Genomic DNA, 144,179 nt, shown 5'->3' with positions numbered 1-144,179 from the left:
GGAGATGGCACAGTTAGAGCCTGGTGCCTGATGTCGTCAAAACTCGTCAGAACTCCTCAATCTAAGCTGAACGGTTTTATATCTGTCGCGAGATTTCACAAGTTAAAGCCAGATTCTGCCTGTACTGTTTCTGCAGTAATGGACGTAGCACAGGTCCCATTTGATTCTTCCAGGACCGATGACGGAGGCGTTATAACCCGGAGGCGTTATAACCCCGACGCGTCTAATGTCAAACCTGAAAAGGAGAAGCCACAGGAAACAGCTCGGTCCGTTGGATGATCGGTGGATGGAGATATTTGTTTGACAATTGCAACTTCACGACACGCGACATTCAACGTGAGCTAGATCATTAGCTCGGAACATTAGTAGTCACCTCTCATTACTGTTCAGTCCGTCAACATGTGCCTCTGACTTTGTAAATTATTGTTTTCACCACGTTAGTCAACTGAAACTAACGCTTGTTTTGCATTGATTATATGAAGGAGTGTTTACGTGTGAGCAGCAGCCTGTGGTATTTTGTTTTGCTGTGGTATTTTGAATTATGGTTAGTAGCTGATATTGAATTTCTGGTATCGTGACAATCCTGAATTTGAATTTAGCTCGACTTAGACCCAGCTTACAGATTCGAAGCTCGAGGAAACAACTGGATCTCTGAAGCTTTCTACATTTATCTTCAGGGTCACGTGCTCAAACATCTCTTCAGATGAAGTGTTGATTTCAATCTCAACGCCAAGAAATAGTTTAAAAGCCTTTTAACATCTGTATCCGTAGAAAAACCACACACACAAACTCATCAACATCAGCCGCCGCGCTCACACGAGGCAGACGAACTCGTCATGTTAATTAGACGAGACGGCGGCGTCAGTCATCATAACCTCCCGTCAAATTCCCACTGACAAGGTAGAAAGCCGCACCACGTTGGTGAATGCGTCGTCGATGGCGAGCTGAATGGATGCAGACAGTCTTTAGTCGAGGTGAATTATGTTCTAGTTGACAGAGCTTCACTGGGGAGTCTAACATTCACACGCAGGCGACGCTGTCATTTCTTATCAGGACGCTATTGTCAACAAATAAATCTCTCAAGCTTTTCCCCCGATGTACGAATTAAGAAAGTGTGTGTTAGTGAGGAAAAACATCTCCGTAGCTTTCTCTCTGCTTCAGTCACCGCCTCACGCCCACGTGCTGTCTGAGTCTTTTGAATCCTCGCCGTTTCTCTTGAACCTCCGTCAACCATTTGCCGTCTATTTGCTTTCACAGCAGTTATGACAATGCGGAGAGGACTTGACCACTGGATCCTGTCAGCCCTGTTGAACGCCCTGCACACCGCGGTTCGAAGGCTTGTCAGCAAACAGTGACACACTTCACTGTGGCCGTGCTCGTTTTCCTGACCTGTACACAGGCCTGCTGAATAGTGGATGTTCACAGTAGATTTCACTTCTCTTTATCGTGTCATTGCTTTGTAAACATCTCAGTGATATTTTATGAAAGCTACAAAATGTTCAATCTTCCACTTACATCGACCTTTATTACTTTTTCATAAGGATGCATTTGCAAAAGGATCAACAGTTCATCTTTCCCCTTCCAAGTATAATTTCAAACTATGGCAAAAATAAATTGACTGACCCTGCTCTTAAATACAATATATGTCCATGATACTTTTCATTTTCACAGCAAATACCGAACGCAAATAATATGTACACAAATAGCTTCGGAGCTCATTTCAGAAAGCAGTTTCATACTGTGATTTGAAATGCTTTCCACTGGTAATTGCAATTTAAAACAATATTTGAATGAGGAAATGAAACAGAGAAGATAAAAACAACGAGGAAAAACAGAAGTTATGAAGTATTTCACATTAAAATGATGCAAATGAATGCATGTTCAGATGGTCCAAACTGAATCTGTCTCAAGTTGTGAATTATCCTGCTCAAACTTTTTTGACTTGTCACATTTACACCCCTATAAGACCATATACAAATCTGCTAGATCTGTATTTCAATCTGAATCCACGACAAATTCAAGAATGCACACTCAGATACCAGATAATGCAAATTAAATATTTCTATATATTTTTCCATCTAGATCTAAAACGTTACTTCCTTGGTAAATCAGTGAAAAAGTCACACAGAAATCCTGGATCTGCCGATTTGTCTGCAACCACAACAACAATTAAAAAACTTCTTTCCTTTACACCAAGTTTTCTAAAACTGTTTTCTGTATTTTTTCATAATCCTGCTTTTTCAACAAACGCCTCCTTGATGGAGGTAAAAAAAATACGCTGCTCCATTAGTTGCCCGTCTTTAATTTTGCCTTTGCTCGCGTCTCCATGTATCGCAGTTGAGTCTTCACTCTACTATCTTGGAATTGCCATGTGACCCAACTGTAATTTCCACTGCTAAATTTAATTAGCATTTCAAACGCATAACAATTCCCTCTGCCAATCCATATCTCATTAGTGGTCTCGATTGAAGGAAAAAACTGAGGTTGCTTCATTAACATAGGTGGGTTCCTTTGAGTTCCCTTGGTTCTTGTTGGTGCTGTTTCCTCTTCTGCTGTTCAACAGAATTAGAATAACATTAGTCGCTGGATAAGGTTGAAAGATGAAATGCTGTGTTTTTATCACAGTGTTCCCCCGGGGGGGGGGGGAAAACTACATCAGTGGGAGCAATAGTTGCCTGCGACTGCTTAAATACTCTGCTTGAGATATCTGTTGATGTTTCAGCAAAGGGCTCACTGTCGTATTTGAGAAGTAATCTGATATTTGAAAGTGGAGTCATTTCTTTGTAGTGTCCATCAGTGTTTAATTGATCATTTAAAAAAAACAAACAGGGAAAAAAAATCGGTTTAATTTTTCTTCCACAGCGCAGACCAAGAAGAAAAACAATTTCTGCAATAAATAGGGTGTCAAAGACTTTCAGAGCAGCGTCTCACCAGAGGAACGATGCTGAATGACTCACATGGATGCTTTTTTAAGTGCTCACAGTTTGATGAAGTTCATCGAGGGATGAGTGAGCATATGTGCATCAATTCTGTTTATTTATCTCATTTGATTCAAGGTTGTTTATTTGAGAAAATTGAGATTGTGTAGAGTGGGCAGATCCAGACCCAGAAAACCACTGGGGTCAAATAAAGAAATGTCTACTGGAATAAACAGAATATTCAGTATACATTATTTTATTTTAAAGTCCACTTGTCGACTAACAGTCTGCCTGGATATTAAACACAATATGTTCCGAGTTTAATCCCAAAATAAGTATTCAAATGATGTACCTCGGGGAGACACTGCACTGTGTAGCTGTCATTTCTTGTTTAAAACCTCCGTTAGTTTAACTGAGGAGAAGTGTGATAAATTGCTAATGTTCCATTTAAATGTCTTTCTGCTTCCGTGCTTGTATCTACTTCCGAGAGTCAGAGAAGTTCTGACATAAAAGAGAGGAGGATTTAAGAAGTTGTATCCCTGGAGTTCGCCGGCTTCTTCCAGTCGTCACTCCCGCACTGTCTGGGCTCATTGCTCTTAAACCTAAGCTCATTATCCCAAAGACTTAAACTGAAATGTAATATTACCACTGGACCTCTTCTTCTGCAGACTGATTTATAATTCACTCATCGCGTTTACTCCAGAGAAACCAGTGCCGTGCAGGACTTGTAGCAGAAGGTAAATCAATTAAAACCAGTTCACTTAATGGTAAGGGTGCCCTTGATGAAAGTTGTGCAGCTAATTACACGAGAATCAGCTTAAGGACGAGCCAGTGGTACGTAAAAAACGATCAGCAACAACTTCAGAATGTGTACGAATGAAGGTAAATCTAACAAATCTACAGGCATGGCCAAAATAAAAACATGGTAAACTGTAAAGTTGGTTCTTGTTGTAGCCTTTATCTATTTTTTTAACTTTATCTGCTAACATTGTTGTCACTGTGGACTTTTCAGAGATGCTATGTGATTACAAAAAATGTCTGTCAAAAAAAAAGAAGAGGAGGAGTACAGGAAAATAACCAGAGATAAGCGGCAGGAAAAAAATATATATATATATCTTGACTGAGACATTTATTAAATAAAGGACGAGTCAAGGCAAATGGAAGCCCCACTTACTGCAATCAGTAGTTATTTATTGACTTTTCTATCCCTGCTGAATTAGAGACAAAGCAAATAAATGCATTATTGATTTTTGCCTTTGCCCGCGCTGTGCCGAGACATGCGGTGGAAAATCATCGGCACTTTGTGAAGTGTATTACCGACGTGGAGCAGCACAGATGAGACCCTCGGTTTAACTGTCACCGCTAACACAAGCTGAGGTTCGGAAATATATCCACCTCACTCTTTGTTTTTTCCACCTGAAATAACAGATTTAAAGCAGATACATAAACAAAAGCTCTGTGGGTGCAAATTCCTTTTGAAAAATATGTCACTGCAATAAATAGTATTGCAATAAAAGTCGTCTTGTTATTTGGCGTGGGAATCACATCGTGCTCATGTTGTCACCTCTCCTCGTCGTAGTTTCAGCTGGAGTCAGGTTCACTGATTTGGTTGGAAAAAGACACACGTTCGTGTTAAACCGGGAGAGAAGATGGATAATTCCGCCTCCCAGGCAGAGTGGCGTGCCAGGCCCGTTAGCGCTCTGACAGTTTTGTGTTATTAGACCACATGCTCCTTCTTGCCAACATTTGTCCGCGGCCTGTGACAGCGGGGCTGCCTCAGATTGAGAGCGAGTCACGAGCCACAACCAACAGCCCCGTGTTCCCTGCTGGCTGCTAATACATTACAGCGCAAGTAGCTTTGGACTTTGGCATCTTGTCAGCGGCAGTTGCAAATGACTCGGTGTCGTACGGTGCGGGGGGGGGGAGGGGGGGATGTGTTATCACGTTTGGTCAGTGCTTGTACCGTACTGCACACAGCATGCAAATGAAAAAAAAAAAAAGATATTACAAAGAGAAGTGCGTCGTCATACGGAGATGAGAGGAAATTATACGCGAGAAGATCTGGATCTGTCTGTACTCGCGTTGTAATTATTCACAACAACGTTAATTAAGCCGTCCTGCTGCAGTGAGTGGTGACAACACAGAGTGTGCACTTGGATATAACAACCGCTTGTATTAATTGTCACTTTCCGTACTTTTTGTTGTGATTTCAATTGTAGAAAAATGCTTTTGAAAATCCCCTTTAAGGGTCGTCTTTGTTTCCTGTGTTTGTCTGATTTACGAGTCTCGAGCTTTACCGGCTTGTTTGTAACAAAAAAAAAACCTGCTGCTTCAAATATCAAAATGCATAATGTGGGCTTAACGCTAAACCTGCAGTGTTGGATTTGATTGGAATTCAAACTAATCTGTCATGTTTATCAGTTATTTCATGTTTTTTTTTTTTTTAAAAGCCTGTAGCGTGAAATCCTACATTATGCACTGGCTCGTGATTTCACCGGGTTTCCAGGCGATAGCCTCGGGTGCTGGTATTTTCCACCTTTTGCTTGTAATCCTGTCGAGTTTATTCCTCATGTGCGCATTGTGTTTTTCCGTCTTAACACTCCGCTCTCCCAACACAGGAGGCGGTTTCCCTAATTGGATAGAGAAAAATAATGCAGGCCAACAAGTGAGTGATAGCTTTTGGGGGTATTCGCACTTTTAGCATTCACTCATTAACAGACTGCTGTGAAATTAGCTGTAATTACGCATTCTAATGCCGTGACTGTGACTCGCTGTGATAAGCCGTCCTGCTTTTATTTGGTTCAGGTTTCGTTGTTTGACTGTCTGAACGAGTGTCGTCTTTCAAACCTGAGCATGAAGCATTAATCACATTATTTCTCTATCGTACCGAGCTCAGATTCCAGTGGAATTTGTAATCGTTGCACCGATTTGGATTAAAACTTGTCTGGAATAACTAATTTACATTGACATGGTCATTATGTTCTGTTCTGGTCCAATTACAGAGTCGAACCCTTCCTTTCAGTGTCTCACATACTTTGTGACACGCACTGGTCCTGATGTCAGAGGAGGTTTAATGAAGGTTTCTGTATTTTTATCACAACCCTGAAGCTGATTGTGGCGTGACATTAAATCACTTTCCATTTAAAATCACCTCTCTCCTCGTGCTGTTTCTAAAACATAACTGACTTCACAATTGTTATTTTATATGTTGCATTGGTTTTATTTCTAAGTGAAATATGCTCTGTATATTCAATTTGTTTTACACTTGGGTTTACGAGTTGTGTTAATTATTAATTTGGATGTTTGTTTTAGCTCTATATTCTTTGTTTATGTGCATCTCCAAAAACTTTTCACAGCAACTGGTACTTGCATTTTTGGTCACACAAAATACTCAATATAATACACAATAACAGAATAGAATATATAACACAAACATCTTTGTCGTTAGATTAGATTGAATCATGACCTTCTTCGACATGGTTTATATACTTGCACCAAATGCTGTCAAGTCATAAATTATATTCTGTGAAATGCCGCTTAAGAAGGTATCTTAGATATAATCCATAATCCATCAGTGATTAAATCTAGTTAGTTGAATAATGGAATAGTTAAAACAAATCTATTGGTAATTGTTACAGGTTCAAACTTCATAATTGTGAGAATTTACTTTCTTTGATTTATATGATAGGATAAAAAAAATCAGTTTTGACTTTTTCCCTACCTAACTTTGTTGGGAGTAATAGGAAGTATGTGATCAAATCGTCGGACCTGCTGCTTAGGACATGTATTACCATAAATCATTCAGCTCTCAATTTATTGATGAAACAATTAATCGAGAATATAAATTCATGAGTCAATAATGAAATTACTTTGCCCTAATGACATTAATAATGACATCTCTTAGTAGTTAACAGTTAGTTTCCAGGTCCTGCAGCGTCCCAGTTGAATTCCTTGTACCTCCAGCTCGACCAGGTGCCCGAACCAACTCAACTTGAAGCGGCCGCAGGGGGAAAGAGAGTGAACACGTTCTCGTTGCTGAACTCCTGCTGGTCAGATCAGCGGCGGCGCTGTGAACCCTTGCTGGTGTTAAGCCCTCTCGGTGAGGCTCCTGACAGGCAGGTGAGAACAAGCAGCTGATGAATCTCTGTGTATTGGAAACATATGGCAGCGTGTACACACCCGAGGTCAACAGATGGTGTCATTTGTGACAAGGACTGTGGCACATGGGAGACTGGCCGTGACTCCCGCCAAGGTAAATGTCAAAAAGAGGACATTTGCACCCTTATTTGTTAAAAAACACACACTGACCCCCCCCTCTCTTCAAGGGTTAACGGCTCCAGCCGCTCCAACAAAAGGAGAGAAATAATAGAATAGCCTGCTGACAAATGTCAAGTCGCACAACCCTCCACTTTGGGCGATATGTCATTGAATGACGTGCTCCACTCCCCTTAAATATTGCTGGGCACTTCATATTTAAAAGGCCTCTCTCAACAAATCATTTCTGTGACAGGTTTAGTCTGTATGCCCCGAGAGAAACGTCTGAAAACCATGACATGTCTATGGCAACGCAAAGACTTGAGTGACAGAATAATTCTCTATTAATAGAGCAGGTCACTCAAAGACCCGTTTCTTCCTCGAGGCTTCAAACGACAATCAGCGGAGACGTTAAATACAAAACAGAACAATAAATGATGAAGGAGACGATCTGAGGTCGGAGGAAACCGGGCTCATCTTGTAGGTTATCAATTTGGGGCCGTTTGCATGACACTGTAGAAGCAGCAAAAAGTCTTGATTCAGCTTACACGTCATTTCTAAAACAAAACTAATCTGCCTTTTCTGTTATTGTGGGAAGTGTGGGAAGACTCCTGAATGACTGCAATTCCAACTCAGACTATCGAGCATCGAGAACTGAGTTTGCAACACACTCTCTGGGTCAAAGGTCTCAGCAACGGTTCACACAACATTCACAGGTTCACAGAGTTTCATGCTTCACCTGCAGGCCAGGATTTACTATCCACACTGTACAGTACAAGCTGATTCCTTAGGTTGAAACAGGGTTTATCATGTACGTACCATGAAAAAGACCTCGGTCCCCTAAATACGCCAGATTTTTGTCACCAAGATCCTTAATGATTCCCTGTTAAGTTTGTAAAATGGAAAAAAAATTACCATACAAATTGGCAGAGATTGGTTTTCCCTGTTTTTTCTGTCCAGCACAAACTGTGAGTAAGTATCTGTTTGACCGGCAGTTTGGTCCGTGACAAAGGATTTCGAACAAAATGGCTTAATTCCCAATAAATACGTTGAAATTCTAAGTGGTCCAAAACAAATCCCAGTGTTGGTGGTGATCCCTGCTCTACCACTGCTATTGAAAACCCTTAATTTGCTAGTTATTCCATCTGCAACTTCAGAGGCAGACGACCATGAACCAACTCAAGCTTACAAAAGCTAAAAGGTGCTTTGGTTTTCAATGATCCAAACACCGGAGCTCGGTCGTTCGGTTGCCAAAAAATAACCTCTTCTGAATACAGGTAAACCTTTGTATTTGTGACATGGTTGCTTTTGTGTTATAAATGTGTTGAAACAAGCGTTTTTGTTGTATTCAGGTCTTAGCCCCACGTTTCTGAGATCTGCTGAGGGAGTCTTGCCAAAGTGTGTCACAGCCAGAGAACCACTGGGTTAGGGGGGGGGTAGGGAAAATATGTAAATCTCACGGATGCTAGCTGTCAACCGCTGTATATTGTGGAGACTCGGTAAAAAGGTAAACAAAAGGGGGGAAATTGCATGGGACTCTGAATTCTAATTGAGAAATATTCCCTTTTGAAGTAACTTGGGAGATGTGAGAAGTGTTTTTGAGCTAATTACAGAGTCATGGCAGAGATCTAATTAGAGTGATGCTAATGAGCCTTGTTTATCCTTATCTGATGTCAAGATGGAATTGGTTGAAATCCAAATAAAGGTGCCGGCATTAGCATCTCGCCAAGTGGGTTAAGACATGTCGGCGATTCCAATGTTTTCAAGTGATGGAACTATGTTTTTACTGTGTCTCACTTGATAAAAATCTGATTTCACACGCAGCACCTTTTTGCAACGGACAATAACATTTAAAATCTTATTTTTCCCTCCTCAGCTCCTGGCTTATTTTTAGATTATTTATCTCGCTTCAATAACAGACTGGCAATACAATGAATTCAGGGCATCTCATTTGCATGCTTGCATTGGACTATTTAAAAAAATAGAGAAGCACGTCCTGTTTGTTTGTCTCTTTTCTATTTCTCTGTGTGTGTGTGTGAGTGAATGTATGTGACTGTGGCGTAGTTTTAGAGGCTTTAAATTAAAATGCCTTCAGCAATCTGGATGATGTCTGCGATGGATTCTCAAGGGGGGTCCACAGATCAGGCAGAGCAACTCCAAACCCCAAAAAAGAAAGTTGATTATTCTCGGTGACCTTGAGCAAACGCGTGCAGACGTCCTGTTTAATAACGGGCTCATCTTTTCATTAAGAAAAACGAGAAACTGGAGATATTTAACTTTTCATCATTTAATATTTGATTCAGAAAAGTGTTCTGAGCTAAAAAAAGGGAAGCAAAGTAAATATGCCCATTGCGTGAGCTCCTTTGAGAACTGTACGAGAACAAAAACACTCCTGATCCTGATGAAAATCTTGCAAGTATTTGACAGATTTCTTACGGATATGACAACAGACGATAGGTGCGTTTGATCTCTGAGATTATGTCGCTAATCCTCTACAACCACAAGTAGAATTACACCGAGAGTAACAGTCCCTTATCTTCAAACTGCACCAAATTGCCCGCACAGAAATCGTTCTGCTGAATATGCTCTGATTTGGAATTGAATTTGAAATCCATTCATTATTATCCCTGGGAAATAAAGTGAAAATGTTTAACAATGTTAAAGGAAGGATTAAAAATACTACATCCGGCCCATTGTCCAGATCTGGGCAAATATGTAAAAGCCTTTTAATTATGCATCTGTCACATCTCTCGTTGTTACCATGATTACATTGGTTTTCTTTTTTTTTTTACTGATCGCTATTGAAAGATCAGGCTTCAGCTTCAACTGTTATCGCACTAGTCCAGCTAAGAAATCCATAAATGTCCGTTTGACAGACTGACTAAGTGACTGACGTGGGTGTATTGCTTGGGACCCCAGGGTTAGTGCAGTGTCAACCAAAGTGCTTTGGATTAGAGGTTCTCCACAAACCCAAACCCTCACCAATTTATTTTAAACGGCACATGCTGTGCACAACTGTGACAACTTCAGTCGCACCGCAGATTGTTGCTTTGTGAGTTTGTAAATAGAACCCATTACCTTCATCGGGGCTGTTTTTTTGGCAACAATGCCATGCACCGACGGGCACACTTTGAATCGGGTGGGGGGGGGGGACATAGTTGCTCTCGCTTTGACGGTGCAGCTCTCAAATCACAGAAAGTTGTTTTGTGACTTCGTCAATGGAACACGTTTTGCCCCCATCTGGTTATTTTCTGTCAGGCACCGACAGGCCCACTTTGAACGGGCGAAGAACATACAGGACTTACTGGTGTGTTAGAAAAAAGTTTAGAACACAGAATGGAAAGTTAACACAAATAGTGAAGCACAGATGTTGATCAAAATGAAGGTAAATCCAAAAACATGTTGCGCTCACCTCCACCGATGAGTCACTGAACAGAAATGATCCTCAGCAGAACGTCTTGCACTCAGAAGCTTCACCGTGATCATCGCCGCACACTAACAGGTGTCGTCATAGTAACACCGAGCCCAAATTGAGTCGTGATTTTATTACAGGGGCATCGAGGGAAAAAGCCTTGAAAATAATCACAACACACCGTGTACACTGGCAAAGAGCAACTCAACGCGGCAGTTTGCTAAACACACCATCGCCTCGATAACAGTTGCCGCATTTAGATAACACCTGTTTCACAGCCTTGATAAGAGAAAATGTATGATTTCTATCTTCCAAACGCTGGCAGTAATTGCAGTATTGCAGATTGAGTGTAACACACAGAGACACGTGTCACAGCAGCCCTGGAAGGTTTGTTTAACTCGAGCTGCAGACACAAGATGCGCGTCAGCATCCTGACAATATGTCCGAGACAATATGTCTTTGAGCGACTGAATCTTCCCTGAAAAATTAAATTTGAGTGTTCTGGGTTTGGAGAGATGACTTCATTGATTTCCCCTCCTTGGTAAATTAATCATTTCTTGTGGTTAGATGATTTAAAGACACATTGCAGGAAAGCGTCAACGGAAATGTGTGCATGATATACTAGAAATCGCTATTTTAGTTTTCTTTCAAATCAAATCCAGCTGCCTGTTTGTTTGTTAGTCTCCTAGCCAAGGTTTCCCTAAAAACATGATGAATACGTCAATGAATTCACCTTGTTAGGTGAAGGATGGAGACAAAAAACATGATGTGATTAAAAAGTCCCATATATTGTGTCAGCCCAAACAAATAGAGATGTGCTGCAAATGAGTCACCCTTTAGAGGAGCGGTAAATGGATCAGATCATCGACTGGGTCCTTATTGACTCGCTCAGCAGAGGATGTTATTCTTGAAGAAGTTCAATGTGCAGCAGCCATTAAGGGTGTGACAGTGAGTCCATCGTGTACTGATCCAGAAAAAAAAGAAGCTCCCAGGCAGCTTCCTGCTCAAGGTGAAGAAAACCGCATGGTGATAAAACCGAGAAACAAAAAAAGACCGGGGCAGTCGGGGCTCCTTCTTATCCAAATCCAAATTGAAATACTGCTTGTTTAAAGATTTCTTCAAAGTTAATATTTTACATAGCTATCTTAAATAGCCGTCGGAGTTCCTCTGTGAAGATAACCTTCCAACCCGGGCTGGGTATAAAGCAGCAGAATGATTTATGGTTTACACTGAGCCAGGGAGTTGAGAATTCCACGCTATCTCTATGTTGGAGTAAGATGTGAACTGCTAGTGATTTATACAACATTTCTTCTCGGGGGCCTCAATAAATCAAGACATCTAATTTGTACAGGAGTGAAATACGTACAGTACACTCAGCCATTCTCCGTAACACAGCCATGTGGCTCCTATGGCTATAAAGAGATTACAATGACATCCTTTACTCTTTGGTGACAGCTAACCCGGACACAGCCTTGATGCTCCTTTAAGAAGGTGTCAATGTCCCCATATGAAATACTTTATGAAGGTGAAAACATTATTTGACACACGACTGGAGGATAAAAAAAAAGAAGATTCATTTCGATGGGACAGTGTGATCCAACCAGCGCCCCCGGAATATCGGTTTGCATACAAGGTTCTTTGGAGGGAAATGAAGGCAGCAATCATATATCACAGTCAGGGATTAGTGGCAATAAACATTCATCTTCTCGCCCTGTTCAAGCGATATTCTAAAGTCAATGGATTAGGGCAGAGCATGCTTGTAATCACTAGTAGGAGATAAAGAGTCACATCTTCAAATGCCTCCAATTAGAGGAGATATACTACCTGTCAGGCTTTGGGTTGTGCTTATCATATCATTAATATTCAAGACTTCGGGAACATTTTTACCGAGGTACACGGTGTGTTTTTGATAAAAAGCCGTCCCCCCCCCTTGTCTGGACGGTTTTAAGCCGAGCTGAGTTCTGAACATGTTGACATGTAAACGTAAAGACTGAACCGAGAATCCTCCGGTGATCGATCAGTGTGTAATCCCCCCCAAAACAACCCGACTTTATTCAACGCCAGCTCAACAAAGAAAAACAAGAGCCGCCGTTGCATAATAAATACACGCGGTTTATCATGTCTGAACAGTTGATGAATATCACACTCGGAGATAAAAAAATCCCCCCTCGTTATCAAGAAAAAACCCACCGCGGTGCCGCGCTTCTTCTTATTCCTTTACAGTGTTGACACAAAGGCTTTAGAAGATAACCAGCAAGGTCTAATGCACATGTTCTCATTTTGCTCCGATGGGATTTAAGTACACAGTTTGACAAATGACACACAGGCTCAGGTGATAATTCACGACACTGTGGATTATCAGACAATTACAGTTGCTGCACAAACAACGCTGCGTAGGGAAGCTTCGAAATTACAGAGTATAATGTGATGGACGTCTTTATTCCATTACTTTTACTCTTTGAATCAGTGAAGTTGTTTTATTATATTCTTTTTTATTAGTCTCTTTATTCGCATTATTTCAAAAAACGAAATCTTCACATAGCACATTGGGAAACATGCTAATTCCATTTTTACGTGCGTGTTCCACTTTCACAAATAGAACTCGTATCTGAAGGGAGAACTTTCCCAAATATAAATTCGTGGAACAGGTGGAATAGCAGTCCAGCAGTAATGGCTGCATCTGGCGTCTCTATGTTGAGCAAACTGCCGGAGTTTTGGTGCAGATGGAAGCAATGAGGTGTGAGAAGTATTTCTGCTGACAGCACAATTGTCTTCAGGCACGAAGGTGGCAGCGGAGTAATGCTGCATGCAATTCATAAAATAAACAGGTAGACGTCTTCTGTGCTTCCACGGAAAATAGCAACAAAACTAACTTTATAGGACTTTTTTATGATGTTTGGATTTTGATTATCTTTTTATTTAGCAGCAGGATTGGAAATGTTTTACAGCCAAAAGCTAACAGCTCATGAGGACAGTTGACGATCCATTAACAATAATGTACATTCTTCTGTTTGAGTCTCTAAAGACATATTTGTTTAAACGGGAACTGCTGCATCAAATATTAACTTTCATTTTGGTTATTCTTGAAAAGTTTAGTCAGTTTTGTTTGGCCAACTGTTCAAAACCCAAAGATAAGCAGCAAATTCTAACAGTTGAGACCGATGCAACTAAAAATGATTTTTTTCCTTTTTTGAAATCGTGACTGTCCGAATAGTTGACGGATGATTTTCTTGCCAATCAACAAATGCATTAGTATGGTAATCCGACCGGCTTTACATTTTGTTGTGAAAGGTTGGGGGATATTTATGTATTTGGATTTTTTTCCCCTGGCTTCACCCCTTTTCCTCTATCACACAACACCACATGTCTACATTGATGAATAGCTCCTATTAGATACATTATCCTTGTGCGGTCCTGCAGTTGGAGGTATCGATTGTTTTGACTAGTGTTTCGTGTAATGCATTCAAGTGCAGGCTGGAAGGTCTTAAATCAGCAGCGATGTGCGGGTGTGTCCACTCCACATCCTGGATGTTAGACATCCCCACCAGCACATTACTATAATTGCAGGACCAAGTATGAAAGTTGCAACTTTGCTCAAAAAAATAAAGTTTTAAATTTAAATCAAATTAAGTCATGGCAGTTTTACCCTCAAGCTGATGAATGGAAAAAAACTAAAAACACCCCATGCTAGAGGCGAAAAAACACAGTAGTTATAAAGTGGAGAGTGTTCGAGTTGAGATTGACTCAGCCCGCAAATGCAACATGGCATTAAAATCTATTCAATGACCATTCATTAGTCAGTCAAGACAAACGCAAATCCTCAGGCAGCTCTCACCATCTTAATGTGCTCACTTATGAACAAAGACATTAGTGCACCATTCATATTTGATGTCGCTGGCTTTCTCCCCTTTTTTTGGGGTGATTATTTATACACATTTGTGTGTCCTCTTACCGAGGCCACCTCTCCCCCGAGAGATTGTTTTACAGGCTGTGACGGCGAGGCGGCCGACGGGGCCATTAGAGGAGCAGCGAGGGGTCTGGAGGTTGGCCACCAGCTGCCTTGCCCACGCTCTCAGCCCTTCCTGCAGGCCCCCGTCACAGCAGGGGGGGCTCTCAAGTGTCGCTAATAAAATTGAAGCAAACCTCTATCGCTAATGGACTTGAGATATCACTGCAATTGTTAGGGCAACTCCGTAAAGGTGAACACTTTGGAGGTTACGCAGCTGCATCGGAAAATGCTGCTGAGCCTTTTTGGAAAATGGACTTTGCACCATAATATTAAATATCTGTGGAAATGAAAAGAGAGAGAACTGAATGTTAAAAAGATTATTATGTGGGTGTGTTAACAGGTCAAAGTAAAGATGCAGTGGGTGAATTTTCAAGCAGCAATATATCCTAGAATGGCTTTTAGTATTTTCATTAAATAAATTCCTAAATTATGTTTGTGTGTATCCAGACTTAATTAAATCCATGTGTTTCTAACTCAATCTGACGCCATCCATTCAGCCATCAGAGGTCAGTTTTTAAGAGTTTGGTTTCAATCCAATTTAACAATCTAATCTAAGTATCTGCTAACAGGATATTAAGTTTTACATGGAGCAGGTTTTTCTTCCAGTCCAGACGTGAGCGTTTTGGACTTTCGAAGCCCAGAGGGAAGGTTTATTTAGATCCCGGCTATAGTTGAATCCGACAGGGCGATACACAAGGGGGGGTTCTCATTCATCACCGAAATGTCCATCGGCACTTTCCTATTAGAACCTGTCAGGTGGGCTGGACTCATTATTACATCATCATAATGGTGTCATTCCTTGAACTTCATCAGGGTAATTTCTGCCATTTGTCACACGGAGAGGGGACGTGCCTGTGGACAACGTCTGCATCCATACGAGGCTCAAACAGGAAGCACCATGTCCTCAATAATAGAAGACGAACCGATGTATAAATGAAGTTATTTTGTATTGTTTTCAAATTGTGACAACTGCTTCATAATTGTGCTCTTTTATCGTGTCTCTAAGAAGATAAATAAATCCGTAATATAGGTCTGAACAACAGTGATAACTAACCTTCAAGTATTAATACTAAGGCTCAAGCTCTGTATTTGTACACAGAAGGTTTTTAAAACTTGTTTTTGCAACAAACATCCACCGGCTGCTGGTTGCAGGTAATTTTCAATCATATTACTACGTGTAAAGAATTTGTAAAGTATTTCTGGTTTGTATAAGACTTCTGGCACAAATTCATTCGAGTGTAAATCAAATTCTTGTTGTAAATAAGTATCTCTCTCTCAAAAAGATTTATATTCACCCAATTCATTCTATGTGTTAGTTCTTTACCACAGTTTGGCTTATGGGCAGCTTCTTCTTCCACAAACCTTATTGTGATACTTTCCTAACAAAATAAATATTTGTCGGACTGAACACAACCCTTGAATTTTCCATTTCCAATATAAACTCATATTTTACCTGTGTTTTATGGAGGAATCGTGTGTAGCAGCCTGAGTTGAATCTCAAATTCATTATCCCACACAAATAATACAAGATCTGCACATCATTTACATTTTTTCCGTAAATTTTTAACAAACATGCCTTGACTCACCGGATCCAGGGGGAGCACAGCTGTGGAATAACTATGATCCTATTACAACACAACGCTCCTGTCAAACACACTTTCAATTCAGGCTTAGAGGTAATGTGTCGTGCCACACAAAGTGGAGTTTATATCCTGTTGCCTCATTGAAGCAATTTTTGTGTTTTTTAATACCTGTTTTTTAAGTATTATGTCTTTTTCTAATACTGAAAGTAAATTACCTTTACTAAAACTAATTAGCTGATAGATTCTACTATGTACCCTTGAAATAAGTAGGATTTGGGTGATATTCTACATGCAATGTGTAGAACATCCTTCACATTAGACAACGGCATCAGATCTATTGTTAATTTAGAAATAATCATTGCAAATATCTGTGTTTGGTTGGTTATAGTATGTACCTTGTGTGTAGATTAATGTAAAATGCACTGTATGTAATAAATCAGTGAAATGAAAACAATATGGTTGTTCCTCACATTGAAACTGTCAATATGTAATTCAGGAATTGAAGGAATATGAGGGGAACTGTTAAGGTTGGATTAGTAATGTGGTCCATGATCCCTAATAGCCTAACAAAGAGTAAATGGAGAAAGCGTAACTGTCACAAAGGGACCGATATGCCTCTTTGAGCAAATCTACTGTGACAGGAGGCCCTGAAGTGTGCGAGGGGAGAAACCGGGGTTAGATGCACTCAGAGAACCCATTTAGATACTGGCCCCTGTCACCAAAAACACTTTTGTGCTCTCAAAGAAGAATTAATAATAAATGCCCGTGGACACAGATGGTAAGTTTCCCCGCTTAAAAGGCTGCATGTATTTAAACGCACACACGCCTAATACAGCTAATGCATTTCATCCTTCTCACTCCAAAAACATGCCGCTGACGTGTTTTTTAAAAAAAGAAACGTGTAAAGCTGGTGCATTAAGCTGGAGATGTTGACAATGCATCAACTAGGGGAAAATAAAAAAAGAGCTATTACAATGTTAATGTGTTTTTAACTTGAGGATTCAGTTTTTTGTCCATTAACACTGAATATGTTTGAATATGTAGGAAAAGTAAACATATTATAATGCCAGGCAATTTTATTCATAAAGAAACTTTTCATACACAGAGGTAGATTCTAGAAGCTGCACAGGGACATTCAAAACTTCACAGAGACAAGATTAGAAGAAATCAATTAAAAATCTGAGAGCACGATTTGAAACTATTGCAAAATGAAAGACTAATAAAGGCAAAATAACTAAAAAGGATGAATCTGTATTAAAATTTTAAAATAAATTGAGAGGGAAACATAAGAATCAGGAAAATTTGAGTCAAACTAATGGCAGATTCTCTAATTTGTGTTGATTTTCAGTTACTGTCATGAATTTGTTTCTTTACATGTATTCTCACCTCTGAGAGACCAGTTCAGGACAGTGGCTGAAACATTTTCCAGATGGGAAAGTTTCCCCGTGCTTGAACACTTTGATGTGAGCGAATCCGACAGCAGGGACACGGCGAACTGGAGGCTCGTGTTTAAACTTGCCATTGTGACACTGAGAGGATCATTTGAAGGGTGTTAGGTGGTCCATTGTGGATTGCCCGTGGCCACAGCTGTAACCACTGGTCTCATTTGGAACAGGAAAGACAAACATCCAGGATACGGAATATCTTTTTAATCGGTCCAAAACGCAGCTGGTACTCGTGAAATCAAAACTAAATAATCTACTTATACACAATATGTATATTATCTATTGTTGTTTATGCCCCTTGATACCTGCCTGTGCAAATAGCTTGCACTTGCATCCCAGTATCCTGCTATGACATTTAAGTATAAATGAAAAACCATGTCGGACAATCGTTTAAATTGCTTCTGCCGATGCATTTTTGAGACGTGCAGGTGAGGAGACAGGCAGCACAGCTCCCCCCCGACTTGGCTCGCTCATGCAGCCACTATTGTAAGCACACCAGCACATTTACAGCATTAGTCACATCGCTGCTCGTGTGTCTGTCTGACAGAGAACCTGCAGAGATGAATGCAGCCGACCCATTTCTTTTCTCTACCCCCTCCGTCTCTCTCGCTCGCCACGACTCTCACCCTTTATAATAAGGTCAGTGGGGATGCAATCATACCAACATCCATTCAGAGCTAAAAAAAAAAAAAAGAAAAAAGAAAGCAAGTACGTGTTTGACTCTCAGGTAAATGAAAATTCCCTCGGATCCCTCAAGTCGCACGTATTGCAGAGTTGAGCAGGGAGAGGAGCAGTCGATAATGAGGAGGATCCAGGGAGTCTGTGGGTGGTGAGTAAGGGCCGGGGTTGAAAGGTGGGAGGATTTTTGATAGCTGTGTGTTTTCAGAGCACTCGTAAAAGTCTGTTGTTTGCGTAGCTACTGTAAGTGTGAGAGTCACCGTCATCCGTTATAGGTGTTGATAAAACCTTGATTCATGGGAATGATCTTTTATTATTGGCTCAGCGTGTGTCGCTGTGTCGCAGAATCAAGTGCGTTCTCTTCAGTTCATCCTTGAGTCCAACAGACAGTTTGAGAGAAATGACCTCAAGGGGGGACGTGGTGTCCACTGGCCTTCACTGTCATGTATGCACAATACTAAATGGTATTCTTAATTACTCAGGAAATTGTCATCATGTTATTTGTGCTGTCACTGTTTCGTGTAAAGCAGCAAGTCAAGCTTCGCACTCTGCAAAGTCAAGCACCTGCAATCCTGGAGGAAGAAATCCCTCAATAAACACGGATGACATCCATCAAACAATGGTTCGACAGTGCCTGTTCAAGTAGATTTAAATAAATGGTTCAAGCACATCGGGTTAGTTCCCTGATTTGCTCTACGCTGATGAACACAAGATCCGGAAAATACGCCGAGCACACTTAATTGAATCTCTGCTCTCTGGGAATTATCCCGTGGAAACATTTGCGTTGAAGCGGGTTTGATTTTCAAACGTCAAGAAGTTGGCAGAGAGAAAAGCTGCTCGTTCAGCAAATGCCTTCGGGCAAAAGAAGAGAACGCGGCAAACAATAGAGGAGGAAGAGGACGAACCCGGCAGAGTGGGTACATGATTTACAGCTCATCCTCAGCTGCTTTCACGCCGCAGCTCCAGGTTTTCCAGAGGGGTCCTTAGATCCAAAAAGGTCCTGAGCTCATCTGATGGGGAAGCATCGGGGACTGCAAGCTATGTTTTATGGCATAAACCAGAGACAGTACATAAAGATGGACGACATGATAGCTCCCTAAAAGTGAAGACAAATCATATTGATTGTCCCCTGGTGTTTGTCTGCAGCAAAGGTCATAAACCCTGCCTCTGCCATGTTGGTGGATGGGACATGGACCAAATGAAAATAGTATTTGATTGTCATTTTAGCTAGTTCTTATCACACTGATGTATTTTCAAGAGTTCATTGCTCCAGAAAGTCTGGTTTTAATTTGTTATTATAAAACAACAAACAAGAGGGACAATAAGATACTCCGACATGAAGGATGTTTAACATCTGGTGAGATTTTAAAATGTCCCCCAAAACCTGTGGGATTATACAACGCTTCCTTCAACCAACAAAACAAAATATATATATATATATATCAAAACATATAATCGGATATTAGCAATACACAAAGGCCTTCTGCACAAGAAACCATTAAGGCAAGAATAGAGAAACACCTTTTCTTGTCTGTCTTTAGTCCCCTCGGTGATGTGCAAGAGCACTTAACCTGCCAGCAGGGCGCTCGGCGGGGTTTCCACCTGAACACAGGGCCTGTCACGAAAGGGAGGTCCACAGGGACAGAAAACAAAAGGGCACGGGCACGCAAGGCCAGACACAATCTGTCCACCTCTGCACTTACACAAGTAGACACCAGTGACAGGCAAAGAGGGGTTCATGTTCTATAAGAGTGCTGAGCTCCACAAGAGATCTGCCAGCGGCACATATAAACATCTGACCACAGCAGTGACTGCTCTATACTTGTTTGAATATCTTCCTGCACACACACACACACACACACGCTACAGTTATTGTGTGGGTGAATGATTGATGAAAAAAGGGTAGAAGCCAGAGAGTCTTGACAGTAGATATAAGGATTTTATATTGAGTCCCTTGTACGTATGCCAGACGAATATTCAGTGAGGAAATCAGAGCAAAAGACAAAATGAAGAAAGTCTTTTTGGAGATTAAAACACAAAGGCAAAGCCTGAATGCCTGAGGTGATGAAACTAGCAGCGAGACTGTCCTAGAAAGACTTTAATCTCAATATAAAAGACTAATCTAATGGAAAGAAGATATTTGTCTTCTTTATATTTCAGCTTTGTTAAAGATTCTGCAGGGGGGGGGGGGGGACACACGCTGACACTTATTCCACATAACAATTGCACCTTATTTCAGTAGCATGCACCAAAGCAAAGGGCGGAGAGACACGGACAACACTCCACATCAAACTTTAACAAAACATCGCTTCATCTTCCAAGGACATGACAGGGACGTCGATGTTGCAACAATGACTTAACCGTCCTGAACCTAGTAAGTGCTCCAACAAATCAAACCATGTATTGGGAAATCTGTCGTAATACCAGATGGCTGCAGCGACAGTATTTCTGAGAGAAAAAGGCAGAGACGGGCAACCTCGGCTGTCCCTCTCTTGCCAAGACTGCTGCAGAGAAGGGGACTCTGGGGAGGCCTGATGAGGCCATTCAATCGCTGAGGCCGACGACAGACAATGAGGATCATGTCTAGAGGACAGAAATAGAAGAAAAAAATAAAAACTAAAGAAACAAAAGAAACGAAGGCGGCCCACAGCGGGCCATCTGTGGTTGCCCATAAGCCACGACTGTAAAGATGGCATACTGCGTCAGATATTAAAACAGTGTTGTGATTCAGAGAACAGAGAAGGTTACTGGAAGAGCTCCTGTTCCAAGAACCTGTGACAATATCAAGTAGGTGTTCCTCCTCTCACGCTCTGTCTGGTGCGGTTGTAAATATCACCTTCGTAAAGTATATTTATCAGTATTGCGTTTGTCTGTTTGTCTTTGTTTTCACGTGTCAAACATTGAGTCTCTGTGTATGCACTTCTGTGTTTTTATGTGTATCTGTGTGTTATTTGTATGTTTCTAACCACCAACCTTGTTTTACACTCACACACACACACATTCATCTATGTGCAGCGCTTTTTTTCTATCAGCACAGCCGCCCGGAGCAATTTGGGGTTCAGTGTCCTGGCGTTCACAGCATGTTGGCAGAGAGGTCTCCTCGTTTCAGTATCAGGGATTGAACCACAGACCTTAATGGACGATCTGCTCCAACCCCTGATGGTTGAATCTGGCACGTCTCATGCTGGACCTCATGTTAATAACGTGTTGTGTCCAGCATTGTTTTAAATCTGCACAGGGCGACTTAAATTCACATTTCAAGCATGTGTAAAGAAAAATGAACAGACTCTTAACGTGATGTTTCTGGCCGTTGCTGGTGGAGGGGGGATGGGGATGGGGAGGGGCGGTTCATCATTGCACACACATGCAATTTCTGCTGGCAGTAAAGGGGGGGGGGGAGTGGGTGGAGGAGCAGACACAAACAACCAGGCCACCTTCAAACTGTCAGAGATGCGTTTTAAATTGAAATGATAGACTCAAAAGGCCGGATGGAATCACAGTGAAATGAGTATAAAATGAAACAAAAGGGTGCATCCAAACCTTTTTTTGAAATAATAAATAGGTGGCGTAACTTTATGCTACCTGACATTTCTGGGGCTTTGAAGCTTATTGGAAAGTTTCAGGTGAGAGGTGTGAAGAGCTCGTGCAATATCCGTGAAACTAATAATTGCACTAATTGCAACAACATCAGCAAAATGTGTCTCCTCCAACACGTCTCCCTGCTGCAGCCGCCTCCTTCTCCCATCCCGTCCCCCTGAGGTATGGCAGCCTGTAGTTGACACAAAAACACATTTTTTTCCCCCCCATGAATGGTTAAGAAAACCTAATTAGACACAAGATACAAGGAAAACGTGGAAGGACATCGCATGGTATCATGATGCAAAGTGCTGTAATAACAATTCGGCTTTGTGAAGTCGCTGTCTCGGCCGAGGGAAACATTGCTGTATCAGCCTTTTGTGTGTGCGCTCGCTTGTTGTGCTGTTCTCCCTTTCAAATGACAAGCCAGCACAGTGACAGGAAGGCAGTACAGTACGGAAAAACTAATATGTTTAGTTATATATTTATACAATGGTTAATAATATTAGGATGTTGTTTTATTCAGCCCGTGTAGACCAGGCGCACAACAATAACCGGGCTGGAAAAGAGCCACGGTCTTAAATAAGCTCACAGACATTGTGGGGCTGGACAGGCGTCGTGTTGTCAAAGGCCCACAAAGTTGTGTCAGTTGTGTCCAATGGTTTCTTTTTTATGCAATTCTGAAAGCAACTTTATTGAATTTGGTGTCTCTGCTCTCCTAAATTTCAATGTTAATGTTACAGCTTTTGAGGAGCGCAGTATTTCTTCTTTGTGGATACTTTGCTCGGCTCCTCGTTCAATGTGGAGGAGGTGAACGATAAGATAGAACTGCACGGTACTGGGAAGTACTACGACAATGACGACTTCCCAAATGTTTAGAGCTGTTTTCACACAGGAACTCTGGGAAATGGGGTCCAGACCTTTTCGGGACTTTGCCTCTCACATATGAAGAAGAAGCAGGAGATTTTCCGCATCAGACTCATTCACAACAACAGGGAAACGTAACATTCACACAAGGGGTGGAGCCTGGGTAGAGCAGAGGGAGTGTGGACAACTCACGTCGGCCCTTATCACCAAAAGCTGTTAAATCTTGTTGTGTTTCTCAGTTGACATCTTTGTTGCCATTTTCTATGACACCTCTTTTTCATCCTGAGACAGTTCTATTCATATTTAAGGTGTTTTATTCTATATCTCGTCTGTCGCATGTTGAAAAACCTCATCAACAGTGAATTTCTCTGCTGTAGTTTCACATAAGCTCACTCTCAATTTCTGGACAGTTTACCAGGGGGCCAGGCAGAAAACGATATGGAAAATTAACAAATTACATTGACATCTGCATTCTTAAGTACAGCCCTTTTGGAAAATGTAAGGGAAACTTCAGTGCATGTCTGAAAGCAGCTCAACTTCCACTAACAAGGTGATAAAAGTAAAAAAATGAAAAGCATTCTCATAGGAGAAAGTGTTAAATTGATTGGAAATTGATTAATAGAACAATTGTTTAGTCGATCAACAGTAAATCAGACTTACTCGACCGTCCAAGTACATTTAGTGACCCATTTTAGTTTGTTTTTATGCCAAAATGGCTCATTGATTGACTGGACTGGACCGAACTCTGCCCCTCCCACTGCTGTTGTTGTGCTTCTGTCAGACGGGCCAAGATTAACTGCTCAGATGATTGAAAAATAATTGGCGATAAAGTGATATTGAAAGAAATCATTACTTGGAGCCCTACTTTTGTCATACCATAAAAACTAATTCACTAATCCATGTTGGGGGCAAAGCGGTGTTAACATTAGCTTACACATGCACATTTCAGCCATTCGGGACAAATATTAGGCGAATAAAGGCACTATGCAAACACAATGCAATTTCCATTCTTCGTGATTCAAATGGTTAGAATTGATCCCCCTATGCGGATTTTTGCAGGGCAGCATATCGGAGGGCACGGTGCCCTAACAGGATGGACGAGGCACGCAGATCTTGGCCGGGCTTCAGACAAAAGGAGACAAAGCTGGAGGGGTTGTAATTGTGCAGCCAACTCTGATTCATCAACTTTTTACAGTTCAAATAAAAGTGTGTGCGGCTTGCCAGCTTGATTATCAGATGGCTCCCGCTGCATTAGAGAAGATGACATGCTATATTTTCTCTGATGTCTGCGCACTGCCTGGGAACCACTGGTCTTTTGAAGATGGGATTAAAGTGCACTCTGTGTCACAGCCTGCAAATATATATTTACTATTAACTAGGAGCTGAGGCACACTTTTCCATAGGCTCCTGATTGGAGCTGAAGTGCTTTTGGTCTTTCAGTTCAAGCGCGTTCCAGTGTCTGACAGTCTGTCGTGAATCTTTCTTTTATGTGTAACTCTGGAGATTTAAGAGCAATTTAATATCCAAATAACTATCAACCCTTTTGCTAAGTGCTCAAACTGTCATGTTCAACACATAATGTAATTATTCAAAGTAAATTATGTTATGTTATATGTAAAAATGGGCATTACTGAATTGCTGCAAAATGCTGTATCTGCACGCACTTTAATTAATTTTGTCACTGTATTGAAATAGTTTTCTGCCACTTCACGTTTTTGATTAACAGACACATTTTTTCAGGTCTTGTTTAATTGTTACGTGGTGATGATGGTGTTCAAACACACGTGAAGAAGGAGCAGCACAGGTACGAGTTTCTGTTTTTCTTTGTTCTGTTCTGTTTTAACCGACTACACACTGTTCTAAATCTTTATAAGCTTTTACCTACTTAAAAATAATGTATTCCAAACACAAGAGTGAGATGAATGTGGCTTTACGGATACGACGTAAAACATGAGCCTCTTTCTGTTGTTTTTTTCTAAATCCCATCTTGTGACAGTTTTGCTGCGGCAGCATCCTGGAAGCAATACAAGGTCCTTAAGCACATCTCTTGGTGGGGAACACGGCCATGTATTGGCTTTTGTGACTGAACATTAACTGGGAATATTGACTTGGTTAACGACTGTTTATAAGTGAGTAAAAAGGCCCGAGAGGCATTTAGTGTAATAAACTGGACGAAAGATAAATAATGCACTTGCACACGTTCATACAATGATGGTGGTATTTTCTTTTACTTAAGTGCTCTCAATGTTTGAGCCTTCACTTTTACAACGGATACCTTCGCTTACTACAAATCGCCACTCGAAGGTAGCTGAAGTGCCTCTAAAGGGCTGAAGGTTGAATAGAAGAGGATTCTTAGCGCCTGCTCAGAGTATCATATTAAAAACTCTGCACTATGGGTTGTATATTCGTTTCTCCACAGGCACCCACACCGAACACAGTGGGGACCAGGAAATCACAGGCCTGAAACCCATGCTTGTCCAGAGAAGGTCATGGAGCGGAGAGTGCATGTGCTTCCAAAGGCAGGCTAACTTGAATAGATGAATGCCAAGTACAGAGTCGGGTTTTATTTCCGTCTTTTTTGCAAAAAGGACAAAGAAATAAAAGTTCAAAGTGATGTTTTCAGTTATCCTCCATAACAAGGTTGATAAACAATGTGGACATAGCATGCTATAACTAAAGAAACAGACCTAATTGTTGTATCATGTTGCTTTCTGTCCGCCGCTTCAAGATATGTATCTGTTTGCACATCAGCTCAAACGGACATAAGTCTGATTTTGTACGAGGGAGCTGGCAGGGTGAAATCTGTTTAATGTCCAGTTTGATTGATTTAATTGATTTGGACATTTGTGTCTCGCGTACGGCTCCTCTGGGTAATGTCTGGAGAAGTTCAGGGCTGCAGTAGATATCTGAAAGCTGTCTGTCTGTCACAAGGAGGACAGCCTCCGCCTGGTTTGTAACAAACTACTGCTCGGCCTCCCTGCCACTCGCCGGACGGAGTAGATGCAGAGAGAGGCGTGTCTCCCACCAGCAGGGGAGGATTGGTGACTAGCTCCTACGGAAGGTCGCTCAAAGAAAATTACCTACATTTGTCACCAGGTTGTTTATACAATAATATAAACTATTTCCCTTCAATTCATTCTCAAAGAGCGATGGGGAAACAATTTTTCTCATCTGGCCGAGCAATGATGCCACTTCAGTCAATGACAAAGCTCTCAGCAGAAGAACGGCCTCGCTTGACAATGAACTTACTCAATCGCTGACGTTTGTGGATGTAGCGCTGGACCTTGACTGGTGCAACCAACAAGTACTTCAACTGTGTGGGAGAAACCTTTTTATACCTACGTGGATGAGCTGTGCTTCAGTGGAAGTGGAGGCTAATGCTCATTCTCTTTTAAAACAGTAAAATTGAAATTGTAAACTCTTATGAGCCACAGTTTGTAATAATTTTTAGTATAGATTTGCGGGTACATCCATTAAAATGTAAATTAGGTACATCCATCTACATTGTTTTAGTAATTTGAAGATTTCCTTTATCAAAAGCTGTCACCAACACCTTAATCAGTGCCAATGTGTAGACACTGCACTTAGCAGTTTACCACACGCTTAGTCAAGCTTGTAAACACCACGTAAAGAACTCCCATTATGTTTTATTTGTGTAGGGAAGATAATCCCATTATACTGGTGTTAGTGCACTCCCTGTGAACCAAAATCATTTGACAATTGAGTGAATGAGCATCGCACTATGCTTCACTAATTGAAGTCCAACCAACTCCACTTGTGGCAAACCAATCACAAGAAAACAACAGGAACAACAGCGAGGCCATCCTAACTCCGGCAGCACAGGAGAGCAGGCGCCACTATCCTGTCATCTTAATAATTGCAGGACAAGCACGACTGGTACCAACACACCAATGGTCCCCGGCCTCAGCAGCTCATTAGAACGAAGCCCAGTGGAGCTCGTTAGAGGATGAGGGGAGACGCAGTAAATAAGGTTAATTGGCCGATCTGTCAGACCCAGGAAGATGCTCGCGCTGACACGAAACCACCGGAACATGATTTCACCCTTTGCGCCCGCACCCGTCCCCTCTTGTTTGCGTTCATTACAATTTTTTTGGAGCGTGACACAGTACGTAGCGGTGGAGACTTGGACCCAAGTGTGCAATGGTAAAAGCACAGGTGATGGAGGGGAATCAACCTGAGAGTTTCCACTCTGTACGATAGCACTGTGTCACATCCACTTAAACACAGACTGTTGTTTTGGAACATACAGCAGAGAGCTGTGTGCTTTTGAACTGGTTAGTGTTGAGAAGTAGGGCGGTAGATATATATATTTGCATATGTTACCAGTATGAAAGTTAGCATTTCCCAGCTTTACCACCGATTTTGCAAAACTAATTTGTAAATGCGTTAATTTTTTGTTTTTAGTGAAATACTATAGATGCCATGAGGAATTGATAATATTATGAATTAAGCCCTCTCACCTGCTTCGGAGGAGACCTCGAACACAAGTCACTGAGCGAAAGCACTTGAGAGAAATAGCCTCGGTGTTAATGAGACTGATACGACAATTACTTCCAAGGGTAACTCATTAGTTCTGAGTGAAAAGAGAGGACAGGATAGCGCAGGGCTGGATGGTTTAATATGCATTACATTAGGATGCTCTGCATTCGCTCTTCTTCGCGCTCCCATTTGTTTTTACACCCTCCATTGCATGAGTAAGGCATTGTAACGGCTAATGGAGGCTATAGTTTGGGTTTTCCTTGCAAGATTTTTGGCTTCTCCGGTAAATGACAAAAGACGGTTAATTAAAGGTCCTGTCATGTGGGAAAAGTATCTATCCTCACGTTCACTGAGCCAATCACAGCCCTGCGAGGGGAAAGTAAAATCTAAAAAGGAAGCTGCAGCTCGTGTGGCTTGATTTCAGAGGAATACTGAGGGAATTCACCATTATGGATTGATCTATTAAAGCAAAAGAGGAGAGAAAAATCATTTGAGATTACTATCCCCGATGTTGAACATAAAAAAACTCCCATAAAATGTACCTGTGTGTATTTTCTCGAAGACCTGGCACCCAAAATAAATTTAAATTTAATAAATCTGTCCAGTGCCACACTCACGGCATGGAATCAGCTCGTAGCTTTAATTGGATAAAGAAAGAAAAGCAAACACATTAAGCTCGGAGAAGTATTATATGGTTAGAATCCCCCCCCGAAGAGTTTTCCGAATCCTTCTGCAACACTTCTCCGACTTTGCCAACGAGCTCACACTCAAAAATAGAGGAGGAAAAAAAACCTTAATGGTTTGGTTTCACATTTTAACCATTTTCCCCAAAAAGTGTTGAACAGTGACTGAAAAGGAGAAACTTTTACTATAGCTTCAACTACATTATCTCTACCCTCCTGTATCCACACTAACTTAAGTGTGTTATTTTTTTTTACCCACACTGGGTCATTTTCATTGTTGAGATATAATTCTGTTAAGGCGCTGCTATAAACAAACAATAAAATGAGCTATGTTAATGGTATGGTAATGATGTCATATTTACATTTCCCTGAAAGCTAACATCTTGGTTATTACAGGGAACCCTGAAAGGTTTCATTAAATGAGGACCATACAGTAAAGTAGCCATGTCCTACTTATGATAATCAAACTGTAATATATTCTCAAATACATGCTCGCAAATTAAATACTGCAGCTTGAAAGACAAATAAAGATTCCTCATTTTTAATTCATTTTCTGATGCTGCATTGGCACCAAGTGTACATTTAAGTCCCTCGCTGGTCTTCATGCTACACGTTCAAAAGGAAAGTCAAAGCATGTGCTCGATTTCCTGTTAAAAAATAATTAAAAATCAAGACTGAAACTTAATTATTGAAAAGAATGGAAAAAACTACATTTTCTGAATTTTAACGCGAGCTTTAAGGCATGCTCCTGATTCTCGTGGAATAATTAGAACAGGTAGATACCGATGCAGTAATTTTACTTTCCATGAGTTGGGAGCCAGGACTATGGATTTTCCCCATTAGCTGATATGGCTTTGATGTTAATTTATACAGCTGGAAATCTGCTCGTCTCCTCCGAGTAGAAATAGATTTTGAACCAATGATCAAAGCGCCCTGAAGAGTTCTCTCTCTCTCACCTTCTAGTGTCTAATCCGTCTGCATTTAAGGAGTCTGTGTAGAACAAAACAGCCGGTCGCATTATAAACTTTAGTTTCGACCTGCAGTTACTTTAAACTTGGGAGAGATATTCTTGAATCAAGTGTCAGACCCCTGAGAGAAAAGCTTCATGTTGATTTAATGTAAAAAAGAAAACATAGCATGTGCTGTAGTCAGGATGCACATTGCAGAAAATATAAGACGACGTGAGCATATTGAATAAAAAACCCTCTTTCCACTTCAGTGCACATCAATATACCGGCCGTCTTATTGTGATATGAAATATGCATCCACAAGCAGATCGTATACTTTGACCCGTCGTGTCCTAAAGATTCTGCCCCTTGGAAATGATGAGTCCCGCCTCCAATTAAAATGAGTGATTCACGAGTCAAAATGAAGGGTTTGAGCCATGTAGTTAATTTATGTCACCGCAGCACGTACAGCCATTCATAACAAATCCGTTCACCTCCTATAGGACCTTAATGTTTTAACGCCTCCCATTATGTTGTATAGAAATAATGAACCTGGCTAAATGTGCCTGGTCCCAGATCCCAAACTAAATCATTTTTTTAATCAAGTGAGTGCGCTCTCTAATAAACACTTGTGCTGAGAAGTGCGAGACTGTGTGTGACCCTTGGGTGCTGATGTGTCCGCCAATGCTTTTATTTATGCAGCCATCTTGTGATCACGCCCCAATAAATCCTAGGTTAAACTTTAGAGGCATTCATGTTGAAAACTTAACTGTCACCTGACAGCGGGCAGGGAAGACTTTATGAGCTTGAGGAACAAAACCATATAAAATACCCCATCGTTTAATGACTAGTGGATTAAGAGGGATGCATCAATAGGGCTATTAAGACTCCCCCGAGGCAGACACTGCAGGACTGATAATAAATCAATAGTTTGCCATAAATTGGCTATACTAAATACTTGGGCATCAGGACTGTGCAATGACACTTTGAATGTTTGGCCTAAAGTGCTTAAAAAAGGAAAAACAAGATAAGCTGGCATTACTTCGGCAAATGTCACGAGTGGAGACAACTTGCAGCTAATGTCAGGACACGGGTTTTTTTTTTTTTTTAGGAGCACAAACCTGAATATTTCCTAAGGCAGTATTCACAAGCTTGAATTTATTACAACAAATTATGCTTGATTTATGGTGATAATTCAAAAGTCATGAAGAAGTTCTACTCCAAAAATACCACGTATGAATAATCAGAGTACTTGCTAAAATTCACAGCTCGCTGCTAAAACACGAGTGACACGGTAGACTTTGTATTTCCAGAATGAGGAATTTACATATTGACGATGAAGTAGGTCAATGATCTCACCCCTGTGGTGGAATCACAGAAATAACACTTCCCTGATAACCCGTCACCATCCCCCTGCTTCCCTTTGGCACCATTTCCTTTTCAAAAGGGTCAAATCCAAAAGGTGTAAAAATACGTCTAAGCTCAGTTAAACGACAGGAAGGCAGTCAGGGTCAGATGTGTCAGGTTCAGGGACATACTGTAAAAAGAGGCTTTTTGTCAGTTTTACACCCACATTTAATATTGCCAGCATTCCTGCGTGGAGTGCCTCGCCACCCACCCAGCTGATGACACAACACGGAATCTAAATCAAGTATTAGCTTCTATTCGGGAGCAAATCGTCCGTGAGAAGGTTCAAAGTGTTGAGTGGCAGCAAAGCAACGAGAGAGCAGATAAAAGGTTTGAAATATGCAGAGAGGAGTTTCACACAAACTGGATTCCAAATAAAGTGCTGACAATCAATGAAGCGACCGACTTGTCGTTCCCAGCAGAACGCGGTGGGCGGATTATAAGAGGAATTCAACAAAAGGACCGTTAATATAAAACGTTTTTACACTACAAAGTCCCAAACTTTAAAAAAAAAAGTCAACTCCTCCACGTTTTTAAATCGTCAATAAAGATTTAAATATATTTCAGAATAATCTTTATTAAATATAAAGCAATAATGTGATTAATTGTTAAGCTATTTTATCCAAATATAACTGTTCACACACAGAAATAACCACAGAAGAGGCGTAAGAAGTGATTCCCGTGACCGTGTGACACTGATGTGCACGAAGTGAAAGTGTCATGTTACTGTAAATTTCTTTCTCATGCACCGGCTGCTGCAGATTGTCTCTGGTATTGAGATGCATGGGGCTCGATAGCTGGAAGAAAGCAGAAAGCTCTCGCCACTGTTTTCCATTCAGCCTCAAATGGAACACCCTCGTGCTATTCATCATGCGCTACTCAATTATGAATGTCTGAAAACTTGAACGTGCTGCAGTAATATATTTGCAGGGGGATAAGGGGGAAAGGAAGGAGCTGGGCTCACAAAGCCGGAGCAAGTCATCCCGCTATTGGAAAAACGCAGAATGGATTCTTTGGGAAGTCGACTTTGAAATGAAACACTTTCTCATCTCTGAAATATGGTCCCATTCACAGCAAATACAAATCACACTCCTCCACGTTATCTCCTGTTATTCATTTAACGCTCCTCAAGGATGTATGCAAGAATACCATGAAGTGCTGCTCAGCCAGAGGGTGCGACTGATAATGCCTTTAAAAGCAGATGCATTATGGTATGCACTGCCCCTCTGGTTAATTTTCCTTTTGATGCCTTAATATATGGCTAAATAATCAGGGCAGACTTATCATTCCAGTCATTGTCCTCTTGCAGGCCTAACTAATAACAGTGAATCAGCCAAAGCCACTGGGGTTCCCAGACTTAATTACTCAGGCTCTCTTTGTCTAAAGCAGCTCAATAGAAGATCTAAAGCAGCCTTAGATGTGTCTGATCTGATCTTCTAACTGTGATGAGATTTCACTTCCTTTATGGCTCTAATTACTGAAATTAGATCTCCAGCAGAGAAGTCTACTGTATGGAGCTGCAGCAGGAAGGCGCTTTATCTCTGGAGCCGGAGCCAAGTCTCTTTTTTGTTCCTCGCCTCTTTTGGAATGTGCCCATTTCCTCAGACACATGGATGGTTTCTAAGATGGATCCTCGGTCGTAAAACAATACGTCAAAAGATGCGTCTTTTTCCCTTTTTAAATTCTATCATTGCTCTCTTTCTGCAGCGTCCCTTTTCCTCCTCACTGGCCCTAATTTGCCCTACTTCTAAATATGAACGATAAAGGGAAGGGTCTGATACTTGGAAGTGGATGGCTGTAGTAGTCCTTGACCCGGGGTAGCAGAACCTTGCCATAAGCTTAATCATGGGCTCTCGTTATCAAGTACATACATAATTAAAATCTAAAAAACTCCTGCTTCAGAACAGGTTCGTCCTTGGAGGTTTAACATTTTAATAAGATACTCAGAGGGCCAATCAGGGTCTTGCTCCCTTGCTGGTTTATTTTTAAGACTTTCATCCCAGCGTTTTATTACCTCTGCCAAAGAGGTAATGTTTTTGCTCCTGTCTGTTTGTTGGTTGGTTTGTGAGCCTTATTTTTGCACAAACTCCTGCATGGACTTCCTCATAATTTGAGAAAGAACTCGTTAAATCTCAGAGCAGGAGCGGCTCGATCCAGGAAATGTATTTTTCACCGTCTTTAACATTTTGTGACATTTTCATTGACCTTTTCTTGGTAATGATTCTGTGATTTTGATGAATCTTACATATTTAGCGGATTGATATATAGATGAGCATTGTGATGCAGCTTGACTGAGTTTAAGGGGACTGTTGGGCCTTGGTGAACACTCTACTGACTGATATCCTCCATTACAGTTAGATTTAACATTTCAGCAGTTTATTAGCCACTATTTTGGTTTGATAATATTCTGAGGTTGAGATGAGAAACCACACTGTTTAAAAGTAAAAACAAATCCCAGCCACACACACATCATCACAGTGCTAGGATGTCGTATTCATAAATTATAATTGAGTCCAGAGTTTCACTTTTTCAGTTTTGAAAAAAGTCCACAAAGTGAGTCTGCTCATTTTGCTCAAGCTGATTCAAGGGTTATTTGTTCCTTTATTGGAATTTCAAATGTAAAGCACCGCAGGCATTTGAGAAAACAGCTACAAGCTTCGCCGTCAGCACAACACTTTAATTTATCAAAGACTTTCTTATGCACAAGCACACCGACAGTTCTCCACTCAGTGTTAGACGCAGCCGCACCGACATCAGATGCTGTAAATCTGCGGGTTTATGTTTTCTGTGTGAAAATTGAAGAAAGTCCAACATCCAGAAAGGCTGGGAACTCCAGGTGGTTGATGATGCAGATGTGTGTGTGTGTGGGGGGGGGGGGATGGCATCCTCTGACTCAGTACACATCCTGTTGTTGTGTAATCGAGTCCTCGGGCTCACAGTTCAACATCTGGACCAACAAGTCACCTGAGTTCTCTCCACAAATGTCCCCCCCCCCCCCCCTCTTTCTTATCCTTTGCCTGAGCCTGTTCAATCTCTATTTACCAAAACTCCTCTGTGTACTCACTCACTCACTCATTAAGGCTTCCTTTGGTCCCCCTGGCCTTTACTTCAAATAATCCGAACTCTCCCTTTAAATGCATATCGATTCTGAGTTCATCCTGAATGCTGATACATTTTTTAAAAAACTTTCTTCCAAAAAACCCAGGCCGAAAAAACTATTTCATTACGTGATAATTGATTAAAGGCTGCTTTCTACAGTCCACAGATTTCTCCAAGCTGCTATACAGAGTCATTATTCACAGACACACTTGATTCAGCTGTGGCGACGCTCGAATGGGACTCAGTAAAATAGACTCAACATAGATTTAATTCTATAATTTAAAGGCATGTTGGGACCCGGCGTGTTCTGAGAAGTTTGTTTCAACTATAGATGGTTTTCTTTATTGCTTTGGTTTCTTCTGGCAGGTAAACAATGGGAGTGAGACGTCGGCGGCAGCACATAAACCCACTGAGACACCTGTAAAGGATTCTTGGTCGTCCTCCAAAAGGACGTGATTAAACACTTTATGAGGGGCCAAGGAAGCAGGTGGCGTAAATTAACCTAAGGAGTAATGACAGTTAATAACGGCTGTAAAATTAAGTAAATCAACATTTAGGTTTTTATTGGGGTTGTATACATAATGACATTAAAAATACCATCACAGAATCTGGAGGAGCTGACGTGAGCAGCGAGGAGATATACATGTGTGCATTGAGAATATTCAAATCAAATCGCGTGGCTTCTCAACAGCAGCCTTCGGGGGACAATTTGTCTTCTTGTTCTGCTTTGTTAAGAGAGAAAATAACAACCGAATACAAGATTTATTTATTTATCTATTCACAGCTATGCTGTAGCATATTTGCAATAAAAATGTGTCATTGATGTATATTTACCACAGCTGACTTACTATTCTGGAAAGCAATAATGTCTTCCACAGTGAAACAATTCGGAAAATTGATGGTATCAATATTAGACTACTTTTTTCCCTCCCCTCTGGGACCGAGTCGATTCTATTCTCTCCTGAACAAACAATGTAGGTATGAAATAATAAGTGTTCCTGCTGAAGAGGTATCACAGGTAACAACACGGCTCTTGGTCCAAATGGAGCTTAAACATGCCTCGGTGCCGGGACTTCGCTTCAGCTCTATTTGCCAACATGATCAACATCTGGGACCCCCCCCCCCCCCCCGTGACACCACTGGGTCCCAGATGTTTTGGTGAAAGCTGTTGGTTGACACAGGGCAGAGAGTGTTGCTGTTGACTTGTTGAAAAGGACTAATGCCCTTAGTTTTCCACTGTGGTTCTGTGCCTGCGCTACATCACACTCAGATACTAAATTATACATTTATTGAGAATAATATTCAGGAAGTCTGTTTATATCACCAACTCGAGAAATGCCTGTGAATCTTGGTAGAGTCAAACTGTTGGGTTCCAATCCTTTAGGCAAAAACAGAAGAACCAAATGTAAAGTCTTGTGATTATTTGCTGAAACCAAGAGACCAGAGTGATTGATCCGTTAGAACGAGTTGAGGGAGTGGAGGCAGCAAGAAGACAAGAATAAGTAAACCTTTCAACGGAGTGACGAAGAAACAACAGCGAGTCAGAGAAGGAAAGTTGAAGCGCTTACTACTTTTTCTGTAGTAAGTGCTTCAACTCAATGTAACTGGTCCCAACTAGTCCCAAAGCAAAAGGTGTAGTAAAAGAATAATCTCTAAAAGAAGTAACAAGTAAGTAAAATGCAATTAAAAGAGCAGAAATCACAAATATGACAATTATAAACCTTGTATATATATATATGAAATATATAAGAATATGAAAATCATTCTCTAATAGCAGCAGCTTTTGGTTCATTCATTCAAACGTTGTAATTATTGTAAAGTTCCACACCATGTGCACATTCTGCCTTATTTTAGCTTTGCCACTAAAAGACAAGTGTTTCATGAACTGGCTCTTTCGAATGCAAGTTAATTATTTTTGAAAGTATGTTGTCAAATACTAAATATAATTAACTCCGTACAACAGAACCACATCTGGCAAAGGTTGGCGTTCAAGCGGTTAATCAGTATTTATTAAGTTTTGTGCTCTCAGAATTAATTGACAGGAGACAATAAACACTGTTGCTCTCTTCTGTCTCTGCAGCTTTCAACGGCTTGGAGCACGAGTTTGATTCTTTTCCGTTTTGTTGGAAATAAACCAACCAATCAAGGATATTTGGTTCACTCTGAGTCAGTCAGTCAGTAGGAACCAACAGAGAACTGCATCACCACCATTTGACTTGTGCCCGGCCAAGAAAGAAGCAATCACAGGGACCATGTGGGGCACGGAGCTTTCTACGTAACGAGCATGATTGTCTCAAACCCCCGACAGCAAATAGGCTGCGAGAGGAAAAAACCAGCAGGCAAAGTGACAGTTTGATGAAAACCCGGAGTTTAGCCCCAAAAAAAACAGTGTTGCTATGTATTTATTGCCCATGTGACTGAGTGATATGAACTTTTTCAGACCGAAGCACTCGTTATTTTTTGTTGTGTTGCAGAGAAAGTGTGAGTGCTGCTGACACAGGGTGTCCAGCAGAATACAGGAGGTAAAACCCAGTCGACAGAAACACCTTTTTTTCAGGTTGTTTTTTTGAATCTGTTATTCTGCAGCAAACCGAAATAAAAGTACTATTAGACAACTGTAGTTTTTACTTTCTTTATGTGCAGCCGTTTACTTATAATCCTAACAACCCAAATCCTCACATGCAAAAGAAGACGAAATATTTACAAAAGCAAACATACAACAGTTGTATTTTGGAAGTACTTTCATCTCACAGCAGACATCTCTTTTTTGACATTTTAACCCAAAATGACAGGTTTTTTAATGAGCCATGCAGCTAATGAACCACTGGCACTGGTTCATTGTGATCACAGTGTACTTTTGAAACTTTCTCTCCGTGACACTCCGTGACTTCTGAGTGTCACTAACACGACAGGGCCACAGATAATGCCCCTGTCTTCTTAAACACTCCCCGTCCAATATAACTCCACTTTGAAGTCCAGTCGGGGGATCAGGCAGAACATTTTAAGTAGTTAATCCCTCGTTTTTTAGTCAAATGCACAGTATCCACTTGATATTTACCGCTGAGAGCTTTCTAATTGTCCCGCTTACTACTTCAAACCTGAAGCACCATATTGATTCTTTACGTAAGGACATCATTGAATTCCAGAAGCGAGTGGGGTTGAAAAAAATGCTTTCAAATGATATAATTAGCATACCTGTGAACGCAGGAAAAACAGCAATCTCGTTTTTTTATGTTAAGTTACCGCCAGGTCATGGTGCGTAAGTCGGGTGGTTTAATTAAATTTGCTGTCCGTAAAGTTTTTGAGGAACATTATGCAAATAAGATTTTAATTATTGCCCATTTCAAGTGTCATCCAAGCGCTTGTCACAGAATGCCCTCGCCAATCCTCTGTGATTTCCCGCGGACGCATTTCCTCCCATAAAACAGCAGAACTTTAAAAAAATAAGGAAATTAATTAGTTCCAGTTCATCACTACTGCAGAAACGTCCCCTCACTTATTACTGTCACGTCGACTGAAAATAGCTTCAAGTCACTTTAACACCCACTGGCTCAGTGAACCTCCGAGACACGCATTCCATTTTGCCTCGTTCATTGTTTATTTATTCACTTTTATTTTCTCGTTCGTATATTTCACTCCGTGTATTCGTATATATCGTGTCATGAAATATTTTCCTTTTTACAAACACAATAAAAACATAAAATACGACACACGTGCAAAACATTTAGCTTGTGCAAAAACATCAAATTTCTTGGTTTTCCCTGCGAGCTGCTGAATTCAGCCGCTACCACCGCGTTTCCGTCATATTCCCGTTGACGAGTTTAACTGACTCACATTTGTGTTTGCCTGATGCTTACAAGGATCTTTCTGTGTCTTGTTGCAGTTTTGCATTAATCGATTTGACACACAGCCACAATGAGATTTCAAGCATCGCCTGCGCTGAATGTTCTTTCCCCCCCGTAATATGGCAGATGTGTGGGCAGATGCCTTGAATGCATTCATAGACCACAATCTCTGGTCAATTCGAGGTACATGGAAGCCACTCACGCCTGAAATTATACAGTTCAAGGGGGCACAGACTGTGGCTGCACACCTAGAAAGTCAAATATTGACAAAAGCTGCCATCCCAGTTTAAGGGAATTACACATCTGAGGGGGGGATTTGAAGTTAAAACAGGGGATGCGTAGGCTCTCATGACTGGGACCTTGATCAAATATTGATTGTGTGGCACAGTAGGGAAGGTGAAAGTGCTGAGAAATCCTAAATCCATACTGTGGAGTTTGCCAGACGTGGGCCTCCATTATTTAATTATCATTTTCTTGAGTGAAATCAACTCTGCGGTCCGGGCCCCTGACAGCTCCCCCCCCTTGAAAAGAACCAACTGGAGGAAGCACGGATTTTAATTTGCAACATTTTCTCGCCTTTTTCTTTCATTTACGCATTACTGGTTCACCCTGGAAGCACAGTCGATTGAATCCCTTTTACGGTGAAGAACACAGACCCATCCCGGCGTGAGTAATAGGTGTCGGTATTGGGATTCATCACCGGAGACGCAGTGTAAAGTGTAAGTTAATGCCTACTTTTGAAATGCTAAAGCAACAGCTGAAGGGAATTCAAATCACAGCACGTTATTGTTAGTGAAGGTCGACACACCTCATTATATTAGTGGAATCCCAAGGGTTGTGTGTCTAAGTGGAAATATTCTTACATTTTGAAGCTACTAAGAATTGATTTCCTTTCATGTGAGACCCCTTGATGTCAGTGAAGTGTAACTTTATTTACAAAAGGTGTTTGTGTTCATTATGTTCATGATTTGTTTGACCCACTAACTCGCAGCTGGGTCTCGCACACATTTTTTTTAAATCTGCGCTTTTGGGAGGGAGCCTCAAACTTAGATTTGCAAAAATTGTCACAGCTTAGCCCAAGTAGGACTATTATGAAACATTACTGTCATGCTTCTTTTTTTTTGGGCCACGCCTACAAACTCAGAGACTTATTTAGGGTAAACCGGCGATTACACTGCCACTGCATGTTTTCACTCGACAACAGATGGACAGCAAATGGGTCTGTTTTCCCTTTGATGACACTCGAGCAAAACAGGATTTATGTCTCATCAGATCAGGGGAAATATGTGGAAGAGGAAAACCAACTGAGCTCCAGCTAACAAGGCTGAAGAGCGGCAGCAGCTCTCTCTGACGGAACATACTCTAAACCAACTGTTTGTCTTGAAACCTCCAGAAATACATCTCTCGTCGTCTGCTTCTTTTTTTTTTTTTTGAAGGTTGGCATGAATGAGACGCAGATTCCCACAGTTAACGTGTTTTGTATTCTCAACGTGTGTGTGTGTGGATGCGTAAGTGTGCCAGATAAATATATCAACAGAAGTGAGCCTTAAGCCCGGCTCTCAAGGGGCCTTCATTATGTGGGCACCTCAGGTAATTAATGAACTATCAACAACCTCTGTGGTTTGTGAATCACACAATTGCATAATAAAATACCAAAAAAAACAACCCTGGATAAAAGAAAGTTTTATCTTTTTTATGATTCAACATGATAAAAATGTCTCATTTGTCCTGCAAACATATTCAGTACATGGCCACATTGTTTTATGTAGAACAAACACAATGTGCAGGAGAAGCAACGTGTTTAACGTCGCATTTAATCAGATTGAAGGCTTTTATCATTATTCATTAAAAAGTTTACTAAACAATTTCTTACGTGAAGAAATGTCAGATTCATATCACCCCATATTTCTGCAATAGAATACAATTAACAACCAAGGTGACTGGAAAATAAATAAATTAAGCTGTAGTGTAACGTGACTTGTGACGTGTAAATACACAGGAGATGCAATTAAGTTTAATATCAACTGTTTAATAAGGGAAAGAGCTTAGTGACCAGTATCATGCAGGAAAACATCAGCTACTACTTCACTTCTTTGTGGTGGATGAAGGTTTAGAGGTCAAATCTCTTCAATCAAAACAAAGGTCAAGGGAAGAAACCCAATAAAACCATGATAATGTCTCAAGGCAACTTTGGAGAATCTCTATACTCATACTTAGCATCAAATATCAACTTCTGTGTGGAACTTTGTCACTTGAGTCAATGCTTGAAATCAGCTGCCAGTCCAGGTCCAGTAGAAAAAGTAATACCCACCTCCTTCAGGAATTCTGGATTGTCTTCAAAGAGGAAGACGTTTCCGCTGGCACACAACACTTACTGCAGTTTATGAAATATCTTTCCCCAAAAGGCTCAGATGTCCATCCTGCACTTCCCGTGAACTGAGCCCTGAAAGACTAAATGCATGAAGCGGATAAATAAGTAAACACACACTCAGCTTTATATTCTCGGCCTGTGCACGCCCACCTCCTTTCATATTGTTGGGACTAGCTTCAAACAAGGTGAAAAAAGATATACCCTTCCAGACTTCAAAAGTGCATCTGATATCTCAAAGCTGGACATTTGGCGCATAAATAATAGATTGTGTGATTTTATTATTTAAAAAATGAATGGATGTCTTTTTCTTCGAGGACCTCTTCCTCTTCGTCGGCTTCATGTGCAAGCGGGCGGAAACCAAACAGGCAGCGCGGGGGGGTGTGAAAAGGGGGAGAATTGTCATAACGGCACAAATTGGTCTTCTTTATTCCATATTTTTATTTTATTTTTAAGCCCTCCTCTGTTTTATGCTATGGGAAATGCAATGCGTTTTGTTTCCACGGCCATGAAAGGAGAAGGTGATCAAAGGGCAGTAATGGGGAACGTCTCACGAGAAACCCCCCCGCTCACTAGGCACATATAGAACTGGGTGGTCCACCGTTGAGCTGCATTCAAAACAAAGCCCACAGCTACTGTGAGCTGCTACTTCTTTGCATGTTACTATTACAGCTCTGTGTCCATCTTCAGAGAAGCAATCACACACAACGGGCCGTGTTCCACTGAGCGGGCGAGTTATTCCCTGTTGTTCGCAGGTAACTGATGAGCGGCCATCAGCGGAGCCAAGTGCGAGGCGCCGGACCGCCCGAGGAGCGAATCGCTGCAACATTATGCAAAACAGCGCACGCCTTCAAAAAAGAACATACATAATACCAAAACGTGTGCGGAGACAACGCAGGCTTTTTTTGTAAGATTTAAAAGACTTATGATTTTAATACATCGTGGAGGTGCTGCCTTTCTGGTTGTTGTGCAGGGATTTACACAGCAGCCAGCCGGAGAGGAAAATCAGGCAGCTTGGGGGGGGTCGAGGGGTATTACGCCGGGAGAAAAATGTTGACCATAAAAGCCCAAATTTGGTGGCGTTTGGTGTCATATATACTTAATATTTGCATATTTTAATGGGCTTGTGTACCTGGTCGTAAAGATGGAGTGGACTCTTGTTAAGGAGAACGAGGGCTCTCGTGTGTTTTAGCCCACACGGTCTGTAAACAGCTATAAATATTTAAAACCACGGAAGTCCGGGAGAAATATTACATCTTTATATCTTTATTATTCTATTGTTACCTTCACTATCACAAAACTATCGATCGTCAAACTATTAACTGTGCAAAAAATAGTGAATCACAACTTATTAAGGATTCAGTGCAAGTCGATTCTGGGTTCAAACCCCAGTTTGTTCTCTAGTCTTCTGTGAGTCACCCGTTGTCGGCTGGGATTGGCTCCAGTCCCCCTGTGACCCTGAAAGAAAGCGCGGTGCAGCTGATGGATTGAAGTTCTGTTTGGCCTATAGCCCCCTTTTTAAAAGAAATACAGAGAAGGAGAACATTTACATTCCGGTGCATGAATGTTCACCAAAGGCAAATTCTCAATTTTCCGTTCCCCTTTTCCCTTGGACTCTTGCATTATTGATTTATGTTTATCTGATTATTTACTCCCTTCCATGTGCCTGAGGAAAGTGTTGATTGCCCGCTTTGCAGCTTCCACAGGAAAAAACACCGCAGATATTAGCCAGGTGCGTTTGTTCTCGCTCTCTCGCGCTGATCTCAACAACACAATCAGCAAAGAAAAATAGTAGCACATAAGTCATGATCAGAAGTCGGCGTATAAACTCATTCTTAACTACGGGCTCCAGCGTTAGTGGAGCGAGGCGAGTTCCAGAAGAAGTGAAGTGCTCTGAAGTGCAGTCAAAGGGTCTGGGAACATCGTTAGAGGAAAAACATACTACACATCAAGAGTGAGTGTGTGTGTTTCAGTGTGTGTGTGTGTGTGTGTGTGTGTGTGTTGTGCTTGAACACGTTAGAAGTTTGATATTTAAGGGCATTATTACAGTAAACGCAATCAATTGCTGCTGATTGGCATTTCCGTTGTTTTTTTGGGGTGAACATCTACTTTTGTGTTATTTTTGTCAACCTAAAACTTTAATCTCAGACTTAAGTTGAGGAAAACTTTATACTTACTTTCTGTACGAGGACATTCGAGGTGGCTTTTGAGGTAAATAGAAAAAGTGTAATTCCCTCCAAACAGATTTATCAACTGAAGCTTTTTTTTTCAAATCTGATCATTGGAGCAGAAACTGTTGTTCAGCGACTAACACCGAAAATTAAACAATCAATTCATCATTTAACATAACCTTTTAAGCAAAACCTTAAAAAAAAGTCAGGTTTTACAGATAAATTAATTATTTGCTTGGGCGAGGAAATGTAGATGAATTGATGATAGCATCCCTCGTTGCAGTGGCAATTCTTCCTGGTAAGTTATCTAGTAAATATGGTTTGTTGTTGCCACAGTGGCGTGACCCATCGGTTTGGGAGCTGCCAAATTTGTCCAGCGCCATCTTGGCCTCTTGCAACCAGAAGAAATGAGTTGCAAGAGAATTGTAATTTACAATATGAACATTAAACTGTATCGGAAAAGACTTGAAACTACAGATTGAGATTTAAAACTTCTTAGGAAAATGTTTACTGACGTTAGAGTCACCCTCTGCTGGTCGTCCCAGAGAACACAGGTTTTGGGGCACTCCCCTATTGGCTTCACTTTGTGGACACGGAGTCTATTTTTTACATAAACAACCTTCGCTGCCACATACAGACGTCATTAATATTCCGTATCGCATTTATTCACTCGTGACATTGCTTCTTTTCTCTCCTCCTCATGCAAATCCCCTCACTTCCCCTTCTTAACGTTGTCCCATTACCCGAGCTCCTCCCTGAGCCTCCAACACTAACTGACACATTCTGGCCTTCCTGACAGAGAGCAATTAGTGAGCGTAAGGTTGAACAGCTTGAGGCCCCGGGCTGCCAGCACTACTTTTTTTAGTGCCTGTTGGAAGAAACCTTTTGATAATGATTCCACACTCAAAATCACCATAAGCCAAGTCCAATAATGACGGGACCTCTCACCGAGCCGGCTGGACCTTTTATGACGGGTCATAGAAAAGTGTGTGTTGAGATGCTGTAAAATGACAATCATTCTTCAAAACCCCCGGTTTTAGGTGTTGTGCAGTGCGGCGCATAATCAGCCCTCCGGCAGAGGCAGCGAGGCTTCACGGCACAACCAATTTGTGTGGTCTACCTTGGATGAAGTGCGTTTGTATGTCGTGTGTTCTTCAGATTTGTCTAAACGGTGAAAACAAGTTCAGGTTAAAATCTTTAAGTCGCTTTGAGCGTTCAGGCGGGAGCAGCATTGTCTGTCGTGCGAAAGCCGGCTGATGCCAGCCACACAAAAAACACACAGGACATCTAAAAAAACTCGATTTCCTTTTGGGCAAAACGAGAAAATTGAAAATGCCCTTGCATGTAAGAAGATCACAGACTGTAAGAGCCAGATTCTCAATATCCAAAGCTTGTTTCCTTCCGACTATGATGCACAAATATGCGAAGGGGGAGAGGAAAAAAAAAAAAAGTCCTATGAATTATGTCCACAGCCAAGGACCATGTCGAATGATATTCCACTATTAGCTTACACATTCAGAGGCAACAGCAGGTCCCAGTAGACCATGGGTGGAGATTACAGAAAGAAAGCGGGTGGTATTTTTAGCAGGAATTCACCCCCTTTTGTGGCAGTTCAATTCTCGATTTCCCTGAAGAAATTATCCGATGGTGTAATATCACATTATTTAATTTACTACACATGTTGACCACTGATAAACCATGTACGCCTAAATGGATTTGGATTCAGTGAATCTCCTAAATGACACATATGGTGTGAAAGGAGCAGCGCACGCTTTTTGGATGAATATGTGGGGAAAGTGTGTTCTGGGATGTGACAACCTCACGGTTTTAAGATGTTGCTCTAAATAAAACACAAACAGCTGGCAGATCCAGCCAGTGCACTCGCTCTGATGTGTTTATGAGTTGCACTAATGAATTACAGCAGGTGATACAAGTTTATGAAGCTCAGTGTGTATTCCCAATACTTCAAAGTCCCTTTTTATTCACGCTGAAGTTTCCTGAAGGTGAAGACAGTAATTTGCTTGTATTGGTACCATAAGTCTTTACATAATTTGTGTCCCACACTCAATTTTTTTCTTTTGTGTGTGCATATGTGCACGCACTCATGCAAACCAATTCAGCTGAATATTAATTTAAGCCGCGCTTGCCAAGGATGGCGAACGCAGCAGCACTACAACGGCATCATTCTGGCTTTAATGACACACTGCCAAATTAATTAGACTGACTGCGATTTATTGACCCAGTTTTCTTTTTTAACTGAATTGCTGGAATCATCTTTAGCAGGAAAATTAGGCTTCGGTCGGGAAACGCTGCGGAGCTATCTTAAATGTTTGTAATATCCGAGATGCTCCTGAAGATTATGAAATCACAGGCGGAGGCCCCACAGTGTGAGTGGGAACTTCCCCTCCCACTGTTGTGTATGATCAAAAAGTAAAAACATTACAGAGAAATTGAAATGTTAAAGGACGTCTCTGAGGTGACTGTGACTCATTTGTGTTTTACGTCTGTTCCCAGAGAACTGCAGTTCTGCTGAAACACTTTTTATATCATATCTTTTTTTATAATTCCCCCTCCTTACACTGCACGTTCCCTCTTTATTTCTTATTTTATTTGTTAAATGCTTGTTTATTCAATTATTTTTTTTATATCTAAACCCTTTTTTGTTCAGTCTTATGTTGCTGTTTTACATTTGCCCGTAATGCCTTTTGTGTCTCATGTAAAGCACTTTGAATTGGCTTCTTTTGAAATGTGCTAAACAAATCAAAAGGTGCGTCTGTGTTTACCAGCAGAGAAATAAACTCAATTTAAAAAGTACACAATAGTGTTGTGTTGCTACTTCAAATCACACAAACTTTTGGGACATAAAAACCGAGCATGGAGCTCGTTGCAAAAGGGACATTTTGGTAAAAATTGGTAACAACCAGAATCAATAATCCCTGGTCAGATGGAATCTCTCTAATATTCAACCCACAAACACTGTGTTCATGTTGTTGCTCTCTGTGACATTGAGGATATTGTTTCTCCCTGAAACAACAACTCTATTGCTGCATGAAGAATTTTGCAGCAGCTCCAGAGCCGAATGAGACAGAAAAAATACTGTTAGGTTTGTCGACTCAAATCTCAAACTTGACTTCCTGATTTTTAATCGTCTGTCCTGTTACATATTATGTTTTAGTCACAATGCAACTTAAAATGTAAAACAGAATGTGACTGTCCAACCTATGTGCAAACACCCACTTAGAAAACCAACCTCCCCCACAAAATACACACTGATGAATTATTTACCCTTTTAAATGCTTTCTACTTCTTTCCAGGACCGTGTAGGAACTCTGTGTTGACATTTTAAAATCATTATTCTGTTTAAACTGTGCAGACACTGCCACCATGATGACGGTACCTGCAAGGTGGGGGCGTTCGATTGTAATTACAATCCCAGCTTTAGCCAACATGAAGAGAAAGGTGTCGGTTTGATATTTGAGGACAAAGCCTCTGCTCAGTTTCGGGTCCCATGAAAACATCACCTGCAAACAATACCTTGGCAATCGCGACGGATTTGCCATGTTCGGTTACACGTGAGAATATCCCCGGTTTATGGGGAGGAGGCTTGTCGGGGAGGGGAGATAAATTCAGTTTAAATACATCTGTTGATTGGCCACACCATGGGAATTCAGAGAATAATAACCCCGTGAAGGCAGTGGGAGAGAGATGGGATGAAGGGATCTAAATCTGTGCTGTGGACACAGAGGAAAGCCGTTTCCCTGGCACCGTTCTTCCCTCAGAGATTACATGTCTCTCGTTTTCATCACAACATCCAACTTGGCTTGCCACCATTAATAGGACAGACCTCAGTACTTACCCCATCACGTCGCAACGGCCAGAAAAAAAACACCACAGCGGGGCAACTGTGTCACCTCCACACCACTGGGTCTTTGCAAATGCACAACATGCAACCCTGCGGTGTGAGCACGCAGCCAGATGTATAGGTTTATTACTTCTTTACAAATAAGCAAAACAACACAAAAGCCTTTTTGCACAATACACTGCTGCAGGTAAAGTGATGCAGCCTGAGTGATCTACAAAAATACACCCGTGGCTTCGAGTGTAAAGCTGTGGGCTGCATTCAGGTCGACAGCATGAAAAGGTAATATACTGTAGCTGCAGAGCACAATTCAGAGCCTGCGGTGAGTTCGGGCAGTTGCTGCACCACGGCCCTGCTGGCTCTTCAGCCCATCCTCGTTCACTCATTCAATATACCTCCACCTCTGCAGGCTGGAGCCCATATACTGGCCGCTTCATATCTCCACACTATTTAATGTGTTTCTTCCGTCCCGTTCCCACTCCCACTCCAAACCTTTGCCAAAATTCTAGCCTGACAACGCATCCCTCAGCCTTTTTTTTTGCGGCGGACAAGTAATAAGGGCTCATTTTGCAGCCGCCTGTGGCCCTGACAGGAGTGGGCTTGTGTCTGCCAGAACTGATTACTTGCAAAGATTGCTGATCAAATTGTCAAACCGTCCAAACTTTGAGACGGTTTTCATTCCTACCAACAAAAAAAAATATGTGACCCCATTTTACTTGTGTGACAAGAACCTGATGCAACTCAGAATCCAACTACCTGTGGGTTTTTCCTCTTGTACGTGCAATATTGATGAAAAAGGAATCCACGTTCAATATTTTAAATCGTAGTTCGGGAATAATCCCTCTCGCATTATTAGCCTGTTTTTGTCTCAGATGGAGGAGAGAGAAATATCATCAGGAAAACATGCACCGGCCTCTCTCAAATAAACGTTTTTAATCTCTTTCATTAGGCCGGCATTACAGCTTCGAGAAACTGATTAGATGTCTCACTCCTGGTGCCTGCACTGATTGTTGTTAATGGCAACCTGTATTGCAGGGGCATTGTCAGACTGAGTGTTTGGCTCACTCCGTTCATGCAACTCTCTGGAACACATGGCTGTGGTAATTACCACTCCATTCAGATCGATGCTGCATCGGTCCTGTGATCAGTATTCCAGGATTTGAGTTTTCCGTGAAAGATGCTCTTCACGTTGCGACTCAGATTCTTGATTTTTTGAAAAGCATGTGTTTATCTAAGCAGGCTTCTTCTGCTCCGAGTTAACACCTAAACCTAATACAGGTGTATCAACCAGGAAGAGCAGAGCTGTGGAAATCTAAATGTGGATAACAGTTAGCTTGATTTAATCCTCTGATTGTGGATTTACAATTTGTGAACCCCAACAGTCTTTCTTTTATCATTTATTATGATTTAATTTCTTAAATATCCTTTAAGTTTAGGTTGCACAGAGTTAAGAGATATGAGGCATTTGAAGATTCTCCAAGAAATGCAGCGTTAATACCAATGCAGGCACGAGCGGCCATTTTTAAAGCATTCAATGGGTTAACTGTGTAATATAATGTAGATGCAATGTGTTGTGTTGAACTTTGCACCAACGAGGAGGAGAACTCCTATACTCTACCTTGGTTTAATGAAATGACAATAAAGGCTTTCTCTTCTATTTCTAGACAGAAAATACATATGTGTGTGAGGATGTTAATATAAACAATTTAATATCTTGGGAATAAGTGATGAATACATGCAAGTGCACATGAACATTTATTTAAGTCACTAAATATGGCCATGTGAGGTACCGTGCACTGGATGTTTGCAAGACTGAATCAACGGATTCTCACCATTGTGTCACAGCTACTCTCGACCCAAATGGAACCACAGATCTGGTGTATTTGTTACAGGATAATGCCTGTCTCTCTCCCGCTGGTAATTGCAGTGAGTCAGACAGGAGGCGGCAGACCGGAGCTCCAGATGCCCTCTTCTGGGCCAGACCTCCCCCAGGACAGCCTGGTCCTGTCTTGAGCCGCCGCGTGATCCAGAGAGAGAGAGTGATTGCATTAGCTTAGCCGCTAACAAGAGCTACACCTGGGTCCTTGTTGTCCAGCAGCTCATATGCAGCCCCCCCCCTTCATGCCAGTCAGGCTCCAGGAAGATGAAAAATAAATAATTGGATCTTTCATCATTATATTGAATCTGCATTGCCCTGTATATTATGACCTGTATCTTTATATACGGCACTGGAGATCAATATCTACTCAGGATGGGAATCCTTTGCTCCCTTCTCCGTTCATATTTGATTTAACTTGGAAATTAAGTTTGTATTCCAGCAGCTACTGTAGTCACTCAATAAAATTTTAAAACAAAAGAAGAATGAGCCATCGCACTCCTCTGGTGGCCAATTAAAGTTAACAGATAAACCAGATGCAATTAATTCAGAATTATTACTGTGCATTAGTTTGACAGTGTAAAAGCTCCCTAAGCTTATTAACAATTCACAGGCATAATTCACCGCACAGTGTGTTTTGATTAAAATACTGAAATATTGCTTACGAATAACAAATCAAATGAGTGGGGAATGGCTTTGTCCTGTGGATGTATTGAGGAGATCAAGCCAGTCTGGAGCCTGTAAATCAGTTACACGCTTCCTGATCTAATATGCAGCAATATTATTTATTTAAACCAGTAGGCCTACGTCGTCTTTAACCCATTCTAGGAAGTAGGTATTTTCATAGCCTTTTTTCTTTTATTACAACTTTATTGAAACTCATATATTTCCCAGATTTCATGTCCCCAAAGTATGTAATTTTCTCCCAAATCTCAGTTTTTCGAACTCACTATGTCAGAATGATGATTTTCCACGTTGAATACTTGGACTATATAAATGCTACTTAATTCAATTGAACCACTGACTGGTTTGGTGCATGTCCCATCTGCTAACATGGAGGAGGCGGAGACTGCAACCAGCCACCAGGGGGCGATTAAGATGCCGTGGCTTCACTTTTAGGGAGCTACCATGCCGTCCATCTTCGCGTTAAAGTCCGTGCTCTGAACTCGCGAAGCGTACACGTGTGGCGTGCTGTGGATCCACGCTACAATGCATCTGACCATTTATTAGAATAGAGATTCGCTGCACCAGCATGTGTGGCCAGCGTGTGTCATGACCTTCATTTAAATGTCAGCCAGTCTTTTTGTATGGACAACGGCCAAAAGCATCTCTCCCTTCCCCTTTCTCTTTTCTCTCTCTCTCTCTCTTGTGTTTAGACTTGTGCGGGACATGTTTGTGTCCCGTGCAGCAGCGGGCCGCTCTGAAATGGCCTGATTGACGCCTGACTCCGAGCATCCGTTCCACCTCTTGCTTAGCGGAGCCTGTGCCAAGAGGATTAAAAATGGAGTCCTCTAGGGCCGTGGCATGCCATCTGGACAGGGTTGATCTGGGAGCAGGGTTGTCAGCCAGGACTGCTGAGTGTATAAAATGCTGCATAACTACATTCAAATGCAGCTTTAGAGAATTACATGTTTTTTTTTTTTCCACGCACAAAAAAAAAGAAAAAAAGCATAATTTTCATACGATTTAGTGCTCGGCTTTCACACGTTGCTTTCTCTTCATATGTCTTCCTCTGAGGAGCGAGAACAGATGATTTGTTTTCATTTGATTAATTTTCTGTGGACTGTTTCTTCAGTCTGCTGCCATATGAGAAGAAAAATGGGGCAGTGGGTGTGAAGGGGGAAGTCTCCGTGATTTCAAATTTGTACTTTTTTGTTATCGTTGTCAAGCGCTCTAAATATGCATTTAGATTTTTTGTAGTAAATGAAAAGGAGAAAAAGGAATAATGTATTTTTTCAAGCCGTCCTGGAAAATGTGTGAATCTGTCCTGAAAAGGAACAAAGGGGGAATCTGTGTTTTTCCTCCGAGCCATGTCCAACTTCAAAATGGTCAAAATGAAATATAGAGATGACTAAAATGGTAATGCCGCAATAACCTTTTCCAAAGAGTGATGTGTGCCACCTTTGATTCCCCCCCACCATATCAAGGTCCAATTTTAAAGGTTAAAGCTGGTGGTTGAACCTCAATATGCCAGGGAGAGACGAGATGACATCTGTGTTCTGCATGACCAAGTGAGGAGAGGAGCCGAGCATTAAATCATGCAAGACATGAAAATAAGAGAATTTGGGTCACAGTCAGCAACAACTGCCAGACTTCAGAGAAACCCGTGAAGTTTTGATGTTTAGATGATGTAATTCTTTTTCTCTGTGATAATATCTGTTGGGAATAGACGGGGGGGCTGAGGGCTGATGGGATTCTTTATTAGCTCTCTCGCTTTGAGAGGTTATGGTATTAGCAGGAACCAGCTGAGGCCTCCTCATCCACCTGGATTCCCCCAATACCCCCCAGACAGCCCCCCCCCCCCCCAGGCCTGTGTGCTTTATCACGTCTTTCACAGCCGGCACACATGAAAAGTCACATCTCACCACCTCAATATATATAATGTACACGCACACATTAACACTAAGTGCACTCGGGGGTACCATTACTTCTCTCTAACGTTAACCATGTTCTAACGTTAACCGTGTTCCGAATCTAATTCTAATCCCGATACTTAGTTTAAACCATAACCGCGTCTCCATTTAAAGTCCACATTCTGTCAGCGAGAGCCCAGCTGATACGGATGTTTGGGGGCTGATGCTGATGACGATATTTAAATTGTCAATGATTCTTGAGATTCGTGGGAACTTTACTAAACATAACTATACCTCCTCGCCACTAATGTTTTTCCTGGAGAGCCTCTCACATTAACAATGAAATGCATCGATACATCATGAGGAATATCCCACCACTTTAACTCTACCTTTTAAGTTGAGTTATAATAGTTTCTTTGTTTGGTTTCTAAATGCTGCGTTAATGACAAGGTCTCGACGCTTCGCTTTAGGGACCAAACATGAAATAAAACTGCTTCTCAACAGCAATAAATTATTAAATAACCTCAAATTAAAATTTTTGTTCCACGAAAAAAGGGGAACCCCCGGTGTGGGTCTTCCAGGAGGTTTGCCACTGGGTCTCTCCCTTCTTATACTGGAGAACCAATTTGCATAACCACACCACCAGACCCCTTCACTCTGACGCACAGCCGTCCCCGGGAACTTTTCTGGATGATGTCCAAAAATAAGCACATTTCTCTTCCCTTCATCCTTTCCAAGAAAAGATTAATTAACTCACTTTCAACTGCACAGGGGGGAGAAGTTCTCTAATTTCAGTTGGACCTTGAAAGGATCCACATGCACACGAGCTCTGGACAAAAGAAACCTTTCCAAGCGTCCGTCCCATTAGAATATCCCCGGTGACCACAGCATGCACCACTGGTTCTGGTTGTGTGTGTGTGTGTGTGTGTGTGTGTGTGTGTGTGTGTGTGTGTGTGTGTGTGATTTGGGGGTTGGGGTGCTCGCTAGTTGGACGAGCCCCCAGTGCTCAGGGGACCTGATGAGCTGGAGGTGGGAGGGCGGCGGGGGGGGGATTTGCGGCTACTGCCTTACGCTAATGCAATCACGACTGTCGTTCGCCACTGTTGCCACTGAGCCTGCAGCTCCTCTTCCCCACTCTCCCTCCCTCGCTCTCTCCCTCTCACACACTTGCTCTCTCACTTACTCGCTCACTCTCTAATACATGCAGCTTCCCTTCCCTCACTTCACTGCTCACTCGCTCGCTCTCTCTCGCCCTCTCTCTATCTCTCTCTCTCTCTCTCTCTCTCTCAGTCGTCATTCTGTTGCCGCACGGACACACTCCACACTTTGGTGTGTATTCTCCGGCTATTCCCGAAGCTGTTGTCTCTGTACCTCGCGCGGGGCTTGCACCACCGACCGGCGTCTGTTCCGTTTCAGCGTGGGCTCAAACTGTACACAGAGAGCGGGATAATGAAAGAGAGGCATCAAGGAGGAAAGCAGGGTGAGAGAGGGAATTAAAAGAGGAGTAAAAGCAGCCAAGGAAGAGAGTCTCCTTCTCCTCTCGCGTAAAAGGTGGGAGGACAGTTTGATTCAGTGAATATTTGGATTAAACTGGCTGCGTCTCTGCTCTCTTGTGTCCCACTGAAGGTAAGCCCGTGTATCCTTCTCTAACCTGTTCTTACTCAGCCTGCAGGCGTTTCACATGCACCCTGCTCTTCACCTTCAGAGACATTCAACTGATCTCCAGCAACTGAGCGTCACAGCACAGAAGGGAGCTCTATTCACTTTGTGTGACTGGTGTGTGTGATTCTCTTTGCAAAACACAGTTGAGACACTTGCTTCTAACAGCTGGTTAGAGTGATGAAACGGGGGGGGGGGGGGGAGCTGTGTCCTTGAACGTGTTTCAGCTAAAGGAGTTGTGAGAAACAAGATGCTCGAGCGGTGGTGTTTCTCTCTCTCTCTCGTGTGCTTTCTCTCGTGTCCTGGCTTGTCGACTCAAGTGAGAATTCACTAAGTGTCAATTAAAGCAGATTGGTTCACATGTCAAGCAACACTCTCCGAACGTGCTGACCCCATTTGTGGAGTTATGTTAGTTCATCTGCATATGAAAAGGCGATGTGGCTTCTCAACTCTGGTGTTGGAGAGTGTTCGCCGCTGATTATCCCACCGATGCACGTCAAGTGGTTTTGGCTTGTTGAGCTAAGCTGTGCGAGGATGAGATGCTACAAACATTTTCATTTCTCTCTTTAAACATTGATAATGAAAACGGGGACACTATTCATTAACAGTCTGGTCCACATGGAAATAGCAGCTTCAAGGACGGCAGGATGTGTTCCCTCTGAATGTATCACATAGAGCAGAGTCTGTTTACACAGGGCAGGAATAAAACCGTGTGTTCAGTGGAGAGTTAGGGCACAGAGGGTCTGACGGCTCAATCACAGCCTGGAGATTATTCCCCTTGTTTGCATACACTGTACATGAGCAATTGTATTAGTGGGAGAGGCCATTCTTGTGGTTTGGAAAGGGATTAGAGGGAGGATATCAGAGCCGGCTGACAGAAATCTGATTTGCTGAGAAACGTGGGATCACAGATGCAACCTTGCCCCCGATCCGCAGCAGCAGATGCTTATTCAGATGAGCCAGAGAGGAACTGTGAGGGCACAGAATATAGACATGTACCCCTGAGCGGTGCTGAGCTACATCTGCTATTAACTTATACACCTGATTGTTACATCAGCAGAACCCACTGCAAGTTATTACAACATCGCATTTGCATCTCTTCAAATGTTCCGAGGCGACGTTGTACATCAAGTGCCGTGATGCATCAAATGCTCATCTCACATCTGAGCAACTGGCAGTGGGGACAAACACAGGCAGATGACTGCTGCCACTTGGAAGACTTTTAAACCAGCGTGCATTACTATTCTTATACCTGGCAGGCTGCAGATTACTCACTTCCCATTCTCAGTAACGTGATTGTGTGGGACATTATTTCCCTCTGACTGAAGAGATACCTTGTGAATGCTAGCACCGCTTTTCAAAGTCAATCCCGTCCTCACTTTACAGATTAGATAAAAAAAAAAAGCTCTTGCCTTCCACTGCTTTAAGCACATCTAATGTAACTCACTTCAGTGTCAGAGGCAGCGAGTCCTCTTATCAGCATGCCGCTGAAAACACCTGCTTTGGGAATAATCAAATTACGCTGCAAGGAGTCCACTTCCAGAGGAAAAGAGGAGCTGGACGCTCCCAGAGTACACAGAGGCTACTGTGCAGAAAAATGAGCATTCAGAGAAGGCAGCCACCGACCAGCCAGGTATTATAACTGCATTAGACGGGGATAAATGAAGAGACATGCATGTGCTCTACTCCATGACGGCAGTGCTGGAGCCCGGTTCAGGGAATTCAATTTATCTGAGGACAGAAAGGAAGCGGGAGAAAACATCTTTGTTAGTTTCACCTGTTGACTAACTTTTTTTAAAAATACTACAAGTTTCTGTAATGTGTCGACTGGTGTGGTCAGTCAGCATCGCTCTTAGCAGGGGAAAGCTTCTCTACAAGGACAGGCAGCAGCTGCCTATTGTACTGCATTATGAGCAGTGTCACACCAGACTGCCTTTCACACTGTACCACTCTGCATTCAAGTTAAATCAAGAAGCATGGAAGGATTTGAGCACGTGCAGATTTTTTAACAGCCAGTATTTAATTATCCAACTGCGCAATCAGGTTTGATTAGTTTTTAGGATTAATTTAATTTAAATTTTAATTGTGTCAAAAAAAATAAGCTGGATTCTTGTTTACGAGCTCATAAATGACTTTTTATTAAGCCAATGTTTACGATTCAGTCTGTGACGAATGAGATTCAACTCATATTTGGTCCAAACCTGGGGACAAAGTAAAACTAGATGTTACACCTCATCGTCTGACATCTATAAATCTTGAACACTTGTCATGCGGTTGTAAAGTCGACCCACAAACTGTGTGCATGCATTTTGAATGACAGGACCGGCAGCTTTGCGTCTGAATTAAAGCTCACGTCCGCTCGGCTGTCAACGCATCCCTGCGTCTCTTTGATTAGGGTGAGCTGTTATTTATGGACGGTCCGTCGCCTTTATCGTAAGCAGAACTACGGCGATCAGTCATAGAGATGTGCCACCTATCATCGCATTTCGAAGCAAGTGTCCATCAAGAGCCTCGGGCTTAAATAGAATCAATACCTGAGATTATTTGGAGTCTCCAGACTCTCTTTACCGTGGGCTCTTCAATCTCCTCCCCCACTCGATGGACTTGACATCATTCCGCTCTCAATGAGGTGTGTCCTACAGTGTGTCTGTGTGCATGAAAAGTGTGTGTGTAATTCCGCAGCACCACCATCAATTTTGAAATGCAAATCAGACAGTGGATTTGGTTTTCTTCCGTGTGGTTTCGAGGCCAACCTCAGCTGGAACTATTGCACTTGTGTGAACGTGCTTTGTGTCAGGATTCTCCCACATGCAGCAGAGACCCCCGCAGACCTCTAAGACAAGGCTCTCCGCTGCTCTCAGACAATCATCAGCAAGTCCTAAACATCCCAAATTAAAGTCCTACAGTGATGGATGACTCTCAATCTCCAGGAGATATTGCACACGCTTCTGCTCTGAATGATGGGCAACTCCTCCTCACTCCACTCAGCAATTATTTATATAGATTTGTCTCTGTTCGTTTGTCAGCTTTTTTGGACACAGTGTTTCTTCCTCCCAGTTGCAGAAATACCCCGTAGAGATTAAACCTCGGTTTCCGCAGCCTACTGATGCTGAAGCTTCTCTGGAAAGCAAACAAATATCACCTTCCCTGTGGTAAATGTCTGTTGTTTGAAGTAGTAGTGGAAAGAAGGAAGAATACAGTTACCTGAAGAGCCGTGTGAATAAGAGAAAGAGACTTGACTTTGAATTTTTTTTACACATATATATCAAACGTGTCTTTCTTTATTTTTATAAATCACATTCGCAGCTATATTTACAGAAAACTCCAAAGTGAGGTCAGCTCATTGTTGCTTCTCTTCTAAGAGGACTTTATTAATGAATTTCCCACCGTAACTGTTTTCAATACTGCAGAGCAAAGTCTTAAAATACCCCAAAGAGACCTTGGGGCCTTTGTGCCTTTGAATTCATTTGTGCCAGCTCTGTGAGAAATCCAGCACACGTTCTTAAGCCAACAGTGGGCAGGAATGGCTGTGGTCATAAAAAACAGAAATCACTGGAGGCCATGTACAGGCACTAGTACAAGAGGATGATGGAGGGTGTTTCCTTGCCAATGTGTTTACTCTACTATTTATTAAGTTACTCTTTGTTGTGTCGCCATATTTGGCCGGCGCTGAGTAGCAGGTCTCCGCAGCTCGCCAGTTTGAGAAAGACGGGCAATTAGCAGGGTTATCAACTTAATCCCCCGATCCTTTGCATTTGTGATGAAACGCTTTCCACGTGACACACGTTCAATCATCGGGACTCATCCAAACAATAAACCGTCATCTCTGGCTGGACTCTATAACCTTAAACACAACCTCGCCAGTGCCCAATGGCAACTTGGGAAAGATTTCCTGTCACACAGGTGAATGACTATTAGTTTACTGACCCTAGAGGTAGAGGGAGATTGTAATGATTTCTTGAGAGGGTGCTGGGGGGCCTTTCATTATAGGGGCTGAGCAGCGGTGGAGCTCTCTGGCAGGAAAGTGCGAGTTAGAAATAGATATGGAATACTCCATTTTGGTGAATTGATTAAATCTTGCAGGAGACTCCAGGACCATTAACATGACTTTTTTTTTATGAGGGATAATTGCTTCGAGGGATCGATAAAAATTCATAGATGTTTATACGAGGTGGGGTTTAATATGAGATGACCACGGTGATACAGAACTAATTATGGGGGTTGGTATTAGGGATGCAATTAATTATTTCTGATTAGACGTTGTGATTATTATTTGAATAAACGATTACGTGGTGAGTCTCTAGATAGTGACAGAAAATTCAGAAAGATGACGCAAGCTTTATGACAAACAGTCCAAAAGTCAAGTTCACCAGTTGACAACGACATTTTTAGTGAAATTAAATTGCGTTTTTTTGTTTCATAAACGACTTAAACGATAGTTAAATAGTTAATTAAAATAAACATTTCATTAGCTTTTTTCACAAACTCATCAATCTCATGTATGAAATGTGTTAAAAGTCTTTGGAACAGTATATTTCTTATTATCGCTCTAATTAGTCCAAGAATTGTCAGTGGGGAAGAATTTATAATCATGAACGTCCATTAGAGGTGAAGACGTAAATACCAGGTGTGATTATTACATAATGTGTGTTTTTAACAGCAAAAGTAACTTCTGCTAAGAATAAACTTCTATAGACAAACGCCTCAAGTAAATAAAAACAATTTCAGTTTGCTCACCTTTCTATTGTAGTGACAGTTTCCCTTTTCCACTTCTCCAAGACGCCTTTGCAATTAATTCCGTCCTCCACTGTATGCCACATGAAATTTCCACTTTTATTCATCCACGTCAAAACCCATCTTCATTTCATTAAAGGAAAATGTGCTCCTTAAATCACATCATTTCCCAGTGCGGCAGACACCAGCGTCCTGTGAAGCACCTCTCACCAAATGTAACATTTCATATTTTGCTTAACACACTCGAGCAAGTTGCCCTCCCTGGCATATAGAGTAGTTTAAATGCAGCCAGTGCGGCATGAATGTTTGTATATTATATAGTCTATAGCCCTTGTGTTCAGTAATGTCATCAGCGTGTTAAATCTATGCATCATTCCAGTCGTGATGGTGTATTTTGTAGAAGCAAATCCATTCTATTATTTAAGTAGAAGGAAAGAAAACCCTGCAAAATCACAGTTGTTACTACAACTGACAAAAAGGAGGATGCACACATTAGAGAAGTGCTCCGTTTGATTTACAATATGTGAGGTGTAATTCCGAGTGTGTGCAGAGAACGGTGCGTGGAGGTGCCGAAGTTTAATTTGAAATATTTACCAAAGGAAGTCGCTCCTTCCTGGTATCTCCTCCTCTTATCGTTATCATGGCACAGAGGAAAATTACATCATAACTTACTGGAGGAGAACAGAGGCTGAGCTAGCACAACAGCAGGCAATCGTTTGATATGGGAGGACGGCACCACAGAACTCTGTTGCTCTTACCCGTGAAATATCAGTTTCATTTTTATTATCGTCATCAGGGCTGTGAGTCTGCGCCGGGGTCAGGCTGCCAGTCATGTCACCCACTGCTGATATGAGCCAGAGTTACATTAACTTCACTGGCTTTGCTCTCTTTGTACTGACTCATTTAATAACACTGGACTGTTTTTGTTTTTTTTGGTTTGCAATGCAATTTATTTTACTGATTATTTGAGAAATAAAAAGTGGCACAAACCCGATTGTGTGAGTGAGACTTACCTCGAGTAGACTTTTAAGTACCAGTGGTGCTGTTATGACACCAATTGTTGCTTCAATGCATTGGCTTGTGTTTATTGATTTGGGATTATATATAAGAATATTAAGACTTCACACAACTCATATAAAAGATATGATATCTTCCAATAAGCCTGGGTGCCATCTTGGCTCAGCTGATAGTGGTTTTCTCTAAGTGTCTAAAGGGCCATTATGCTTTTGTGTTTACTTTTTATTTGAAATAATTGTATAACTGGATTTGTATTTTAAGTGATGAACAGAAAAGTTACGCAACTCCTGTAAGGTAAAAAAAAACAAATGATGACTCCAGTCAAAAAGTTTAGTTGGAGGAAGAGAATCAAACTGTGAAACTGTGGTGTTTGATGAAAGCATAAGGACAAAGAAACACTTCCCTCTGTATTCATTCATGCTTATCTTCCAACAAATGCCTTAGTGGAAAATGTCATTGGGGAGATAGGGGGACGTTGTCATCTATTTCTTAGTTTACTATTCAGAAGAGTGCCCATTTAACATAAAATCACCCATTCACTCCCCCCCACACCTAAATCACACTGACTCTTAAGGACATCTGTTTTGTGTACAGGGTTTTTGACTTAACAGCTTACCATTTCAAAACAGGCCCCGGCCCTTACGCCTTATATAAACCATGAACCTGGGGAGTGATAAAGCATAGCACTTCTTCGATTAAATAGAATAAGAAATCATCTTGACAGACCCTAGATCTTGGCCTGGGTGAGTCTTCTCATGAGCGAGACTTCCTCAAGGTCAGCATGATCGCACTTTGCTCAGTGTGTGCAGTGCCTGTGATGAATAGGACAAGGTGTAACTGGCGGAGATGGGGAGGGGGGGGGGGGGGGGGGTTGAAGATCCAGCGGGGGTTAATGTATAGTGTTTACCTGTAAATAGAGGCCACACAGAGTGTTTCTCAGTTGTTACTAAGATTAAAGAGGCAACAAGAGCCGAGTGGCTTTTCAATTGTTAATGTCACATGATTTAGAGCGCGCCCGCTTCCTATTTGTTTGCTGTGGTTCTTCCGACTTTTGATATTTGTCCAGAACCGAACAAACCAATCAATGCCAAGTATAAGTAGACAAAGTTCACTTAGATACAAAGATCTTCAGTGCGCTCCTTACATTACAGTTTGAAACCAACAGCTAACTGGATCAAATGAAAAGGAACAAAGACATACAACTTTGAGTTAACCACAGAAATCAAACACGTCACAGGACCTGTTAGAAACTCTTTGTGGCCTTGAATAGATTTTAATTACTTTAAAGTTTGAGGACTCTGCAAAACAAGTCAATTAAAATATGAACCTGACAACAGTTGACAAAAGTAAACGTGAATCAATTAATTGCTGTTACTGTACATGAGGTTGAGGCTTCATATAATTAAAGAAAAAAATATTACATTTAAAGATAATCTTCTAAAGTGCAGACTGCAGTATTTAATATCAAGGTAAACCCAACTGGGAGAGTTCATTTCTGAAAATCACCATGAGGTGCCAACAGAGGCTGTGAGTTTGTGTTCTGAGGTTGGTGAGATATGAGCGTGTGAAAAGGAATCAGACACCACAGCGAAATGAGCAGGGACATGTCATAGGGTCTGTTTACACTCTGGCTCTTGGTATATCAGTGTTCAAGTCTTCCAGTTTCCATGGGAGCATTTTTCCTCACCTTAAAGCCATCGAGGTACCAACACTGGTCAATTTTCGAATATCACCAAAGAGTTCCAGGGCACAGGAAGCCAGGGCTCGAGATGAAGGGCTAGAAAAAATGTTTCTAGTGTGCTTCAAAAATATGATGTGAATTTGAAGACTGAATTTGAAAAAGAGGTGAAGTCTGGACTTTTAAAAGGTTTGGTCAGTGCAACAGACGGATGAAAAAGTGGCAACAACATGAGGCAGCCCCCTCACAACTGAAAACAACCAAACTGGTGAGTATCACCGGTGCCATGGCAGCCGGCAGGGAACTGAATCAAAAAGTGGACAGAACTAAAAGGTCTGCTTATTCCAGACACATTTTTCATTGGCCGAGCACAGAGAGTAAGATGTAAGGGCTTGTGGTTTAGGGGTGAAACTAGATGACTCTGTTGGTTTGTGTGCTTTTGTGTCTGCATACTCGGGGCGCCAGCCTGAATGCATTAGCTCATGCAGATGGTGCTGCTTACACAGGTGCTGCACAGCACTTTGTATCCTGCATCTAATATTAACAACCGCGGTGTAGCATCATCAGCCCGCATGGCTTGGGTCAAAGTTTACTTTGTGAAGGGGCACTGCAGCCGGAAAGCAGTGGCAGTGCATGTACCACTACACGCAGCAGCCCAGGGTTCAAACCCTCACCTGCATGTTCTGTCACTCTACCGTCTCTATCAAATAAAGCAGAAGTAATTAGAGGAAAAAACAAGTTTAATTGGTTAGAACTCGTGTAGGAAACATCGAGTTCTAAATCCAGCAGCACCTGGGAATATAACCTCTGCTATATGACGGATGGCTGCTGATGTGCTTTGGCACAAAGTGCAGGATGCTGCTGCATTTACCCGAGTAAACATCTGCGTCTGTAAGTGTTCATGCACATGCTAAGAAGCCCGGGTGCTGCTGCAGAGCGCCAGGAGAGCTCATTGTTCTTACTTAACCTCCACAGGCTGTTTTAGTTTTCTTCATCAGAGCAGAACAATGAGTCAGAGGAAGCAAAATTCAAGACAAACCCCCCCCCCCCCCCCCCCCCCAAAGGGTTCGGGGCTCTTAATTTGACAGCTGTGACTTAGTCTGCTGAGTTCCGCTGATGAGTAAGGGTCCCTTCGACTTCACGGTGCGGAGCATAAACAACAACGTGGCCAGTCGTTCCTGTGCGAACGCGACTGACAGATCTATCATCTCTCTTATATGGAGCCATTAATCACTCAGGTTATGTTCAGGAAACTCCTCAACTGGAAATGGATTAGTTTCGATTCAGTTTAATTTAAGGAATTTAGACGTAATGTGTTACATTGTCAATTTTGGACGATTCGGAAAACAGATTGGATGTGTATATAAAACTGAGTGTGCATGTTTTACAGCGATTCAAAAACAGTCAATTTAGCATTTTTAAGTAAAGTCTTTTCAATTTCAATCTATTAAGAGCACATTAGCTCTTAATCCATCATGCATTCACTGGACATTCACAGAAAACCCATTCAAAACTTAGAGAAAACTGAATAAATGAGATTCAAAAAAGACGTCACTATATATGTATGTATATAAAATGTACTTCCAACAGGCATTTCACATTCGTTATAATGATTTACACTGTTTACTTCACTCCTGCATAAAACCATTAACATTTTACCAAAAGAAATGTAGATAAAAAGCCACTACAGATGGTAATGCATGAGAAATCAAAACATCACAGCATCATGCTTGATATCTGCGTAAAAGGACAAATAACTCAGACGTGTGACTCGTTGGAGAAACACCTGGACGATCTGGCATCTTAACATATGAGCGTGAATTACATAATTAACAGTTGCTTTGGGGAAATCATGATTCGAGGCTTTAAAGCAGTGGAGGTTCGTCACGTCACACAGACGATGTCTCACAGAAGCTGCTCATCAGGCCTTAATCAATTTTTCTTTTCCTTGTGCATAAAGAAATCTGCATATAGATTCATTTTTATCCACTTATACAGCAGACTGTCACTGATCCAAGACAGCCGGTTATACATGCCGTATTTTTCCGGTATTTATAAACACCTTTTCTAGGAATTTATAAATTTGTACACGTTGGGTTCACTTTATTTATGCCCCTCTCCACAGGAATTTAAAAAGAAATTCGATTAAAATCCTGGAAGATTAATTAGAAATAAATAACTTAAAGATTGGGAAGTGAAGTCAGGGATATTACTTCAAACAAAAGGAGAAAAATAAAGATGGTTTACCCCATTGCCTCCTAGTTTGTGAATACCTGAGCAGATTTTTATATTCACTCCAGCTCACACAATTATGGATAAACAACTTAAATTTTCTGGGGAAGATTTCTGCATTTTTTTTTTTTTTTTTAAACCTGCTCCAGTTTAAATACATAGCGATAGCTTCTCAGAGTTTTACTTGCTAACTGGAACTGAATAATGTAGACGAGAAAAAATGCAGTATGTGAAGTTATTCATAAGCCTTTTATAGGCATTGTCAGCATTAGACTCCATCTATTCAATATTTCAATACAGCTTGCAGAGAATAAAGTACAAATGGAAAGAGACTGAGTGAGAAAGTTCCTCCCGGTGGGACTTTTAGGACCAGTATTGTTGCCACACAGACCAAAGATATCGCACACTATCTGAAATACAGAATAATCCTCTCTAAAACTCAACCAGAGAGGTGCTTCCATTTCAAAACTGTAATAAAGACTTATTTCCTTCGCCGAATACGCTGCTTCAAATTCAGCAGCCAATATTTTGACTGTTAAATATAGAGTTGCAATAGTCGTACTTCTCACCGGTAGTTTTAAAAGAGTGGCTCTCACTTCCTCACGCGTGCAGACAGAAGCGATATGAAATAAGGGCTTTTAGCACACGAAAAAACAAAGTGGCACAGACACGACATCAGACAGGAAAGACGCAGCTGCAATTATGAGCCGGCAAAACATTAACTCCTCACTTTCCCACTTGGTGCACGGGACAAATAAATAGTGAGTCACGGCCTCAAATCTTATTTACCCCCTCAAATTTGTATGCTGTGCCATTATGCACCATTGACCCGGTGAGACAGAGCCATTACTGAAAAGACTAATTCTTAATCTAGGATATTGCTTTCTCATTATTCTCTCCCCCTCTGGCCTATTGCGTGATAACTGTTTGATTAAGGCAGTTATGTCACTTGAGAGCCTGAAAGAGCCCACCTTTTAATATTACCTGGCTGACTGATTATGCCAGCACTGCTTGAGGCTAATAATGTTGAACTGCGATGCTCGATTCCGAATGCTGATGAGCCCTCTGTGACAGAATAGCCCTCAGAATTCTCAAATATTGAATCAATAAACAAAGCAAATTAATATTTCCCAAACACTACAAGCTGGATCTCATTGCCAATTCATTTTTAATAGCAAGCACTGAGACTGACTCTGCCCATTTGTTTGCTTAATTCCAAAGTCGGCAGTGTAGGTTTGCAAGGTTGCCTTTCAGAACGGCACGTTTCATGTTGTATCGTTCGTCTGCACTGAAAACTAGACTCTGCAGCACGGGGGGAGGGAAGTGGTGCACTTCAGTGAAATGAAGAGACTGTCATACCTTCAAGAATGCTTTGATTAAACACTGTGGGAATACAGCGAGTGCCACATTAATTAAGTGCTGAAAAACACGAGTGCTGGAGTGGCTGTCTGAATGCTTTTGAGGTCACAGCGAGGCTCAGTCGAGGGTCCATTAGATCAGTTGTGATTTGAGACGAGGGGGCAAGACTTCCTGAGAAAGAGGACGGCCACGGCTCTGCTCAGAGACGAAATGCTCTCGGAGGGGTTGAGGTACCAGATGATGAATAAAGACGACTTGTGGCTTCTTACTTACTTACGAAATCCGTTTTCACTTCGAGACAAGCATCAGACCTATGGGCCGTGCAGTTCCACCGAGCGAGGAGCGTGCTAAATATAAAAATACTTCCTTCCTAATTGAAAGCACATCACCCTTGCTTCTCCTAATGCTCTGTGCCACATATTGTTTCCAGTAATCAGAGGCAGATGACAGCAGGCAGTGGAAGTGGCAAATAAATGAGATCACAACCGTTTCAAAGCGTTAATCCGGTAGAACATCCACCTCAAAGTCTGGCTCTCAAAGAGACTCCTCTCCCATTTGCACAAAAGGTATCCCAGTTTAAAGTGGACCTTTCTTGCTGGCAGTGAGAGTAATACCGCCAGGCAGCACAGAGTGCATCGCTGCAAACATCAATAGCTCGCAGCGCTGATTGCTAAAGGGGAGGAAGATGAGATTCCATGAGGCGTATCCTTTATATCAAATGCTGTGGTCACCGAGGGCTGCCTCAGGCCGAATCCTAAACACAAGTCTCTCCAGCTCGCAATTGTTTAATCTGCATTAATTAATAAGATTACTGTTATAATTTCCAGTGTGTGCGATGTGCATAATGCCCCATTAGTTTGAGGTGAGGAGATCGGGCCACTCCAGTTCTTTAAACAACCTGCAAAGTCCGCGAAAGGCTTTGAGGAAAATGTTTGTCATTCGGCACGGTGATACTGCAGAAGCTCTCCAACTCTTAGGGACTATATTCATGTGCACGTACTTACTCCGATGCTCACGCTGATGAACACGGCCATTAGGGCAGCACATACACATGGAAAAACACCAACAGCCATTAGCATAACCAATGTGATGATCATAGCTATACATCAGTGAACCCTAATGCTTTTTGAGTTTATCTTTGCTGTGATAATGAGGCTCAGCTTAATGTGACTGTGTGCCTAATAACCCGGAACAAAAACATATTTTTTGGTCTCTCCCCTATAGTTTTATTTTGCAGCACAGCTGAGCGGAAAATGGACAACATGTAGGAGAAAAAGGAAGCAGCCATTTAAACACAAGGTTACAAAAGAGCAGGTTCAGGAGGAGTTGAGGTTGACTGGAGGCCGCGGCGTCGTAACCTTTCTGAGGTTGATTCACTCCCCCCCCCCCCTGACAGAGGCTGGAGACCAGAGAGTTCAACTGCATCATTTTAGGTTCACTGACTTGGCAAAATCGTTTAATGAAATTAGGTCCAGAGTGCTTCGTCTGGAGGTTTGTTTCAAGGACATAACTCCAATAAAAGGAGAAATAAACCTGGTTGTGCTACTGATATAATATTCAGGCAACCACTTCAAATTTTTTTGCATTAACTTTCTCATTATTAAAAGATAAAATATGTTGCATCTGTCAAAGGGATTTCTACATCCAGAAGAAATACGTTAAACTCGCTGCAGGAGGATTTTACACATCAGTGCACAGAACTGTAAGTTCACGGGCAAATCAATATAATATCAAATGTGTTCAACACGTTAAAATGATCACGGCCCGAGGAAGAGTATTTTAAAAAAGCACATAAACGCCACAGCTGCTTTCACTGTGCGTTTTATCTGTTGATGTCTCAGAGAAGGACGAGCATGGGGCTGACAGACAGGAGCAAACACAGCTGAAACAAAAAGGTAAAACAAAGAGCATTAGAGCAGATGCACAAGCGACGCCGCACTCGAGAAGAAAGAGAACAAATCAGGCTCCTGGCAGTTTTTTAAAATGTGATCACGCATGCAAGAGGGATTTATTTTTCCTTAGGTTACCTGCCTTTGAATAGAGCAGCTGCCTTGCAAATACACAGTCTTCATGTAGTGTGTTAGTTAACGTGTCAGCTGTCTTCTGTAGTACAACCTTTGTAGAAACCTTTGACTGCAGCAGCCGAACGCCGATGACCAATGGTCGACCGGTCAAACGCTGTCAGCAGATTGTTTACTGGCCTTGGGCAGCGGGTGTCGGTTCTTTAGTGACCAGATGAGCTAGTGTTGTTAATATCTATGATAGTGGAGCATAAAAGTGAGATAATTAGAGATGATCACGAGAGTTATTTTACTTTTTCTACATTCTTTCCTCCAAAAAACCTCATAGAAACAAATCCAGACAAACTTCTGAGTACATAACTTTGTTTGTAGCTTTCCCCAGACCTGTGCTTGAACACAATCCTGTCTCTGAGGTCTGCAGGCAGTTCCTTCAACCTGAACTTGTGTTGTTATTGCCGTTGTCTAATTCATTCTGCCATAGTTTGATTGCAGCCCTCTTTGTCCAGCTGTCTCTCTCTCTTTCAAACACATCAACCCCCACTGGCCATCAGCCGCACCGGGAGAAATCCCGCTGCGTTGTGGGGCAGATCTCTGCATATCGTTGGTATGAGGAGCTTTAGCCGAGTGCGTTCCCATGATGGGCAGTTCCCAGCAGGCGGGCAGACCTCAGCATTACACCTGCCCTCTCAGTGCACCTGTCAGGAGTTCACGAGAGCGTACCGCGTGTTCACTGGGCAATCTCAATAATCAACACTCCCAGCTGCCACCACATATTGAACCGAATCCTGTTGGAAACACCGATGTGTGATGCGTGAGCTTTTTGTAAATCGTGTCCAACCTGTTGAATTTACCAAAGACGGACTCAAGTTGAGGTGTAAAAACATCTCAAAGATGAGTGTAAGATGCAGATGATCCGAATATTAAGTCAATATCAGGTTTTACTTTACAAAAGCAAAGGTTTCTCAAGTTTGTTTTTTTAATTTGTCATTGTGGGGTATCTTTTATTTCAGCACAAGGCTACAACATAAAAATGTGAAGAGATCTGAATAATTCCTGAACGCACTGTAGACTTGGCTTTCACAATTTAAAATATGTTTTTATTGCTTTTATATCAGTTGCACAAACATTTAAAATTGAAAAAACGTAATTGCTCAGTTGGTTTCTGGACAGAATGACACTTGTAGGAACAGTTTCCTTGATATCCGACCGAGATCTATATGACGTAAAAAATAAATAAATAAGCTAAATGTGTTTTGACCCCCAGAGTTTAAGTGGAGAAATATGTTCAATAATGAATGTTGCTGAGATTTGACCGTGAAAAAGCGTCATTCCAGTGTTTGAGCCTTTTATACCGAAGTTACAAAAATAAACTCAATAGCACTTTTAGAAGGGTGGATGTTAAAGCATTCGTGAAATTTCCTACAAAAGACTTCATCGAATAACAAGATTGACAGAACACACAGGTCCTCGTGATTTCATTTGATTCTTCTAAGACACAAATTTGCCGTGCTGACATTCTGACACTTTGTGCTGGGAGGAATATCGATTCGCAGACTCAGTGGGCATTGGTTTAACTATCCACCCTCCGCACACACAAATCTATCAAACTTTAGAGTGCAGAAAAACCTGCTTGATTCTCAATCACGTAATTAGAGCGAAAACCCAGGGAAGCAGCATATTTCTGGGTTACACTGGCGTTCTATCATTCATCAGCCAGGCGTGTCATCTACCACTGATTGAACCTGCACACTCCTTCGATGTATACACTTTTCTGTGTATTTCTCTTCTCGATATGCTGCAGGTGCCAGGGTTTTCTCGGTTGTCCTGTGGTAAAAGGTTGACAACTTTAACAACAACAAAAGATTTGATCCATACAACATGTAATACTTTGGCCTCCTGTCACACGGAGTAATTAAGAAACACATTGAACCTACATGCACGCTGATTAATGAACGTGTAAACTGAATTAACATGGTAATGTGCTGCTCCCCCTGTCAGGATTAGACTCCCTGCAGTTACTATGTGTCTTCGTGACTATTTACCGCAGCAGATGTGGTCCAACAGCAACGATACCTGTGGAGCTGGCTTATTTAAAGTTATTTACAGTTCATCTAGTACATGGCCCCATAAATCAAATCATTTGCGGTGACCTAATATCAAGATTGAATGCCAGACATTGCCAAACGCGACTGGCTATTAGGAGCAGCAGAGGAGAATTGGGTTGGTGGGCCGTCATGAAAGCATTAACATATTTATTGTCCTGGCAATTATCTTTACCAGCCCTCGCCGTGTGCTTGACATTCAGGGTGCACATGAGATCATGCTACATTCATGTCCTGGGACCTTAATATGTAATTAACCTCATCCTGAATCAGTGAAGCTTCTCAAGGCACAACACATATCTGCAGCAGAGTAAAGCAACACAGGAAAGTGCCCAAACACGCATTTAAACTACCATTTGTTTATAATTCCAGGATTGTGCAGTTGTTCATATGTTGATAAACAGAAAAAAGATATGGAATTCTGGAAATTACTTCCATGTGAGACGACTAAAGGGTTTCTACCCCCCCCAAAAAAATAAGAAAATCAGCAGATTCAGCTGTTTCCTTCACAGTGGATGAAAACTTCTGCAGCGCAAAAAATGTTCAACTCCTTATCGTCTGTTTGATGTTCGTCCATTTGATGTAGTCGACTGAATCCATTTGAGGCATTAAATAATTAAGCAGACCTTTCTGAGTTAAGATTTATCCTAAATGCTTAATGGACTACAGCAGATATGCTCTCAAACATAATTATCATGAGAAATTATTAACTAATGTTTGAATACACTAATTATTTTTCTTTCGGGAAAGGGAAGCTCAACATGGTTATGCCAATAAAGATTATTGCAATGTTGTCAAATATTGACAAACACGCTTTTACAGAAACTAAGATAACATTGTCAGAGTTACTGTTTCAGTTCAATGTTTCTAAATGTTGACTTGAAATGTACCATTAAATACAAAGGGTAATAACATAGTACATTAGTTATAGGACTTTCAAATTATTAGCATTGTTCATATTAGAGAGCAAAGAAATACTTTTCCTGGTAGTTTGTGTGAGTTAGTGTTTGAGTGAAGATTCAAAAACAATGAAAACAAACAAACAAACTAAATATTTGTCGCTTCTATCAATGATGCCAGTTCTGCTAGAAAGACAAATCAGCACCATGGACAGTGACCGATGAGGAAAATAATGGAAGTGATGTTTTCAGTTATTCATCTTATTCAGAAAAAGTAGGAATAACTAAAAAACACATTTCATCAGGATACTGCCAGACCAATAACGTATTTTTTTTAGATTAGAAAGTCCATCATCACGTTACATTTATGTGCATATTCAATAACACAGACCAGCCACAGTCCAGCCACTTCCTCCTCGGCCTCTGAAAAGTCTTGACTTCATTAAGCTTCTGCTTCATGTAATTGCCAGTTCACCTTTTAAGCATGTCAGGCTATTGCTGTGGTGCAGGAATATTCAATTTACAGTTTTCCTGCGACTATATTAAGTCCATATCCTCAAGTCAGCAGAGCTCAGTCCTGCGTCCTCACTGTTCTCACAGCTCTGCTCGCGTCAGTATTCAGTGCATGATGTAGAAGTGTGTTTGCTCTTGGAACCGCACATCTTCTCTGATCAGTGTTTACTCTGCGTTAGTATATTCCTCAGCAATTCCGGTTTGCAACTACATTTCAAAATGTTGAAATATTAAATCCATATTTACGTTTCAACAACATATACAGGCAGCACAGTTTGTTTGACTGTAAAATGTGTAATTAGACCTCTTTGCTATTCTTTTATCATCAGGTACCAACAATAATAAAGCCTGTAGAGGTGGATTTAATCAGGTCTTTCAACCTATCGGTGGCTGGCTACATAAAAAGCTTTTGAAAAAGCTCTGTGAGTTTAGTAAAGGAGTAAAATGAATGGACAGAGTTGTGTTGTGCAAAATTCAGTTTGAACGTCTCCATTAGCGAGAAAGACTTTACGGGAGATAGAACGTGTCCTTGAAAGGGGGATTTGTTTAACTAATTTCCTTACCCAAAAAATATGAAGCTTGTATTCACCTGATATCTTCATTGCTGTGTGTTCAGCCTTTATGTGAGAGCTTGCTTTCCTCTGGTTCAGGTGATGACTGAGCAGTTTGTTCTGAACACTTTCTGTACTTCCAGGTGCATTTCGTGACACATTCAATTTATCTGAGCAAACATAAAAAGGCATGATGTAATTATTTGTAGGGGTTTTAAACTACAAATATCGCTGACTCTCGTGAGGCGGTTACCTTTTACTTTGAATAAATGTTGGCTTCTTCTGAGAGACACTGCAGAAATTAATGATGTGGGCGCAGATATCCCAGAGCCTTCACTCCTGTAATGAACAGGAGAGGGTGACAGGGGCCACAGCGAGCGTCCCTGACCACGATGAAAGACCACAATCGAGTGGCAATGACAAAGACGCAATGTGCAGCGGAGGATTATTGGTATCAGACCCACCGACACGTGGGTTTAAAGTTACACAAGGACGGACACGTTTCGGCTTTGTGGATGAATTTACTGTCCTGAGGAGAGGGGGGGGGGGGGGGGGGGCGCAGATAGGAGAAAGCAACTCGCCAGGTGTCACTCAGGACTAGAGCCATGCAGAGAAAATTGATGGCAGGTGCAAGAAGGAGGCAGGAATGATGAAGCCTTTCACTGCCACCAATCCATATCAGTGCATCCAGGACGGCTGTGGCATCACACCGTGTGTAGACTGTGTGTATGATGCATTTTCTTCCTTCTCCCTGAGCAATGAAATAACTGGACTGATGCTCCAGATGCTAAACGCAGCAGATCCCACAAGGATTGAATTTACAACAAGAATGTAAGAAAATAAAGCGATTTGATCGGATTCCAAATTAAGATCGGGATCAATCGTAGAGTTCCACCATGAATCCATAACTCAACTCACAGTTTTACCCCAGATGACTGTCTCGTCCCGTAGAGGCAGCGTTAGATTCTGAGGCTTTATTTCTGTTCAGTCAGGAACATCCTTTCTTTTACAATATGTCAACATGATAAGGAGTCTCCATCCCAGATCAAATTTCCCTGCAACAGAGGTGGAATAGGGAGAGGAGGCAAAAAACACATCTCAATTCTAGTGCACATGCTGTGCCAGAAGCATCATCCTGGTGGAAAACGGGACAGTTAAAATTTGCATTTAGATTACTGTGGTAATAGAAAAACCATGGTGATGAATCTTGTTTCTGAAAAAGAGACTAATGTGGTTGTATTTTGAATACTATGGTAAAGTTAAACGCTCCAGGGGCGAATCTGTATGAAGAGATGTGTGATAAAACAATCATAATCAACCCGTCTTTATTAGCAACAACAGCTAACATGTAGAAGACGTCATGTAAAGTAGTTTGACGAGGGCGTCATACTTAGAAGTAATCTCTTGCCCACCTCAAGTTTGAGGTTTGAAATTACTTCTGGAGATGCTCTGATAAAATACGAGCATCAGAAATACTGTGGCGAGTAAAATATAAGTACTCATCCAATATCCTGTCTATTAGGTAACCCAGATACAACAGCAATTTCCCTTTACTGGAAATGACTTCTTCACTGCTCCATAACATGTGAAGAAGAAGTTTCTGATTAGCCAGAGCTAGCTAAACTCCAATGTTTTACGTCACAGTGGAAATCCCACAAGTAAAATGTCTTCCCAAAGAAGTTCTTTGTCATTCGTATTTGGTTTTTAAAGGGTTTAACTTGAGTCAGGCCAAACAACAATGATAACAAACATCACTTCCATAAAGGGCATGTAGCATACGACTGTAAAAATACAGCTATATAGGTTGTTGTTGTTTTTTCAAATGCATTAGCCGATATGCAAAGACCATGTATCGTATCAGGGACTGTCAATGACAATGCCAAGTTGTGTTCTTTAGAATATCTGAATCTTTATATCTACTGACAAAAAAAAAAATGTTATTATACAGTATAACCGAAAAAACAGCAGATTTACCACTTCCTATATCTCTAAGTCCAGAAAAGTATTTGCCGCTCACCCTGCCAAGTGGTGATTTTCATATTCATGAGCAGCATGCTGTCAATGGTGCGTACCAAAGGGGCTTCATTTGTTTTCAGCTCTCCCCGTCTTCCAATCGCACAAGTGACGGCTCCGCAGCATCAGAGCCACTTAATTAAGCATCGGCAGGCCTCTACACGCACAGACACTTTTTTAGAGCTGTCTGAAATAATCAAATGAAAAGGCGTTCATCAGGTAAGAGTTCCCCCATCAACTACACTCATTACTGCGGAAGCAAAAAATGCAAACAAAAGGAGAAAAAGCAAAGACACACAATGGAGCTGAAGAAAATTTATTCCGTATTAACTTAGCCTGTACTTACTTTTCAAGCTGTGTGAGAGAGCTGTATGTTGCAGCGCTGCATAACAACAAGCTGGCTGTGACTCGGCACCGTTTGTATTGCCAACCGATGCTGACACACATGGCGGTTTCAGGGCTTTTTTAATTTCTCCGACAAAGACAAACTTGTCTCGTGAATGGCAAACACCGAAGTGTCAGCTGCGGTTAGGATTCAGCTGAACGCCGAGGTGAAGACGTCCGCCCGATTAAGCTTCAGTGAATAACCGTCTTTTTATCTATATATCTTGATGTGTTCACTATTCATTTATTTGTGAGAACTCAAAATGAACAGAGGAGCAATTCCACTCAGTCCGTGATTGCAGAGTTTTTTTTTCTTTCTTTCTTTACTTCACTAACCTCAGGAGATAGTTTTATCACTTTGTGGGAAATTGGGACTTATCTGTTCGCTGCATCAACATGATAAGTAACAGAGGCTGCGGCTGATGTGAAGACTGTTACCGGGCGAGAACCTTTTGATCTGAATGTTGAATATAAGACACAATATCAAAGCTGCCACGTACAATAGCTTCGCTTTATCGGCAGACAATTGAAGAAGAGAATAATACAATTTAAAAAATACAATTAAATAAACCCCCCTCGGGATGAGAGGAAGTTCCCACACTTGTTGATTAGAATACGGACTGGCACTTTCAAAAATGCAGCAGAAGTGAACGTGGCAAGTTCTTTTTTTCTACCATTAAACTGGAATGGAACGCTGCCCGTTTGTTCTCGCTCTCTCTCTCTCTATCTCTCTCTCTCTCCCTCACTCGGTCTCATATCTAATTTAGTGCCATCTGCTCAGTCTGGGTGTAAATCCGAACGCGGGCTGACTTGCTCGCCCAAGCTTTATCTGTTAACATTTAGCACTGTCTAATTAAGCAAAAATGTGAAACGCGTTTGTCTGAAAAAATACTGCGGCCGAATAATGACAGTCATAACAGTTTGGGATGTATGTCTGTCACAGCCAGGGAATGCACATATTAGATCAGGGGTAATTAGAAGAACACAACAGCTGTAATAGGCTAAATCTGTTCATCCGTGATTAAAGAGGCCAACTTGCGGCACATCAGTTGTTTTCTCGTAAAATTCCAGTTGTGCAGATGATTGATGAAGGTTACGAATGCAAAATACCTATAAAAATGTTCCCCATTCACCAAATCCACTGAGGGCTCGATAAAACCCCCCAAAAATACTCTTTTGGATAATCTGATAAAAACAATACTAATTAGCTGCGCTGGATCAGATCCACGATAGTTAATCAACGCTAAGTTGGCTCAATGCAGGGTTGGTAAGTAAACATTACACCCCCCCAGCAACCAGAAGTGAGCAACAGCAGCTGAACACCAGATTACCTTTCTACACTGCATGGTGATTAAATAGGCAAAGGAGCATTTACTGTATGTCCGATGACTGAATATGTATGTAATCAAGTTTGTGTGGCAAGTAAAGCAACTTTATCTGGAGCAGCTTTCACTCTTCTGCTGCCTGTAACTGCAGAGATGTGTCAAATTTGAAGTTGTGTATAATTAACGTCACAATTTACCAAAAGAAGTCAAACCTTTTAAAGACAGTTGGGGCCAAAATGATGTCATTGTCTCTAGATTATTAGAGATTATGTATATGCTGCACACTCAATAATACAATATACTTTACAATTACAGAAAAGTAATTCAAAGTTAACCCCTCAATGATACTTTAGCTCCTCAATTTATCCCTTCGTTAAGGGGTTTAACCAATGACTTCATTTAATGTACCACATTTAAGGGGACGTTAAACCCCACCCCTCTCTCCCTCACAAAGTGTGGGGATAACCGATGCATTAAATGCAGTAATTTAAAGGCCTCTCAGTTAATAGTGCATTAGGGAAAATAAAGACATTTGAAACTGGCTTTTTCAAAAAGAGCGTTACTCCCTTGTCAACTTTGGTATCTCCCGAATTTGGGGACTCACACCATTAAATAAGCCGCACGACGATAGCGCGACGATTTGTGGTTTAATTGACTGAGTGAATCATTTGTTTTTCGTGGGACTGTGGGACATCAACGCACGTCTGCACCACTTGTTGCAGAAAATAAAAATTATAACGTGATTTGGCAGATTGTCAGAAAACACCAATCAACACTCACATTCACTGATGGTTAATCAATAGTGTTTTTTCTCCTGGAAATGAGGTGTAATCACTCCGCTGCAGATCCTCTGTGTGACATTAAAACAAACTATTAAACGAGGATATTTCAGATTATTTTTGACTTTATTTTCCCATTGAGGACCTAAAACCCTTTTATCCATTTAACCCTTTCAGTTTTTCGCGAGGGGTATTCGAAGCACTGGAGAATTATTAATGTTACGTGATAAAAAATTTAAAGACATTTCTTTCCTTTCTACCTTGAAAAGACATATCGGCGTTTGACCTTCTGCACAATGCTACTGGTCTTGTAATAATCTGACTCGCCATCTTTTTTACCTCCTCTGAAAAGAGATGACATTGCCTTCAGGAAAATCTAATGACACACACACTGTACAATGCCAACAGGGCTCAGAACTCAGCGTTATATTCTGTCTTTTCTTAGTTCAAACCGAAGCAGCAGGGGCCAAAGCACTCTCTGAGTTTGCACTGCAACACCCCGCAGTTGCAGGTAAAGCAAGATTTCCCCCCACCGCCAGTTTGGCTTGTGGGATCGTAGGCAAGCTGTGCGGTGACAGGCCTCGGCGTTCACACCTTTTAGTTTAATGTACACTCATACGGCTCAGATCAGAAGAGCAGTGGCAGCTCCGACTCCAGGAACCAGGCTTCGGTTTTCAGCAGTTCCAATTTAGGGATATAAACGTGTGAGTGTGCAACGTGTCACCGATTATTTATAGCATCCAAAATAAGAGGAAGAAAATCTCTAATTCAGATCCCGAGCACCTAGCTGAAGGTTCACATATCCTTCTTAATCATAACCTTTCAACGGAGCCATATCTGTTGCATCACAGACTCTGTTGGCAGGGGATTTAGATGTGTTCACGCTGGTGAGAGCTGAGTCAGTGTGGTGCTTCTTTATTGCCTCGGGCTGGTTTTGTCTCCCGAGCTAAGCCTTCCCATATCTTCAGGGGGAAAAGTTCATTTCTATAACAGTGAGCCCTCCTTTGTTCGGTAGAATACACGGCTAATTTATTTATCACCATCGCTGGATTAGACTCAAGGTGATTCACCATCTCAGGGTGTGTACACTCGCTGATATGAGATGTTCCTAGTTGGAGGAAATTGAACTTAAGAAGCCGTATCTTGTCAGAATAGGATCTGGGATGTTTTTTTTTTTCAATAGAATAGAATACAATATAATATAGATAATCTGCGGATGCAACAGCAGCTCCTCTGTCCTGCAGGAATACATTTTACAAGAGAGTAGGAACATGGCAGACATTTAGTGATTGTGGCTGAATAAGAATCTCTGGAGAGTTTCTTGAGTGGTAAATTAAGTCGTGGCCTTAAAAAATTCTGGTTCAGTAATAATCTGTCTTGTTTCCTAAAAACCCCACGTCCTTCAGCGGCAGACCTCCCGACCTTGAAGAGTCTTAAAAGTAAAAAAATAAATATATAAACGAATAAATACTTCTCTGTGGTATTGTTGTTACTTTCTTATTCCTATTATCTCTCCTTCAGAACATCTGACAGCATAAGCAGAATTTCATCCCGTTAAGTCTTGCCGGTACAAAAAAAAAGAATCGCTGTATACGAGTTTCCCGTGGGAATCGAGACATGTCCATTTACCTTTGCAAGGGACTTCAAAGAATAGTCCTTGTTTGATGAACCGTCCAGCAAGAGCGAGGAGGGAGAATGTGAAATGCAAAATCAAGGTCAAATGTGTTCCCGTCTATTTATGGATTCTAGCTTACATCTCTTGAAATCACGTTACAAACTCTTCAATCCTTCCTGACTACGAATATTTGTTTCGATAGGTCTCGGAAGGCAAAGGTAACCAAGCTGGCTTGAACTGTTCTTCTTCCTTAGACTGTAGGGATGATGTTGGTAAAGATAATATTCATATCAATATACTTATAAACTACTCTTAATGGAAAAATAAACACTTGAACAAGCAGCAGTATGATGCCTACTTATCTAAAACGACAAAAATGTCTTTAGGTTTCCTCCATGTTTCATCTGCTAACATGGAGGAGGCAGAGTTTATGATCTATACTGCAGGCAGCAACCAGCGGGAGTCAAGATGATTTGCTTTCCCTTTTAGATCGATGTCATGTCGTCCATATTTATTTACAGTATATAGGCATTTGATTAAAGATAAATCATACCATTGTACATTGGTGTTAAAAATATGTTCCTGCTACACAAAGTGTGAATAGATTTGCAGGTCTACACTGATTCTTTTTAGTCTTTTTGTTTAGTCATTTATCGTCACAAAATATTGTTTCACTTCCAGCTACAATCTTTAATTCCATCTATTTGCTTCCGACTTGCACACAGAGCATCTACAATAATTATGTATTGTGTTCCTCCTCGAACACACAGGAACACTGTGAGTGAAAGCATCCAGTGTAGACAAAGAGAACTGACCCTGCCGCAGGTCTGACGTGCTTTGAATAAGCTGCATTGGGTTTAAAAACGAGCTGTAACAGACTGGTGAATACCCGCTCTCCTCGTGGACTGTGTGAGGCTGGAGCTATGTAAAACAAAAAAGGGACCAAATGCCACAGGAAGGAACTGAAGAGTCGTGTGAGAGGAGCCACCTCAAAACTCTTCAAGCAGCAGAAGTCACCGGGTCAGGAACGATCTGTAGCCGTACGTGCTCGAGAACCGTCTATCTGGATGAGAACAGTTGCCTGTGCACCAATGGTGCTCGACGCCTCGGGGCGAGCAGTGCTGCTTCATTTCGTCTTTCATCCCAGAAGCTGCCCATCTTTCACCGCTGCAGAAGAAGATCATGTCTCCTGACTGAATATTTGTCTCTGTCAAAACGTCAGATGTCATGATAAGATATGATAAGATGTGATACAAAAACGGGATTATCAGTGTAAAGCAAAAAGGATGGGAAGAAAGATTTGTAGTGTTGATTCTTTAATGAGCTGTAATCTCTGGTTTAACTGAGTAAACATGATAAGGCCTGAGTAAACGAGTCATAAGAGTTGACGTGATGTTTGAATATTATTAATATCACGTTAAGATGGAAGTAAAGTCAGTTTCTCTCCCGTCCTCCGTGATTCCTGTTGATGCAAATAAGCATCGCATTGTCTTGGGTTTAGTCTGAAACTATTGTCTCTGGCAGGAAGGTGTCACAGGGAAACCGTAGGAGTGACGGGAGCGACAGACGTTTCATATATAGAGGAAAAACAAAAAAGACATCTGTTGTATTCTTCGCTGCAACAAACCTAACCTTGTCTCGTCTGCTTTTATTACCAGACTGTGTCTCTGGCAGTCACTTGTCAAAGCCTTTTGCATGTTGAACACTGTGCATGTTGCCCAAACTCAGGATGTCGGGATGAACTTATTATGGGCCAGATCTAAATCCTCTGACTTTACACAGCTGCTGATTCCTAGGCTGGAAGGATGTTTATATTTACCATATAAATATGAATCCGACACTGAAATGTCAAATGGAGACCGAAAGTTTGTGTGTTGGTGAAGGCACAGACCAAGACTGGAGCTTCCTCTGGAAAAGATATTTGACTAATTACTGACTCCAGCTCACTTTTATCTGGTCAACAAACAGGTTTCACTTTGGCCTGCTACCAATTTACCAACAGAATTAGCATTAATCAGCGTTCTACTGATATGGTGGCGTTGGACGGATCCTTTCATATATCCCCCTGTGATGTCCATGCTTGGAGTGAAATACTATTTTACATCGCAATTTCTAACGACCTATTAAAAAGCAGCGATTAAATGTTTCAGTGATATATTTCAAATGACCAATTTTTGACTTTAACTACAATTTTTTTAATACAAAAATTGATTTTCTTGAGGGTAACGTTTAGTCTAACATTTCCTTTTATACATTATTGGCACGCTGTAAAAAAGTTACACTTCAGAAGCAGCTTCTCCCCCAACACAACCCCAAACCCTCTGCAAAGTCCCGGATCTGCTGACACAGCACTTTAAGTGAAGTAAGCATCAAGGCACATTTATCACAAAAATAGCCTTGGCAACAAGAGACGTGGCCATTTGTCACTATTAAAAGAATGTGTTTTGGCTTCCTGTCTTCGGGTCCTAATGAAATCAATGAAAGATAGAGGTGTTGCTCGGGACAAATCTATGGCTCCAAAAAAACTTGGATTCAACAGTGGTATCATCTCTTTTTCTCAACCGACACCGAGATTATTTATGGCCCTGAAAAGTTCATTGTAAATGCTGTGCTGGTGGTCTGCACCCCGTCTATGTGGAGGGGGGGGGGGTAGCAGCATTAAGACAAACACTTAATAATATATATAAAAAAATAATCTTCCTAACTTCCTGTGGGACAAATTAAAGGAGGGGAAACGTCTCATTACTGCATTAGGACTTTAACTCAGAAATATACACACGCAACCGCTGTTTTCAAGGTCTGAGTGGGAATCCCAGTGGGAGGGAACAATGTTATTATATTTATAGACGGGGCAGCATCAGTGACACACTGAAGGGTGACTTTGGCCAGGTAGAAACTCATCATATTCCTAGCATGAGTGCCCACAGCATTTCCTATCCACCACCAAGTTGAACAAAGGGCCGGATGTAATGTGAGTTGAAGGCATCCTCTGGCTCTCCCCACACATAATGCGCGTGGGATATAAAAGAAAGGAAAAGAAGGGGACGACGTCTCCTCATATCATCTTAATGCCTCTACAATTCGTGGCTGCAGGTTTTTGTGCACAGGCCAGCAAGAAGCCGTCCGGTGAGAACCATAAAGAGAATTAAACAAATCGGATTTAAGCGTGGTGTCATTGCTCCTTTGTGAAAATGCTTTGCATCTCAGTGCCATTGTTTTACACCGAGCTGTGGATGAGGCACATTGTTTCTACACAGTGGCTGAAGCTAAACTGTAAAGCAAAGGAGTGAATGCATACAAGTAATTAACAAAGCCACCTTGTTCACTATTCGTTACTGTGCTTGTGCTATAGCCTACGCATGGAGTGCTCTCTGATAATTTAGCCTGACTGGCCAGCTGTGTTGTTACTCCCATTTTCATTACATCGCCTCCATCTCCTCTCCTCCCACTCGTCCCCTGTAGGATTTCATTGATATCACAGTCGTCCTTCCGCCAGACAAAAGAAACGTCTTTGCACCGATCTCCCCGAGTGACTAACACTTTCTTTTCTCCATCATCTGCTCAGTGCACATATTTCCTCATCAGTCCGAGCTGCAGTTCAGGAGAGGTCACCACCGTGATCATTGAGGTGACGGAGCTGAACATCCACAAATCTGTTGTTACGAGGGGAGACTTTTCTGCTTCTACGAGCAGATGTTCACGATCATATGATCTGTACTAGTATGATACTGACCCTTGTACATCTGTACACGTCTTTTCTTCATCTTTCTTGTAATTGTAGATTTTTGATCGATGGGTTAGCACATTTAATGTTTATGAAATCATAACAATTAAAGAGTCAGCAGAAAATACAAGTGAATGCAAACATACTCCTTTACCTTTATGTCTTCTGGACTAATTGAAGTTCAAAGAAACCCCCAATGCCTAAAGACGAGTTCTGCAATTAATTCATCAATACAGATTCAACAATCGTGTCATAGCTTCATTAGATGATTATGTTAAACTTGAGGATATTTAATCAGCTTCTCAAATCCTAATTTGTGTTTCCCTCTTTACTCAAACGTTTTTAAAAAAGTAGATAAATGGCAAAAGACATAGGTGTTTTTGTGTGAGAAAAATTGATTCACCTCAACACATCCCATCGTCACATCCATCATCTCAAATGTAAAATGTTTCAGCTGGTTTAGGCAAAAATGATGCAATAAGATGAATGACTGAATCATCTATATTAATTTAAAGTGCTCTGCTCCGTTTGACTTCACGCTTTGGTTAGATAATCCTTCGACGCTTTTTTTTGCCTCTTCTGTGTGAAACACCATCACATAAACCGACACAAAAAGGTGATGACTCATTTACACCTTACGCTGTGTATATTGAGAATCACCTCTATTTTTAACAAACAACAAAAAGGGGGGAAAAAGGAAAATGTCGCTGCCCACATATCTATCAGGAAATGAACGTCTATGCAAAATAAGAAGTCTTTCCAGATGACTCATTACTCCCCTCCAATCCAGAAGTCAATGCCTCCTTATTTGTTTGTCATGTTTATGGCAGCCTTGACGACTAATAACTTTCCGGGGGGAGTCTCTCGTGGGCGGCAATCTGCAGCGGCAGATCGGCTAGCCATATGTTCTTTGATTTTTTTGAAGGTGGTGTGCGGGAACGCTGTCAGCCCGCTGTGTCGTGTTATCTGAAGTAGACACGCGGGTCAAGGCTCACAACCGAAGGCCCGACACATGCTAATGAACTTCTCATAAAATATGCATCAGGCCCTCCCAGGGCCGTACAGTGGCAGCCGCGTGATTTTGCAGGAATTATGGGAACAGTCATTTTCCATTATGTCAATGTTAAATGAGGAGTGACCTGCGGGAGAGGCATGTCTGACCCGTGTCCAGATAGTTCCTGCCAATTTTGCACGGAGAACTTCGCAGATCAGTTTTGACTTCTAAGATACTGCGGTGACAGAGAATAAATGGATCCGGGTGCACAGCGTGACCTTGTTGAAGTCGTCTCCCTCCGAAGCCGATGTTCCAAGTCTGCACGATTAATCAAAGAGAATGTGATGTCAATGAGGGCTCCGGTTATGAAATTAGAAGCTCGCTGTCTTCCATTACTGTTTGACTTATAAGTGCATTGAGAGCGAGAGAGGAAACAATAAGCCAGGTGTGGAAACCAGTAGCTCCATTCTTCAATCCAACTGTGTGTGGTTCCCTTCTCTGGTTTTTGGCGCAATTAACGGATGCTTGAGTGTTGATGTGGTCGCCAGGATTGAAAACACGGTGTGAACAACAACAGTGCGATAGATGACTGCTCAGTAATGAACAAGGCTTAACAACATCAGATTCCATAATATTCCTTTTCTTCTGTGCATCAACTGCATAATTACACAATTTTAAATTACTATTATATATATATTATTTTATTTTATTCCAAACACAGCACATCTGATATGAATAAATATAATTATTTGTTTCAAATCGATAAAAGATATGGTGCAGATCCTACCTGAGCTGGCTGGGACTCTCTTGATTGTTTTTATAAAAGGCAAACTTGCATTTTCTTTGATTGATAAAAATGATGTACATTTAAAACTTACTTTTATTGTTATTAGAAAATATTATTATACACAGTGATTAGAGTTGCTTTAAAATCGTCTGAAATGAAACTGAACTACACACTCAGACTTTCTTCTTTCCGTGACAACCCTCTCGTTTACTCATGCTTTACTCATGCATGCGAAATCAGACACAACTCCAAGACATGCCGACGCAGTGGCCCGGCCCATGTTTACATCTCATTGTTACGACCACCGAACCAAAGTACAGACATAAACAATGCATATTGAAAGAATTAACAAATTAAATGTTCAATTGCGTGGCCCGTGAGCTGGATTACATATTGGTAATCTTCTGAATGAGTCCCCCCCTCTTTGACAGAAAGGAGTCTGTCAGATGACATGCCGCAGCAAGTGGAACAATCTCCTGTGGCCGCGGCTGTCAAATCTGTTGTGCTCCTCACCAGAGTGATGTCTGAGAGAAAGCAAAGTATCTAAAAGAAATCAGTGTGAGCATGGTGCTTTGCACTGACATCTCATACAGCCGACGTGTCATTTTGATATATGAACTGCCAATGCATCGCTCCATACCGTCAAATGGTTGCCGTGCAACTGATGTAACAATGGTACGGTTACTTCAACATTTTTAAAAGGGTTTGAACAAGGTTTCACTGAAATACTAGGACAAGTGCAGCAAAAGCTAAAAAGCTAAAAAGTTCATCCGCATCCTCTCATTAAAGTGTCATAAATAAAACATGACGTGCCCTTTGCTGACAATCAAAGAAGAGCTCTCACCCTGACAGGTCTGTGTCAGTGACGGCAAAAATAAAGTCACTGTTCTCACCAAGACAAGTAATCTGGCTAATTAGACCAAGCTTCCCGGAAAAGTGTCTGATGCAGCGGTTAAACGATTATAATACTTATATTCATGTTTGGGAATATGAGCAGTATTGTCCACCATCGAAGGTAAAAACTAAATCTGGGCCAGAAACAGCTGGAGAGTCGTTAGGAAGAGAAAGTTACGAACACCTCATAGTCACAGTGCATGATGAGCACATGTGCTGCAAGACAGTCTCCGATCCGAAAAATCACACTGCATGATAAATATATAATGGAGCTAATGCGGAATGAGGTAATTCAAGATCCTGCAAACCTTTTTAAATTATGCATTTGTTTTGTTTCCTTCAGGTGATGAGCTCCATAAATCTCTGAGTGGGATCCTGACAGACCCGGGAGAACTGCTTTGTGGGTTTCGCCACATCTGGTTCCAGCCCCCCCCCACCCCCTCCGCCTCACCACGCGCCCATTCCCCATAACGACCTTCACAAGTTGTTTCAGCGTGGCTCAGCTCTTATCACTGGACTTTAACTCGGGGGCCTGAACCTCACAGATCGCCAATGCTAACAAGGGACTGCCTGCTGCTGTTCCTGTGGATCCTCGTCAACGCAGGCTCAGTCTCTTCTTTGCGTCCACCCTCACCGCCGCTGGGACGGAGCAGGACGGGGAGGGAGCACGCCAGGAGCTTGGTGGGCCCGATGAGGAATGGGGCGGCTGGATTTCAGCGGGTCAAAAGGGGCTGGGTGTGGAACCAGTTCTTTGTACTGGAGGAGTACATGGGGTCAGACCCGCAGTACGTGGGAAAGGTAAGAAGCCTTATTTTTCCTCTTATTTATGGTGGGCGAGAAGTCATAAATCACATAGTAAGGAGCTCGGGAGAAATTGGATTAGTGGTAAATGGAGAGAGCCCTAGAAAAAGAATAGAAAAATACACTGATGTAGATTAAGTTTAAAGCTATTCTGCGTAAATCCAACAAAAAAAACACAACAATGTATTTGTATACATTGATAAGTTGATGTAAATGTATACACTGGGGAAATCCTTTAGGCAGGACCCTCCTTATCCAATCACACGAACATACCCACCCTCTGTCAAAGCAATTGTTGCAGGTTACCCATTTTCATTTTGCCTTTGCATTTGAGCCTGAACCTTCCAATCTAATAACAGCCTTATTGTAAAACTGTCCGTGCTTGTTAGTGTTTCAAGATATTAATGTCTCCGTCATGAGGAAGGAGAAAATCTATATATTTTAATGGAGCCCTGCCCGCACCTCTATGTTAAACAAGCTCGACACACGTGACAGTGAAACGGTGAAAGAATCGATGGTGTGGTAGAAATAAATTTAAGCTACAGTCCTTGTAAAACTGTCAGAACATCATAGTTATGAGCCGGGGAAGATGCTGACAGCAATAAAAGGCCAGCGGAGAGAACCAATAACCTGAATCCAGACTGAGATATACATGCATCCCATCAGACACTCTTCTTTTTGTGAGCTGCTCAAAAACCTCACACATCTATGTTTTTAGTGTAGGATTTTCTTTATACATATATTCTCCGCCGTGGCTTAAAACATTTCGTAAAGTAACCCCTGTGGGGGTTTAAGGCTAAAGTTGTAATTTGGCACTCCTGGCTTATACAGGATAATAGTAAGACTGACTTATCTGCCCCAGTGCCACTGCAATCAGCCCTGACAAGCCATGCTGTTTGTGGAAGTCTCTGAGGCTAAAAGTAGGGGGAGGGAGGCTGCTGTCTGCTGCCCTCCTAAGTCACTTAATCCTGGGCCGCTGCACTGCTTCATAATAATTGACTGATTCTATGCCATATGAAAAGCATTTGGAGATGCGATCCTGCGTCTTTGTCGGGACAATCTTAAAGCGACAGGCTTTTTTGCTTGCTGCAACAGGATAGAGGTTAAATAACGCCGAGAGACTGCGAAGGCAGGATGCCAGCGACGTGTCATCGACGGAGTTATCAAGCACCGTCTCAGAGAGCAATAAACGACCTCTAATGAACCATGACTCCTGCTGCAGTGAAGGGTTGGCCTGTGATACAGTTATGCTAATTGTGGTAATTTGCGAACACGATTTCCGTTCAGTGACCTGCAGAGTTATGCGGCTCATCAATATTGTTCCTCGCGTTATTACTCGGTTTTGGCATTTCATTCACGGTCTGAGGTGAGGAGGGGCACATGCACTGTGTTCCCTGTGCAGCTTCCTTTCTGTCAAATATAATATTTTACCATCTGTGGTGTAGAGATGGTTTCTTTTGGGCTGGTTTCTACATCGGTGAAGTCTTGCCATGTCAAAAGCAATAACATCCCTTTCAAGGGTGTCAAAATGAAATGCATCTCTGCCAAGTGTAATTGCAACAGTCAATTAACGACTAATTAGCGTGAGCCACTGAAAACACAATTCATGTTGCGAACAAGATGTGGTAGTTTTGGCAGCCAGGAGACGAAATGCTAGACAACCGCTGGTGGAGGAAGAGTGGAGCAGAGGAAGCAGCTCATCGATTAAAGACGGAGCGGGGAGTCAGAGCGCCGGAGTTAAAGATCAACAAGTTTGTCGACTGACTGGTGGCATTCGCCTGAATGTGTCTCGGGGTTGCTATAGTGACACCTGCCTGAGAACAATGTCTCGTTGGATGTCCCGCTGTTTTCTTTTTCATTAAGATTCTAAAATAGTTACCAGACCTACGTCATCTGAAGTGTTGAGGCACAATTATCACCAGGCCACAAAAAGAATGATCCAATACTTCTCGATACCAATTAATTTCTCCACCAAACTGATGTGCACAGTCTTGAGGCACCAATCTAGAATTACAACAACTGAATATGTCTCTGTGCATTAACTAAGTTTTATTTGTTGTATTGGTTGATTGATTAACTTCATTTGAATTTTAATATACACACAGATTTGCAGTCATCAACTTGTACAAAACTATGATTTAATCAAACTAGAGTTCACAACAACATATGAGGCTAACAACCAAGAACATGTCTGATCTAGGTGAACAATATTAAATACTTCATTCATACATTTTAAAGCACAAACAATGTGCACACCTCTTCCTGTGATGCATTAATATGAATGTTAGGTAAATATAGGCAAGAAAAAAGCATAAGAAGCAAAAAAAACTCCTTCTTTACATGCTGTCTGGTCTATTTTAGATTAATGAGTGCAAGCAAAGCAACATTTCGTTCCTTCTGTGACAGCGGGAGGAAAATATGCCTGGTCTGCACTTCCACTTGTATGCTATGACTACAAAATAAAGCAAGAGATTTAATTTAGACTCAGCCTTTTATACCATTAAATGCCTGTGACCCAATTTAAGAACAAACCTCAAAGTGTCTATCAGTGAAAAACAAGAAGTGCTTTGATATATTCATATTGATTTTACAGACAAACAATACTCCATCTCAATATTCATGGTAGAATTTATATATATACAGCCTCTTCATCAAGGAAGCTGCGGTGACAGACACGGAACGTGAGAGGAATGATACGGTCACAACTCGGAGCTGTACTTACACTACTTATTTAATTATCCTCTTTACTCCCTGAGGTGTAAATAAGGTCAGGACACGATCCAACATGGTCCTCAGCTCTACTACTGCTGTCATTAATGTGGAGCAACTGCTCAAGGGCCAAGCTCAAGGGCAAGTGAACGTCAGTGGTTTAAAAAAAAAAAAAACGAGTCTGCGAGAGTCTGTTCACTACTAAGATTTATCTGCGGAAGGTGAAACTGCTACTTAAGAGTGAATCAAATGTACTTGTCATTGATACCACAGTGGACCTGAACTAAATAAAGACAAAGTGGTCTGGCAAGAATATTTAGAAAAGGTTTTACACCACTTATTCCAGGTTCGAGTTGTGTGACGGCTGAGCTCAAGTGCCACTAACACCGAACAAACAGAGAGATTAACACATTAGAATTCAGTGTTTTCCTCTAAGAACAAAAGAAATCATAAATAATCATTCTCTCATTCGAGATGCAGAGGAACCACAAGAACACGCTGAGCACCAACTATTCACTTTTAAGCCTTCGTGTAGTGAAACTTCTGACAATCTGCTGTTGACAACAACCACATTATTGCAGATTAGCAATTAAAACCAAGAAGGCTTAAGCGGGTTAATGCAACACCCTTTGCCCTCACAATTAGATAATGCCGAGTCCTTTCCTCTGCCGAGCAGCGATTATCTGCAAGAAAAAATCTACCTTTTGTGGCAGCTGCTTCCTCTCACTCTTTTAAAGTCTATGCGCCGAGATCAGCAGCTATTCTCCAGCATCGTGGCACTCTCACATAACGGTCATGAATTGCTGTTTGACACATTTTCTCTAGAATTATAGCAACGTGGCAATTCAGAATCCACTTAAATAAACGTTGCTTGTCATTTCGATGCATTATAAATATTATAATGACCACTTACTACCAGAGGAGGTGTAATCAAAAGAAATGCGTGTCTCGGTCTTGCCATCACCAACAATGCAGGGACTTCTCTAAGTGGATGCTACAAAACGCAGAATACAGGGTGTCACTGTGATGTATGAGTGAACAGCACGGCAAAAAGGAAATAAAATAAGTTTTGTACACTTTGTTTATGAAAAAAGATAGAGATAGATAGAGAATGGACGGGACACCCGAGACCATTTGTCAGTCATATCCTTTGCAATCTCGCTGACGGGCGATTGGACCAACATATGAGCAACACGGGCTCGAGATAATTTTTGTATTTATTATTCTTTCAACATTGGAAACATGATAGCAAAGGAAATGAGCGAGCCTCTCTCAAAGGGGGACTAAACAAATTATACACTTGGCAAGAAAATGCAGTCAGGGAATCAGTTCCATAAAAATCACCAAACGCTCCAGCCATTAGGTTCTGAGAGCAAATATCGTACCCGTAACATCACATCACTGAAGGTTAAAGAGAAATCCAAATCAGTTTTTGATGGTCACACTTAGGGACCCAAAAAGAGGAAAGAAAAAGTTTCTCCATACCCTTTACTGCAATACAGCGCGTGGCATGCAGGGGCATGGTCCAACGCCTCATTTCTTACACTTGCACAAAAGGTCGCTCATTTAAATAAAAGTCAATAAACCACTTTTGCTAGAAAGGGCAGCGCTGTTTCTCCCACAACTTGTTTATTCCGTCGCTTCCTGCCTGACAGGGAATGGCCATCCTTCTTTTTATTGATGGCTCTTCCCGCCAGTCCCTCCCCACACCTGGCGGAGATTTATCACTGATGTGAAGCCGGCAATTTAATCTCTCAATAAGGAGCCATAAGAAGGACATAAAAACCTTTTCAACAAGACTTACGCACCGGGCCCGACCAGGAAAGATTCCATCATCTGACCACATGAAATTCACCAGCCTTACTGGTGATAGCGGTTCCACGTAGTTAAATGTGGCTCGGTTTAAACGCTCCAGAATTAAGCTGTAAAATGCTTCAAAACCTAAAGAGGCCCTTATGAAAGCAGCAAACCCGTTTACACGGCGTGATGATGATAGCCGCTGTTGTTAAATACTTCAGTGAAACAAAGTGCAAGCCAGCAGCTAATAAACATCACCTCCAAAAGAACAGGCTTCATGACCTGATTGCTTGGTGCTGTACTGCTCTGTGTTTATTCAGTGACCTATCGCTAGGAAAGGCTGCGACATGAACCGCCTGAGCAAAATGCCAAACAACAATATTCTTGTTTAAGCCGTGATCCATAAAGCCTGTTAAAGATCTGACACAAAGGTAGTAACACGTACTAAGCAATATGAAAATATGTCGAAATGGATGTGAAGGAAAGAACAGAGCAGAATTGGTAGAAGTGCTCTTCCCTTTTAAAATGCTCCCAAATGATTTTAGTCATCCGGAAAATATGTTGCCTGAGTAATTCAATGTCAGATGTAGTGTAATTTAAAAGGATGGCTCTCGTGAAGATTATGCATGAGGTGTGCCAGTGATTCAGCTGCTCGTTAGAACATATTAAGAGGTTGAGGACATTTACAATTGTAATGCATGTTGATGATGAATGTTGCGAGAAATTCTGGAAAGAACACCTGAAATAAAAGCTAATGATACCATTCATCTGTCCTGCCAAAGTAATACATTTCATATATTTTGTCCTCGTGGGTAATGGACTTTTCTCCTGAATTGCCTGAATCATATTTCCAAATGGTGGGCTAATGTCCCAATCTGTATCACTTACCGGCGTGGTCAACATATTTCCATTCAAATCTTGACATTGATAGGGAATATTGTTGTGATTCTGGGTAGAAAATTGCATTCTGTACGTTGTATTAATATCACTGTATTGTTTAATCAAGTGTGATATGAGAAAAGGGAATCAAGCCTTAACCCGAGTCTCCGAGATAATCAATAACAATCATGTACATTAATGTGATATATCAAAAATCAGCCGAGCACCGTGTTGTTTGTTATGCAAAAGACAATATCCCAAATTAATCTGAAAGCAGAGGTCATACGATCTGTGACTTAAATAACGGTTCTATCAACAGTCATGGTTACAAACTTCCTCAATGTGCAAACAGTGAATGTAGTCGCCTGTTTACAACAGCAGGTGAGGTGTTCAGAGCACTGACCTGCACTAATACAGCTTTAGAGGTGAATATAAGCTACGGTTTCTATTTGTTGTCACACACCCTGGGCCTTATCTGTCAATCTATTCCATTTTGTCCTTTCTCCATCTTCCCAAGATTTCTCTCCCTCCCTCCCCGTCTCTCTCTCCTCACACTCTCTCTCTCTCTCTCACACACACACATCCCTACACTCCAGTGCATATGTGGGCTTTCTTTTCTTTCTTTTTTTTACCTCCATCCCTATTACCTGACTGAGGCATGACACAACCCAGATAGCGAGCTGGGAGCTGTCAGCAGCTAAGAAATGGCTCGCGAGCCAATATCGATCAGCTATAATAAGCTTGCTGCATTTGACAGTGTTTTCTTTCCATCAGCAGCTCACCAGAACACCAACTACCTGCAAGAACTTACCACTCAATCAGTAGTCATAATGTGGTATGACATGGCGCACACACACGCACACGCACACACACACACAGACACACACAGACACAGACACAGAGAGAGAGGTCTGGCAATGCAGTGAACGAGCTATAACATAAAGCCCACATGCCAACATACCTCCACTCTGTCATCACTGCACTGGGTTTCTAGGACAGCGGGCTGTAGGATTGAAGGGTAGTTTCAGAGCTAATGAATAGCAGTGTGAAAATAGATCTGCTCACACATGGATATTGACTGATTAACACAACGTGAATCCTGACGGGAAACATACACTATATATAGTATGTGCCCCAGTTTCGCTTAAAGTGTAACCCACCAAAGACTCATCAGAATGAATGTGATAATACATTAAACAGCTTTATGATACCAGTCAGAGGTCAGGGCTACCTTGTATAAAAGGTACCAAACAAACTGGTTGATATACTCGCTGGTGCAGGGTTCTTTGGCTAATGTTGGCTTGCTTTCAGCAGAGAGTTGCGTTTTCCATATGCATGCCTGAGACGAGCTCCACATAATCCTGGTCTGCAGAAATCCAATTACAGCTTTCTCTACAGAGGCTGGTTACGTTCTCCGCTGAAAATCACACAAATTAATCAATATGCGAGTTTACTGCATGGTCATTGTCAACGAGGGACCATGTGCTGCAAATCCAGAAGGTATTAAAAAAAAAAAAAATCACACCAACACCATCCTCTCTCAGTCGAGAATTCCCTGTGCTGAACGATCATTACTCGTAAAGATGTGGCTTTTCAACAGCCGCTGAGAGGAGCTTCCATTTTCCTCCATTCCAACCAGTAGTTGAGTAGCATCAGGTCAATTCAGTCAATAAACGCATTTTGCACTGATGATTAATAAGAAATGAATAATGGGCCTGCCGATATTTTCTTTGACAACGGCGCTGATGCACTGCACCACGACGCTGCGGATGCAACGGCTGGCCATCTTCATTGCCTCAAAGACGGCCTATTGATAGCGAGAACATACTGCATACATTATTTTTCAGACTCGTACGAGGGCACCATAGCTGTTGGCCACTGAAATCTAATCAGTTCATCTTTGATTCAAAGTGTTAAAGAGGTCAGTGAGTCCAGGTGAACAAAGATTGGATATGTTCCTGAGAAATCACATCCAAAAGGTCACAGCAACTGATTCTGATCAGGTGATCATTGAGTTCTATTGAATGTTTGTACCAAATTTGAAGAAGTTCCCTCAAGGTTTGAGATATCTTGTTCACAAAGAGACAGACAAACGGACGGACAACCCGAGATACCCTGGCAAAACGAGATTATGGAAAACTCTGAACAACTTCAGGATCAGTGAAACATCCATGTGCCAAAAGTTTTAACAAACTGAAATGTTAACCTGAGGTGTCTGACAGTGCTTCTTGGCATGTTGAAAAACTAAAACTAAATTAACGAATGCAAATATAATTACTCAAACAGATGGCACGAGGTTCGGATGGTAACAGGAATCTTATTTCGGTTCCTTGCGCTACCTGTTTCTTTTTATAGCCGTCACATCAACGGGTACCATGAGCAGCACATCTTGCTAATTATGCGTATCATGAAAAATTGGAGTGTTGGGACATTTTCACCGTAATATATGTGCATATGATCCCGCTCTCGTCTGTAGGAGCAGGCTTTATGCTTTATGCTAACCAGATGTATGTGTGCTTGTTTGAATTTACATACGGTTATCACTAACTTCATCATTCTGATTCTGCATGCACACACTCCATTTTGTTGACTCTCCGTGTTATAAATTGGCAACAACTGTTACAAGAAAAGAACCTGACATGTTCTCTCCGTCTCTGTCGTGAAGTCACTTACTTTCTTTTGACACCTTTAATAAGGACGAGTCTGCCTCTTGTCTAACGAGCCCAATGGGTGTGTTGTACTTTAAAAGAAGCCGTCGTCTGCTTCCCTATTAACAAGTCTTTTTATAAGATGCATTGCCATTGTGAGAGTAATGGGATTTTTAATTAATATCAGTCAACCTGCAGTTCTAATTAATGACACAATGTGCCTATTCTCTTTTTATTTGCATTTGGTGTTCACCCTAAATGTTTCCAGGTACCTCCCCTGGGTACTTGTTTGTGTTTGTTTGTTAGTTATTGCCAGTCAAAAGGACAGCCAATGTGAACTCCTGCTTAATCATGAATACAAAGTGATAATTTATTCAGTCAACACAATATGATCCGCCGGCAGCGCAGGAAACACCGAGGCCCAATCCCGCACTGTGCTGCTTCAAGAGTCTGTGAACAACAACCACTGTAATATGAAAATTACTATCTTTTCAATAATCTGTGTCATTTTCTCTCCATTCGTCCTCAAATTCTTTGTGCAGCCTCGTACATGACGGAAACTATCACACCTGAACCATTCGGAAAGCAAGTGGCCCGCAGTAGATTTCAGAGTGAGTCACAAACATGCGGATTCAGCACTACGGGGTAGAAACTTCACTGTTAGGTGCTTATTATTTAATCCAACAGGAGTGAGCAGGAGAATAAGGATGGACATCTCGTAATATAATTCAGTTACAATCCCAATACATGTCAAGACAAATGGAACATAATACTATCACAATAGTGTTTATTGCTGGCAATTTGTACTGGATTGCATGAGATGTACGCAGGTGTTTAATGATGCTGTTGTTGCGTGCACCCACTTGTGTGTGTTTTTGTTGGCCGGGTGTAGTTAGAAGAATGCGGAGTCCGCTATGACAACACTGTTGCAGCAGTCCGTCTGCCGCTCTGATCTCTCTCGTACGCCACGAGCGCAGAGCAACCGCTTTCACAATGCCTGAGAATGAGCCCGTTGTGCGTTGTGTGTCGTCCCATCCCGTCTAATAGGACGCAACAGTTTGAGCGAATCTGCAACACAAAAAAATCTTGAGATAATCTCGTATAATGAGGTCGCAGATACCGGATTGCAGAAGATTACAGGATTACGAAACAATAGGAAACAAGATGGATAATGGATGAACGACAGTAAACAGAAGAGCAATCGGAGCAGATTTCCCAGCTACTCTCTCACTAAAATATAAAGTACTGGAAGACAGCTTGTTTTATTAAAGACGGCAAACCTGGAAACACAACTTTCTGGGGAGCACCTGAGGGCAAGAGATTCTGAAAACAAACCGCTGTCAGCAATAGCCCCGCAAAAAAATAGTTCTCTTTCATTTTGCTCGACTGAAAATGTAATTGTTGTGTTTTGTTTATGTAATATGAAGCTATAAGCCATAAAAACCCATATCCTAGAGTCACAGTAAAAAGTTAATGAGAGAATCATTACAGACCTATGAGAACTATCACTCCGACTCACAATTAGTAATTATTGCTCTGCAGCCTCACTTAAAAGCAAGTCAGTGAATTGTTATCTCACACAATCACACGATGATGTATCACTATGATGAGTTCTGCTCAAATACGCACTTCACAACCTTCATGACGCAGGAACGTTAATAGGAGACAGTGGAACCATTTTTCGACAAAACAATATTCCAAAATTTACAACCATTGCCAACAGCACGGGCACAGGTCGACAAAAGCCCGACTCGCACGCAGATAATGGCTCAATGGCCTCAACCCACGAAGCAGAGAAAAGAACGGATTGGAATAGTAAATAATAGAAATGAATCTGTATGTAGACAGAAGACATGTTAGAGGCAGGAAGAGCAAAAACCATCAGTGTCACACATCAACAAATACAGAAAACCTTCGTGCCGTCATCTGAAATAACCACGTAGTCGCCATTTTAGTCACGTGCCACCTCAAAGGTTCGACAACCATTCCAGCTCAGAGTACTCCCCTAATTTGAATCGTAGCATAGATGAAAAATCCCTTTGAAAATGAATAAATCAACGATCAGGCAGCAGGTGAGACGATAAAACCACCACGCACATGCTCGCAAGCAAGTGAGCTGTGCGGCGACCACGATGAAAGCCACCGTGGCCCAGCGGCACACACGCAGAGTGGCACCTAATGAAATAACGTCCCGCCTTTTGTAGTCGGGGAACACCTCCGAAGTGAGTCAAATCTGCCATCTGGTCTCCTTCTGTGTGCAAGACCCCGAAAATGCCCCTCTCATGTTCACCGTGTCGTCATGCATAATACCTCTACCTGCGTTTGTTTGAAAAACATGATTTAGGAAATTAACCGTTGGTTTTTTTGAGAAGTGTTTTGTGGAGGAGAGGGAAATAACACATTGCAGTGAAAACAGAAAAACAAAACTCAAGCACGAAAAGTTCAGTTCTATACCAAAACAATTGTCAGAGGCAAATTAGTAGCACAGCCAAAATCCAAGAATAATGGCACAGCAGCCAACAACCAAACAGCACAGCACATGAGAGAATAGAATAGAAAACGCTTCAAGTAGAAATGAAAAACTTTTGTTTGAAAAACATGATTTGGAAATTCACAGTTGGTTTATGAAATTGTGGAGGAGAGGGAAATATCAGTGAAAACAGAAAAACAAAACTCAAGCACACAAAGTTCAGGTTTATACCAAACAAGTGTCAGAGGCAAATTAGTAGCACAGCAGCCAACAACCACAGGACAGCACATAAGAGAAGAGAAAAGAATAGAATAGAAATTGCTATAACAATTTCCTGCCTGTATCGACATATTAATCAGGATTATTTGTTATTTCTATTAGGAGGTCAATTGTAATCGAAAATATTAAAACTGACAGTAAATGCCACAAACTTTACACATTAAATATAATAATATGAAAACTCAACACAACTTAAAATGTTGATTTTCATTCAGTTTAATTCACTTGAGTTTGATTTAAATCAGAATATCAACATGCAACTTCAATAACTCTCTCACACACACACACATATACACACATACAGAATATACAGAATAATACGTGACACAGCAGAGGTCAAACAAAATGGTGTCCTACTTTTGGACGTCCACCCTGATGTCCAACTTGTCCAGAACCCTCCGGCTGTGAGAAGTAATCCACCACAAGCGTCTCCTTCATCCACCATTGTTCTTTAAAACCCTCCAGTATGTACAGTGAGTCCCAGTATGAGTCAGTGCTGCATCCAGGTGTGTGGCAGCAGGCAGCTCCCTGCAGGTAGATGCTACAGGTGAGTCCTGCTGTGGACTGTGTGTGTTTTACTGCTCACCACAGTCTCCATTAGGTGAAACTTCAAAAACGTATCACCCAGCAGTGTGTATTTGTTTTGCCTCCATTGATTAGCTTCTCCTCTTCTCGTGCTAACAGCAGGTTCTGAGGCTAATGTTAGCATCAGTTAGCTTCAGTGTCTGACAGCCTGGACTCTTCCTGTCAAACCTCTCCTGCCTCTGAGCACCTGATGAGGTCACGTTTTGTTTTTACCTGACATCAGTTTTCCATGGAAATTAGCAGGGAGACCCCTGATTGACCCAAACAAAGATGGCTACCCAAGGTAGTACGCTAGTGGACTGTGGAAGCATGTCTCCTTCCCTTGTTTCCTCATCTTGTCTCCTTCTAGGTACTGTGCTTCCTCCTTGGATGTGTAGCACAGATAACCTGTTAGTTAGTCAATTAGTTATTCACTTAGTTAGTTAGGTAATTGGTGTGTTAGTTAGTACATTAATTGGTTAGTTATTCAGTTAGTTAGTTATTTGGTTGGTTAGTTAGGTGGTTAGTTAGTCAGTCCATCAGTTAGTTAGCTAATTAGCTAGTTCTCCTATCTTATCTCCTTTTAAGAAACTATAAAATATACCTCCCCCTATGTTCCACAGCTCGTTAGTTAGTTAGGTAGTTAGGTAGTTAGGTAGTTAGGTAGGAAGGTAGGTAGGTAGGTAGGAAGGTAGTTACGTAGTAAGGTAGTTAGTAAATACTCCCTTGTTCCCTTGTTTCCTCATCTTTTCTCCTTCTAGCATCTCTAAAAGTCAGGGGAAGCCCATACAAAGTTAGGGTGTTAGTGAAACCCTCTGTCCCCTTGTCCCTGCATTTTATGTCCTTATATCAGTTGTCCATCAGTCTTGGTTCCTCTGTAGTTTTCCATAACTGACCTTTAACCCCACGTCCTTACACAGATGGGAGGATTAACGTGCTACGTAATCCTACAAATTCATAAAGATATTTACATTTTGAAATCACCTCTTACTCTGTGTTACTTCCTGGAGTGGCACCGTAGACAGGCTGTAATAAAAAGACAAATGGCCCAGAGCATATTTTGAATTATTTTAATTAAGGACACGTTAAAAAACCAGAAGCCCTAATTAATTATCATTTAGTCGTCCTGGAGAGAATGAAACAGGTCAAGCATGAGCTTCTTCGATGCATTACTGTTACAGGCCTTTATTCACAGTAGCCATTTTAACATGAAATAGCAGGTGAACGCAGGGTTTATTAATAACAATAATGGAGCTTCTATTTATGTACTGAAGATAACTTAATGTGATTAGTTACTCCTGCATTTACCTACTATTTCATGTCAAAACGGCTTCTGTGAAAAAGATCTAGTGCTTCTTGCTCCCAAAGTTATGGCAGTGGTTTTTGTTTTGTGTTTTATTGAATGAGTGTTGGCAGTTTCAGTGTAGTAAATCCCCTGCTGATGTAAAAAAGAATCTCTCGCTGTTTTCTGGTTTTTCGAGGCTCAGGCTACAATTATTTAGCCTTTTCTGTCTGCATTTCTTTTTAAAGTAACGGACCATCAATGTCTGAGCCATGGAAAAGGCTCCTCCAACTGCGTATGGCTTCACATTTGAGCAATGCAGGTCCAGGCACATTTCTTGCAGCTGTAGGTATTTCAGAAATCTGTTAATGTTAAATACTTGTATATTCATATTTAGGTGGGTTAACACTTTATGTCATGAACCAGACCCATGAAAGAGCCACTCAGGTAACTAACAGGAGATAAATCCTTCTCTTTCTTTCTGGCCAGAAGTCTGGACGTTGAGTAAATCATACGTTGCTATAAAAATTGTTTTATGGACATATTTACTAATAAGCTGGTGCCCTACTTTCTCATTGTTAATCATAAGTGACACATCATATTAAAGCTCATTAAACCTGGGCATCGCTAGGGAACATTTAAAATAGTAATTATGGTAATAATTGTGGCTCTTCAGCTCCGGTGCCAGACTAAAGCAGGTTTTAAAGGATACAGATTTGAAATAGGGGTGAATGGTGTTACATGTACTGGGCTTCATCATTGTCTCATTCATAATATTCTTCAGCATCACCTGAAATGTGTTTTTAACAATAACAACATCTGCCTGAACATATAAAACTGGATAAGGATGAATAAAGATGTTCAGTGTTTAATCTGTTCCTTTGGTTTATAGAGGAGGGATATTATTCATGGTATTAACACAATGACAAATTTGAATCTAAATTTGAAATGTTTATGGTATTTACAGGAAATGTTTTTGGGCTGTAGTTGTGAACCGGCAAAGGTCACGTACTAAAAATAATTAATTCACTTGAAAAGCAATAACACGATAATCCCATGCTATGCTCGTTGGGGGCAATTTGCCCTGAATCACCAATCACTCCCAGTGTGTTCCTGCTTGCATCGGCTCGTCTTAGGTTGTTTTGAAACCACAACCTGCAGAGAATTTATCGCTGAATCTCAAATTGTCTCTCCTCGCCTCCCCATGGCTGGAGCTCCTTGATGGAGGTTCAGTGGGAAATTGGCGATGTGCAGATTATTGCATACTAGTAGTGGGTGAGAGAGAGACTGAATTAAAAAAAAAGAAAATCAGTGTTCGGGTGGGGATCCGCTCAGTCATTATGGCTGCAGGACAGTAATTAGTATTCAGTCAAATGACAACAGATGGAAAAGGAGCGTTCTCATCCAACAGAAGCTAAAACAGTCACAATATCCATCTAGTTATAGCAGCACTTGAACAGAACCCAAACTCAATTACCAAGTGAAGAATTAGAGCATGGACTATAAAGAGGAACAAAACATGTCCAGTTCTTCCAGAAATGAAGCCAAATTATCCAGGATATGGGTGCAGCCATCTTGCCTGTCACCTCCGAACTATGAAAAATGACCGAAACCATCTTTTAGAAAGATTTATCCAACGTGCATATTATTTTTTCAGCGATCGAGACGATTTGGCTTGAGGAGCTTTGAATTATGGAAGAGAAAAACTCAATAGACGTTGCCTTTGCTTCAGTGTGCATCCTGTAATACGACTGCTGCTGAACAGTGCCGTTGGAAAGTCCATGAGATTGATAAGAAGGCCAAAAATCCATATCCATACTGTGGTGATGATCACTTTGCATTAGAGCCCTTAAATATTTAAAATGCTTTGAATTGCATAACTGATCTCTGCAGGGAGGTAAACATAACTCTATCAATAGGCTTTCTGCCAACAGCACAGAATGTGTTTGTCTTGTACTAAGAGAGCCGCCCCGGATCTATATTAACAAAGCTGCTCTCTGACTGCAGTGGTGATATTTTTGAAACCGCGCAGAGAGTCATCTGGTCACAGACCTCGGCTGTCAGCTGAATGTATTAGAAACTGTTCTTGTGGAGAGCGAATGTTTACCTCCGGTTTTCTGATCTCTCCCTCTCGCTTTGAGAAAAGAAGCTACCATCTCCTCTCTCAGATAATAGTCATGCTTGAATAGAAATGAGTCCACAACGTTGAAGACATGTCACTGCAGCATAATTGCACTTCACAGGGAATATATTACTTATCAGAGATTTAGCCTCATTAATCTGAGGGACGTTCTGGAAGTCTTTTCCTCATGACTTAGTGTTTTGCAGATCTTTGCCGAAACATGAATTTGCTCTTTGATGCGCAGTCACTTTCCTCGACTGTCTGTGTGAAATACAGTTCTTTGACAGCTCTTCCCCAGTGCTTTCAATGAATCATTATCTGTGCCAATGTTTGCACTCAACCTGTCTTTCCCATCTTTTGTCTTGCAGCTGCACACTGACCTTGATAAGGGGGACAGTGTGGTGAAGTACACTCTCTCGGGGGACGGGGCCGGCTCCATTTTCACAATTGACCAGACAACAGGGGACATCCATGCCTTAAGGAGTCTTGACAGGGAGGAGAAGCCTTACTACACCCTGCGCGCCCAGGCTGTTGACATGAGCTCCAATCGGCCGCTCGAGCCCGAATCTGAATTTGTAATCAAGGTTCAAGACATCAACGACAACGAGCCAAAGTTCCTGGAGGGACCGTACCGGGCCAGCGTCCCCGAGATGTCACCAGTAGGCAAGTGACCATCTGCAGCGACTTGTTCTGTGCACTAAACATAGGACACCTGTGCTTTCATTAAGGAATTGGAATTCCTTGCAGTGACAGCTTTGTTGAGTGTCAGGGAACATCGGTGGTACAAGCAGAGGGTTAAACCAACAACATTCAACATTTTCAGGGAACGCATTATTCTCGGTGTGCCCAGAGTATATCTCACAGCTCTCTCTTTATACACTCCCCTTGTTTCCTGCCCTCCCCCCTCCCTACCTCCACCCCTCCAGGGAGGACTGATCAAGCTAATTCGCTGAGAGAACGGTTCCTCTTGATCTGAATGGCAATGAAGCCCTCAAAACGCCACAATCAGCAGTCTCTGGAGTCCGTGTAGAGAGCAGGAGCAACACAGCCCAGCCCCACTGAACCCTGGATACCAGGCACCTCTGTGAAACTGTTATCGAATCACACACACAGAACCTTTTAGGTTTATCAAAAACACATCCGGCGTGGCCACATCGCCCGCGGATGATCAATTACATGATTGGCAAACGAATAATTAGTTTTGATTCGGCTAATCACTTGTAATTTTCCAAGTGAAATTACTTCAAATTGTCCTCTTGCTGTGGATTAAGATACCTCATCTTTTATTTTGTGTTTAATTTCATGTTGGGCAGTCTACAAAATTAATCTTAGATCTCCTCTTTAGTTTCCATGAATGGGAACATTTTATTATCTCTGAAACTTTAAAGAGGCACTCTTGTAATTTTATTTGTCACTTTCGCGAAGATGTGGGGGGGGCAGATTATTAATGAAATGGTAAGACGTCATGGCTTTTAGTGCAGAGTATGAATCATGCACCTCAAACTCTGGATCCTGTATATCCCACGATGCAACTGGATATAATAAACATGTATAAATATTCACCAATCCACACAAACATCATTCACCTGATTTTAAAGACTGCAGCACTTCTTGTGATGAGCAAAGATAACTTCACATTTCGATCCCTTTTCATAATTGGGGATCAAGTTAATTACGCATGATTAATAAAGGCAATTAGTCGTGTAAATCGTTCCATCCAAATTATGACTCATTATTTTTTAATTGGAGGCCAAATTTTAACGTACAATATATATTTTTTTAAATTATACCTCCTAAACAAATAGCGATGAAAGAATATTCCCAGGTGTAATTTCTACATTAGAGAAAATGTCATCAAGATCTTTGTGTTGATATCAAATCAGTTAAAATGCAGGAAATTGTCTGTGCTCTCGAGTGCACGTATATACCGCCAGGCAAATGAAGAGTTTCTGATTAGAAAACTTAACTGATGAAGCCGTGGGTTGAGAAATAACCTTCCCTGTCACACGTTACAGTTGTTACCACAAAAAGCACCGATAATTGCTGTGGAATTATGCAGAGCAACACACCCCTGTTAGAAGTAGTTTTTTTTGTTTCGGATTCAATTGTGGGTTTTAAACATCCCCTCACAGAGTGTGTGAGAGTTAACCTTTACTTCCTGTGCAAAAAAAAAAACAACACTGCAGGAGAGATGCAACCCAACCAAGGTCTCTAATGCTATTTTATACCAGCAGGACCCAGTGTTATCAATGGGTTCATTAACTGTTGTCTTTTGCTGGAATGTCTCAGTGGATGTGTTTTTTTTATGTGTGCGGCGCAAAACAAATACTAAACGGAGAGAGATGCCGAACATAAATATGCATTAATGGTCGGTAATGAAGACTAATCTATGGCCAAACATTATAAACTGGCTAATGGCAATAATCCAGAGGCTCCTTTCGAGTTGTTAGCAATGAGCTTATCCCTGATTCGTTTAGAGAAGTGACAAATAAAAAAAATACTTAAGAGAGATTCCAGAAAACGACAGTGTAATTACCACAGGCTGTCTGCGGCTTCATGAATTTGTTGATTTCACTCCTTGTCCACAGTTTTGCATTTTCATTTTATTTTTAGTACCTCCGCAGAGGTCAGATCCTGCACTTTTGCAATTCTTCTATCTTTACATTTGAATTTAAGACGTGCTTTATACTTCGAAGGTAGCCGATTAATGTGCGTGCATGAGGTTAATTTGTCTCCCCTGGATTGCACTGTGATATTACAATAAAATGCCAAATGCTGTATTGTAAAGAATATTTAATGAAGCCAGATAGACAATCTATATTTAGTAGAAAACTCCTCTGTGCATTCATCTCCTGTGTTTACCAGCAGTGACCTCTGCAGCTGCATCTCTTCCAGGCCTTACTCACCCAACTGAATTTCCATAATTATGCAAATAGATTTTATTTGACTTGTTTATAGTGTCGCACCCTAAGAAAGGCTGTTACCTTTTGTCGCCGGGGAAAGCGTTTGGCGTCAGCCGTGCAGAAAGGCTTTTAAACTTTCACTACATCTGCGCTCTTATGTGGATTTTCTCTCCTTTGGTGAACTCAGAGCGTGTTAATGTGCCATCTCATCTATTGTATACTGAACTGCGAGGATTGAGACACTAATCTCTGTCACCTAATGTTTTAATGCCATTGTTACCATCTGCTCAGACAGCAAAGCCTTTTAAATGTAAGCAAGTTATTTACTGGCGACTAAGAGCTTAGCGGGATTTTAAAAATGACGACGCCATCCGGCAATTTTACAAAAAAAACTCACAGTGACACTGGGCTGCCTGTCTGAGTCACCAATTCATTTAAACTGTCAGGGAGTTTACAGCCACTGGATATTTGTGATTGGATATAAATGCAATGACGAACTAAAATGGCACAGTGGAGCACAAACCTCCAGCAAGGCCCAACAGGCCCTTTAAATTCTGCACGAAATCCATCAGGTTTATTTGGACATAAATGAACTGTTGATTCCCGACTGAATCCACATCTCAGCCACACGTCGGTGTTAGTTACAGGTTTCTGGCAATATTTCTAACCAGATTCAACTCCACTGGATCCAGATTTCTATTAGGATGCACATCAAATTGCTCTCATAGATTTCAGTCCCCTAAATGTGCCTGATATTAATTCGCTTCGAGAGGCTTGAGTCATTTTGCTGCGACATGAGGTTCGGTCCTGACCCCCGGCACATGTGCCTGCATGTGTTCCCCCACTCTCTTTCCACACTTCATGCATACCTGCCTGTCAATAAAGATGAGATACTTCGAAAAAAACACAAAAGACCCATGAATTATTCCCTGTGAAATCAATGAAATGATTTACAGATCCGGGCCCAACATCTATTGGTTCTTTCTCCGCTCATGTCCCCTCCTTCCACCAAGTTTTGTGGAAATCCGTTCTGTATTGTCCTGTTAACAAACAGAAAAAACACAAACAAAACAACGGCGGAGGTAATAAGCAGCGTGTTAATGGAATGATGTTTTCAACACCAGCTAGTTAAAGGAGATGAGCCAAACCTGCTGCAAGTAATTATTCTGTCCCCGTTAGTGGAAGACTGCCATCTCAACACTATTCTTTATTTTCTTAATGGTAGCGTTGTTTAATGAATGGTTGCAGAGCATTCTTACTCTTGTTTATTTATTTATTTCCTCTAAATAAATAGCCTCTTAGTAATGCTACAAATGTGCAAATAACAAAGAAACACACACACACACACACACACGACAGGAACATTAAACAACTCCTCGACACATCCTGTCTCCTCCGCACTCCTCCTCTTTGCACTCCGTCAGGGACTTTGACTGCTCAGCATCAGCCGCACCTTTCTCGGTCGTGATTCAATGATCATTAGTGTCAGCGGAGATCATTCGGCAAACTGATGAACTTCAAAGAGTTTGGATTTCAATCTCACGAGGAAGCCAATTAAGTCCAAGTCAATAAGTCCTCCCACTCTCATCCCACAGGGACGTATGTGACACAAGTGACAGCCACAGACGCAGACGACCCCACGTACGGAAACAGTGCGAGGGTGGTGTACAGCATCCTCCACGGCCAGCCGTACTTCTCTGTCGACCCGAAAACAGGTAAACTACTTCTTCCTGTTGTCTGTTCATGTGACAAAAATGGTGATTTAGCCGGTAAAGTTCACAAACATGTTTCCATTTCGTTTAAAAATATGCGACTCGGACGCGACGGAAAAATATGTTCTTCAGTTTTATGTGCACCTGCCGACAGCGACGAGGAAATCTCCCTGTGAAATAAGGTTATCTGGGCCATTAGTCTGGAGAGATATGAATGATTGAGTGTCTTCTAAACAGTGAGTGTAATATAATGTGGACTAGCAGAACCATACATCAGGACAATAAAACAGGCTCATGAATTGACCCCTGGGACACAAAAGGACACATGCTCTCAAGAAAAGACAGTGAATTATTTATTTGACAGCTATTAAATAAAGGGTCACTTGTAACAGGGAAATGAAGCAGCACTGATATCGAGCATACACCATTATCAGTGGGATGAATGTACACTATTATACACTTTATGAAAGAAAGATAGATAGTAAAATGAATAACAATCAATCAATATAATCATTATAATTTGTTTCTGGTATAGTGGCCGAGCTCAGTCGCTGCAGTTTGCTGCAGAGATACTGAGGAGTCTGTGTTTTTATAGAGTCAGTCGGGAAACCTTAGCGTAAAATGAAATCACAGAAAGACAGTAACAATTATAATAACTTGAAATAATTATTAAAGAAAATATATTTGGGGATATTTTGGCTTCAGTTCAGGATAGTGCTGGGATTTTCTCTTGAGCTCGGACGGATTCAGATAGAAAAATCTCCGGCGGAGACGCGTCGTCCGTCTTCATGTTTTACAGTTTACTATGCAAACAGACAAAGTGGATGCTGAGACATTAACAGTGTCGGCGTTAGTTTTCACTTTATTTATACCTGCACTCTGCTGGATGGTGTCATAGGATAAAACTGACAGTAAAAAGGTTGTGGAGTGGCAGCGAGAGGGGGCGTAGCAGACGACGGCTCTAAAATCTGAAATACCTTCACAGCACCGGTGTTTGCCGGCAGTTGGCTGCTGTTGACTTGCTATCTGGGACAGTTCAAAGCGTATGAAAATAGGTTCATACGTATCACACGGGCAGATCCTGTGGAATCTGTCGCTGATTATGCCACTAACAGAGCACATCCTGTGACTGCATTTCAAACTGATGCTGGGGGGGGAGAAAAAAAAAATCAAACTGTTACAGCAAATGTTTGCCCTGCTGGGCCTGCATCCATTTCCAAACACACGTCAACAAACAGTGGGAGGAAAGAGGTGAGTTGGAGGGAGGGAGGGGGACGGCGGGAACAGCATACCTAAATCACAGCGCGTGTCATGGTAATTATCTCCGCCAGTGACAGACACCCCTTCTCCTCCCCAAAAATATTTGACTGCCATTTAAAAAATAACCACAGTCTGTCATTCTGGAATCGCACATGTCGGGAGTCTGTGGATCAAACGGGACATCCTCACGTTTCCGTCCTATTAAATGGAATAAGTGGAGGAGGAAGAAGCGCAGACCCACCTATGCCGCCCGCTTCCTTTTAGCCGGCCAACCTCCCACTGACCTAGCCATTAATTTGCAGTACAAACGCTCTGTGATCTCAGGGTTTCTGATCCTCAAGTGAATCATTATATGGCTTCAGCAGAGTTCCCTATTGAATGTCAAGTGTCTCCGGTTTGTGAAATGACCTCTACTTCAGCCTCGGTCAGAGGCACACGTTTCTCACCGAGGAGCGAACTCCTTTGGTGGAAATATATCGCGCACGTTGAAGTAAATTGTGCATGTGGCGTCGAGCGTATATCAGGGGATTTTTATAGGTGCTGCTTCTTTTTTCACGTTTGGCTTTTCATCTCGCTCACTCTCCTCCTTCCTGTATCTCTGCCTCTTTTGTCATCTGTGTTTCTCATCAATCTTGCCGCACACCAGGGGTTATAAGGACAGCCTTGCCCAACATGGACAGAGAGGTGAAGGAACAGTACCAGGTATTAATCCAGGCCAAGGACATGGGGGGCCAGCTGGGGGGGCTGGCCGGTACCACCACCGTCAACATCACCCTCAGCGACGTCAACGATAACCCGCCCCGGTTCTCGAAAAGTAAGTACATGTTTAAATATTACGACTGTTTGACAGCATCAACTTTTTGGGGAAAACAGAAATAAATCTGATGACCTTACAGGTTAGCTTGACACATTTAATGATAACGAGATAAACAGTGTGCAATTACAGCAGGGCGGGGGGGGTCTGCATCATTTCTACTCTTTGTAATTGGTTTTCATTATTTGTCATTATGCTTCATCGTAAGCAAAGGTCTGTTTATTTAGCGTGATTGCATCTGCAGCTACTACTCCGGGCAAATGAGTCAGGATTGGTGTTATTTCACTCTCGGGGCTTCTGTCTATATTTAGATCAGGTCTGAGTGTGATGCTGCTGCACCGGGGATTGAGTCAGTGTATTTAAACACTGTATTTTATCCCGTATTTTATATAAGCTGCTAAAGCAGATTATTTTGATTGTAGTGTTCACTGCAGGTCACGTAAAAAAAAGCCGAGCTGGAATCACAGCGATAAACTCATTGATCTGTGAAAGGCCTTTCTTACACATATTCAAAAAGCAGAAATATTAAACTCTGGGGCAAAATGTCTTCTATTGAAAAGCAGCAGGAAAAGCAGAAAAACAGCTCTGCACCAACTCGGTCGCTGCAGGTATTGTGAGGTGACACCGGGTGGTTTCCTCTGAATGTAAATTCAGGGCGTCAGGTGGTCAGGCTCCTTTTGGCCGTGTGTAAAAGATGATATTTCCATAATGCTGTCACAGCACAGAGGTCTGGGCCAAGTGTGCTGGCTCCTCTGCCCTGTCCCAAAGCCTCTCTTTGTCCTCTCCTCTGTCTGCAGACCCCCCACCGATGTTTCCGTTTACATATTTCGTAGTTGCAGGAAGCCACCACACATCTCTCTTTTCCTCCCTCGTTGTTATAGATTATGCATTTGAGAACAGTCAATCTCTTAAACCTCCGTGATGGCACCAGAGGGGGTTGCAGCTGCCTGCAGAGGTCATGAGTAATGGTGGTGTATTGTGCCTTAATCTGCCTCTGCCTGATTATCCTCGAGGCTTGTTTACCTACTGACTGACTGACTGATGCCACCGAGGCAGCTGCTTGTTAACTTTTCCACTTTGGCACCGGAGCTGCTGAAAAGAAAAGTTGCAAGGACACGAACCTTAAAGGACTTTTTAAAAATTAATGCATGTCCTTGAATGTACTTGATTATTTATTGAAATTATAGCACCCAAATTCATCCATATGCCTCGGCTCCCCCTCTCTAAATCCCAGGATCAACACGGGGGAAAAGCCTAAGATCCACAGAAAAATGGTCGAATGGCAAATGAGGAGCGCAATTACATAAACAGTACATGACAGGGGGCGCCCCGGCTCGAGCAGCAGGTCGCTGGTCCCACCATCCTCTCTCTCTCACCCCATCTCCTGTTTCTCTTTCACCATCCAATAGGGCAATAGAAATATCCCAGAGAATGGAGCATGACAGCGATACCAGTCTCTTGCGGTGAAGCACGACCTCGTGTATAGTGTTGAGTTTAAACAACCTTTAATACAACATTTACCAAATATGTAAAGGTCTTTCCACAGTCAAACTTTTCATCCATCACGTTTTCGGGAACAGGTTTGATTTGCTGCGTTTTGTCGCTTGTTGTTTATTCTATTCAGGATCAACTGGATCACATATATTAGTTTCCTCCTTTTTAATGTGCTGGTAGCGAATCAGACTGGACCTCTGACGTCCTGGAATAGACTCGGATGATTTTGCGGCTCCTTAATCAGAAGAAGAACTTCTACTTGTTCCTGACAGCTTCTCAGGATCGGATGAAACGCATGTTTACTATTTCTTTGTGAGAGGACAAACAGAATCATCCTCACGGCTCAACTCCATATTATCTCCTACTGCAAATTTTAGAAATAAAACAACATGCGTCAAACTCAGTGTTACTATGTGTGACATTTTTTATTGGATGAAGGATTAAGACAATTTGGACAAAGACCGTAAAAGGGACATTTTGGTTTTGATTCAGTGTCTATAGCTTAGTCCTCGGCTGAGAAACAGAGAAATATCCTCTCTCGTTCTTTCTTCAGTCGTCTATTCCCAAATGTCTGACACTCTGGATTTTTGTCATCATTTTCTTTATTAATCCTTCTCCAACTCACCTTTGTGTGTCAAGAAGAGAAAAGATTAATAGAGACTAGCTCATTCCTTTCTCCAGGACCCTCTTTAAAGACTCTCTAACACTCTCTCATTTAATCATAACAGATTCTCAAGTCAATGCGGTGTGATCTCTGACATCGCACCACTTAAACTAAAGTTGAAAAGTAAAGTCTCACTGGTTCGCTTTGTCGAGTCTTGTCCAAAAGCATTTGGAGTCCTGACGGTAAAGTCATATGCTGCTGCTGCCCACAGCCGCTCTATGAATCCATCGAGCTGCCAGATGTTGTGATGTCTCTGGCAGAGGCAGACGTCATTGTTTGAACAGCTGGCCATCGCAGGGAGGGAAGAAGATTAAACGCTGTCCATTGTCAGGTGTAAGTGATAATCAAGCAATCCAGTGTGTGTTGGTTTGCAGATTTCTCCCCCCCCCCTAAGTCCTCAGCAGTGATTTCTGTTATCGGGGATATCGGAGCCCCGTGGGCCCCGTGTGCTTGTTGATGTTACAGGTTGAACCAGCCAATTATAAGGAGCTGAGCAGCCTTGATGTCCAGACACATAAAAATTGAATAATGTCTTGCCTATAGCTACAGGCCTGACTTCAGACAGAGAGCGTATCCGCTGCTGGCCCGTGGGCGGATAAGACTTCCTCTGGTGGGAGAGAGAGACTACATAAAAGACAGAGGATGTGAGGAGCTCTGTGTTTCCCTGCGATGTCTAGAGATGACAATGAAAGACTCGAAGTCCGGTCTGATGTTTTGTTGTGTAACGTTCACAGGTTTCTTTCACCTGAGAGTTCCCGAGTCGTCCGCGCTGGGGTCGGCTGTGGGAAGAATCAAGGCCCACGACCTGGACATCGGGAGGAACGCCGAGGTGGAGTACACCATCGTGCCAGGGGATGGAGGCGCCATGTTCGACATCACCACCAACAGCCACAACCAGGAGGGGATCATCATTCTCAAAAAGGTACGGAGTCTGAAATACAGAGTAGTCAGCAAATTGTTAATTAAAGCCGAAAAAAAAAATCTATAATATGATCAATTTCATGTCGAGCTCACAATAATTCATCTGTTCAACGTTTCCATTTCTACTTTTTCACAAAATTTCCATTCCTTCCTCTTTTTTCCTCCCATTTGATGTTAAGCTGCTGTCAATGAAGACCGAAGCTTCCTGTTGACTTTTCACTTTAAAAGCCCACCCATATATGGGGAGGATGGAAGGCTTTTAATGTGAAAAAGTTGCTGTAAGTGTGACACATGGTATCAAATGGTTAAAAAGATGGTTTTCGGTTATAGAAGAAAAACCTAAATCCCATCAGATCTTGATATTCTCATTTCAATTAAATTATATTCATATCGCGCAAATCATAATATACATTATCTCAAGGTACTTTACATAGCGAGGTCGAGACTTCCTACCAGCACGACAATACGACAAATTTAATTAAAAATATAATAAGGCGTATCACAGAATAATCCCTGAGAACAAAAGGAAAATGAAGAATAATTACTGCTGGTGACAGAAGAAAAAGTTTTGCAACAATAGGCACACACACACACACACACACACATATATATATATATATATATATATAACTTTACATGGATACACAGCCTACCTCAGCAACTTGGAGGAGGCTGGTGTTCTGCACCTGGGGGGGTTGTGGGTGTTGCTGCACTCCTGCCCCCCCTTCATCCCACAGGTATGTCATCCTATGTGTTATATTTACACCTAGAAACTGCACAGTGTTACTACTGCACTGGTGCCACTGGGGCCCCGTGGAGAAGTACCTTTGCTGTGTATTTTAGTAACAGGAAACATTGTACAATTTACATATAGATAGTAAGAATTATAAATATAGCTAAATAAATTATAATAACTGTGCAGAAAGTGTCTCAGCAGGAAACTTGGATTGGAGGACTGAGCGTATGATCCCTCAGTTGTGTGATGTTGCGCTCTAACTATTTGTCTCCTTGGCCGAACGTACCTTAAAGCACAGTTCTGAGCAAAGGCATTACTCTCCGTGAGCGACGGTGCTATATGAAGCATTCACTCAGCGTCTCAGGGCTCATTTACCGTGCCACATGTTCCTTTTTTTGCGGGCGTGGATTAATACATCCAGTGCGGAGTGACCCACAGCAAGAGGTCCTGGTCTGCGGTTGTACTTTCTTTGAAGCACGGAGCAAAAAAAAAGTGTCTCATTTAATACCAACTTTTCACCACACACAGCATCTGTGGAGCCACGATATCACTTCACAAAGTGGCAAGTGGCACGAAGGCATCGTTGATATCAGGGAGAAATTTATTACCGCTCGGTTAATCCCCTTGAGATCTTTCATCTCATTTTCAAGGGGGGGGGACCCGCGACGGCTAGAGGTGAAGAAAAAGGACGTTACAGCCACGGACTAAAATTAGACGGCGGAATAGAGCGGTCCAGTCACTGCAGCGAGTGCTAATCTACTAAATAGCTCGGCTATAATACGATTTTTTATGAAATCAATTATTAACTTTAGCCTATATATTAAAAAATTATAAAGCTCTGTTCCAAAAATTCAGTTCATTAAATAATATCGTGACCTTAATGTCCTCAGGACCTTGGGGATGAATTAACGACTGAGAGATATTTCATTTCATCTCAAATAGTGGAGGTTTTATCTAAATAATGCCAATAATAACTGCACCACTTCTGATAAGAGGACATTGAAGCTTCAAAACCGCTCCACAGTCGTCTTTTATACAGAATTCATGATTTATTGGTTTATTTAATGAGAAATATCCCCATTAAAAGGTATTCCTTCAGTTGTGTACATTACCGGCTCTGTTGTGACACACAGCTAAAGACTTGAAGCTCCATCGTGGCCACAGACACACTAAATAGAAACAATATCATTGTTCTACCCACGAGCTCGACTGTGCAGAGCAGGAGTGGGATATTATGTCTCTTTAGACACACAACGCTTTCAGCTCAATGACAGTGGGTGGCTAATGTGCATTTATGAGTGCTGCATGGGCAGAGAATGAAAGAGTCTCTGTGTGTTCTCGTCAAGGTTTCAGGAGGTTTTATTCTCTTAAAAAACCTACTTTCTACAGCGGCGGAATAAAAGAGCATCGATTATTATTTGTATTTATAAAAAATCATCCTCACACCGGCTTCTTGTTTTCTCGTTTAGTGGAATTAATCCGAATGCCAGACTGGATCTTGGCTGTGTCTGGAATGAGCCGAGCTGTATAAAACCAAACGACCCAAGTGCACCTGAACGGTTCCTCGTGTCCTCGGCTCTCACACACACATGCAAGCGAAACATGCGGAAATCGAACCTTTCAGTCCGCCTTTGTGCCACGTTCTCAGACGGACGACCTCACACAAGCCCTCGCACATTGATTCCTTCATTCTCTACAGTGCACTTCCCTTTGGCAGGATGCTGTAGACCCCCGTGGTGAGTTTAAATGCCATTTGTTGTCAGTGCTATTTAGGTTCAATGGAAGAAAAAGAAAAAGAAGTGCAGAGCAATGCTGCGTTTGCATAACGCAACAATCGCAGAATGTCAGTATGACGAAGGAGAAAAAAATATACACGTCAGGATGTGAAGCTGTTTGGTGAGTGATACTCCATAAAGCATGGATTTACTTTCCTGGAGAGAGTTCTGCTTATTTTCACAAAATACCGTTTGAGATTTAGGTACAAATTATATCTTGAGATTGTGTCATCGTTTCTAACAAAAGGAACTGATGGTAAATATTAATGTTCGCTCTAACAAAATGATTGCTGCTGTCAGGGTAAAGCAGAGTGAGTCGTTCCTAAAGTGACACAATAACTATAACTCATATCTCTTTTTGATTTGTTTAATCATGCAGCACTAGTGTTGCTCTCGTACAGAAACAGGCCGTGCACTGTATTTGAGTGCAGACAACAACAGCTATCAATTTTATTCACCACCAAACTTCTAAATTTTGAGGCTGTTCACACAAAGTCCCTTGTGGAAGTAAAAAAAAAAAATAGTTTTTCTCATTAAATCTGACCTTTTCCATACAAATTAAAAAAATAATTTCAAGGATTGGCTTATATATCTGTTTTTGTTACTTGTGTCATTTTCAGACAGACACCATAATTTCACATGATTGCAAAAGTAATGTGCTACAGGAAAAATATGCAACCACCTCCGTGTGGTTTTGTGCCTTTCAGGCTTTTTCTGATGCAAGTGCCTCAAATGTGTTTTTCTTTTTTTGTGTTGGGTTGAGGGAGAATGCAAATCACTGTTTGTTTTTCTGATCTATCAGACTAAGGTACTCGTTAACTGGTACATTTTTAGAACATGCCCCAGCACACGAGCGCACAAAAGGTGTGTGATTCTTTGATCCCCCCCAAAAATATGCAGCTGAGTGGGTAATTGATTCCCAGCTCAGCGTCAGACCTCCCTCAGTTCTCTCCTACAAACACCTCTGTGTGTAAATCACGCGTGTGTGAGCATGTATACACCGCACGTCCTGAATTTATGAATGGTGCTTATAGTCATCGCCATATATCACGGTATAGCGACCTTCTCATTTGGCACTAATGGAATAACAGAATGAGACAGAAAGCAATTATGATGTAAATGAATACAGTTATTTGTTCGTGTCATGTATACCCTGGATGGATGGCCAGGATGCATCTTTCCTCTAATTGTTTTTACTTCCAGTGTTTGATGCGCTGCCATAACGACAATGAGGCAGTGTGATATATCCCCCCCACAGTGGGACACGGCTGCACAAAGCCATTGTTAGTGAGGGACATTGTAAGCCACTTTAACTGACCAAGCCCCCCTGCGGTGTGACTTACCAAACAACATGTGATCCTACACATGTGAGCTCGGGATATTGGCAGGACACGGACGGCTGTAAGAGAACGAGAGGAGAGAAAGAACGCGGCGTGCCTGGGAAAGGTGCGTGGAGTCGGTAGCTGGAGATGAGTTGTTCACTGTGTTCCCAGAATACTGACCCGCCCACAGACTTGTCTTATTTCAGATTGGTAGAATATCCCCAGAGACAGGTGTGCAAATGTGTGCAGACAATCTTTCTCTCTACCGCTCTCCCCCTCTCTTTCTCTTTCTCTCTCTCTCTGCGTCTGTTTCTGTCTCTTCTGACTTGCCTCCCTCACACACACACACATACGTTGATAGAAAAAAAACAACACACACTCACAGGAGGAAAGAGACGAAAAGCCACATTGTACACAGAGCAGAATTTGGCAGACCCCAAATTAGAGACTCAGGAAGGTTGGTTATGATAAGAGGATCAGGCTGAGTAATGGGTTCAAAGGATGATCATCTGTTTCCCAGTCTGCCGACACAGAAGGGGAGAAAAGAGAGGCACAGAGGCAAGGAGGGTGTTTGCACATCCCATCTGCAAAACACAAGATTATTCGAGACAATAGGTAAATCCACCGATGAATTCCCCGGGAAAATGGTGCAGACAAAAGTGCACACACAGAGCGACATACTGTACATGAAAGAGCACGTGGAAGCACACGGCTGGATTCAAACGCCGCCATACATGCGGTGCAGGGCGAGCGAGAGAACCCCCACACCTTGAGGGGGCCCGGAACGATAACCTTGGGTTGTGTTAAAGGAAATTGTTTGTCGTATTAAATGCTGTTTGTCCCTTTGCATGTTTATTTACCTCCTCTGGGGGACAGTCAAAGATGGAAGATATGCGTAATTGAAATTTGCTCCTCCTGAGTCTGAATGAGGAGCATTGTTTGATGACAGCACGTATGGCATAACGCTGCCTGGCTCACATTCAGGGAATCCCATTTTAAAACATGACTATCTCTCACTCCCTCACTTCACAATGCACCCGGTGCCCACAGTGCATTAAATAAAGAGCATTTGCTGCAGACCTCTGGCTCTGCCTCCAAAACCGTTGGCCCACAGTGTCACAGGCATTCAAAACACAATGTAGAGACGTGTGAGTGACTTGTATTCTACAAACTGACACATACATATCTACATCTGTATATTTACTTTGAAGGGAAAAGTTATATTTGCTTGACTACTAATTGAACGACAAAGTACTTTATTCATACAGCACATTTCAACAACAATGCAATTGCTTTTACACAACATCTATAAGGCAGAATGTAAAAGCAACAAACAACAAAACAAAAGAACATTTCGATGCAAAATAAATAGTTACGTAGGAAAAAAGAAGTAAAGAGTAAAGCAGCTGCAATGCAATTAAAGAAATTAGAATTTGATTCACACTTAAAATGGTCGAAGAGAAGGCGTCAAATTGTAAAAAAGTGTCATGAGGTTATTTCCAGCTTTGTTGCTAAGGCGTTACCACTGTGATCACAGCGGTTGCTATGGAGTCGCATACTCGATGTTGATTGGAGGATGTAGCTGACTCTAGCTCTGCACATGCACTTGAACACAATGGTCTTTACACCTGAACATATGTTGTACGGGTGTAAAAGCACATAAGACGCACTGAGATCTCAAGTACATGTTGTGTTCATATTGAACAAACGTGTACATGCTGTTAAGTTGTCAGTCCACATACAGAAATATGAGTTTATACATTATACTGGATGTAAATGTCGTTAAAAATCATATTTGGATAAAATGAGACGTACAACAGAAAGGACTTTAGGTCCATAAATACTATAATCAATTTATCAAGGTTCACAAAGTGGTTGCTAAGGTATTATGTTGGTTGTTGAGGTGTTACCACCATTTACGTTTTAGAAACTGTGTAATTCAATAAATTAATGTTTCAAGGGCTCAGAACAGATTTAATGAGCAAATCTAATAACACAAAAACATATTCTGTATATTAAATAGCTGACTCATGATCAGGTCGATGTTTTTCGAGGTACATAACTGGTTTACCACTGGAAACTGATATTAAAAGGAGGTAACAGGCTAAAAAAAAGTATCCAGTGATTCATCCATCTTGCATAAGGTGACATTTCTTCCACTTTCCAGGAGCAGCACAGCAGGTGATTAATGCCACGGTGCTGTGTGACATTTAAGAAAAGAGCTCGTCAACCAACAGAGTGACAAACTGATAAACATTTGCATGGAAAATATATGCAACTAATTGTCTGGATTGCCTCAGACTCCCCCCCCCCCCCTCCTCCCTCAAAGTCACAGCCATTGCCAGTATTGAGGCAAGAAAGCTTTTCATCCTTCCTGCCATCAATTAAGGACTTAATTTCACTAAAACCAGACAGTGACTGCAGTTTAATTTCTCTATCAGAAATGTCATTACTGGGCTGTTTGAACAGTAAATCATTTCAGAGAATGGAGGCTGTTACGGGCTTTTCAGTCCTGATGAGATACTACCAGGAAGTAAAAAGAAAAAAAAAAAGAAGTAATGGCCAAATGACAAAAGTAATGAAGGGACCGCGAACTTGACTGAAGGCCAGAAAACTGAGGCATGTTGGCTGAATACTAAAGAACACAAAGGGCTGTTGTCTTTATACATGAGCCATTTTTGAGATATCCAAACGTCCTTACCTTGAGAAAGTCTCTGAAACTCGTATGTAATCTCCATATTGCCACGGGGTAATTGCAGGATATTACATCTTAAAACTGATAGCCCTTCTATCTCAGAGCTCATCCAGCGGCATGATAGCGACTCTCGAGTCTCGCTCACAGACGGGAGTTGAAACTAATCTATTGATTATAGAGCTGAATGTTCCAGTGGGAGGTGAAATTAGTTATTTTAGGCCTCGGTGTGAAAGGAGTCAAACGAAGGAGGAAAGACAGGAACAATACCTCGGAACAGCAGGAGCTCCAGGTGCCCGGCGCAGATGAATAACACCTCACAAGCAACCGAGCGGGGAGCAGCGGGTGCATGTGTGGGAGAGGGAGTGCAAAGAGTACAGAAAGAGAGAGAGTGACAAAGAGGAGGCCGAGGTGGTGCTTGGAGCCGATGAAGTGACTTCCCCCTGGTGGCCTGAGGAGGCAAGGGTGTAATAGATTAAACCAGTGTCTCGGGGCTCATCCCTCGGTGAACTCTGTCCTATTAGGAGTGGCAGTGTGAGTCTTTCACAGTCGCTCCACGCCGCTGCAGTGCGGACAGGGCTGCTGGCGAGGCCCCTCCGATGGCATTCCACTGTTGTGAGCACTGGCGTGATGGAGATGCTCCGAGGCAGCCAAGGACACAAACCGATGTGACTGATGGCGGCACAATAAAGTGAGCGTCTCGTCTGCACAGTGTTAGGACCCCCCCCCGGTATTAAGAGGGACATCAAATGACTCTCCGGGGCATGTAAGCTTTTCTCTTCTCGTGATAAGCTCATTGTGCTCTGTGGTCAGTTCGACTGCCAAAGGCATTTATCCCCCTTCTGCATGGCGGAGGCTCAAACTGTCAGTCAATGACTCCAGTGACCTTATAAAGAAGTCCTTCATTCACAACACTGATATTAGTCCGGACTCACACCACTGAGTTATAATTGCCTATCTCGGAATCTCAGAGAAATTCTCTCACTGTGGCAGCTTTGCATTCCAGAAATAATGAGTTGAGCTTATCGGGGCATTGTTAGGACTATTAGAGCTTTACTGCAACCCAACAGGCAAATCTTCAGCTCTCCGATGATGGGTGCTGTCATGTGGGATCAAGAGGTTTTGCCCTCGTCGGGAATTAAGCGACCAGACACGTCCAAAAGCTTCTGCTCGGAGAAATAGGTTGGGCTTAGGCGGCTGCAATTAGAAATGTGCGATATATTCCAGGCATGTTTCTGCTGAGCTTTGATTTGCTCTCAGGGGATAAATGGTGTGAGGGGGTGTTAATGATTCATAAGTTGTATTGTAAATATATAATACTGTGGTTAAATGGATTTAAGGCCGCCCTGCGCATCACAGATTAAACAACATTCGCAGTGTTTTTCACCCCCCGTTTTAATCACCAGCCTCTTCAGGTAATACCTGCGTTCAGCACAAACAGACGGAATCAGCCTGCTAACGACTTGCTGTGCTGCGATAATGACTCTCGGGGGGGGGGGGGAAAGTCGAGATTGGCCCATGGGTGTTGGTAGAAGACCGTTCCCCATATCAGTGGTTTGAAGAGAATATCGAACTCTACGCTATTGTACTACTCAAGTGAACACAAACACACTGGGAACTTATTAAATATGCATATCAGCCTGCTTCCCCCCCGTCCCCCGCCCCCATCCCCCAAAATAACCACCAGGCTGAAGAAAAAATCAAACAGATGCAACAAACACTTTATACTGAGAGGAGAGACGGCAGTGACGTGGGGGACTAGTTTCAAGTGAGACACACATTCCGTGGATTGGCTCTTATTATATCTCACTATAAATCATCGACAAGCTCCTCCCTTGTTCTACAGCCACGCGCGGACGTGGCCACGCCTGGACGTGTGAAGTGTAAAACTGTACCTGCGAGACTGCGATGCATTGATTAGTCCCCCTGTCCTAAATTAACAAATTCCCTTGGAATATAACAGGTTCAATTGGCAGGAAAAAAGAAAAAAAAGTTCCTTCATTCAGTATCACTTGCCAGTGCAATGAAGGTGCACATTTACATATCAAAGGGCGCTGCACCATGTCTAGAATTTCAAGTGCGTTCTGTTGTGATGTTGAAGAGCAGCAGCACTGACATGAGAGGAACTCGGTCTGTCCTCCTTACAAATTCTACAGTTGATACACTTCCCTGTTGTGTCCACGGCAACCTATAAAATGTGCATCACAACCGAAGCCGTAATGAGACACTTCAAAGGGGGAATTGAACATGCACATGTGTCTGCGACGCGTTTAAGGATAACATATGTGTGCATATACGGGGGGGGAGTTACGCTTCCAGCGCTGGTTCTGTGTAACTAGGCCACCTTCAGTGACGGGGGAGAAAAACGAGAAATGTTCCATGCAGTCTGAGAATGAATGACCGTTTCTCCCTTCCAGGAAATTTCCCCTATGGCCCCCAGATCGGATTTGATCCTCAAGTCAAGTGTTGACACATTAGCACGTCTTCTCATTAACTGGGAGTTTCTCATTACCCCCTCCTGGCCTCATTTCATTCCTATTTAACAACACATATCCCGGACACACTTGGGCCGTCCTGCATCTCAGACATATTGAAAAGGCAGCCAGGCAATCCACAGCTCTGTTTTGTTTTTGTTTTTTGCATCCCCAAAACGGAGTATGTGAATTAATCGGAGGGATTTGCAGGACGTTTAATCATGTGGTGGTCCACGCAGCGTTCCACCGGTGTCAGGGCGGCCGCTCCCTCCTCCATCTGCTGGGAAAATGAGCTCCAATTTGTTCCTGCGATGTCATCTCTTTTCTCTGCTGTAAATTAATGATCACCTGTTTAACACATCCTTTCAGTCCTGATGAAATACTGTAGCCTGAACAAGACTGGATAAATAAATCAAAGGAGCTAAGTAAATATTATAATGAGCGGCCGTGTAGTGATGAATTAATGTAGGAATTCACCTGACAAAGGTCTGGAGACCCTCAAAATGTGGACGATCATTTCACACAGATGCTTGTCCGGCCCTCTGGTGGCCACTTTGGAGGAGCTCAAGAAAGAAGAGTCTGTCCTGGGTTTGCTGAGAAGTCAACATACATTATGCTCTTCATGGTTTTTGTGATGTTTTCTTGTGTGGAATTAAATTGAAAAATCAAATCCTGGATCCGCACCAAAGTTCTTCCTTAGGTCATGCTCCACCCCGGCTGAGTAGTTTTTATGTAATACTTCAAACAAACAAACAAACAAACAAACGCAGACAACGACATCATATCCTCTTGGAGGCAATTACATACCCACCAATTAAATTAATTATCTTAAGATAACCAGCGTGTTTAAGAAAATTGACCCATTTGCAGCTTTTTACAATCCCCAGTTCACTTGAATCAAGCGTTTCTCTGTTTTGCGAGCTAGCTCTTGTCGTAGCCATGTAAGCTAGTTTCCATAAACAGAATTTAGTCTGTTTTATGTCGAACTAAGTTGAATAACAACCTGAATCACCAGATTGGTGTTTGCAGTGGAAACAGCTCGTTGTGTAGCTGGTTTCCATCTGGACGTCTTGATTCAATTTTGACCACATCTGTTATTTTATTTTAATTAATATATATGTCATAGCAAATTAGGTAAAACGAGATGATACCTTTTGCTTCGTGGGCCTGTGATCAATCATTTTAAATAAGTCAGCTGTGTGAAAGCTAAAAATATTTTCAAACTTATTAATTTTAATGTTGCCGAATCTGCCTGCACCTCAACATTATTTATCAAGCCCAATTATTTCAAATAAAGGCATTTGCTTTTCTCACACATAATTATTTGTCAGCTGGAACTCCAGCACTCCTGCTTTTCTTGCTGAGGGGCACTTATGTCAAAGCTGTGTTGTGCTGTGTGTGGAAACAGCGGCACCCTCCTCAAGCCTTCAGATAGCTGAGGACGACATGGAAATTAGACAGTTATAGAGGGTGAGAGTTTGGGCCTTGTTCCTAATTGTGGTGATGCAGCATGTTGAGATGGAGAGCAGGGCTTCGCCTCATCCCCGGTGAGACTCATAGCTAATGAAGCTTGGTGTACACCTCCTGCTGTCCGCCTCCCCGCCATCGCCTTCCCTCCTCCTTCTCCACCTGTGCGTGTGCTCCAGCTGAGCCATGCACGGCTGTCTATACGTACTAATCTGAGCATGGTGTGATGCAGCCTGCAGCACAAGCGGGCCTGCTATCAGGACATTTATTTACCTTACTCACTTTCCACAGTGGTTTCGCGAGAATGTCCTTGATTGATGCCTTTATTGGAGTCTCTAAAACGTTTGCGACACAAAATATATTGGATTTCTTTTGATGCCGAGTTCCAGCACTTCACAGGAAGCAGCAGGGAGTTCGGAAAACCTGAAATAATGACTGCCGTGCGTTTTTCAGCCACTTTGTAGGTGTCGCTTGGCGGGAAGAGTTTAGGTTTTTAATGTAGGGATCATCAATTTGAATGGCACCGAGAAAGAAGTCAGTATCTGTACCGGAGCCTCGGTCTTCTCCCAGTGTTGTCACTTCTTGGGAGACATTGAAAGGGACAGAGTGTGTTTCCTGTTGAAGGATCTTATATCTGTGCTTGGCCAGTTGCATCTGGCGCACTGTAATCAAACCAATCACGGTGGTTGATGGTCAGTGATTGGTTTCAGATTGGCTCGCCTTCACACAGCACTCCTTTTTTCCTTTTTTCTTTTAACGGACACCTGCTGCTGCGGAGAGACTGTGAAACCATGGCGATGGATGAGAGACAGAGGGCTCGAGAAGCATCTGCTATCCCCGTGAAATCATGACTGCACCGTCTCTGATCATTTCTAGTAGTTGGACTCTAATTATACCGCTAATTCATGTGCATTTAATTTGAACAGATGATTGGTCGTATTTATCTTGCAGCACAAAAAAACGCCTTTTCTCTCTCTCTCATCTCACATTCGCCGTCTCTTTTTGCACGAGCTCATTTCACAGCGCCGTCACCAGCTGTTTTCACTTTGTGTCTTTTGGAACAACATGCCAGGGAGGCTCGAGTCCTGGGGCAGAAAGATAGCATTGCTGCCGTAGTGCTAACATGTTAGTCAATTTGAAATACACCGAAAGGAATGTCTCTCATGTGACTCCGGGCCAGTGGAGCATGACCGACTGCGAGCTTGCCAAGTGCGGTTGGTCACACATGAGAGGGCAGGAGACGGGCAGCAGCACGAGCACAGGTGTCACTGCTGTCGGATGTTTATACCTCAGCGCTAGACACGCCGAGGATGCCAATGCCTCCCCTTGCTTTTTGACTAATTGACCCTGAGCTGTTGTCTGAAGAACTCTTGTACGGAGGTGAAGTTCTGCTGAACCACGTAAGCACCGGCTTGACTTTCTCACTGTGTCGGGGTTACAACATTAACCTGGTCAGGACCTACCGGGAGTCTCTCATGCAACAGGCACCGCTCTGCTGTTCACTTCCGTTTACACAACAGTAATCACCGGTGATGTCACATCTCAGGTTGTTCTCCCACGTGTCTGCTCCTCCTCTTTGTTTCTGCTCTTCACTCAGCTGAGAACAATGTGATTTGAAAGCCTTTTTGTGCAAGAACGTAAACATTGGAAATCACCCAAATCCTGGAATTCGTCGGATACGCCGAGGCTGACACCTGATCGCAGTTACTCATCCCTGCAAATGCTAGAATAACAAAAGTGAACCCAGGGCAAACTGCTGTCAACACCGATGCTCTTATTCAGTTACAGTGTTTCCTCAAGAGCTCTTCGCTGGTACGGCATGAGCACTTCAGAGGAAGTGAATTACGGCGGGAGTGCTGACACGTTCTAGGCTGTGACACAATTATGATTTCGAGGAATAAACTGTCGGCGTGAAACAAACTTTAACTGTACTCCTGTCTGTTGTTTCTCTGCAGCCCCTGGACTATGAAAGCAAGAAGGCGTACACCTTTAAAGTAGATGCCACCAATGCTCATCTGGATCCGCGATTCCAGAGCTTTGGGGCCTTCAAAGACACAGCAACCGTGAAGATTAACGTTTTGGATGTGGATGAGCCCCCGGTGTTCAATAAGCCTTCATATGTGATGGATGTGCATGAGGACACACCCGCAGGCACCATCATTGGAGCGGTGACGGCGCAGGATTTAGATGCCAGCAGCAGTCCAGTCAGGTAAAGTTAAACTCTCCTCTCTGAAATAATCACTGCACACACACACACACACACACACACACACACACACACACACACACCTGTTCTAAAAGCATTCAGTCAGGTTTTCTGCGTCTTATACATGAGAAGAATAATCATAAATCTTTTTTGTTGAATGTGAAATTGCTTAGGTTACGTTGGTTTTATTAAACCACAGGAGCAAAGGTTTGATTTTTAACATGAAGTTTATATTCAGCAGAAAACTAAATCTCCTTTCAAAGTTTAAAACAGTTAACATTTTTTTAAAAAGCTTGACGAGGAGCAGAAACACATCAAAATCATCTCTTTTGGCTGGAAAACATATTTCATTCATTTTCAATCTTCAAAGATTCATCGGCGGTTTCAGTGGATTTTTTAAAGTCCGTTCTCATTATGAACTTTCACAGACGAGCCAAACATGAAAATCCCAGTAAAATCATTTAATTATTTTTGGTATATCTTCCACTAAAACTTTATACCAACTATCCCAACTGGGTTTTAAATGTCTGATTGTGTTGTGGGCTTGTTGCCGCTTAAATCCTGTCCGGTTCACAGGGATCAGCATAGAAATGAAAGAGACAAACTGCAGGTCTGTGTGATCCAAAGTTGGTCAAACCAAGTTTATTTAAGCAGGGGTTATGTAAATCATTTTCCTATAATCCACAGTGGCTAATAAAAACTTCTGGAAAATGAAGTAGGCCTGGAACTGAGTGCACATCTTCATCTCGAGGGGCTTTACCATTCAACCAAATCTCCCTCGTTACTCCCGTGAGGACAAAAGAGCTTAAGAGCAAAGCACTGCGATAATGAAACCAGTGATTGAAAGTTCGAGAACTCTAATCCATTCATCAACGTCTCCAGTCTCCATTCATCAATGTCATCGTGGCTTTAATCTGGAGAGTATTGCCAGTTTTACTCATCAGCTCGAGGACTAATCAATCTATGTAGAACATTTGACATTGTCATGTAGAATCCTGCTGGCGTCATGTCTTTGCAGGTCGGGAGCTGTTGGTGACGTCGCGCATCAGAGAATATTACCGACGTTATTAGTGGTCCTGTATTTGCATATCTGCACCTGATGTATTCACGGTGAAAATGAAAAATCTGCATGAGAGTGCAGATGTTATCTGGCTTCAGTTTGACAATGACTGATACAAACTGTATTAAACCTGCATTTCAAATTCATTCACACTGTAGTTTAGCTGCAGCTGATGTAACTTATGTTCACTTTCCATGTGACATGTTTTTTTTATTCACGTACCTTTTACTATTTCAGCCGATGTCCTTAAAACAGCAACTTTATAAAGTTTAAAAACTTCCAGTCACCTCTTAACCACTCATGTTTATATGTATTTTTAATCAATTTCTGCATCCTATCTTAAATTTGACACATTCTTTTAATTATTTTAACAAATGGTTGGTTGTCTTGTATTTGGCTTCAGTCTTAGAAGCTTTTTTAAGATTTATTTTCTACATTGTGTTCTAATACACAGTCTTTTATTGGGATGATAATTATATATTCTTTAGTTCCTCTTCTTCTTTAGATTAGGAACTACACAGCGCTGTGCTCAGGGGCTGTGGTGTTGTCATAGTGTTGTTGATCTTGTCATAGTTCTGTTGTCCAGTTTTCTTGTTGTTGATTGAAATAGACTAAATTAAGAACAGGAAGCTCTCCGCATGCTTTTGTTTTCCCCAATGTCCTTAATTTTGCCCACCACAAACCTTTTTGGCTCATTGAAACCATATCGTTTCGTAGAGATACGATCTAAATAGAGCGTGACAGCTGATAAGAAGTGGAAGCAGCGGTATAGATTTGTAGCCACACAGAAGCAAAGGAGGTAAACGTTAAGGGAAACACTCTTTCTCTACTTCTTAATTTTTATATTGCACATGAAATGCAGTGGTTCGCCTCACATCAAGAAGGTTCTCGGTTTGAATCCCGGCTTGGCTGGGGGGTCTTTGGGTGTTCTCTTGCTCCAGCTCCCCTGCCTTGATGTATAACACACATGTTTAACAACAGACTATCACACTGGGCTGCTCCTCCGGTCTGTAGTTGGTATTTATCCAGTGAGACATTCAAACATCATTACTTCACATTATAGATCTGACACGCTTTGATCAACACCTGATTTATACTCAGGCCGAGTCATTTCCAATCTCTGTGTGTTACCGTGCACGTTACATCACAAATACACACAAACACACACACACATGCATGCTATCCTGACATAAAACCTGAGATAACAATAGACTGTCTTTCCAAAAAGACAGAGGAAGTGCATTAAAAAATGAATGAGGAGCCTTTTGTTTTTAAAATCTATTAGCGGCTGTTGCTCGGGCAGATTGCTTTGTGCTAATGGTTCCTCGAAGATGCATTGCCGGAGAAGCAACGCAAATGGCAGAGATATACCTGTTGCACGCAGTTGTTTCATTATGAATATTTTATTCCGGAGACAACAAAAGAATGGAAAAAGGCAGATATTTGTTCAACAAAAAGCTTATGCCCTCCACTCTGCGGATCCCCACTTTGTCTCCGGCACTTTAAATATTCATCAATATCACAGCTGACATTGTTCATTTGTGTGCCTTCAGAGAGCAGCCGTGCATTCTTCACTCCAGAACAATAGACCCAATGACCCATCATGCATAGGGAATTATGCTTTTAGACTTTAGACTCTACTGATTCTGCTATTTAGCGGTATAGTGCCGAGTTATCTCCGGGGAGACAAAAGGGCATCATGAATACTGCATTGTTGGACGTTTCTAAAGAGCTTCCCCCGAGTTTGAATGAGTTTTAAACACTGCACTTTTGGCCTCTGTCTAAAAATGGTAATATCACAAATCACGAGAAGAAGAAGCAAAAAAAAACAACCCCTGAAGAGCCACAATGTCCCGGGGCTGTAAAGGCTCAGCGGCAGAACCTTAAACTCTAAAAAAATCAATAACTGTGGCAAAGAAACTCACATGTGTCGTCTCTGTCTCTTCAATGAACTCGTGCATTGTGCGTTTTGGTCACTGGACTGAATTAACATCAATGTAGTCCAAAGCAGGAGATAACACTAATTGATATGTGTGCAGCCTTTAGCCCTGAGCCTATAGATGTGTGATGTCTCTCTCACAGCTGCTGGTGAGCACTGTTCTCTCTCATGGAAACTTGAACTAGTGCAGTGTCCTTTGTGAACCTGATTGTAATGTTCAGTTCTCTTGTGCTGTGCTGATGCTCCCGAGCTGCTGCAGAATTATTCTTTGTCATTAGTGAGTCGACCTCAAACACTTGTACAGCACAGAGTCACTTTGTATTGTCTGTGTGCAGAGTGAGGTTAGAATACTTTGTGTTCATCCTACCTGGTTTATCTGCACCGAAGTCAATGTTTTTATAAAATGAATCAGAATTTTGTGTGGTTTATATATTTTTCAAACATTGCATTCAGCTATTTCCCGGTCTGATTAACAACCGGTACAATCTTCAAACTTTTCCAAATAAAAGCTTTGTAGTCCTGCTCGGTATGAAGCATCACAGCAACAAACAAACGCTGAGCTTTTACTTTGAAGACAACTTGCTGTAGAGGAAGTGATATCATCACCGGCAAACAACAAAAACAACAAATTATCAAAATGACGTGGCGTTGATTTGCCGACCACTGCTGCAGTTTATCCGAGGAAATTTATTCAACTATTTATATTGAAGGTATCGAGTGTGAAGCCGATAAAAGAACTGGTCTGTTAGATATTTATTCCACACACAGACACACATGCAGACATTTGTGGAATTACTAGGTAGATAAAAATCCTTTGACATTTAGCTCGAGAGCAGAATGAGCCGCTGGGGTTTGTTGTCTTGTTAGAGGGAAATTTCAAAAACATTCCCACACACTCACTGTTTGTGACTCAGCCTTTAATATTCCGGTTAAGAGGCCGGGCCACACTGACTGTGAACGTGTACATCAGTAGCAGCTTCACTCCAATAACAACAAAAAAAAAGCGAGAGTTGTGCCCCGAGGAAAAATTGCAAGCCATTGATCTCTTGAACTCTTGATGGGGAGTTTGGCTGCAGTGTTTATCAAAGAGACTCACACTAAACTATTTTGACTCGATCATGTTCGCTTCAAGGCTGCACGCTGCACGGCGTTAAAGAGCGGACGTGGACAAATCTGAATTGAAACAGAAAATTTGACGGAACGAAAGCTGGTAAAGTATTTCTCCTGAAGTGGGGTCTGGACGTACGTGAGGCCTCTTCCTCTTAATGCCCGAGTCCGTTCCAGTGTTCAAAAACAAGCGTGATAAATATTAACCAGAAATAGCCCTTTTTAAGATCAAATGTGAAAGAACAAGAAATGGCAGAATGGAGTCTGTTCTTGATTTGAAAGGCTCGCGCCTCAGGCCCATGAGAAATTAAGTATTTTCCAGAAGCAAGGCACTAAACCCGCAACCCCTGACCTTCCCTGTGAACCTCTATAAAAGACAACAACGTCTTCCTTTCTCCTCCGGGAGCGCCACCGATGATGTCAACAAAATTATTAATGAAAAATCGCCCTTTTAAGTTCAAATAGCATGCCGTGATGAATGGCGCTGTCAGTGGCACGCCGCTTGGTTTCAGATCTCTTTTGTGTCTCAGTTTGCATTCAGAGCCACTGTGGGCAAGACCAGAGACGCATTTCACAGAGAAGGACGTCTCACCCTCTGTTCTCAGACACCAAGCCGAGCATCTCAAGCCTTTGGTTCTTCGTCGGGGCCGCGAGAGATTGATATGGTTTCAAAAGTGCCTAAAATTCATTTATGCTCCCAAGAAAAAGCGTTTGCTCAGCATCGCCAAAGTACATGTGCCCCATTACTAGATTGGAATGTATATGCGATCCTCAGCACATTTTCTGGAAATGACCATTCAGAATGAGTAATGAAGGCTGTGCCAACATTATATTACATCTAATTCATGAGCTCAGGGGGGGTGGGGGGGGGGTGGGGGGGAATCCCGGTGGTTAAATTCCCCGGTTTACGTTGGATATGAATGCCGTTAAACAAACAGATTCTTCTCCCCAGGTATTCCATCGACTGGAAGAGCGACATGGACAGCTACTTTGACATCGATCCAGTGGAGGGGACGATTTCCACCAATGAGCAGCTTGACAGAGAGAGCATCGCCCAGCACAACATCTCCATCGTGGCCACCAAACTTAGTGAGTATGACATCGGGATTGATCGTGATTCATGCAGGTGTCACTGTCCTTCCCCGGCCATAATCTGTGTGAAGGATTTAACACACTTTTACTCAAGTCAATACTCAATCCCATTTTTCTGGAAAGGTTTTATAGGCGACTATAAACCATGATGACTCCCCCGGAGGAATGTATCTCCGGGACATTTTCTCCTCGAGCACACTCGCCCAACTCTGTTTTCATTTTTAACTGCCTTTTCTCAACACGTTTGATGACATTGGCATTGGGAGGGAGCTCCCCTTGCCAGAGTCAACTTTTACTTACACTGCAGTAAAAACGGGAACCTTTCAGAGTTTTTACAGCCGGCAGATGCAGCCGCGTCGCAGCGTGTCGTGCGCCCGCCACGGAGAAGAGCGAGCTAATGTGGAGCCGTGGCTTTAAGACATGTCATCAAGCTAATTATGTTTTTATGAAGGAAGTGGAGCAAATTTCCGGATAAATAAGCAAATCCATCGTCATCAAGTCATCAAATCTGCTAAGAACCGTCAAAGTCATTATCCCAGAGGCAGGCTGGTGCTCAATCAAAATTACCCACGCTGTATATTCATTAGGATCGACTGTGAAATATAGCCCGTTAAAACTCGAGTCATTGTCGCCTTGGAAACTGATGTTACTCACTTCCCCTCAAGGTCATGGCAGTGACATGCTAATTTTGTTTTCTATGTGTCTGTGTGTGTGTGTGTGTGTGTGTGTGTGTGTGTGTGTGTGTGCGTGTTGTTTCTTTGTGTGCCTCATGTGTACAAGTGTCAAAGAATGTGAGGAGGAGACAAACTGAAAGGAAGAAGGAGGCGGTTTTACAAGGGCATTACATGTTCAGCCGATCATACGTGACGCAGGAAGCAGCGTTGCCCTCGCACACACCTACACCTACGCCTCACCGCATTCTTATCGCCTTTCTTTCCAAAGTCAGCCTCTCAACCAACCTTTTCTGCTTCTCCCCACGACAGAAAAGAGAAAGAAAATCCCATCCATAGACAGTGTTTAAAAAAAGTAATGGTTGCACTGGTGCAGATAAAGCCCGACTCCAGGGTTTGAGTCGCAACTACTCAGTTCAAATCTGTTCCTGACCTTGAGTGAGATTTGGCAGAACTTTGTGTTCCGAGTATTGGATTGTTGTTATGGCTCCTCTGTGATGCATTCTGTTATCGTCGCTGTCTGTTATTCGGGTTTTGAACCATGAAGAACATCAATAAATGCTAAAACAAAGATGCCCGTACAAATAATGCATTGTTTGAATGAAGAGAGGTCACGCACACACACGCACGCACGCACACACACACACGCACACACACACAGAAAATGCTGTTTCTTTCCCACCGTCGTCTGGAGCAGCCCCAGTTGGCAGCGGTTTTCAATACACAACAAATTATTGCAGACCTCAGTATTTGACCTGTCTCTGCATCTGCCGTTTGTCCTTGATGCTTTTTTCTCTCTTAACATTTATCCTCCCACACCTTTTTATTCCCCCGTCACAAAGACCCAGAAGGAAACATCCAACAATACGAGATGTCTGATGACATTTTCCCTTGAATGAACGCCGCCTCTTCCCCCCCCCCCGCGCCGTGATTAGCACAACACCTGAGTTGGAGCCTCTTCACCGACACAAAGCCTGGGAGATTTGTGCGGTCATCGCTAGACACCGCAGTCATGCAGCAAAATGAGAGCAGTGTGTGCTGCTCTCCTGGGACACGGTACACAGCAGAAGGCTTGTTAAATAAGAGCCGGGGCGAGATTAACGCTCCCGCTTTTTTTGGCATTTAAACCCACCGGTGGGTTAGAAAGAGGAAGATCTATTTAATGCAATAATAACCTTGGCAGGAGGCGATGAGGAAGCACACTTTCCATCTATTCGCAGCAACTGAATTTAATTTCACACTTAACATTTACGTTGGGAGTTTTTTATTTCTTACTTAGTGCGACCGCAGTTGCATTTTCAACAGATTATCATCCACAAGGAATCTGTCTAATCTCTGTTTTGCAGCAGACTTTATAGTCGAGTAAGGTTTTTTAATTAAAAATCATCTTAATCAAAAGAAATGTATATCCAGCATTAAAGCAGAATAAGGCAGAGAACTTTATGGCTGAACAGCTCAAGCGAGCAATGCAGGATTCTGCTTTTAGTGAAATAAACAGAGCATGTGTTACCGGGCTGAGATGCTCACGCTCACCAGATCTGAATATAACCACGAGGCCATTGCTCCATCTAGTGGGCTGACACATATATCACCCATGATGCACTGGGAGTCAGGCAACAGTTGATCGTGACGAGACGAGGAGGAGATGACGAATGTTTCGTTTCCAGGACTTCTGGACTTTTTTTTCAACAGATTTCATTAATGTGGACGATTTGAAGTGGCTGCAGGTTTTTTTTTTTAAAGGCCAAAGACTTCAGGACCTCGCTGACAGAAAATATCTGTTTTTCCGCTGGCGAAGCATCAGTGTTAGTAGTTCAGTCTGTGCAAAGCAGCAAATCCCATGCTCAGTGTCATTTTTTACCTCTGAGAGAAGATTGCCTGCTCCATCAAGGTCAGAGACAGGTTACTAACTGAGCTGTGGCTGCGTCTCCAATCCCCTTGAGACGACTCCAAAGATCCCCCCCCGCCCCCCGCCTCCCCTCCACTGCATTCTATTCAAACAGCCAAGTACACACAAACCTTCGCACCCACGCACCCGTGCACTCACACAAATAAGTGCACATAAAGCCCCCATGCTGCAGAGAAAAGCCTATTCCCGCATCGAATCCATAAAGTTTACCTTTACTCGGGCTTCCCACATAAAAAGAACATTTCCCCACTGTGCCCCTGCAGTGAGGAAACACTGTAAAAAATAACCCTGGATTCAAGCTAGTCCCTCTCAAGGGGGCCTTTACGCTATAATTAATATGGGCTGCACATCTTATGGCTAAAACCCATAACAGAAGCAGAGAAAAAACAAAAACTTAAAAAGAAATGATTCTCTCCGTGGAGCCATATTCCATAACGTGGGGGGGGGGGGGCTGCTTTATTAGTAGGCAACACATGGGATGCATTTATGTTTGTTTTTATTTAATTCTCCTTTTCATCATTAATCGAAAAGCGTCGTAAAAAACAGCAGAGTCCGGGTGCGGTTTACACAGCGACAGGATCCAGGTCTAGTGTTTGACCAGAGCGTCTCACAGGCGGCTGAAGGACTCTCTGACTGGACACCAGGGCGTGAGGGCCGCTTTGACCACTCCGTGATAACCCTTTATACTTTGGCTCATGAGGTGTTAGTACTTAAGAAACAAGCATTCCTGAAACTCTGTCCTGTCCAAACATGTAAATATGTGATGAACTGAATCTGTTTTGTCTGTGTGTCCCTTCCAGATAGCCCCGTGCTGACCAGTCGAGTGGCCGTCACCGTCCACGTCTTGGACATCAACGAGTTCCCGCCTGAACTCTCCAGTCCTTACGAGACCTTCGTGTGTGAAAATGCTAAAATGGGACAGGTAACGTTTGCATTTTACACGTGTTGATTTGTTCATCGAGTTGACGGCCCGTGGATCCGAGTGTTGTTTGTCCTCTCGTGGAGCTGATATGGCTTCAAGGTGCCTGTTGAAAACCACGGGAAGGTGTTAAATTGAATCTGAGAGGTGTTGATTCATGTAAACGCTGGCAAAGAGCCTTTGTTTACACCTGGGCAGGAAACAGCTGATTCTTTGGAGTGAGGAGATAAAAAGTCAGGGATGTTTTTCTGCTCTGTGAACCTCCACATCACGGATGTAAACACATACTATTAGTTTTGATATTGACGCCTCACAGAGGGTCGGTTTTCATCGTTTTAACACAAGGTCGCTTGAATAAAACCTTTTTGTTTTTCAAGGGTTTTTTGCTGAGAACCGTTCAGCTCGCTACGAATCTAAATCTCCCACTGATTGTGTCATATAGTTGGATTCTGCAGGAGAGGCAATCACACAGCGCAGCGGCACTTTGCATATCAGCGACCTGGAGCACATTTCCGATGATGTATTCGAGATGCGGCGGAGAATTTGCCCGTGTGCATTGTAAACCACCTGTGCCTGTAAATTAGCCCATTAACTAGCATCTATATGCACTTAGCGTTGCGAGGGAGCAGCTCCTTTGGCAGTCAATCAAGTCGCTGTTGAATCTTCATCACACGCGGCGTGTTCTTCGCCCGTGACGGCGGCGCCCTCCGTCTGGAGGCGTCACTGTCTTCCTGTGAATTTGCCGTATTTCCGGCCGTCAAGGTCGACTCTTAGAAGAGAGGGGAAGAGGCTAATTTGATGCTGAAGGACAAAGACAAATTTTCTATCGATGAGCTGCTGAAGGCTTGAATCCACTCGGCTGTTTTACCTGCTTCTATTCTCCACGTGTAGAAAAATACACATTGTTAACTCATTTAGAAAAATACAACAATTACACAAAGACAAAGGCAGAATCAGTGACAGACAACAACCACCTGACATCGAGATCAGCTGTAACTATCACACAATATGTGTCTCGTGTTTATAAGTCACCGCCTTCCCTCCTCCATCCTCTGTCCTATTTCCTACTCCCTCACTCTAATCTCCGGCTTTTTATCTCCTCTCTCCTCTCTTGCCCTCCGGTGCTGAGTGTACACTTTCCTGCAGTGTTTCCACAGCGTGATGCCTCCAGGTGTTGTGCACAGCTGGTGGATGTTGAAGAATTGCAGATCCTCTCTTGTAAAAAAAACTCCTTCACCTTTCTCCCTTAATGGTTATCTGCACTGTCGCTGCAGAAAAAACACACAAACCACCGGGTTTCTGAGGCTCTGGCTGCGGCACACGCTCCCAGGAAACAAATATGTATCCATGAACATAAGATGCAACTGACTGTTGTTGTGGAAATATGTGGAAAGAGTGTGGGACTAACTTTTACTGAGCAACAGCGCCCTCTGCAGTGACACACGGAGATTACCCATGATCCTCTGCTTCCTGAAGCAGAAGAGCTGCAGCTGTAACAAATCCAACAAACTCTGTTTATAATTCTTCATGTTTTAACCGTTTCCTGCTGAATATTGGATATAAACTCTGTGTTTTGAATAACTTTTAAGTCTTTTTAACTGTTCTATAACAAAAAAGCTGCGGTGGCAAAGACATACAGTAGAATATTTCCTTTCTTTATAATTTATTTTACTTTATTTTCTGTACTTAGCGGCCCGGCAGGTCAACTGGTCAAGTGTGAAATGAGAAAAAAGTGTCCACAAAGAAAACAGCACTAAGGACCAGCAGTGCTATCATGTGCTCTTCGCTCTTTAGTGTGTTTCCTTTGCCTTTTCAAAATGCCACATTGGAATGCTAACCAGCTGAATCAGCTTGTTATGCTGGAATAATTGCATTTACATTTAGGCCATTTAGCCGGCGCCCTTATCTAGCTTAACTTACAATGCGGCTGAGAGCAAGAGAGGAAGAAGCTTCAAACCATTTCACGTGCACAATAGCAGGAGATAATAAGCAGCTGCAGCAGGCGCAGCTCCACTTGTGAATGGGAGGAGATGGGAAACACGTTAAGGGGGAGGGAACATCCACATTTCAACATAAAAGATGATTATAATTAATAGAGAAATTAAAAAATACAACAATTCTTGTTGTTTTAAAAGCTGCTTAATGTGTAATGTTTTAGAATATGAGCCAGTGTCATATAAAGAGATTTGATTCACCGGTTCAGTGTTTATTCTAGAATATATTAAACAGGAAATGTATGTTGGTAAACAGGGTTATGATGACTGAGACACTGCAGTTTTATTGGATGCAACTTAACTGCTCTTCCGCTGGGACACACAGCAAACATGCAATTTTGATATATGGGCTGCGGTAAAGTCCGACGGGCTTTAGTTTATTTATTTCTAACAGAATTGATTTACTAAAAAAAACAGGTTTGACAGATTACATGGAAGCGTAATTGTTGCTCTAGATTTATTCATCACAAAGCTAATTTCGTTGCAGGAAATCAATGGTGTGAAGTGCACATCTGCCGCGGGGAGAACAACAAACACTCATCTCACCTGGTGTCACGTTCACTCCTCTTCAGGGAATTTTATTCAAATACAGAGAGGTGAGCGAGGCACGGAGCAACATCGTCGGGTTAATGGAACAGGGCGGGAGGGCTGAGTAGTTGCCCCCTTGTACGTGGGGGATCCGGAGGGCCGGGCAGGGGGGGGATCAGGTCTGCAGGAGGTCAAGCCGAGCGAGAGGTGAAGAGCAGACGGGCGGCACAGCTGGGCAGGAGAGGCAGATCCAGAAAAAGCTCAAAGAACCTTTGGGGAAAAAGAAGAAAGTATAAAAGGCCGTCAGCAGTCTGGTGCAGAGGCGGCTGAATCAGCAGTCTGCGCCGAGCACAGGGAAGTTGGTGTGAAGTCGGCCGGGTGTTGTTTCAATAAACCCATTTTCACACACAGATCCAGTTTGTTGTCGGATTAATCAAATCTCGTCTCTTTCTTCTGTTGTTGTGGGTCGTTCTGCGGCTTAGAGCAGACGTCAAATAGAAACAACTGTTTTTCTGTTCTCAACTCCCGAACAAGCTCCATCAGCTTGAGATGAATTTAATCCATCACACTGGGAGTCGAGTTCATCCAGAGATTTCAACAAGTTATCAATCAAGTGACTGTATCCAGAGATACAGAGAGAGAAGAGTTCACGGCCTCGTTTCCACACCGACAGCTCTGACATGCAGTCGGGTCAGGACTAGTTTATAACTCATGGTCTGTGTTGAAACTATTTCACATTTTCTTCAGGAACAAACTGACCTGCAGCAATGTTATTGTACGTTAATGCAAAACCTACTTAAAACAAAATGTTCTCACTAGAGGAAGAGGTTTCACGTCTGCTTCTAACGTAGAGACAGGACCACAAGTGTGACAAGGGCCAATTTAAAATCTAATTTTTGTCTCATTCTTATTTCAACAGGTGATTCAAACCTTTGGTGCAAAAGACCAGGACCTCCCGCCGTCTGGACAACATTTCTCCTTCAAATCGCCAAAGGAAGATTTCAAAAGCAACAAGAATTTCACCATCCGAGACTTTGGAAGTAAGTTTTCTCTCAATCTGACGACAGCTGAGGTGGAGAATCAGTGAAGAGTGACACAGTAAAGTAGAGAGTTGAAGATTCCGCCTGTGACAGTTCATGTAGCTTCATGGCTTAAACAATTGAAACAATATGACTGTCAGCATTCAAAATCTGAACTTGCACGCTGGTGGAGCCGTGCATGCTGGGAATACAAACTTTGTAGCTGTTGGAGCTGATTCAAAAGGTCCAGGGCGAGAGGAATATGGTCCAAAAAACACGTTTTCCACGATATGTTCACAAATACCAATGCGTAATCTACAAATGTTATTAATCAGGTAATTATTCCTCATCATAAGATGTAAAATGATAAGTGATGTCATGAAGAAGTCGGAAAATTTGTTTAATGTGTGACTACGATGTGTGTTTTAAAATAATTTATCATAAAATTGAAGTATCACTATATAAAAAGTTAGTTTCTTGCTAATAATCATTATATATATGTAAAAATTGTTCACCATCTATCAGCCGACAGTAACGATCATCAACAGCTTGTTACCTGAGCAACAAGAGTGGCATGTTTCAGCTTCACTTCCAAAAATATCTCTGACACATGCAGCGGTTTTTATGGTTTTTATGGAACTCTGCGGTGTGCACCAGCCAAACCCTTTGAAGTCTAACCAGGGAGATGGGTAATGAAAAGTGAGACGTGGCGGGATGAGGCCTGGGAAACGAATGCGTTCGCCGTCCCTGACAGGCCGCGGCCCGACCCTCTGATCCACTTTTACCTCTTGGACACAGTGTCTTGCGGTTCCCTGACTGCCGGGGGGGCACTGCGAGTACATTCTGCAGATACAGAGCGAGATGTGATCGGCAGGGACAGGAAATACAAACTCCACGGGCACTTGCGGACAGGTTCGGCAAGAGAGGGAGCGGGAAGCACAAGCAAAAAGAAAAATCGCAGTTGTGCACAACATGCAAGGTGTACTAAAACGCCTGACCTCCTGTCAGGAGAATGTGCCAGGTTTCGTCAGTGGAACAAACTCGGCTTGACAGGGGTCAGACAGTCTCACTGTAGCCGGCAGAACCCGGCAGGTTCAACCTGACACGTTCCCTCTCTCTCTCGTATGCATTGTCGACCTCTATTCCACTCGCCATCCACTCACCTTAGGCTGTCTCCCCAACTTCTTCCCTTTGTGTGTGTGTGTGTGTGTGTGTTTATCTATTATCCGTCATTGCTAAACTGCTGTTTCTCCGGAGCGATGCCGCCTGCACGAGCAGATAGCGGAATAACAACATAAGTAGTTCTCACCGCGCACGCAGATGGAAAAGGCTTTGCAGTGTTTCAGAGAATAATGTTCTGCGTGTGATTCGGCTCTATCAGCGTTTGAAATAAGTGGTGTAAAAGTGGCGAGAGCTTTGATAAGCCGAGGCTTTGATATGTTGCAGCTCCTCATCTCATTCAGAGAAGCACGTCTCGTATCAAACATAAAGAGTCATCAGACATTTTAAAAGTTTTATCTTTTTCTCGTACTTGGACCTACGGACTTGTAATGTAGCTCGGGGGATTTTCCGACTGATGTGAGGTGATGCAGGGCGGAGAAGTTTCTGTTGCTTTGGTCCGATCACCCTCTAACCTGCACAGATCAAGGGATAAGCGCTTGCCGCAGCACTTTAGGCCTCTGCTCACAAATCTGCAAGATTCGTTTAATCTAACACTGCATTCGTTTCTAAGAAAAACCTTCTCCCCCTTCTCCTTCCTCCAGATAACACGGCTGGAATCGTAACGAAGCGGAACGGCTTTAGACGGCGTTTACAGGAGATCTATTTCCTTCCCGTGCTGATTGAAGATAATGGCTACCCACCCAAGAGCAGCACAGGCACCCTGACCATCCGCGTGTGTGGGTGCGAATCTGATGGATCCCTGTTGACCTGCAGCGCAGAGGCCATCTTCCTGCCCGTGGGTCTCAGCACCGGCGCTCTGATTGCCATCCTTCTTTGTATCATCATCCTGTTAGGTGAGACCTGTCGCCTCCTGGCTTGTAAACATCCTCCGTTTAGTACCACAGCACACAGAGAACCCTATAGCTCCCGAATTAAAATAATATATTTTAATTTCCAGGACTGTATTGTGCATTCTCCTCTTTTTCAAAAGTATTCAAAGTTCAGTGAAGCTCAACTCAGGACGCAGAACTCAGACGATAAGTTGTTGCTGTGTCGACAACTTCACTTGTCAATTCTACAGAGCTCTGCACCTGTTGATTAATATTGAAGGTATCATGTGTCCAAATCGCACAATATTTGACAGTGCACTTCCTCGGGCCAGTAACAATACACATGCCAAGTGTCAGGCTGATAAAATGATCGGAGCCACATACAAACAGAGCTTTCTGGAATAAGAAGATTAGTCCTCGGTGCAGCTTTTAAAATGTTGATTAGCTTTAAAATGTGAAATTTAAAATTTATTGTAAAATCATTGAGCTCAATTCCCCCCAAAAAGCTGTTAGTATTTAAATTGCAGATGTATTTTCATTTAGTCATGCTTCAAATGTGTTGCCCTTTCTGGCAGAACCTGAATCCACACCTACTGAGCTCAGTAGCCGTGTTGGCTGGCATCTCCCTGGGAGTGTCCACAATTAATTACTGAGCCCATATGATTTTGGTCATTCAGTGAGACATTTGAAATTTGAGGGAGGGTCGCTTGGCTCCATAAACTAAATCCAATTTTTCTGCCCTGTGGCGGCTTCCCAGGCATTTACTGTGCATTTCCCACAAGGTCATAGTTGTAAAACTCCTCTTTAATTCCCCGCCATTAATGTCCAAGCTCATCTGCATAGCGGGGAAGAAGTAAATGTAGGTTTATGGCATAATTTTCCAAATTATGAATGTGGGATGGTCGGTTGTTAAAGAAGTTCTCATTTTACAGTGGAAGTCAAGGGTGGCCGTGACCTTTGAATTGAGCTGTAATTACTTTGCTCTGTGTCGCTAATATATGGCTTAAAAAGACTCATCCATGCAATTGCGACTGTGCTTCAGCATTAATCCTCTTTCCGTTCACATTCATGTGAAATATCAGCTTCTGTTCCATTGTGTTTCACGAGAGGGAACAGAAAGGCACACAGTCTGTGTCTGTGTTTTCACTTCAAGGGATGTTTTCAAAGCACCCAAGGGTTGAGGCTGCGGCGCCAAACCGACACGCTGTCCCCGGGAAGGGAAGCGGCCCCCGAGAACCAGGACTCACACGGAGAACATTTGCATAGAGCCACTTAGTTCCTGTGCAGGATTTGTCAGGATGACCCAGTTGTCGTCGTTCTCCTGTGCGCACACAAACGACGAGGTAAATTAAACAGAGCGTCGCAGAGACTTTCATCTGCTCGGCGTGTTCCTTTCATACTGATGTGGCCTGGGTGCTGACGAGCTGCGTTCAGCCACTGTGACCTCCAGTCGGTGCTGGTGAAGTCTGCGTGGAAGCCACTGGGGGGAGCTGGCACACTACCCCTACACAGGTAGATACAATCAGAGTGAAGGATGGAGTGACGGAAAGAAGGGAGGATGAAAGTACCTGCTCAAGAGTTATTTTTCTGCGTCTGAATGTATTTATTGGACTCTTTCATTTGAATGACTCTAGTTTTATCCCGGCCATTGCTCTTCCTCCTCCGTGTAACCGTATATTAAAAACCCAGAGGGGAAAAACACATATTTTACAGCATTTCTCACCGAGGAGACAGGGAGAGAGGCGCAGGGGAGATAGACGGAGGGAGACAGATTGCACTGACAGGAGAAAGGGAGAGGAGGGGAATTTATTGTTACATTATGTGTTGGAAATCACACAGTGGAGCTGCGGTGCCCAAAAATATGCAGAACCTCACGCAACCCCTGAAGGGCTGCGTGCTAAAGCAGTAAACTGTTGCTTTGGGTATATTCTCAGTGGTAAGAATTCACCCCCCAGCGGTGGTTACAGCTCCTGTGTGCTGTGTGTGTGTGTGTGTGTGTGTGTGTGTGTGTGTGTGTGTGTGTGTGTGTGTGTGTGTGTGTGTGTTTGTGTGTGTGTGTGTGTGTGTGTATTGCTGCCACTGCACATTATTTGCATTGTGCCATCAAAGCAATTAAACCTACTGTTTATTTTTCTATTTCAGGTATCTAGGTTGCAAACTGCAGAACTATTGTTTCAACAGACTTTATTTGACTGTGTCTATCAGGCCTATATCACTGAGTTAATGTGATGTAATCTAGATGTGGAAACAGGACTCGGACCTTGTATCAACATCCGTCCTGAGTGTTCAGATCAGCGCTGAACACACAACCCTCATCCTGAACGCGTCTCAGTATCAGACCACATCAGGTCGTGGTCAAGAGGACGCACGAGCCCTGACAGTGTCTCTATGTGAGGCTGTAGGCACAGATACAGTTGTTGCTTTGAGCTAATTGCTAACACCAGCGTGCTAACTTACTTACCAACAACCACATTGAAAATGTAAACATGCTGATATTCAACACGTTCACCATCTTCGTTAACGTTTGCTAATTGGGTTTTAACAAGGTGCAGCTGAGGCTGATGGGAATGTGATTGGTTTATGTCGTTGTACGCTAAAGTACTGCAAACGTAATTTATTCTGACCCAATGATTAAATGTTGAGGGATGACCAGAGTGTTTACACATCAGCCTGAGGGAGGCGTGAACATCTGTACAGAGTTTCAGGGCAATCAGTCCAACACGTGATAAGACGTTTCACACATAAACCACAAGTGGCAAACTTTGCTCCAAAGGCTAAAATCATCTGAAATCGAACAAAATCTCGTTCTAACCTAAAAATCTCGACGTCTTCTGAGCTTCAATTCACCACAACGTCTTCCCTCCTCACAGGTTGTGTCTGCAGTGACTTTCAACAGTGGATCTATCTCTTAATTCTCTCGATTTGTTCCCCCAGTGATCGTGGTCCTCTACGTGGGCCTGAGGCGGCAGAAGAAAAAGGAAACTCTCATGTCATCCAAAGAGGACATCCGCGATAACGTCATCCACTATGACGACGAAGGAGGCGGCGAGGAGGACACGCACGCCTTCGACATGGGAACGCTTCGCAATCCCAAGGTCGTCAAAGAGAACCTGTTCCGCAGGGACGTCAAACCCGAGCTGAAGCGAGATCCCCGGCCGCCCGTCTCTCAGGACAGCGCCGACATCCGAGATTTCATCAACCAGCGTCTGACGGAGCACGACATGGACAACTCGGCTCCCCCGTACGACTCCCTGGCCACGTACGCTTACGAGGGCGGCGGCTCGGTGGCCGAGTCGCTCAGCTCCATCGAGTCCCTCGCCGTGGACCTCGAGGAGGACTACGATTACCTCAACGACTGGGGGCCCCGCTTCAAGACATTGGCGGGGATATTTGGGGAACAGTCAGAAACTCAGTCGGACTCAACAACCACAGAGAACACTCACTGATGCTATCCACAGACTTTAAGAGCAAATATGTAACGACGGTTCTTTTGGTTAAACACACGCACACACACACACACACACACACACACACACACACACACACACACAGAGGTTTCAGCATTGTTTTCCTCCCATGTTATCTGTTTTCATATTTTTTCCAGCTCACTGTTTTCTGTTTTTATTTAACATGCTCAGTCCCAAAATTGTAAAAAAAAAACAAAAAAAAACGAGGGAACGACGCAGACGAGCAAAACAAACGTTCCATCATCTCTCTCTCTCTCGAACGCTGTTTCTTGTCTTACACCTGGTTTCCTCTTCGGGGGGGGGGGGGGGGAAACGCATACACACGGAAATGTTGTCATTTCCTACAACATCCTTATAAGTGCCTCAATATAATTGTCCTTTCACTTGCTATTTCATGCCACATATCCAGTGTTGCTCCTTAGAAACCCCCCATAGGTTATGAAGCTGATTGATTCAGCAGACAGTTCTGTGCTGTGACTGGCCCGGGCATTACCAATACCAATGTCAACCCCATGGGGGGGCGGGGGGGGCGATGAAGTGGCCTGAGTTTGGCCAAAGATGTTTTGAATGTTATTTATTGTTCTATTTATATATTGGCCGATTGAGTTTGATTCGATTTTTTTTTTTTTGTGTGTGTGTATTTATCTATTTATCTCTCAGTCATCAATCTGTATTTTTTATTTTTGGAGACACTCGAGTAATTTTGTAATTAATCAAGGCCCACATGAAAATGTATGTTTCTGTTATAGGTGGGTCATGTGAATAGACTTGTACTAGAGATGTAAAAAGACTAATTAGGGCTAAATACTGCAGTTCAGTCGTGTAATAAAACACTGTTTTCTTAAATAAACCACACTTGGACAAAATGCGGGTTCTGGATTCACATGATTCACATTATGGCTGCGTCCCAGTTCAGAGGCCAGACTTTGACGATTCCAGTTGTCTCACCAGCTCGTCTCATCGTTACTGTTGCATCGTTAACTGTCTGCAGCTCTAGCATGTTAGCTTCGTCACCTGTGCACAATAAACCCTGAGATACGTTGGTCTGAGAAGATTCCACCTGTGGGATCCTTGGAATGGAAGAAAAGCATTTGTCAACTCCCTGAGTTTGGACACTTCCCCCCCCCCCCCTTGTTTTCAGCCCTGCCCGTTTAATTGTCGGTTTGTTTGTTTGTATTTAAACAAGATTATACAAAAGTACCGGGGGGCGATTTCCACAACACATCAGGGGAAGATGCAGTATGAGTCAAGGAAGAATTCATTAAAATTTGGTGCAGATGTGGGTCAAGAGATGTGATGTTTTTCTACATATTCATATTTACCAGGGAATAAATTCATGATTCTTGATAAAAACTGAATAAAATCCGGCGTATTTAGAGGATTGATGTTTATACGTTTGTGAAATTTGGTGCAGCCTTTGGCCTTGGCAGAGTTAAGCCCTCTACTGAGTGTGATTATCATCTTCTTCAAAGTTGTACTGCTTTAATTTGGGTCATACAGCTCCAGACCTACAAAAGTTAATAGGTAGACGAAGTAGAATTCATATAAAACTATCTCCCATCGAATCACACACTGTTTACCTCACTTTCTTCCAACCAAATCCCACCAAGTGCTCGGAGCGACCGGCCTGACGGGGAGAGGATCCTCAGCAAATCAACAAATAAAAGGCTCGGAGAGAAAGTGTTTCCAGATTCTGCCAAAATTGTTTCTGCAAAGTCACACTGAGGCTCCGGTAAGGAACCAGAATGTGCCCAATTTCCACAGTCGTTGAATAGAGTGGCTGAAACCTCTCTGGCCACGGTCTGCTGACGACGTAATGGAAGGTCTGGATGAAAGCCAGTGACACACAAAGCCGAGCCCGGACCGATGGGGGGGAAGTGATTCCCCCCCTCTGTCTCTCTCTATCACTTTTTACAGGTGGACCTCAAGGCTGAGCTTCAGTAAATGTGCGCTGATCTGTTGGAACGGACATTAGGTAATTTATGACCCTTGCAGGCAGCTGCACAAAAAAAAGTGACATAAGTTTTACCTCCACACCTTTAGTCTGCAGCTAGAGTCCAAGGCCTGGAGACAGAGAGCCGACAGAAATATGTACTGAGCAGATGATGCAGAGGACGTACACATGACAGAATAATGGAGCTAAATGATGTGATAGTGCAACAAAACCTGTTTTAAAGAAAGTTGTTGGGGAGGATGTTCATTTTAACCATGAAATAAATGAGGAAACAGACAATTACAACACTTACATGGACAAGATAAAACATTATTTAAATTATGAGTAACTTTTCTTACAGAGTGTAATTATAGCTCTCATCAACATAATGTTCTTCTACACTTGAACCCAGCGTATCGGTCATCCAGCAGTTGGTATCTGCCGTGTGTCCACAGGTCTAATGACCTTGTTCAGGTGGAGTTAATCAGCTAATCAGTCTCTTAAGACCATTTGCTGTTGTTTAGCTCGGAAGAGAAGTTGTAATAATGCTGCTTTAGAATAGAACAGAATGGAATAGAGTAGAATCTCATTGTCTAACAAAGTGGAAAGACAGACAATCCTAAAATCAAGCAACGATGACAAACATACAGTCATTAAAACAGGCGACAATAAAACAGGCGCGTGCTCAGCGTAGTGTTGCACGAAAAGAGTTCTCGTCACGTCACTTTTCCGATGTGAAGCGGTGATAAGATTTCTAAGGCGTGGCAGCTAACTATCCTGTAAAATAGTCAAACATCTACAGGGTGAATTGGAAACAGATTTGATTTGGATGTGAACAACTTTCCTTGAAAATCCCTGATTTCATTTTTATTTCATATCTATTTCACTAACGTCCCATGATCCTTTGCTGCACTTTGTGGTCGTTACGGTTCATTTTGATGAAAACAGTCTTTCACTCGTTACAACAAGAGGATGTGATCACTAACCCCCCCTCCACCGCCCCCCCTCCCTCCACCCCCCCCACCCTGCTGTTTCCACTGCACTTTATGATTCACCCAGTCTAGTGGCACTTGGCTGCATCGACAGACCAAACAGAGACATCCGCAGCGACAGGGGGGGGGGAGGTGGGTGTGGGCGCGACGAGGGGGTGGGGGGGGGCAGTCGTCCAATGCATAAACATGAGTGAACTGGCACCGTGTGCTGGAGGAGCCACCCTTACTACACACCAGGGCTAAAAGAGAAGTGATGGCACCGCCACTGTTTGTGTTGGATCCGGTTCAGCCCTGCGTGCTCCAGTGAGCAGCCCTGTCCACTCTCATTGTTCACTTTGCTCTCCGGCCTGTTTCCCGCTCCACTAAAACTAAAGACTCCCAATAAAATCCCCTTCCTCCCATTATCCATCGACAGAAACATCAGCATTTCAAAGAGTTATTGTTTTCCGGTTGTGAAATGTGTGCCTTTTGGATTTTTCTGACTGACACCAGTCTGAAGCGAGCGTAGCTGTCACAATCCGACAAAGACGAGTTGTCACCGCGCCTTTGGAATCAAACCTCCCATTGTTGCAGGCACTTCACAATTTGTTTAGAGTGAAATGAATGAACGCACGACACAGAAAGACCACTCTTTGTTATTAGCTCTCAGTTTGCCGGGGAACCAGGCCTCCGCGCCTGATGAAACCCTGTATTGCTAGCGCGGTTGGGGATTACGCCGCTGATACATATGGGCGCTTTAATTAAAACCAGTCACTTTCTATTATGCTGCATCTGAGGTTCTTTTCTCAGAGTGTTTATGCATGTGAAAATAAAGCTGTCACCGCGGCTGCCGAGTGCTCTCTAAGCTGACAGCCTCGCTTTGCGGCAGCGTGCTGATCTCCGGGTGCAAAGCTGCAAACATCCGCGGTTCCGCTAACCTTTGTTAACCCCGTTAATTATGGAGGAGCAGCGGTGACTTCCCAGGAGACGCTGGCGTGGAAGTGCACACCGCAGATCTCCAGGAACATGTTTACTGAGTGTCGAGCAACGATCAAGACGTTAACTAACGTAGGAACCGTGATGATAATGAGCAATTTGCACTCAGATGCCAGTTTATTAGGTACACGTAGATAGTGTCAATCTAATGCTAAACCACAGAAAAGGTTTTTGTATTTTTATGGCGCTTGAAATGATGATTTTGTTGTGTTTGGAAATTGTTGATGCTGAATGTGTTTTCTGATGCATTGTTGTTCATGTGAAGACAGGGGGGGGGGGGAATTAGGCCCCTTTTATTTCCTTTGTGATTCGAAACCCAGCGATGACACTTCTCAGCCGAGGTACAGGAGCAGCTCATTTACTCGGAAATCACTTTAAGAAGTGGCAGCTCCCGAACACAACGATATCTGTGGCGTTCCACGGGGCTGAAGGGGAACAGGGTGAACGAGGCAGCGGGGGGATAAAGAGCATTGTATTTTCCCTTTGAAGGAATTACATCAAACTTCAGCGGCGAAGCAAATGTTTTAAATCCATCCTTAAACTTTTTAAAGCCCGTGTGTGGAAAATGTATTTATCGTTGTGCTCTGATGTTTTGTCTTTATTTTCCAACTTGTTGCTGCTCGTCAGTGTTGGAAAAATGATTGTTTCTTTAATTCTTATATTTTCTGCTCATCCAATGGCTGAGAAGACATTAAGGACATTTGGAGACACATAGTTCTTATTATGACTTATTCATAGACTTTATATAAAAATGGACGTAGACTTTAAATCATCAATAACTTTTTCCTTCAAGATGCAGTTTTAAAGCTTAAACCCAAACAAGCTGTGACGCTTCCACAATCTTCACAAGCTACTTCCAGAGTCAAAGAACTGAAACACAAGACAGATGATGTCATTTTAAAATGTATCACCTCCCCTCGCAGCACTTATTGCTTTCTTTCCTTGAAACGCACACATAGAGTTATTATTTCAATATCTGGGGAAACAAATATTTACAGACACAAACCCAGACAAGGCAAGTTTATTTGTTTTGCACCTTTCAAACACAAAGACAAGACAAGTTGCTTTTCGTCGGGGACGAAGAAATGTGGAGACAGAGGAAAATAAAACAAAACAGAGGTAAATAAGATCTGAAAACAAAACGTCTCAGATAAAAAAAGTTTGCTTTAGCGAAATTTTGTGATTTACCGAGCAACAGACAGTGTTATGTGTCAGAATGTGAGCCCCGCCCCGACTCGTCTGTAGCTCCTGGATGTTACGGCTGCAGGTGACGGACGGGACTGGAAACAGATGCATTAAACATGAAATGCCTCAGCAGCTCAGTTCTCTGCACCAGTCGTTCACACACAGGGCGACAATAGGAAGTGAAAACAGAATCAGTCTGCAGGAAATACAGCTGAATCCTTCCAGTAACATCTGCCTCTTACCTCAGCTCGGAAACAATCATCTCACAGTTCTGCTCCTGTTTCCCTGAATAAATCACAGGTATTAAACGTGGGACCCTCCTCGGGTTTAAAAAGTGCTACTGACGAGGCGGAGAAGTGAGTTTGACGGGGTTCCACTGGATGTGATTACAGAACAGTTGGTTCTCATAAACAGCAAAATGGGGAAATTGATGCCACTTTGCACGTTGTTCACTTTACTTCCACCGGGGAAATGAAAGGTTGCCACTCTGCGGATGTGTTCATGCAAACGATTGAGGAAATGTGACTGTAGCACTGGAAAATAAATATATAATCGTTTGCCATTAATTTAAGAGAATCTACTTATTTGTTCTCCGACTGAAAGAGTTAACGGTGATATTTTCTGATATTTCAGGTAGTTTTTAATCACACTGATGTAAGTTTGGTTTTAATTACTTATTTGATGATATAGAAACAAAACAAAACATGTTGAGCTGCCTGGTGAGATACAAATGTGCAATTACTATAAAAAAAGGTTAAGAAAAAGGGATTCTCTGTCTGCAGTCATCTCACTCATTCCCTCTTCACATTTATCTATTTGGAGGGACTCCGGCGTGTTGCCTCGCTGTAAAAACCCTGAAAAGTCCTGATAATGTACAGGATCGAGCTCAGGATCCACATTCAACACGTTCAGCTCAATGAGGATTCAAAGTGCAGCTCTCTAACATCTGCAGAGCTGCTTATGGACATGTTGGTGCAAGTAATCTGCAGAAACTACAGCAAACAAACCCAAAACGAAGGTGCAGTGGCTCGGAGGAGGCAGATGTTCAGACCCAGTAACAACTTACTCATGTGTGAACAATCAACCGAGGGCAAACCACAGCCTTAACTGCTGTGAACACCAGTTGGCCTCATTATCTGTGCTGGAGGTTTGTGTGGGAACCCTCGTTACCGAAGCACCCGGTCCGGACGTGGATCTGCTGAGAGCTTATTGAATTCAGCAGAGTGTCTCTCAGATGCCCTGAGATTTCCTCCCAGCTCCGCAGCCACAGTGAATGATTCGGCGTGGACGAGGCAGATCCCTCGAAAAGATTTGACCACAGATCTGTGAAATTGAGCAGTTTTCTGACGAACACTGGAAAGCTCCCACACAGAGAATGTTCCGCTGCTGAAGCTGCATGAGCCTTTAACGCTGCTGTTTTAATAACGCTGTCTGGGAATATTGGAATTTGTTGATTCCAGTCGAAACACCGATGGGAGCAGCCTCCACTAAACGTTACTATCTTTAAACCATCAACACGATTATTCTCTAATCTTAACTAAGTAATTATTTTGAACCAAAACAATGATCTTTCCCCTCACCGAGACACCAGTAGCTAAATCTAACCAAACATTTCCACAAAACTTCAAGAGAAGGATCCAAATCTGGATCCAAATAAATATCTAGATCGGAAGAAAAAAACATAAAGATGCAATAAATACACGCAAAGTATCTCAGAGAGGAGCCATTATGACGTCATGGTTCAGAAGAAAACATCACTTCTCGTTCACCACATTCTGCAAATGAACAATAAATATTCCTGTCGTCACAGTGAGGCAGAGAATCTCAATCAAATCTCTTTATGTGAAACTCAGTGGATTTCCTCTCTTGCTCGATGCCTTGAGATTATTTATTTGCCTTATGCATCATTTTTCTTTATCTCTCCGATCCTCACTTTGACTTCCTGCACCTGAAGGTTTGTGTCAGGTGGAAACGTGAAGTGTTGAGACACTCGATTTGCTTTGGACTGGATTATTGTTCTCATGTACTGATCATCTAATAATAATAACAACTGGAAT

General features: G+C 42.3%; 1 protein-coding gene and 1 long non-coding RNA gene across 2 annotated transcripts; one reads left to right on the top strand and one right to left on the bottom strand.

The window, feature by feature from the left end:
* The first annotated feature begins 51,254 nt into the window (after positions 1–51,254).
* LOC117754039 (cadherin-12-like) lies at positions 51,255–137,903 on the top strand. Its single transcript, XM_034572676.1, has 12 exons — positions 51,255–51,696; positions 81,694–82,148; positions 97,270–97,564; positions 101,400–101,519; positions 103,423–103,590; positions 106,483–106,670; positions 119,091–119,344; positions 124,400–124,536; positions 127,920–128,041; positions 131,480–131,600; positions 133,343–133,594; positions 136,505–137,903. Exons 2-12 carry the CDS (start codon positions 81,903–81,905, stop codon positions 137,014–137,016), a joined length of 2,415 nt encoding a protein of 804 aa, XP_034428567.1. The 5' UTR covers positions 51,255–51,696; positions 81,694–81,902; the 3' UTR covers positions 137,017–137,903.
* On the bottom strand, positions 93,580–93,990 carry LOC117754040. The gene is made up of 2 exons (XR_004612348.1): positions 93,732–93,990; positions 93,580–93,673 (listed from the first exon to the last, which is right to left on the bottom strand). It is a non-coding gene; the product is annotated as an uncharacterized LOC117754040 (long non-coding RNA).
* Positions 137,904–144,179: the final 6,276 nt, after the last annotated feature.

Source organism: Hippoglossus hippoglossus, chromosome 20 (assembly GCF_009819705.1).
Source record: "Hippoglossus hippoglossus isolate fHipHip1 chromosome 20, fHipHip1.pri, whole genome shotgun sequence".
NCBI classification, from domain to species: domain Eukaryota; kingdom Metazoa; phylum Chordata; class Actinopteri; order Pleuronectiformes; family Pleuronectidae; genus Hippoglossus; species Hippoglossus hippoglossus.
This window is presented reverse-complemented; position numbering and strand designations above follow the sequence as displayed.

What these genes read in the sequence shown, in the direction of transcription:
- LOC117754039 (XM_034572676.1), top strand. Translation starts at nt 81,903, where the DNA reads ATGCTAACAAGGGACTGCCTGCTGCTGTTCCTGTGGATCCTCGTCAAC. An exon ending in CATCGTGGCCACCAAACTTA is followed by an intron (nt 124,537 to 127,919) that starts GTGAGTATGACA and finishes TGTCCCTTCCAG; the next exon opens with ATAGCCCCGTGCTGACCAGT. An exon ending in CACCATCCGAGACTTTGGAA is followed by an intron (nt 131,601 to 133,342) that starts GTAAGTTTTCTC and finishes TCCTTCCTCCAG; the next exon opens with ATAACACGGCTGGAATCGTA.